The sequence below is a fragment of the Sorex fumeus genome, unplaced genomic scaffold, assembly GCF_029834395.1.
Source record: "Sorex fumeus unplaced genomic scaffold, SorFum_2.1 ptg000043l, whole genome shotgun sequence".
Lineage (NCBI taxonomy): Eukaryota > Metazoa > Chordata > Mammalia > Eulipotyphla > Soricidae > Sorex > Sorex fumeus.
Genome location: NW_026606100.1, coordinates 18,457,677 through 18,600,563, shown reverse-complemented (window position 1 = coordinate 18,600,563; position 142,887 = coordinate 18,457,677). Strand labels below are relative to the sequence as shown.

General features: G+C 53.0%; 2 protein-coding genes across 2 annotated transcripts; both read right to left on the bottom strand.

Annotated features, from left to right (window-relative positions):
- Positions 1–44,779: 44,779 nt before the first annotated feature.
- On the bottom strand, positions 44,780–130,091 carry LOC130029813 (WASH complex subunit 1-like). The gene is given in 13 exon segments (XM_056120841.1): positions 44,780–44,886; positions 44,986–45,135; positions 45,268–45,336; positions 46,195–46,356; positions 46,853–46,921; positions 46,924–47,004; positions 47,092–47,293; positions 47,373–47,508; positions 49,450–49,586; positions 49,729–49,875; positions 50,084–50,195; positions 56,875–57,028; positions 130,047–130,091. Coding segments are annotated over 12 exon segments (1,521 nt in total). The 5' UTR covers positions 57,024–57,028; positions 130,047–130,091.
- On the bottom strand, positions 115,874–125,214 carry LOC130029547 (WASH complex subunit 1-like). Its single transcript, XM_056120524.1, is given in 11 exon segments — positions 115,874–116,239; positions 116,372–116,440; positions 117,314–117,472; positions 117,969–118,038; positions 118,040–118,128; positions 118,228–118,429; positions 118,504–118,639; positions 118,833–118,969; positions 119,112–119,258; positions 119,465–119,576; positions 125,061–125,214. Coding segments are annotated over 11 exon segments (1,416 nt in total). The 5' UTR covers positions 125,210–125,214; the 3' UTR covers positions 115,874–116,093.
- Positions 130,092–142,887: the final 12,796 nt, after the last annotated feature.

Sequence of the window (142,887 nt, the reverse complement as noted above, 5' to 3'; positions counted from 1 at the left end):
CTTTCAAAGCAGGTTTGAAGAACGGCTGCTATTTCTTCATACCTTTCGGAGAAGTCCTCGAGAGTCCTAAGGTCCAGGGAGAAGCAGAAAGGTCAGCAGAGAGTAGTGGCCAGGAGTACCAGCTAGGGAGGGCAGTGAAATGGTAGACAGAAGTAGAAAAGCAAGAACGAAGGTGTGAGGGAACAGGCAATGAAAGGAGGCACAAGAGGGAGGAAATGGGACAAGAGTCAGGGAGACAGAAAGGGACTAAGGGAAAGGGAGGAGGCAGGTCGAGGGCTCAATGTCCAGTGGTATTTGGGGGTGACATAGCACTTTGGGGGGAACGCAGGGTCACCAGTGGCAAGGTAAGTGTCCCATCCAGAGCAGCTAGAGAGCAGAAGCAAGCCCAGGGCAAAAGCCACAGCAAGTGTCAGTGGAGATGGGAGGGGCAGTCTCGCCCAAGCTTCGAATCAGCCTCTTCCCAGACTCATAGCACAGGAGGTGGCAGCTCTACTGCCTGGGGCCCGTGAGCTGTTAGCAGTAGCAGAAAGAAGAGGTGGCCATGGACAAGAGGCAACAGAGCAGAAATACGGGCAGAGCTCAAGAGAGAGGGGAAGGCATACTACCTTAAGTGAACAATCACGTTGATGGCCCTCAGCCTAATGGAACTGGAGAGGGCTTCCGTTGGCTGCTCCTCCAGAATTGTCTGTAACACATACTCACACACACACACACACGACACACACAAGGCCATAAGGCTCATGAGCATCCTTTTCTCTCCTTCAACCCCTTCTCCCACTCCAGGCCTCAATCTTGAGGGCTTACTAAGGACCCCAAAGGACAAAACCTCCCTGACTCACAACCACAGCCTCCCCACAGTCTTCACCCACACCTCGACGAGGGAAAATGGATTCTGGAGAATCCTACCACCTCCTCTGCAGAGTTAGCCTCGGGGTGCTGCCTCTGCAGCTCAAAAGGACTCATTGACCCCCTCTCTGCATGTCCACCACCCCCTTCCTCAGCAAGGCATTTACCATCAGAAGGCGCTCCAGTTCCAGTGTGGAGGGGAACATATTATCCTGGGCGAACAGCTCGTTGCATAAGGCGGTTGTCATTTTGGTCAGGGCGTCCAGGTAGTCCAGCTTCATGTTGGTGTCCTGAACCAATCAGATTGCTCAGATCTCCTAGCTAGGAACAATCCTGCGGCCAGAGAAAACTGCCTGCACACAGTCTGGGGCAGGAGGAGCGGAATCATCCGGGCAACTTTCCCACAGCTAAGGGCCTGCACAACTCAGGAAAGGGGGCTGTGGCCCCCCGACAGGGCGCAGGGACCCCACTTCCCAGCCCACACCCCACACCAGCTAGTTCTTAAAGGAGAAGAGGTCTGGTTTCCTGGTGTTTCAAGAGATGATCTTGCCACTCAGTCCATTCTCCCAAAGAGGCCGAGCCTGGCTGCAGGCCCTTCTACTATCAAAGGTATGTGCTTCAGACAAAGAAAAGAAGAAAGGCAGGGAAACCGGTGGAGCTTCCTCCTCTTCCTTCCAATGCTTCTTCCTAGAAATGGGTCCTACGGAACTGAGGTCTTTCTCATTCTTTTGGGTGGGGCGGCCAAAAGAAGGAAAAGAAACTTTCCAAATAACCTGAAATGACTGGGGACTCCTCCACGTTAGTTTCAGGGTGAAGGTACCCAGCCTGAAGACGAGGGATGGAGAAGGGATGAGTGCCCGAGTTTCAGGCCCTGAGTCTTCACCTGAACCCAACTGCTTTTCCTTGGAGGGGCAGAGAGAAAGAGAGGCAGGGCTGGGGCACTGGACAAAGGATACCACTACCTTTCCTATGACGGAGGACTTGTAGGTTGTGATGCAGAAGCCAGAATATCATTGGCATATTTGGCGATGTCTCTCCTGCTACATCGGATAACCCAGCTGAAGCTGGAATAGATGGTGTCGCAGGCCAGCACCCATTCCCTCTGCTGATGCTTCTGGAAGCGGAGAAGAGAGAAACTTGCCTTCTCCTTACCTCCTGCTCCTTCCCGTGTGGGATAGGATGGTTGCCGGAGGACAAGACTCCCAGAGGGCTCAGTAGGGAAGCTGCAGAATCGTTGGAATGCTAGTACTCTGGCGGACACTGGGCACACAGCTGCCTGCCGAGGGCCAGCAGAACCTGGACATCAAGGAGCAAGGGCCAAGGAGGGGAGCAGGGGCTATCCCCAGAGTGGAACAGAGGGAAAGAGGAGCATTTCTTGGTGTGTCACAGGGCCTCTAAGACTGCTGGAGGAGGCTGGACCCTGGGGACACCCTGGAGAGCTTTGGAAACAGATCATGGAGACCTTAACCTCCCCTCCAAGGCCATCACCTTCGTCACATTGAGAATGGCTGAGGAGTTCTGGTCTGTGAGCACAGCACCATATGCTAGCAGCTACTCCACGACTGTCTCCAGGTGGCTCCTGGACGCGGCCCTGAGCGCCACCGCAATGCCCTGAAACATGGAGAGACTGAGCCCCTGCCGCAATTCAGGCCAGCCACAAGCCTACCGCACAGCCCAGAACCAGGACTGGAGAAGAAAGGAAGGGACAGGAAAGGGAAAGTCATGAAATGGAACGGAAATCTGGTGTTCTGGTGTCATGGACTCCAACTGCTCCGACTGCAGAGATGGAGAGAAATGAACTTGCGAGCAGTCGTGGCAGTGCTCCATCATCCCAGACTAGGCCAAACGAGAGCCCCGGATTGACAAAAGGGGGAGAGAATTACAGCCCACACTGCAGAGTGGAGATTCGCTTCCTCAATTGGAATCCAGAGAAGGCTCTCCCTGAGGAAACCATGCAGTAGAGCAAGTCCGAGGCACAGGATCGGCAGGACCGAGAGGCTAATCAGGGAGAAGAGGGAAGAAAGGGCACACGGATGGGCCAGGCCAGACAGGAGATCAGGAAACAGTAATTCTCGACCGGCATGGGCAGAGGTCACAGGGGTCCTACATAGGACTGTGGGAGGTGGAGATCCTGGGTCATGAGGATCTCAGAGGAAACAAGGTCAATGGTGGCAATTTGCAGAGTCGGAGCTAAAGGGTGGACATGGGCTCTCCTGGGTGAACCTCAGGAACTGGAGCTCCTGGAGGAAGAATTTTTCACTTGAATCCCTGCCCTCGCAGCACACCCTTCGGACTGATGGTAGCCAGGCCCCTTCCCTGAGCAAACTCATCAGGGTGAGAGGGACCTGAGCTCAAGGAAGAGCCAAGAAAGATGCATGGGTCAGCGTCGGCCCACCTGCTCATTTGCGGGGGAGGGTCCTCCATGGTGGCTGTGTGCTGGGAATTTGGCAGCGGAGGGGCAGACTGAGAGCAGGGACACCAACTGCCCCTGAAGTTCACACTTGTCTGAAAACACGGGGCTCAGTCACTTCCAGTTTGTCAGCCTCAGAACACAGGGCGTTCCTGCGACCTTTTGTCTCCACATATCCATCCAGTGTCATCACAAGGAAACTACCAACTCACCCAAAGGGAGGGGCACCTCACACAATGTCAAATGGAGGATTTTGAAGCGTCAAGTTCATGAGCGGTAAGACTGAGGGAAACGTCCGATCAAGAAGAGTAAAGGGGAATTTCATGGAAAGGCAGGATTTGGTTCTGAATTCAATGCTGGAAGCAAAAAAACATCATTTGGATGTTTCTTCTCAACAACCTTGGTAGGACAACTGACAAGTTCACACCCGCCACTAAGGTCACAGCCACCATATCTGGGTGGTTTCCTGGTCAGACCCTGCATCATGGTTATGGGACAGAATATGTCTTCATTTTCAGGGAAATCATGCCTGAGTGTCTAATGGAAAAGGAACACCATGATGGCAACTCTCTGAGTCAAAGATCTGCAAGTATTTCAATAGAGAGAGGTGGGGCAGGGGAAGAGAGAGAAGGAGAGAGAGGAGAGAGGGAGGGAGAAAGAGAGGTAGGGGGAGAGAAAGCAGGAAAGAGTGAGTGCAAATGTGGGGAAATAATTGGATGTGGGGAAATTGGGAGAAATCTTTGGCTATTTGGTTCTTGTTGGCTGCTTGTCTGGTGCAGTCATTTCTTAAGTGCTTTAAAATCGAGCAGTTGTTTGAAACTTGAGGAAACACGCTCAGGGGAAGGTCCTTTAGGCTCATCAAGCTTTTTTGTTTTGGGTGATGCTCAGAACTTTCTCCTGGCTCTTTGCTCAGAGGAGACTCAGGGTGGAGCTGGGCGGACCACAGAGGGTCCCAGCTATCAAACATAGTTGGCCTCGTGCAGGGCAATCCTCCTACCTGATGTCTTATCGCTCTGAGCCCCCGTTTTGAATGAGCATTCAAAAAGGACCAAGATGAAGCCCAGGCGGGTTCAGCAATGCACCCAAGGACACACGGGCAGTGTGTGACAGAGCTGGGAACCAGCTTTTCTAACCTTACCATCCTCCTTCGTCAAGTCCAAAGAGGCCAAAGAGACAGTCCAAGTGTGAATCATTTGCCTTGTGGGCAGATCGTCCAGGTTTGATCCCTGGCACAACACGGTCCTACAAGCATCCCCAGACACAGCCCCAGAGCCCAGAGCACTAGAAGCTGTGGCCGTAGAGACCCCTGAATACCACCTGGGTTGCCCGTGTCATCCCCAGCACTGCAGGGCTCATGCAGCACCACAGCCTTTGGCCACATAGTGAATCACACGCCCCCTGACCCTCCTAGGAGCATTTGCGAGAAAAGCAACAATCTCCATGCCCACCAAAGAAACAGAACAGGTTCCAACTTGGCCCACACCCACTATTCAACCTCACCTTCCTCTCTTCTGGTTCCCGGTGGGATGTTTGGAGGAGGGAGAAGACCATCGTCTTGACTAGCCTCTTTCCTCTTGAGGCCCGCAGCGTGGAGCCAAAGAATTTATAGAGGAAAGCCTAGGAGGGGTGGAAGGCCAGATGTAGACTCCCTCGGGAGGAGCGTGGGGCCATCTACGGGACAGCCATTGCTGAATAGTCTCACTTCAGAACCATCAGCCGTGCCTGGGTGAGACCCGGGGATCGATTCCCGAGGCCAATAAGAAAAAGAAATCTGTCCCTGCCCCTGTCCCCTCCACCTATGGGGGCACCTGGCAGAGACGGTCACCACAGTGAGGTGGGACTCAGGCTGGAGGGAAAACAGGAATTCCGTGCACTCTGACTCCTGGACAGCTCAGGAGAGAGCAAAGGCCTTTGTCCTTGCTCTCTGGGTCTGGACTGCTCACCCCTGAGCCACCTCACCCTCTCCCCATCTTCCTGCCCCGGGGCCGTGGCATTTGCTGTTGGTTCTCTCCAGCACACTCTTTGCAGACTGCGCGCAATGTTCCAGCTCACCACCCTGGGTATTCCCAGAGGAGCCTCGGCATGGTCGTTGCTTCCTTCTAGGCTGGCTGGGTTAGTTCCGAACTGGCCCTCACCCTGCATCTCGCAAGAGAAAAAGCTCCACGTGTTCAAAGGGTTCCCCAGGGCTTCCACGGTCCATGGCAGGAGGAAGAGCTGCGGAGGGAGTCCTAACCTGTTTCACTTCCAGCCCCTCAGGGTCCCCTGAGGGCCCCTTCACCCCGCCCTGTGGGCAAGGGGTCTGGGGTAGGTGCCTTGCACTGGCCTCAGGCTCTGTGAACTCGGCTCCCTTGCTGCTTCGAGGAAGCAAAGTCCAGGGACTGTCCGGCCTTCTCTCTCCCCCGCCCTGGCTCCCACCAATCACGGTGGGCTCAGACAGAGAGGATGGGGAGCGGGGACACAGCCCCGACCCGGTGTCTCCAGGCAGCACAGCACAGGCTCTGCCATGTCACTTCCTCTCAGAGCTCCCCCTTCCCTGGCCGGCTTCTGTGCTCCATCACAGCTTCCCCAGAATGCGGCCCCTTGACGAGAGGTCTCGCCCCAGGCCAGCTCCTGGGAACCACGTCTGAAAGCAGCTGCTTCACTGCGCAGCTGGTCATTGGCGCTTCCTCTTTCCACACACACTCACTCCCCCGAGAATGACTCGGTCTCCCCATTTGCCCAGGCCCCAGGCATTTCCAGGACACTGCACTTTCAGAGCTCGAACCGAGAGTCGTGGGCAGGGGATGGCTGATGTGGTAGAGCACACTCCATCCCAGCTCCCACAGGTGCCCAGTCGAACCCTGAAGTGAAGTGACACACAGCCTTGAACAAAGCTAGAGTGATCACCTCTGACCAAGCCTCTCGCTCCTGCTCTCAGAGCACAGTTCCCGGGAACACTTCTCTGTACTCTCCTCACGCAGGACTAAACTCCATCCGGCATTGGCCACACGCAGTACTGCCCACATTCCCTTCCTGTCTCTCAGCAGTGGCTTCTGGTGGCCTGCTGTGCTGTGGCACTCGGTCACCATTGTCAGGAGCGGAGTGAAAATGATCAGGATTCCTGCTCTTCCACTGGATAGCCGAAACCCTCCCACCACAGAACTCTGCATGGATGTGGCTGGTGCTCAGAGGATTTGTCACAACGAGAGAGCAAAGGCTTGGAAAAGAGCTCTCCCCCAGACCCCACCTGCACCTAAAGCCAAAAGAAGTTCTGTACAGAGGCAGGAAAACAAGTTTGAATTCTCAAAACTCTCAAACCATAGTCAAGCATCTGTCTCACAAACATGTGTTGGGGTCTCTACCTATGTCTGGATCAACATCTCTGTGGTTACCTCACCTTCGGAGCTGAGGAAACAACCTCCCCCTATTTCTGATTTCATCCTCAGCTGCTCTCCTGGGACCGAGAAGCGATTTTGGCCTCTTGCCAAGTGAGGTGACTGAAGAGTCCCCGAGCTGAGTCTGGACCCAGGTTAGGCCAGGAACACATGGAGAAGCCCGGGAAGGACTGCAGGCTGAGGAAAAGGAACCCCATCTTTCTCAGCCCATAGCCCCAGCACCAGCAGACACTTTCCCACAGGGAGCCCTCAAGTAGTTCTTTTTTCAGATGGACACTCGGACTTTTCCTCTGAACACAAGAGTTAACTGTGTTGCCCGAAAACAGTGGCATGTACAATGAAGATAACAGACTTGTGGCCAGAGAGATGGTTCACGGCTTCAGGCTTGCATGCGGCTGACCCCACTTCCAGTCCTAGCAGCACATGTGCTATCCCCCAAGCATCCCCAGAAGTGATCCCTGAGCACAGAGCGGGAGGACCACTGGAGCGTGGCTCCCAAATGAACAACAAAGACAACAGCCTGAAGCCTTTTAGGAAGCTGCCAACATAGGCCAATGGAAGACACTCAGTACTTGTGCCCACCCTGAGAGACTACCTTTCCTTCCCCTCCCTCAATTCCCCACTTAGTGCCCACGAAATTCCTTTCTTTCTGACCCAAGGTCTGTACTTCATGAACATTCCCCCAGTGTGCTCTACCACCATGAGATTCCCACTTTCCAGCCGGCAAAGAACTCCCCCACTCACACCTTTTCCTTTAACAGGACCTCCTCTGAGCCACTGAGCTCCAGGATGGCTTGCAGGAGGGGGCTCCAGCCACTGGTCGTTCCCAGAGATCAATCCCTGGGAAAACTGAGAAGGAGGGAGAAGAGGCTCACAGAGAATGGGGGCAGGGATCATCTCACCCCTGAACTGGGCCAGAAAGATCAAAGGGCAACGGGCGGCAGGATGTGCACACACAGATCCAGGGCTCGGGCAGTGAGGGAAGTTAAAACCCAAGATGGGCTTCCTCAGGACTTGAGAGCAACAACGCGGGACATGGGTTGCAATGCCCCTGATAGGGCTAGGGCCCTTTCCTGGTCACCAGGGGCCCAGGTCACTGTGGGAGAGAGGAGAATTCCCAGAGCACAGAAGAGGACGCACGGGTAGCCAAGAACAGTAACTCGAAGACACAGAGCTCACTCCTCATAGTCCCCTGAAAGAGGCTTCTGGAAGGGACTAGAAGGTATCGAAGACACCGATGCAGGGGAGGGGACCCAGGACCAGGAAAGGATCCCTGGGAGCAGAGTGGGGTGGGCTGACAGGCAGCATGATGGGGGCCTCCTCCTTGTCTGGGGTTCCTAGGGCTTCTCCTCCTTCCCAGAGACTTGCAGGCAGCTGAGCCCAGTCCTTCACCCCGGGGAAGGGCAGGGTCAGCTGTGGAGGACACATGCTCAGAGAGTGCTCACCTCCAGTAGCCTGTCCTCTCACGCCTCCTCCTGCAAGCTCTGCTCATCATTTTCTAGAAAATGAGAGTGTAAGGGAACACCCCGTGCCACCTGTCAGAAGGGCCAGGCCAGGCCAGAACCTCTCACAAGTAGCAGCCCAGGCCTGCATGTCCATCACCTCAGCCCATCTTCAGAACCCCAGCACAAAACTGTGTATCCAGTTGACCAAGGTTGCAGGAGTCGGGCCCTTTCCAAAGGTCAAATGGGCACAGTGGTGAGGCCTTTCAAATGGTCAGTGTCAGAGCAAGGATGCAAACCCGGGCCTGTTGGGTTGCTAAGTCCTGCTACCTACCCATCAGTGTTCCAGCAGTCCTTCAGAGAACTCGCCCCACAACTCTGCCCAGTGCAAAAACAGAACAAGGCTGAGAGAGTGAGACCCATGCACTCAGCCTCTCAGGGACACAGGGCTGGTCCCCATTCCTCTCTCGCCACAAGTCCCCTCCTCCACCTCAGCTCGCATATCCTGCAGATTCAGCCCTCTACGCAGCTCCGCCTCCCACCCCCAACTTAGGCCTCACCCACCGCTCAGAATTTCCAGGAGCTCAGGGATCTCCTTTCTGCAGAATTGCATGGCACTGGAGTGGCCACTTGGCGTCACACAGGTAAACGGCTGCAGGCAGGCTATTATCTGGAGACACTTGACCCCCAGGTCCTTCGCCCTAAAGGGCCTTGCCGCCAAGAGCTGAGGGCAAAGAGAAGCAACTCATTCTCCACCCTGGAGAATCTCAAGATGAGATCTCAAGATGAGAGAGAGGGAGAAAGAAATGAAGGAAGGAAGGAGGGAGGAAGGGAAGGAGAGAAGGAGGGAAGGAAGGAGGGAGGGAGGGAAGGAGGGAGGGAGGGAGGGAACGAGGGAAGGAGGGAGGGAGGGAACGAGGGAGGGAAGGAAGAAAGGAAGGAAGGAAGGAAGGAAGGAAGGAAGGAAGGAAGGAAGGAAGGTATCCACAGAATCACAGAGCTCAGCTTAGAGCCTCACCATTGTTTCAACCTCCTGGACTCCCCCCTGTTCTCCAGGATGCCCTGCAAATGCCTTCCTGCCATCATGGCCTCTTGGTGACCAAGTCAGCCCGTTGCTCATTGAATATCTCCCTCACAATCTCTGTCTTCCTCTGTGGCTACATTTATCTTTAAGTGAATTATGGGTGGTCAGTCCTATACTTGTCCTTGGCACTGAGACTCTGAACACCTCAACAGCACGTCTATTCACGTGTTACTCCAAGTGTTTCTAAGGTCTACTGTGTAAAGTCTGAGGAAAGACAGAAACTCAGAACTTACCTGCTGAGAAAATGACATCCAGAAAGGAATGTGGACATGCCCCAGAGCAAAAGAAAGATGCTTTCAATAAAAGCCATAGAGGAGATAGACCAGGTCTTCCTCATCCCCATCCTTCCCCACATCGAGATCCCCATCATGCTTCTCCTGTCCTCCTCGGAGCCTTCGAACCCATGTTTCCTCTCTTCAGAGCCCCAATGATCCTTAGACTGACCTCCTGATTCCATGACCAGCAAGATTCCTTCCATCCAGTAGACTTGACTATTTGTGGGATGAATGGAAGGATCCAGGGTTAGGGTATGGATAGAATTAAGGATGGAAGGAGGAATCCATGTCAAAGGATGGGTGCATGGAAGGATGTGCAGGGCTGAGTGGGTGGGTGAAGATCCAGATCTAGAATCCTTCCCAATATCCTTTTTGGACAACAATATGGGAATGCCTCAAAAGAGCAAGACACTGAGCTTCTACAGGACCCAACAATACCACTTCTTGGAATATACCCTGGGGGCCCAAAAATGGACAGCAGAAATGCCACCTGCTGCACTTCTATGTTTATTGCAGCACTATTCACAATAACCAGCCTCTAGAAACAACCAGAAACAGCTCTCAAACAAATGATTGTTTACAGAAACAATGGGACATCCATACAATGGAATACTATGCAGCTAGAAGGAAAAATGAAGCTAGGAAATGTGCCTACAAATGGGTGGACATGGAGAGTACCATGCTGAGTTTGAAATGAGGCAGAAGAAGGACAGACATAGAATGATTGCATTCGCTTGTGGGCTATGAGAAAACACAATCGGAGACTAATCCCCAAGGAGACTAGAAACAAGGGCCAGGAGAATCAGTCCATGGTTGGAAGTCAGCCTCAAGTGCTGTGGGGAGAAGGAAGTTGGGACAGAGAAGGAAATGCGATGACAAATATGACCACTCTGGATAAGAGCGATCTGAAAATAGTCATTCTGGTTAAGAACTGCACTGAGGGTGGGAAATGTACGTGGGTAGAGGGATGCATGTTGGGTGTTGGAACTTTGTAGGACTGAAACCCACCCAGGAACAGCTCTGTAACTGTATCTCACGGTGATTCAATAGAAACCAAATTTAAAATTCAAAGAAAAATGGATCCTTCCTGTAGGATAACATTGCTTTGCCTTCTTCCACAAGAAGCTTAGGTTTATCTGGTTACACCCATCAATCTGGTTACATCCATCACAGTGCTCCTGAAGCACTTCCACTTCCATTGTGTTTATCTGTAAACAGTCTTCCCTATGCTCTCCTTCCCACCCAGTTCCCAATCAGCTTTCCCCTTAATCAGATTCTGTTAATTTGTAAGATCAGTTTCCCAGAAATCTATGATTTTATATGTATGAGTGAAATATTGCCTTTCTCCTCTCCTTATGCCTTATGAACAGTTTACTTTATAGCAATATCTTTTTGTATAGATACAGGAAGACCGTTAACATTATGCTTTGAAACTTAGGATTTAATTGGCCTTGAATATTATTCACTCCCGGGCATCTGCTTTCTCGACTTAAGCCTCAGTTGCCCTTAGTTCCTAACACCCCAAAAGCAGGGTCCAGACGAGGGACTGAATGGACCCAGGGCAAGCGGTGAGCTACCCTGGCATCGAAATGGACCAGGCCAAAGTGCCATGATTCTTAACTATAAGTTAAGAGTTTGATCATAGACAAATGCTGTCATGATCCAAAAGTAACGACGAGACTAGGATCCTGCTAGGGGTGGGAAAGACTATCTGGCCTGATCACTGTAGTCTGAGATCGAGATGGCCCTAGGAGAGCAATTCTATAAGTTTAAGATATTTCTTACTGTATCCATACAAAAGGGTTTATATTATATATGCTTATATGCTTGTCGGACAAGGAGAGGAGAGGCACACCCATGGGATTCTGCTCTAGGGTGGGTCATCCTGCTGAGAGAGGATCTGTCCTAGGAGCGGCTTTCCCTGAGGCTAAGAATTCTACCCCTATTGATTGTGACCACACCTATGTGTAATTATTACCCCAACCCCTCATGCCTTGGGATTTAACTGGACGGTAGGAGTGGGCTGGATGTTCAGAGGGGTGCAGAGGGGATCATAAGGGGATCAGCAGAGGATCAGAAGGAGGAGAAAGAGGATGAAGGGGAATGGAGAAGGAGAATGAAGTAGCATGGGGGAGGAAGAAGCGGGAGCAGACGGAGAGAAGGAAGACTGGTGTAGATGGAGAGAGAATCAGAATAAACTATGACTAATACCAACCAGCGTGGCCCTCCATTCCTTCCTCCACCTGAGCATCGCCATCGACCTCCCCGGGGTGGGAGAAGGGTGAGACTACCGAATGCGGGCGGCGGGAGAGATAGAGTCACCACCACTGTGTGCTGTGCCCCCCATTTGTGTGAGTTTACACACCTTCCCAGTTCACTTACCACAAGATGGAGCTTCTGGGGAGAGATGAACTGAGCAGCTAAGTTTAGTAAAGAATAAATGAAGATATAGTGAGTGCAAGCTCTAGACAAACAACCACCAGCCCCCACTAGCAGCCCACTCTCTGTTTCAGAGCAAGAGGAAAAGACAAGTGGCAATGGAGCATTAAGACAAATACCAGGGAGGCACGTGCCAGTCAAAAACAGAATATTTTCACTTTACATGAATGTGCACACATGCCCTCCCCCGACACACACACACACACACACACACACACACACACACACACACACACTCACCACTTCACGTCTGTACCGTCCCTCCTGCTCCCCAGACTGGATGCTCCTCGGAGCCTGAGTTCTCACATGCACCCCTTCAGAGACAGCCGTGGAGACTTACGATTTTGCTGAAAGCTGCTGAGGTAGGGGATGTTGCCCAGGGACTGGGCCAGCAGAGCCTTCTCCAACAGGATTGTGCTCATGGGCACAATGATCGCATAGTTCTTTGGATGGCACAACACAGTTACGAGCTGTGGCAGTGAAATCTGGCAAGGAATGTGGCAAGGGCTTCAGTGGAACGCCCAAGTCCGTTTGCCCATCTCCTTTCCAATCCCAGCCAATTCCTTCCTTCCCTGGGAGCCTGGACACACAGCTTGGCCCCTCCCACTGCACACTGGTCCAACAGCCTCCAGTCCTGACTCCACCAAGACTGGAGAGACTAGAGGAGGCAGAACTGCTTCCTAAAGTGGGGAGACCCAGGGAACACGCCAGGGACACGTGTGCTAAAGGGCAGGAGGTAGACAGCGGGGGGAGGGGGCACGGAGCGGTGACAGCGCCAGCAGGAAGAACACAGACAGCCATGGCAGGCCCCTCCTCGGGCTTCTCTAGCAAAATCTCATTGATGTCCCATGGTTGGCCTGCCCCATCCGCTACGGTGCTGACCCAGGTCTCGAGAAGGCATCTGAGAACTGGGGGTAGCAGGCCCGACAGGAGAAGGCAGGCTGCTTCTCCTCGCAGGTGGACAGAAGGGACAACCAAAGCCTAGCCGCACTGAGCTCAAGATTCAGTTGAAGCTAGGAGGGTGAGGGGAAGGAGAGACCACGCAAGGGTCAGCAGATGTGGCTTGGGGTGCATGCACTTGCAGCGTCAGGACAGTGTGTGGGGCTCAGCAAAGCGGTCATGGCCAGGTCTCTGTGTCCCGGGATGTGTGTTTGTATAATTCCATGATTATTCTTTTTTTCTCATGATTATTCTTCCTAGGTTTTTCAAAACGATAATGCTACTGTGTTGTAGTCGTTTTTATACAACGTCTAGAAAACAGTTAACGTCTCCCCGTCAAAATTCAAGGGATCGCTTTACCATATTGAGGAAAGCTAAAATTTTCCGTCGAAAGTCCCATGCGACCTGGAAATTGAATAAGAAACGAGAAGGCTGCAAAGGTCCCCACTGCAAGGCTCTGCCCTCCTTGCCTCCAGTCCTGCTCCCAAGCCCACACCCCCGCCCCTTGCTCCATCTTCCGGGCGGTCCTCCGGGCCCTGCCTCACTGAGCGCCCGGTAAAAGTGAGCCTGATGAGCTCGAGAATGAAGTGGTGCCCTGGGGCCCCACCAAGCATCCTTGTCGGTTCAGGAGCTCAATAAGTTGCAGGACAGGGTCACGCACCTGTGGAGTCACAGACAGGATGAGCCAGGGAGGCGAGCTAGAGATCACCCCCTCAGGGGTGCAAAAGGACCCGGAAGAAGACACAGGTCAGATCAGCTGAGCAGTGTCCTCAAGGGACACAATTCCAGTGTGTCCCCCTTCCGGGAGCCGTAGGCAGTGCGCCCGAGTCTTCTGGAGTAGGCCCTAGGGTCTCAGTTTGTTTCATCTCCCCTCCCTCCTGGGGAACTTGAAGCCCATGGCATGCCCATCTGATAGCCCGAGAGAGAAAACTGGCAGGAAAGTGGAGTCACGAGGGAATGTAAGTCCAGGCCACATGATGCCACGTGCTAGCCTTCCCCAGAAAAGCCAGGCATGGACCCCAAGATCCTGGACTCATTCGTCCTTCATGTCCTGAAGTCAGGGCTTGGCTTTTAGCAACGGATTCCCCCAATCTCCTGCCGTTTCCCACACCCAGCTCTCCAGGCAGCCCAACCCGAACCATTCTGAGTCGGGACTCTCTGTGCTGTCTGCACACCCAGCAGGAGAGCTTGGTCCAAAGTCCAAGCCTCAGTGAGGCAGCTCAGTGGGGAACTACAGACTAGACGGTGGCAAGATCAGGCCAGGCCCAGCACCACAGATCACAGGAGTTACTCCAAACACAGTTAGCACAGGGCCAGGGAGAACCCTGAGCATTTTCAGATATTCTCCCTGCCCCTACCAGAAATGAACAATGGTTTCTTGACCCCAACACCACACAAGCTCTCTACCCACACATCTGCAAAATCTCAGGGGGCAGAAACTATGTCGTTTAGACTCCCCTGGGCACACCACATGGCTGCCCTGGCAAAGGCTTAGAAGTAGGCTGGAACCAGTCCCTGTCTTCTCAAAGCTGCTGAAATTTGCAGAAGCCCAAATGTGGCCCCAGGTAATCCTGAGACAGAGAGCTGGGTGAGGAAGCCTCATGATCCTCACCCCCCCCCACCTCCTCTTCCCATCTCCCACCATCTCCATCTCAGAAAGCACCCAGCACCCACGGTTAGGGGAATATGTCTGCTCTCTGCTGTGATGTTCTGCCGAATCAATGCAATCACTGAGTGTAAAAAATCACTCCTCACCCTTTCTGTTTTCAGCACTAGAGGAAACATAAGCACACAGCTCAAGTCAGCTTCAAGGGGCACTGCTGCTTCACGGCACAAGAAGATTGGGGGCGCATGGGGGGTGGACACACATAGCAATACTATAACAAGTAAGCTGTTTCCCCTACATACGGCCAATCTGGTACTATCCCACACCCTTGGGGTCCCTGAGAACCACCAGAAGTATTCCTGAGTGCAGAGCCCGGAGGAAGCCCCAAGCACCATGAAGTACAGCCCCCAAACAAACAGAAAAAGGCAGGAAGGAGGACGGGGAAGAACAGAGTTGGTCTTCAAAGCCACTTGGCAGCCCTGGAGGCAGGCTCCACAGTGCCCCAGCTTCTGTCCAGACTGCAAGAGACCTTCAACAGTGCTCCCTGGAGCTGACCCTGAACCCCAACCCCCAGCAGGGCTGAGGGACTGCCCACACGAGTCCTTCGCTCCCACCTCGCCTTTCTCCCACACTCTCATGCGCCTCCACCTGCAGGACTGGGGTCTCGTCCGAGGGAGTTCCCCGCCTTCCCCAACAGCAAAAGCCTCTTCCCGCTTCTTGGCACCTTTTCTTCTTCCACCCAACTTTTCCCTCCTATTTGATCCCTCTCTGCATTCCTGTGTCTCTTGGCCACGCTCAAACGAAAACTAGGCAGTGGCCAACAAGGGGTCGCTCCAGAGCAAGGTCAGCTCAATGACAAGCAGCGGCACCCGATTCCCACTCACAGTTCGACAGCACGTTTGTGAAGACAGTGAGGACCAAGTCAATTGTGCCCGGGTCCCCAGATTGTAGGTCTCTGCGAAGTGACTGAAACACCCAGTCACTGTGCAGGGCGACTAGAGTGGGAAAAGAAGGGAATTAGAATAGGCTGACATGGACGGGCACAGTGGCGGGGTGGGGGAAGGATCCTGGGGTGGGGGGGTCGCGCCCCCAGCTAACCCCCGACACCACGGCCTGAATTCAATTTGCATGGTCAGTGGGAGGAGGCTGCGAGCCAGCACTTGTCTGCCATGAACCACGTGCCGAGCACAGGCCAGATACTTTCCCACGCTAGGACTTGTCCCACCATCCCAGCATGTGCCCCCTAGGTCAGCAGTCTCCTCCTGAGCACTGCAGGAAAGACCTTCTCCCCACCAGGGCCGAGAAGCAGCGCAGGTGGATGGACGGGGAACAAGGCACGCGGGGTGGAGCAAGGCCTTTCGTTGCAGGCAAAGCTCACCATGTGCATCTCATCTCGAAGGGTGGAAGCCCTTCATGGGAACCAACCCGCACCACAGCATGGTCCAGAGTTCCCACACCACATGGCGGTCACTTACTCAGGGCCGAACAAAGAACTCCAGATGAGGCTCCGATCCGAGTCACTGCTACTCAGACTGAGCTGTGTGGAAATCACAACTGTCAGATCTGGGAGGCCCGTCACCAGGGACCCAGGGCATGGATGGGGGCGCCAGAGCTCAGAGCTCTGAAAAGTAGGGTCCTTGGCCAAAGGACCAGGGAAATAGAACCTAGGAGTCCACATTCCCAAAGTCCAAAGGGAAGACAATCATGAACAACACATTTCACAAACCAAAGGTAACATCCATTGGCCAGTTTTCACTGTCTCTTCCTAACCAGGCCGCAACACAGAAGGCCTGACAACTCTGGCAGGAATGATAGAGTGGCTGTAGCTTTGGACCCATTTCCCGGATTACAGGGCAAGGGACAGCAGCCTCCTAAGCCTACTAACTATAGGCCATGTGTCCAGTTTCCACCTGCAGAAAATCTCTGTCTATCCCCGGAATGCACGCCTTTGTGCCTTTGGAGAGCCTGTGGTGTGTCTGGCTAAGGTCACTGTGCAGATGATGGCTGTGCTGAGAGGAGGCCGGGCTGGCCGGGACGCCATCACCTCCAGAGGAGAAAGCAGCCCTGAATCCTAGTCCAGAGACATTCTGGCCTATTCTGGACTGACTTGGCCTATTTCCCCATGCAGAAAATCATCAGTCGGCTCTGCACACCACAAACCTATCTTCCCCAGTGAACACACAGAAAGCCCCCTGCATTGGCACCCCGGGCTCCTCTGGTTCCCTGGGTCTGGCCAGGCCCTCTGGAAGGCAGTGTCACCCACAGGGGATGAGGGGGTTCCGGCCGTGCAGATCTTACCAGCTTTAACAGGAGAAACAGGATCCTGTCCACCTGGGACTCCCTGTCGAAACCCCCCATCTCACTGACCAGCCGAGCATCCAGGAGTTGGAATACACACTGTGAGCATGAAAAGAGTGAGTCCAGGCAGCCGAGGCTTCCCACGGCCCCGAGGGAACCCCTCAGTTCCTCACCCATTCTCTACAACATGGCTGGGCCCCTCTCCTGCACCCCTCCCGACTGTCACCTGCCCTCATGGACCTTTCAGGGACTCCCACGGGGCAAACTACTCCCTGCCACATGCTGCCATGGCTGCTCTTGTGCCTCTCTGCGGAAGCCACATGTCTGCCCACAGCCCACTTCTCAAGGAGACATTTCCAACTCAATGTTGTCACTGCAATAGTGTGGGCTAAGGCACAGGAGAGATTAATCATGCCCGAAGGAAAATCCACGTCTAGGGCTCTCAAAACTGTCACAACCCTGACATCCAAGCCTGAGAGTCGCAATATTTACCCTCTTACCAGAGGCTGACATTTTGTGAATGCTCCTCGATTCAGTTTCAAGGGACAGAAAAAGGCCATATCACGTCATTGGGGTATGGTTTGGGGTCACACCCGATGGCTCTGAGCTCAAGGCTCTCTCCTGGTGGGATCAGGGGACCTTAGGGGACGCAGGGGATGAAATCCTGATCAGCCACGTGCAAGGCAAGCACCTAAACCCATTGTCCTACCCTCTGGCTAATATGCTCTTGGTGATTTGACCCCTTCTTCACTATGGAAAAATTCTTTAGAGCTAATGATAATGTTTGCTCTGAAATCAATTTAAGTCACTTAGAAATGGAGCCTTTTGAATTGATAGGTGTTAACACTTCATATTGTTTTCCAGTTTCTTCCATTGAATCACTCTGAGATACACAGTTACAAGACTGTTCATGATCAGTTTTCAGTCATATGATACTCCAACAGCCATCCCTCTGCCAGTGTACATTGCCCACGCCAATGTCTATGTCTATTGATCTATTTATATCGATCCTGGAGGATTACATACCAGGTGGCTTTCGGATAATCTCTACCTCTTTAATTGGGGCATTTGGCCAGGCAATCATTTCTGCCCAGAGGGGAAAGGGTGTTGCTCCCTTCCGCCCTCCTCCCTCTGGAAAGAAAGATGGCGGCCACATGGGAGCCTTGTGGACAGCAGGTATGAGCCGGGGGTGTGGGGGCGACTAAAACCTCATGGGAAGGAGGGCGTTCCAGTCCGTCCTTCACGCCCTACCGAGGTCACCAGTCACCCCCCACGAGCGGCTCTCCAGCACAGCCACGGCCCCAGAAGCACAAGGACTTAATGCAGAACCCAGCCGCTTGGAGCAGAAAAGTGAACGGACTATGCATTGATCCAGGCCATCAAGTCTGCCGGAGGGGAAAGGGTGTTGCCCCATTCGCCCTCTCCTCTCTGGAAAGAAAGATGGCGGCCACATGGGAGCCTTGTGGACAGCAGGTATGAGCCGGGAGTGTGGGGGCGACTAAAACCTCATGGGAAGGGGGGCGTTTCGGTCCGCCCTTCACGCCCTACCGAGGCCACCAGTTGCCCCCACGAGCGGCTCTCCAGCACGGCCACAGCCCCAGAAGCACAATGACCTAATGCAGAACCCAGCAGCTTGGAGCAGAAAAGTGAAAGGACTATGCGTTAATCCAGGCAATCATTTCTGCCCAGAGGGGAAAGGGTGTTGCTCCCTTCCGCCCTCCTCCCTCTGGAAAGAAAGATGGCGGCCACATGGGAGCCTTGTGGTCAGCAGGTATGAGCCGGTAGTGTGGGGGCGACTAAAACCTCATGGGAAGGGGGGCGTTTCGCTCCGCCCTTCACGCCCTACCGAGGCCACTGGTTGCCCCCCGCGAGCGGCTCTCCAGCACGGCCACGACTCCAGAACACAGAAACCAATTTCTTAACTATCTGACTTTCAGTAGAAATACTTCAAGGGTCAATAGGTAAAATAGCAAAAATCCAAAACCAACATTTAATTCTTGAACCCAGCTGTAGAAAGCAAATCACTTCACAATGCTTTTTCAGCATGTCTGATTGGGGGGGGGGGGTAAACTCTAAATAATAGTGGTGAATCTTTTATTGAAACAATGAATCTAATCAAAGCAGATAGAGTGTTAACTAGAATTCATCTGCCTCACAGGGACGGGGAGGGGTGGGGGGTGGGGTTTTATTGGGGTTCTTCATGGTAAAAAATAAGTATTGGTAAAGGGAAATGTGTTTGATATTTGCATGACTGAGACACAAACCTGAAAGCTTTGTAACCTTTCCCACAGTGATTCAATAAATAAATTTTAAAAAAAAATTGGGGCATTTGGAACATTTCTACCTTGTGATGGTTTGGGGGCTAGGATCAAATCTACCACCTTCCTATTAGATTTTTATTGGGTCTTTTGCTGTGTTCCCATTCCCACCCTCCCACCCCACCCGCAAACACCACTACCACCACCACCACCATTTCTTGTGCCTCCTTCCTCTGTTTTTGAGCCTTCAGGTCCCACCAACCAGTGATCAGGGCTCACTCCTGGCAGGACTTGAGTGACCACATATTGTGCCAGAGATCAAACCATGGGCAGCTGCAAATAAGGCAAGTGCCAAAGTCCTCTCTCTCTCTCTCTCTCTCTCTCTCTCTCTCTCTCTCTCTGACTCTTGAGTGTGTTTTCTCATTCCATGGGTATCCTTCCGAGGATTTGAACTCGGATCATGCTGTTGTGTTTTAATGACTTAGTGAAGGCTTCTAGAAAACATCTAATTTATCCCAGTCCCACTCCAGCACTTCGTGTATATAAGCATACCTTGAGCTACTTTGTATTACCACAGTCACGCGTTTACTTGAATGTGTTATAAACCTCATCGTTCATTCTTATAAAGTTGATTTAGTCAGTTATCTTATTTTGGACGGGAATTTCCACACCACGCTCAGGGGCCCTCTGAGTACTCAGTGGCACTAAGTCTAAGTCACCCGGGACAGATGGCCCTATGCTGGGTGGAACCCAGTATCTACCGATGTGGTTGCTCCTCCAACTTGTCAGAAAACCCAGCACACGTGCAATTGGTCAGCACCTCACACCCCACAGAAGCCATGTGTCACCTAGAGCAGGTTGACTGCTCTTTCAAAAATACCATCTCTTTCAAAAATACCATCGAGGGGTAGGAAATAGCTCAAAGGGTTGAAGCAGGAAGCTGGAGTTTGACCCACAGCACCTCACGCCTGCCCAAGGACCCGAAGTGTGACCCCGAGCAATGCCAGGTATGGCCCTTTAACCAAATTCAACCCCAAAAGTCTCCTTTGGGAAGGCATGTTCGTGTCGAAAAAAGATGACTCTCATCTGCCTCTGTCATGGGGCGCTAACGAACCACTTCTCAGGCTAATATGCAGTTCCAAATCCCCAGCCTCTCCCCAGCCTCTGACTGAGCACAGCAGGTCACTAAGCAGGCTGGTCCCGGCACCACTGGGCTCTTTCTCACAGAGGACTCAGGCTCAATGATGCCCGGGTGACCTTGCCCACAGTTTCTTAGGACCATGCTGGAACCTCTGCTTCAGCCCTTCCCTGCTTCCTTCCCTCTTCCCCTTCCTTTTGGCTCAGGAAGGGTCCGCTCTCCATCACAGTCTGCTGGTTCTCTCTCAGTCGGGGATAAACAGCAGAATGCTTCCTGCCGTCCCTCATGCCTTTTCCCTCATAAACTGACTTCAAAGTCCCTGCTGACATCTGTTTCCTGGAAGACCAGACCAACCCCAGAGGAAGAGCACTGAGAAATCCACTGCGAGAACAAGTCAGTTTGAACTCAGTGTTTCCCACTCATTTCCTGAACACGAAGTCTTCCTCCTTGATGACCCCTTCAAACTGGAGGCCACCTGCTTTGGGAAATGCCGCCAAGTGGGAGGAGGACTGCCACCATCAGTGGACTGGGCTCTGGATCTGGGTCCGCTGCAGATAAAGTATCGAATACTGGCACCACATTTATGTGGGATAGAGGGGTAGAATTCTGACACCATCTCCAAACTCCCAGGCTGCGGGAGACACCTTCTGTCGATGATTCCCCCGTGCCATAAGGTACGGGTGTCAATTCCTTGGAAGTGACCATGAAGGTTCCCAATTGACTGGCTTGCAGTCGTCTCCTGAGGCCTAGAAATTTTGCTCTAGGGGCGAGATACAAAAGGTTCAGAGAGATTCAAAGCATGGGAGTTGTCAGGGAGTGGCTGTGTAAAATGTTCTAGATGAAAGAACCTTCAGCCTGCATTTGGCCTGGCCAACTCCAGGATCCGCTCTTCAACAGGTAAGGAACAAGGTGAGTGTGAGGGCTCCTTGCCTTGCAAGCTGCTGGCCTGGGTTGGACCCTGGCCCTCTGTAGAGTCCCCCCGCAGTGCAGGACGCTGGGAGTAAGCCGTGAGCACAGCAGGGAGAGTCCCCGAATGAAAGTCCATCAGCAAAGAAGCATGGAATGCACAACCGAAACAGATTTTCATCGCAGCTCCACCCTAATTATCTCTTGAATGTACAGGGTCATGTCGATTGGCAAGTGTGTTAACTGCTCTATCAACCAGTCCGTTTGGTCCTTGATGTTGGAAACTGGCATAAGGGCCACAAGGTTTCCAAACAGCTGGGAGCATTTCCTGGACGACCTTGTGCCCAAGGAGACAGAAGCTGGCTTTCCTGTCGCTATCTTCTGAGGGCCTCCCCTAATGCTTAGCAAATCAGAGATGAGAGGAAACTCATTGTAGAACCACTTACTTGACCAGGAGCTAGAGGAACCCCATGTGTTGGCTGATGACTTCCTTTCGAAGAAGAAGGTTGGGTGGGGGTTGGCAAGAAAGAAGCACGAGGCCTGCTCTCCCGAAGACCCAGTGGATGCCTCTGTCCGGCAGGAGGACACGCCCTGCTCCTCCCACTCCCCTTTGGGTATCAAGCCTCACACCTGCCCTCCTCAACACCACCATCTACTCCTCTCACCTCGGGTTGCTGACCCAGGGACCAATGGTCACGTAAGAGCTGGAATGTGACACAGGATTTTATGGCCGCCTGCTTAAGGGACACCAGTTCTTCCTTAGTCCCGGTCTTCACATTCAGATGCCTCCGATCACAGAACACCATGGCACTGAGCGCTGGGAGGGAATAGGGAGTTCACCATTCTCTTCCCACAAAAGGAAACAGAAACAGCATCCTCTGGGTCCCAACCCTGAAGGTTTCTGGAATTCTCTTCTGGATACAGCAACCTTCTAGCACAACTCCAGGTCTCTTTCACCCGACTGCACCGGGGTGGCCAGAAGGTCACCAGGATGGACAGGTGGCCAGAAGAGCCACGGCGTACCTCTCCACTGTGGAACTAGCCCTAAACCACGACCAGGAACGGGAAACCATCTGCTCACAAGGGACCTGCTTCGGGCTATCATCTGCCCCTTCTCCAGCCTTCTGGGGTCCGTTTGAGGGGCACCTTGGCTCCTCTTGCCCTTCCTTCCTCCTCCCTGGACCCAAGAAAAACTTACTTCAGCCCTTCCACCCCTCACCTGCATCGATGGCCAACATATCCTCCTCCACCGGGTTCATCTGCAGGACACGCAAGATGTAGTCCCAAAGCTGGGCGGTGCACTTGTTGGACCCTGGGAGGCAGTGAAACGGTCAGTCCACCTCTTTGGGTGGGGGTTGGAGGCGGACAGTGTGGCAGCGAGGGACGAGGAGAACTGGGATTGAACCTTCTCCCTGCATCCAAGAACCCCAAGCAGCCAAGAGCCAATGACTTTCAGCATCCTTCGCTGCAAATGACAACTAGTGCTTCCCATGGGGTGCCTGGGAAGATTGGGCTCCGTGAAGGATGGCAGCACATCCCACAGAGGCCGGCTGTGCCCAAGCCCCTGACCCCCAGCCCCATTGCCTCCCGAGGGCCTGCAGGAAACAGCGGGCAGCGCCCTCAGAGTCTGTGCGAGAAGACTAGCCCCACAGGTCCAGGAGCTGCGTTTCCAGATCTACCCCTGAGTCTGCGAGCCTGCCCTGCTGCCCACCCCACACCTCCTCATTGCCACTCTGTCCCTCAGAAAGCCACTGCCCCTCGCCGCTCTTGCAGCCCGCAGCTCAAGAAAGCGCTGGCGATGCCATCCTCCTGTGACTTGACTGTCCCCACACTCTGGGACTGACAGAAGCACAGGGTGGGCAGGAGAACCTCCTCGGTCACAGGCTGCCCAAGATGGAGCCTTTGTGCTCACCCCTGCCCAGCCCCTCACTCGAAGGCAGGCTCCCCTCAGCACTGCCCTCCCAGCTCCCCCTGCCTGCAGAGTCCAGCGGGGCCTTCTCTCTGCCTTCTGCCTCCATCTGGGTTCACACTCTTTCTCCAGCTCAGTCTCCCCTCCTAGTTTTCTTTCTCTGTCATTTCCGTTTTTGTGGATCTTTCTCCGAAGTCCCCTTGCACAACTCCTGCTGGGTCTCTCCATCCCCCCTGCCCACATACAGAGCTCAGAGTGGGTCCATTAGGAGGGGCCAAGGAAGGCGAAGCTAGTCCTGGGTGCAAACACCACCCCAGTCCTGTGCCCCTCACCCCATCTCACACACCACCCCCTCAGCCACCACAGGGACCCGTACCATCGTAGTTACAGATCTCCTTGACCGCAAGAAAGAGGCTTCTGGGGGGCTGATGCTCTAGGCCCAACAACTTGTCCACAATGATGTCCGGGGATCGGATGCCGACGGCAATTAAAATGCCAGTGCATCATCGATCTAGTATGACGTGAGGCTTCTGTAAAGAGGAAAACTAACTGTGAGAGGCCTACCCCCCACGGCCATTCTCCAGGCTTCTGAGAATCAGCTTGGTCCAACATGTGCTTCTCTTCGATTTTAGGGACAGCAAACTCATCTTCCTCCACCTACTATACCTCACCCAAAGGAACCTTCCCTGGGAAGGAGACCAGACTTCCCCATTCAGACCACAAAACAGACTGACAGGACATCTGCAAAATGTCTGGCTTCTGAGCTCAAGTGGGAGTGAGGTTTGGGGAGTCTGGAGCCAGGGATTCTCCTGTATCGGCAAGTGAAACGGGAGCAAGAATTACAAGTTGATTTTGTAGGCGTCGAACTATACAAAGTCCCTGGCAGGGTCGAGGTCTTGATCAAAACACAGTGTGCCAAGGAAGGCAGGAAAGACAGGAAGAAAGACACCTCTGAGCGAGATGGGTAACAGAAAAAGAGACTCCAGGGGAAGCCAGTATTAGGAAAATCAGTACCAAAGATGTGGAGTGAGGGAGACAGCTTGAGTTAGCAGACGGGCGGGTGGACCAAAATAGGTTCCTCAGTACCCTGAGAAGATCCACTGTGTTACCATAATGCGATGGGGAAGCCTAGTGAGTCCAGGACTTTACAACGCAGTCTGAAGTCCTGGTCACACATGGAGGGGAAGAGGTAGAAGACCCAATGCTTCCTGCTTTCCATCTCTCTGCTCCTACCAGAACCTTCCTGCCATGGCCGTCCATTCTGTCTGGGCCATCATCACGGAGGTGTACTCAGGGGACCACAGACAGGCCTCACACAACATGCTAGCTGCTGGAGAACGTCTCACCCAAAGTCCCACTTGGTTCCCAGAGTCATCATGCAGCAGAAAGAGGCTCTGGACACAGAGCTGTGAACTTGGATTCCCATAGCCCTCAACCCAGACGCCCCGTCTCCTCACCATCTGACTCAGGAAGCTGAGGATAAGATCGGTCACTTTCTGACACTCGGATGCGGATTTTGATCGCTATCCTCCTGAGGATTTTTTCGATATCCAAGGACACCTGTAGGAGAGAGGGAATCCAGAAGAAAGGCAGGGTGATGTAGATCTCTGAACATTACAGTGATCTCTGGCAGAGAATGGAAGAGCATCTGGCATTGAGGGTGAGGATTCAAGATGGACCTGGGCTTGGGTGGGGAAGAAGCTCGTGCAGTCATTGGGAGAGACCCACGTGTGTTCTGTTCGCAGAAAGTCCTTCCCGCTCTCCTGGCAGAGTGGGGGCATGCCCAACCCACTCTGCTGAGTGAGGGATGTCTTCCCCTGGTGGGAGCCAAGGAGGCACTGCCACGACCTCGTCTACTTCACAGCCTCACCTTAGTCAAGTCTCGAAGTGCAGTCTCCAAGTCGGTGATGAGACTGCTTGAGATGTCATCCATGTCACTTTCCGACCCCTCTGAGGAACGTGACATCCTCAGAAAGGACTCTGCAAGGAATAAAGAGGGAGAGACTGGACATTAACAAATATAAAAACGAAAGTTCTTGAGACACTTGAAGAAAATACTCATGCCCTTCAGTGGAAGGCCACTGCCATCAGGCAGCTCACAAGCACGGGATGGCTGAAATCAGGACAGAAATGGCAGGAGAGGCCAGGGAGAGTGCTCCAGTGTGCAAGTGCATGTCTAGCATGGGCAAGGCCTGAGTGGAATTCCCCAGCCAGGGAAAGAGGGAAAGAACTCTCGTGGCTCTCTGTTGTATTTGATCTAGGGCTCTTTTCGAGTAGCACAGTAACTGCTCTACAAGTGTAAAAGACGGTTCCGAGAGCCAGCTCAATGGGGCAGAGCACATGCCTGACATGTGGGAGGCCTCGGGTTTGAGTGCTGGTGCTGCCCCATTCCTACCGGTATCACCAGGATGGCCCTGAGCACTGCCGAGGACCACCACCATCAAAAAGAACACTATGCTCAGTTCTTCTCCAGAGTGCTCATTTCCAACGAATGTTGTCATTGTGGACCCTCCTCTCTCTGAACTATCCTCCAACGCCCACAGCCTTGTTGGAATTTCCAACCATTGACCAGTAACTCCTTCCCATTTTCCCTAGCCTTGGATATTATTTCATCCTATTTTTTTAATATCCCTCAAATGAATTCAATCCTTCTATGTATGTCCCTCTCCTTCTCACTCCTTTCACTCAGCACGATACTCTCCAGGTCCATCCATATCTAGAGAAATGTCATGGCCTCATTTTTCCTAACAGCTGCCTAGTATTCCACTGTGTAGATGTACCATAGTTTCTTTATCCAGTCGTCTGTTCTCGGGGACTCAGGTTGTTTTCAGGTTCTGGCTATTGTGACTAGGGCTGCCATGACCATACAAGTGCAGGTGGGGTTTCTGCTTTGTGTTTTTGAATCCCCAGGGTAGATGCCAACAAGTGGTATTTATTGCTGGGTCACATGGGAGCTCATTTTCTAGTTTCTTGAGGGATGTCCACATAACCTTTCAGCATCTGTATTGCAAACCATAATGCCTCAAATGAGAGAGAACAAGAGAAAGGGAGAGAGAGAACAGAGGTGTCTGCCATAGAGGCAGATTGGGGTGGGGTTGTTGGGTGGGTTGGGAAGGAAACTGGGTACTTTGGTGCTGGGATATGATACTGGTAGAGGGATGAGTTTGGGAACACTGTATAGCTGAAACCCAATCAGGAACAGCTTTGTAATGCTATATCTCATGGTGATCCACTAAAATAAAAAAAAATCATATCTAAAAAATGGACCATCAATAATATGGAAATGTTCATCCAAATTCATTGTGCATAAAACACAATCAACCTAAACATCACAAGAAACTGATTCTAGATAAGGTACCATGTTTACACACATGCAAAAGTTTGTTCAGGAAGATTACCACTGCAGTAGAACTCTTCCCAAGGGGACATTCATATGCAAACAGAACTAGGATGTATCCATTTTTCAGTGATACAGAGGCATGGGTCTTAAAGTTCAAAGCTTTCTATTCTCCTTTCTAAAGAAAGGCAGTCTTTTGGAATTCCATGTGTGCCTCCTTGCTGGGTCACCATCTCCCTCCAACTGATTCTTCCCAATCAGTCTCTATCGTTCCTCTGGCACAGAGCCTCACCACACCCTCACAGTACCACAAGAGGATCAGGTGACCCAGGCCAGGGCCTCCTGCCCAATTGTGGAGAGACAATGCCAGTTTGGTCACCACCCTGGAGCCCAGCCCCGCCCCCACGCCCCACCCTGTCTCCATGGGAAAGGACAAAAGGTGAAGGGAGCTCAGCCTCCTCTTCTGACCCCTGAAGAGAAGTGGCTTTCTTACAGCTTTTTTCACACTCCAGCCTCAGTCCCATACTTTTCTCTTTCGCCAGTTGACTCCCCCCTCCAGGGTTTTGACCTTTGGGAAGTGGCCCTTTGGGAATAACCTGTGTGCTCAGAGCTGGGTGGGTGGGGTAGATGGCCAAACTGGAGCAATTCTGATCTATAGCACTCAACACTTTGTGTATACTAGAGACTGATATGTTCATGGTTTACTTTCTCTCTCTTTTCCAGGAAACAGGAATTCGGATTTTTTGCTTGTTCAGCAATATATGATCTGTGCTCATAACAGGGCCTGCCACATAGAAATGGTCCTAGACGATCACTTTGTGATGTTAGGGGAAAGGAAGAATATGAACAGTGAACAAGTCTTGTGACGCTGGATACTTTAGTGTCTTTGGAGTGGTGGGTACCTACATCAATGGGTGACAAAATGGCAAGTAACTGTGTGAACATACACACAGAATGAGCAGTATAAATGGGTGAAATGTGAAAACTCTGTGGATTCAACTTTTCTGATTGTAATACTCTGAAAATGTAAGATGCTACCATTCTGAATAACAAGATTATGGGTATAGGAGAATTCCAGCACATACTTGGCAAATTCATGGGAATTTGTAATTATTGTTTTAAAATTTTAAAAAAATGTTTCCACAGTACTGTCCCTAGAGGTGGATCCACCTGATATTCCCAGCAACAGAGCCTGAGGGTCCCTTTCTCCCTGTATCCCTACCAACACCGACTCCCACTACTGGGACATGATATCTCATTGTTTTGACTTGCATTTTCCCAACAGAAAGTGGTAATGGGGCACTTTCACATAGGAGAGTCCTCAACCAAGTGGAGTAGAACTCCCACAGGGACCCAGCAATGTAGCTTCTGGGCATCTACCACCCAAACACAAAAATATCACTTCAAAGACACATTCACACCTCTGTTCATTGGAGGGTTTTGTATGACCAAGATATGGAAACAACCTGCCACAGAGGCAGGGTGGGGTGGGGTGGATGGGGTGTGAAGGTGGGAGGGCTATTAGGATCATTGATGGTGGAGAATGGGCACTGGTGGAGGGATGGGTACTCGATCATTGTATAACTGAAACCCAAGCATGAAAGTTTGTAAGTCCACAACTGTACCTCAAGGTGTTTCACTAATTTCAAAAAAAATATGGAAACAACTAGCTCTCCAGCTACAGGTGAATGGATCAGGTAGTTCTAGTCCCCATAGTACACAAGGGGATACAGTGCCGCAGTAAGAATGGTAGAAGCCATGTCATTTGCTGCTCTGTGGGTACAAGAACCACACTGAGTACAAGACCCGGAGAAGGCCGAACAAACAGAGGTGACAGACTTCAGCAGAGACAGGAACTGCAATCAGAGACTGGAAGGAGATACACCAGAACCTTCAAAGGGGCCCCTTTGTGAAGATATCTGATCAAACCCCCACCTCCAGCCGAAAAACTCCAGACCAAGGCAACCCCGAGACTATGCATAGAAAACCAGCCTTGGCGGCCATCGAAGGCTGCTTCATCTTTGGGGAAGCCCATCCTCTCTCTTCAGTGCTTCACTCTCCATTCTCTCCCACTTTCTCATTCTCTTCCCTTCGAAAACCTCCAACTAAAATCTGTTTGATGGCACTGCTCATCTACTCCTGAAATTCTTTTCTGCAAGGCGAGACAAGAACCCTGATGCTCTGGGTCACTCCTGGGACTGGCTTCTCCTTTTCCGCAAAGAGCAAATTCTCCCTCCAACTGGAGTCCTTGGCTCCCCGAGAGATCGGGTCATGGGAATCAACTCCCACGCCTAGAAGACCAAGCGGATGTCAGGTGTGGCTTGACGGCCACCCAGTGGAGCAGGTGGGGCTCAGGCTGAGCAGGGGCCTTAGCATGGCAGACCTGATCAGTCCAAGTCTTCCCAGAGGGACCTAGAGTGCCAGAGGCGGAGGGGGAAAGTGATTCTCTCTCTTTCTCTCTGTGTCTCTGTGTCTGTCTCTGTCTCTGTCTCAATGACCTCCTATCTCACCTAAGTCACCAGTGGGGCCCACCGACATCAATCACTACTAAAGTGAGGTGGGGAGAACCAGCACAGATGGAAGCGTCAGACAATTCTGAAGGCCCGTGAGAAGTGATGCTGAAGAGAGATGGGCGGGGGAGTGTTCCGCTCATGGTCTTCTGCAAGACTGGAGAGAACTGGGGAACTCTCAACTGTGGGGAGTGGAATAAAACCGTAAAATTCTCAGACAAAATATATGTCTACCTCTGACACTAGTTTGAGTCAAAAACCCTTCCCAGAATTTGAAGTGAAAAATTCTTCTTCCTATTTCCTTTCCTCCAGCACTCCAAGCTCAGTACACACCACTTCGAACATCCCTTCTCTGCATGCAAACTTCGTCTCTCTCAGCCAGCAGGAATGGCCTCTTTCCCCCCAGCACCAACCCAGCCCTGCCACACAGTGGTTCTCAGAACTGTCCCTGGACTCCCTCCCATCACTGTCTGTGACTAACTTCCATCCAAAACTCACCTCCTCCTTCCACCTGATCCTGTTCCAGTCGAAGTTTCTCTATCGACTCCACACACCACCGTAAATACACACTCTCACCAAACTACCACAACGCTACAAAGAAGAGGATCAGATGAATCCAGGCCAGGGCCTCCAGCCCAATTATTGAGACACAATCCCACTTAACAACCACCCTGATGCTGAGCCCTGCCCCCAGCCACACCCTGTCCCCAGCTGAAGGGACTCTGCCTCTGCCTCCCCCTTGAAGAAATCCCTTTCCTCAAGCTTCTGCTTTTTTCTTTCTTTTGTTGGTTGTGGGGCCAACCCAGCAGGGCTCAGGGCTGACTCCTGGCCCTGCACTCAGAGATCACTCCCAGTAGGCTTTGGGGACAGATGGGGTGCCAGGGATCAAACCTGGTTCATCACATGCAAGACCAGCACCCTAACAGCCCTGACAGCTTTTTAAAATTAGCTTCGTCTTCGTAGTGTCTCAGTGAATACTTACAAGACTCAGTGAGGGAATGAAATGGTCTTTGAAATACTAATGTTCAAAGTAGACATTAGGTCTGGGGCAATGGCTTAGCAGCAGAGTTTATTCGTTACATGCATGTGACTTGGGTTCGATCCCCAGGACCTCAACACACACACAGAAACACACTCACAATACACACACACTCACACAGGCACACACACTCACACACACACACACACGCACACCTGTAAACAAATGTCACAAAGTGTTTTGCCTAGGATGTCTTCAGTCGAATGAATGGATTGAGGTCTTTCATCTACTTGGAACTCACTTTGGGGTAGGTAACAGGAGGTACGGGTCTGGGTTCATTTCTTCCCAAGTGGCTGGCTAGTTTTCCCAGTGCCACTTTTGGAAGACAATTACCCAGTTTCAGTTCACACTCCTAGCTCCTCTGTCGAAGATTAACTCACCAGATCCCTGAGCACCTCTGTCTTAGACTCTCAATTCTCTTCCATTGGTGTGAGAGTCAGGCTTTTTCATACAAACCAGCCTTGCTGATGTTTACGAGAGTTTTGACTTGCATTTCACTGATAATCAGTGAAGATGTGCACTTTTGTATATGCCTGAAGCCATCTTTATGTCTCATCTGGAGAGGTGTCTGCCTACCTCCTCTCCTCATGTCTTCTGGGTGACTGTCTGGTTGATGCTGAGCTTGGAGAGTGCTGTGTAAGTCTCAGCTATTAGTCTTTTGATGTGTTTGCATACGTCTTCTCCCAATCATGCTTTTTCTTTTAGGTCTCATTTCCTCAGAGTGAAAACCTTTTTGTGGTTTGATGTCACATCATTTCTTTAGTTCGCTTTTGATGTTTGGCTTACGGGGTTGTAAGACACCTCTGAATTGAAGATCTTGGAGAGTCTTGCCCATGTTTTCCTCAATATAGTTTACAGAAGCGGGTTTGAAGGGTTCAGTAATAGTATAGCAGGTAAGATGCTTGCCGTGCACAAAGCCATCTCAGCACCCATATGGTGGCCCCCACCCCTCCTTCCTGCCCTGTCAGGAGTGATCTCTAAGCTCAGCTTCACAAGTGAGCCATGAGCACAATTGGCTGTGCCCCAGCCCATCAAATAAACAAAAAGAAAAAAGTTTCAAGTCAAGGTCTTCGATCCATTTTCAATTCCTCTCTGTACAGCCTGAGATGCAGTTTCTGTTGCATTTCAGTGCACGTGACTCTCTGGGTGTCCCAGCACCATTTATTGAAGAGGTTTTCCTTGTTCCACTTCATGCACGTAGGCCCTTGATCAATTCAATTCCCAGACATCGGCATTTGTTTTCTATATTAAGGAATGTTTCTATTTTAGCTTCACCACTACGCCAATGTGCAATTCAGGCCCTGCTGAAAACCCATGCAGTTCTCCTTAACTAGTTCCTCTAAAGAGAAGACCTCAGTGTCCAAGTGGGAGAGTTTTGGGATCACTTTAGTGCTGAAAGTTGCAGTTAAAAATAACGGAAATTCGAAAAAGTTCTATATACTTGTAGAAACAGTATGTATATAAAATTCAGAAAACAATCCTAGGATTATTTTCTAGCAGCTATCAGACAGTGGTAGAGCACTTGCCTCGCACACAGCTGGCGCAGGTTCCATCCCTGGCACCACTCGGTTTCCCTGAGCCTCACCAGGAATGATCCCTGAGTGTAGAGCTGGGGGGAGCTCTAAGCATCGCTAAGAGTGGTCCAACAGCCACTGGAAAAGTTCTTTGTGAGTTTTTGGTTTTTGATTTGGGGCCCCAAGTGGACATGTTTAGGGTTTCCTCCTGGTTCTGCACCAGGAATTACTCCTGGTGGTGACTGGCAGGCCATAGGCCATGCCAGGGAGTGAACCCCGATCAGGTGCGTGCAAGGCAAGCACCCTAACAACTGTACTACATCTCCAACCCCACCCTCTAAAAAACAGTTTTCAGTGATCCCAGGAGCTGGCAACATAGTACGTGGAGTGAAGTGCTAGTTTTGCACGTGACTGACCCTGCTCCATCCCTGGTACCACACATGCTTCTGAGAGCACTACCAGGAGTGACCCGGGAACACTGAGTCTGAAATCAATCCTGTGCACAGCCAGCTGTGTTCCCCAAATACTTACATGTACAGAAGACAATCTAATTCTTTGAATGTCCAAAATTCGAGAAAGAGAACAAAGCCTCTGCTCCTGATACCCATAATTCCCATCATTCTGTTTTGGTTTTGCTGTTGTTTTTCTCTGTGGCACCAAACACCTGGCTCTACTCAAACTTCCTCCTGGCTCTTCGCTCGGAGCTCACTCCTGCCAGGCTGCAGAGAACACGTGAACCCGGGTTGGTTGTGTGCAGGGCAAGCACCCTAACATCTGCACTGTCTCTCTAGCCCTGGCCCGTGGTTCTGAATCATGAAGTCCCTCTTCAGAGCAGCTGTGCTGAGCACGTCACCTTGAATGCATGGTTGGGGGTGTTGGTCAAGTGGAAGAGCACAGGCCTAGCCTGAGTGAGACCCCAAGCTGGACCCCAGCCACGGCCCAGCCGCCCTCCAGGAGCGGCCCTGCCCTCCAGGCCCACACACCAAACCCTCGGGCCTGCACCAGTGAGCAGGGCAGACACAGGGGCCTCCCTGGTCCCGAGCGCCACTCGAGGTGGCCGAAACACGTGCTCACACACGGGGCATGTTTCTCAGGGACAGGCCGTGCTTCCGTAACCACACACACATGTTCTGTATTTCTGGGAGAGGGGGAGGGGCAAAGCTCCTCGTGCTCAGGGGCTGTTCCTGGCTCTGTGTTCGGGAATCCCTCCTGGCAGTGCTCAGAGGGACATGGGCGGTGCCGGGGATCTCCCCCAGGCTGATGCCCGGTTCAATGTGCAGCTACCCACAAAGCAAGTGCATCCCTATGCTGCGGAGGGCAGCAGAACGGGAGAGGGACTCCCTTGCACTAGGATCCCAGCTCCCGTCCACACTCCTCTAAGGGGCAGTTCAATGGGGCAGAAACACGCTCCCGGCCTCGCGCCTCCAGGCCGGAGCCCCAACCCCTATGCTCCCCCCATACGCCTGTGTGTTCTCCGTGTGCTGCTGCCGGCAGCCGAAGCCCCTCTGCCCACAGCTGAGCACGGCCCGGCCTCTCACTCGCAGGCAGCGGGACTTGCCAGGCCCAAAGGTGGGCAGACTCAGGACCTCCTGCAGAGACAGAGGGCAGAGAGCGGAGAGGGTGGAGTTGGTGCTGGGTCTGAGCTCAGTCCCCGGGACCCTCCTCCGCCAGAACGAGCGGCCAGGGAGTGGCGCCTGTGGAGACCCTCGCCCGGGAAGGATCCAGGGAAGCCAACAGGTCAGATGGCAGAGGCCCAGCGCTCTCCCGTCTGATGGCAACAAAGGCGCAGCCTGTGATGGACATGGCAGGGTGGGGAGGGACTGGTCCATGCCAGGACGGGAAATCATGCTCCTGAAATGTCCCTGAGCATCCCGGGGGGCGTGCGGTCTGGTGCAGGAGGGCATCAAGGGTCGGGATAACAGAGACGCTCCATAATCTGCAATAGGCAGGGCCCGTGGGCAAGCAACGCAGGAGACGCTTCTCAGGGACAGGACTAGTCCCAGCTCAAGACTCTGCCCCGGACCCGGCAGGCAGGCAGGTGCCGTCCACCTCCTGCCCCCAACTCTGCTCCCAGAGCTCTAGGGACTCCTACACCCGATAGGCCTCGTCTGCCCACGGAGCAGAAGGAAGAATCTAACTCTAGGGAGCACAGCCCAGTGCCTGGTTCCCTAAGGTCTCTTCACAGAAAGTGGCCCCCACAGAAATTCTTCCCCAGCCGACATCCCCTTGGGCCCCAGAGACTGTTCTGACAACACTCACACTCGGCGTGCTTTCATCAGAGGACCACCCGCAGCTACTGAGGGGATCCCAGGCCTAGGAGTGACCAGGAGGCTGGGCAGGACTAGGGGGCCAACTCCGGGCTTGGGCAGGAGCGACTGCAGGGGTGAAGACTCCTGTTGCATGCAGCCAAGCCCGAGTAAGAGGCATGTCCTCCCGAATCTCCCCACCCAGAGCCCAGACAGTGGACCCCACTCCCCAGGCCCCCTCTTCAGCCGCACTGCAGAGTGCCACCGTCCCCAGCTCTACTGGAGGACAGGCCACCACCGCGGCCATGGCTTATGTCTCCTGAGCGTCTCTGCTGCACAAAGTTCCTGCGAGGGGCATCCGCGTCTGGCTCCAGAACAGCCTCAGCCTCCCTCTAGGGCAGGGGACCAGGCACAGGAAAACGGTCTTTCAGAGAATCCATCGTCGTCATCACACCCCCACAGTCACCTCCAGGAACTGCGAGACAGAAGCCACCCCCATGCTGAAGGCGTCCCTGGGCCAGTTCGCGCCTCCAGGGGAGGGAAGGGGTCCTCTGAGTAGGCCTCCAGGGGCCTGGCCTGCTGCGGGGCCCTTGAGATCCTCCTGTCCTCACTCCCAGTCACCTTCCGGCCCTCAAGTCTGGTCTGGCTTCCCTCTGCCCTCATCCAGGGCCAGGGGAGTCGGGCAGGGGTGGAGGACACACGCTCCTAGAAGAGACATGGAGGCATCATGCTCTTCACGAGACCACTGCAGTTACCCCAAGTGGGTCAGATAATAACGGAAGTGAAAGACTGCTACAATGCCCCCTGAGAGAACACTCTGAGGAGCCGGAGTGATAGCACGATGAGTACGGCATGTGTCTGGCCCGGGTTCAATCCTGGGAAACACCATTTGTCCCTGAGCCCTACCAGGAGTCATCCCTGAGTGAAGAGTCAGGAGGAAGCCCTGAGCACCTCTGGGGATGGACCAAAAGTTTTTCAAACAGAAAAATAGGCCTAGAGGGTCCAAGGGTGTAGCTCAGCAATAGTGCACAGGCCTTGCCTCTGTGAGCACAAGTTCAACTAACCCTGATTTTCAACGGACCTGGGATTTCTCAGGGATGTGTTGCAGCATTTGCAAACTGGATCTGGGAAAGAATAACGTGTTCTACCAGCAGCTTTGCTGCTGCTTTTTAGGTTAGGCCCAGTAGAACAAAAGTCACATTTAGTGCCACACTGGCAGCCTCTAGAGGACTTCCTGCCTGCCCACGTGACTCGGGTCTCCTGACACAGGGCCACTGGTTATCTCGAACGCCTGCCCGCCACCAGAACACCCCGTGGCAGCTGCAGCTAGCGCTGGCCTGCTGGGCAGGCACCTGGTCACACCAGCGGGACATGGCCACCACCCAGCACACCAGACCGTAGCCCCACCCCACCTCTGCATCCCACTTTGCCCAGTTCTTTGCCAAAGCCAAGCCAAAGCCTCGCACAAGCCAGAGGTAGGGCCAGGGCTCAGGGTGCATGGGGCAGGGAGCGCTTACGCTGCTCAGCTGGACGCAGGAGCGGGGACGGCGGGCCTCTGTCCTGCCACAGTCCCCAGGTTCTTCAATATTTCCGCCAGGGAGCACACTGAGTAATAAAGAAGCTCAGGCTCAAAGGCAGAAACTAGAACAGTCTTTTGGCAAGTAGAAGAGAAAAGAAACTCCCCAGCGGGGAGGAACTTAGCACTGTAGCACTGTCCTCCCTCCCGTTGTACATCGATTTGCTCGAGCAGGCCTAGTAACGCCTCCATCCTGAGACTTGTTGTTACTGTGTTTCACATAGCGAATATGTCACGGGGAGCTTGCCAGGCTTTTGCCACGTGAGCAAGGTACTCTCAGTAGCTTGGCGGGTTCTCCAAGAGAGGGGCAGAGGAATTGAACCCGGGTCTGTCGGGTCGGCCTTGGGCAAGGAAAACGCCCTGCCTTCTGTGCTACCGCTCCAGCCACACACACCAGTGGAAAATGGAAAGACAGGGAAGTTCCAGGCTGACTCTCACTGTGGCCCAGTCCCGGTCCTCTATTTCAGGGGACACACAGCAAGATCCTCGCCTTGGGCCCTTTCCCCAGGACAGACACTGAGGATCAAGACTGGGCAGGGATTTGGTCCTTTTTACCGCTCTGATACTTCAAACAGAAAAAACCTGGAAACTGCCAAAATATCCAAGAAAAGAAGAGAGGTTTTAGAATACACTGTGTGCAGATATTGGAATCCATCAAAGCAACACATAACTGATAACAAGGAAACATGTTTTTGGCTTTTGGTGGCTGAGTGGAGAAAAAAAATGTAACTTATAACAGCATGGAGAGATATTTTCTGTGTTGGTCTTCAAGTACGTCTGTGTATTTATAAAAATCATTGCTGAAAACTAGTGCAATATATGACAAAGTCTTTTGCTGCTGAAAGTAAACCAATATTTTTCCTGCTTTTTGTTTGTTTCTGCTGTTTACAATCGAAATGTATTACTACTTTTCCAAAACTGTATACAAGCATAGAAATTGCGAGAAGAGGGCTGGAAAGACAGGAGAGGGGATAAGGCACTTATTTTACATGCAGCTGACCCAGTTCAATCCCCAGCAGCACATGGTCCCCCAGGATCACTGGATTCAGCCCTGGCAGCTCCCAAGCACCGCAGGGGGTTCCGGGGAACCCCTGGCACCACAGGGCCTGGCAGCATGGCATCCTTGGCACTTGGCTCTGAGTCTGGGCTCTGGGCATCCGAGAACCACTGGGAGTGACCCCAAGGGCTCCCAGCACTGCCTGGGATGTCCCCGCTAAAAGGGGAAAATGGGCGAAGGAGAGAGTTCTCCGATGGGAGGACAGGAGAAAATGGCCCCAGGGGCCCCAGTGGAGAGGCTGAACCCCTGGAAGGGCTTCTCAGAAGTGTGCCCAGAGGCCACAGGACAGTGAGCTGAGAGGAGCACAGGCCCACAGCCGCAATGACACAGGACCGTGGCGCCACCTAGTGGCCGCGTGCAGTCTGCGCATCCACGCCCTTCTATGGTCAGGGACTCAGAGGTGCCCAAGTGCATCCATCCTGGGCATCCAGCATCCAGCATCCACCCGTCCTGTCACTGCCAGAAGCAAAGGGCTGCACCTGGGGCTTGACCAGCCTCACGGTGCCCACTGCCGTCACCCGGGCCCGCCCCGTTCACCGCCTGGCTGAAGAGCACGGCTGCGTTCTGGCACGAGAATCTGAGAGCGCCATGACCCGGCTGCCCAGGACAGACAGGGGCGCTAGCTGGACGCACCAGACTCCCCCACCCCCCGCTGTGAGGCCGGGCCCCTGGTGGCATTCGAGCAGGGACAGTCTCTTCCAGGAGATCCCCCTTCTTCCCGGGAGGACCCTCTGTCAGCCCTCAACCCACAGAGGAGCGGGGTTCAGGGACAGGGCTTGCGCCAGGGCTCAGGCCAGAGCCACCTCAGCCACCCTCCACCAGAGGCGCCTCTCGTTCCGTCCCTGAAACCACCCAGCACCCAGCACCCTGCAGCACGCCCACCCCCCGCCCTCCTCTCCAGCAACATGGCAGCAAGGCACAGAGCCCATCACACTTGCCTTCCCCAATCTGGTCAGCTCCTCCCCGGCTTCTCAGGACGGCCCTGTGTCCAGGCGGGTGCTGCTGAGAGCTCCCAGGAAGCCTTCTGTCCCCAATAGGGGGGCGAGGGCTGGGCTGGTGTGGCCTCTACCCACAGGAAGGAGGCAGGAGCTGCAGACAGAAGGCAGGCAGAGCACTGCAGCCAGGGCCAGGTGGGAGCCTGGGTGGGGCCAGGCCATCACTCACACATCTGTAAGGTGCCAGGCTCTGCGGCTGCCCTCACAGGCACTCAAGATCCAGACTCTAGGGCAGCTGGCACCCTCTGCTCATGCCTTTAGAAGAACCTGATTATCCCATAAGGGGCCTGGGGAGTCTGAGCCAGTGGCGCTCATGGACCCCGAGGCATGCTGGAGATGAACCCAGGGTCAGCCACGGGCAAGGCAAAAGTCTTACCCCCCTGCACCTCGAATTCATTTCTCCTCATCTGACGGTGAGGATGATTATAACTACTATTACTGATGGAGCAGGAGTCGAGAAAATGACCAAGGATGCAGAACAGGGGCAAAGACGCTAGGGCTCTAAAGCAACCTTGACCGTCAAGTACGTTAGAAGAAAGAACTTTTCGTCATCAACAGCCAAACAAATTTGTCCAGACAGATCTCCAGGGAATCCAGCCTAAATGGGGTGCAGGCGGGCTCTAGGCTCCTCACCACCCAAGGCAGCCACAGACTTGTCCAACACTGAAGACCTGCTTGGTGTCCATGAAGCTCTCGGCCTTCACTCGCTTCCTGAGGGGAAATCGCCAACAGACAGCCACGGTGATGCTCCACTAGCAACTTGCCTGTTCTAGCCACACTCTGAGATCTTTCTCCTCCGGGCTCAAGCCGCCCGTGAGCCAGAGTTCCAGGGTCTCCCCTGGGCAGTGGGAATGGTGAATCCGCTCCTATATCAGTAGCACTTTAGCACTGTCCTCCTGCTGTTCATCGATTTGCTCAGGTGGGCCCAATAACATCTCCATGGTGAGACTTGTTGATACTGTTTTTGGCATATTGAATACTCCACGGTACCTTGCCAGGCTCAGCCGTGCGGGCGGGATACTCTCGGTAGCTTGCCAGGCTCTCTGAGAGAGATGGAGGAATTGGACCCGGTCGGCCACGTGCAAGGCAAACGCCCTACCCGCTGTGCTACCGCCCTGGCTCCCTATATCAGTAATGAAAACAAAGAAAACGGGAAAGAAAAAACTCACAAAAACCTAAATGGGGTGGACAAATACCAGTCCCCAGGTCAGGAAAGACTTTCCAGCAGCCCCTCCTGCAACTCTAGGTCCCGCCCACATCCGCGTCCTCGCTCCGTACAGGGGCTCATCACCTGCCAATCACACACTGGGCCCCAGTCTTCAGCCCCCAGGCGGCCCCCCCCCCGCGGCGCCCCCGCAGGACCCCCGCCAGCCTCACCCCTGCCAGCTGCAGGCCAGTCTGTTGGCTTCACTTCCTACACGGTCTGCCCTTTCGCATCCCGCTTCCCCACCTCCTCCTTGCACTGTCTCCTGCTCACCCGGCTGCCAGTGGAGGCCAGAGGAGAGACAGACGCGCGCCCCCAGGTGGAGCGGAACTGGAACCCTCCCTCTCCCACAGGCCAGAGGGGTCCTGAGCAGCTCCGAGGAAGTCCAGCTGTGCTCACGCCCCAGGGCCTGGGCGCGGCTGGTTCCTGATCCCCACTGCCCTCGGCTCAGTTCAGCGCGGTGGCCCACACCCAGTGCAGGCTCTACTCTCCGTGCCTGGGCCTTTGCCCTCCTGTGCGGACCAGTGGGCTGATTGCCCACCAGAGACCCCCAGATAAGCCCAAGGTCTTCTCCGTGGCTTGGTCAGTCAGGCCGCATCCCCAAACCCCTCTTCATGGACGGGATGCTGTGGCATCCAGATGCCTATGAGTGTGAAATGAAAGGTCTCAAGTTAGACAGCGCGGCAGGATTTAGACAGGATTCAAACTCACAGTCAGACAGGCAGGTTTTCCTCTGAGAGTGCGGCTCCTCTAAAGAAGAGTTTAATTTTTTCTAAATTTTATTCTCTTAATGAATCACCGCGAGATACAGTTACAGACTTACAAACTTTTGTGATTACATTTCAGTCATACAATGGTCGAGTACCCATCCCTCCACCAGTGCCCATCCTCCACCACCAATGTTCCCAGTATCTCTTCAGCAACCTCCCTTACCCATGCCCCCACACACACAATTCCCCCTCCTCCCCCCCCCCCCCCCCCGCAGGCACATTTCCTTTCACTTTCTCTCCTTTTGGGTGTTATGGTTTGTAATACGGGTACTAAGTGGCCATCATGTTCAGTCCACACTCTACTTTCAGCACACATCTTCCATCCTGAGCTAGCCCTTCACAGAGAAGAGTTTAAAATGGGGGAATCACATATCACTCTGGTCAAACAGTTAAGTTAGTTCTCACAGGGTGTGGTGCACATGGACTGGGCAGAAATGAATTCCCCCAGCTCACACTGTCAATGCTTTGACTTTCGTTCAAGTGGAATGCTCTCCTCTACTGAAATCCAAAGTGCGCAGTGCCCAAATCTGCTGACTGTGACAAGAAACTGCAGAATTCTCTTTTCCTGACTTCTTCCTTGAGAACCTGAGGCTCAGAGAGTCCGATTTGTTTCAGTTAACAGGGGCTTCTGGTTTTTGTGTGTGTGTAGGGAACTTGCCTTACATGTAAGAGACTTTGGTCTGAGAAAACAATAATTGTGTCACAGAGGAGCCAAAGAGGTAGCTCTTTATTTTTTTATTAGTTTCATGCTTTAATATATATAATAGTTTAATGCATGCCATAAATTATTGATAGAGCAAAATATCATTTCTTGCTTTTATAATTTTAGTAAATGAATCACTTTTATTTTTTACATTTTATATATGTCCATAATTTTTAATTTACTTTTCATAAATATTTTAATTTATTCTCGGTCACGATCATCCTGTTGTTCGTTGATTTCCTTGAGCAGGCACTAGTAACGTCTCCTTCATCCTAGCCCTGAGATTTTAAATCTCAGGATTAGGAGAATGAGACCCATCATTGTTACTGATATTTGGCATATTGAGTATGACATGGGAAGTTTGCCAGACTCTGCCGTGTGGGCAGGATACTTTTGGTAGCCTGCCAGGTTCTCCAAAGGAAAAATAAGATAATAAGATGTCATTATTATTCACCACCGCGCGTTTCTGGGAGCTGGGTTTTATAGTCTCTGTGTCTTGGCCGTTGATGGGACCAACCTGGCGCTGGCGGCAGCTGGTGGGTGTGATGCCTACCTACTGGAAGATGGGGGGTCTGGGTGGAGAAGGCCCAGTCCCGATCTGAGTAGGCTTGGAGACCTCAGCCCCGGGACCCGCATGCCTGGGTTCCTCTGCCAGTTCTTTCATGCATGAGGCCCATCGGGACGTGTGGAGAGTGGTCCCAGCATGGCCTTGGCTGGCTCCAGAGATCCTCAGCTGCTGGGGCTCTGCTGGGGGGGGGGGGGGGAGAGAAACTCAACCCTCCCCCCTCCAAGGGGCCCTGGTGAGGACAGCCAGGCGCGGGGGGTGGGGGGCAGGAGACTCTGCGCTGTGCTCCTCCAGGAGCTGGGTTTTATAGTCGTGGCCGTTGATGGGACCAACCTGCTGTGCTCCCCCAGCACCACCTGCAACAATCTTTGAGCACTGGCTCAAGTGGCGAAAATCATACTATGGCCCAAACAGAATTGTTAAACAGTGCCAGGGATGTGTTTCAAAGGTCCTAGAGCCCGTGCCTTAATAAACAAGGCTATGAGACAAAAAATATCTTCTTGAAGTGGTTCATCTTCTCCAAGGCCTGCATTTCAGGGACATTCCCCCAGTCTCCTCCACTCCACCTTTCCCAGTGGGTCTCTTGCAAATAAACCCAAACCCACACACAGCTTTTATCCCCCAAACAACCTCATTTTGTTGAAAAAGTTATCTTTCTTTAAGAAAACTAGAAGAATGTCCTTTAGCCAAGTCATCATTGATGGTCACCAAGAACTGCCCGGAAAATTGAAGAAGGGAAAGGGGGGTCCTAGGGGAGGGGGACAGCTCCTCTCGCCCATGAAGTGGGTCAAAAAAAAAAAAAGCTGTAACAGGCGGCAGGATGTGCACACGCAGATAAAGGGTCCAGGCAGTGAGGAAAGTCAAAACCCAAGATGGGCTTCATCAGGACTTGAGAACGACAACACGTGAACATGGGTAAGGAATGCCCCTGACTGGCTAGAGCCCTTTCCCTGTCACCAGACTGCCAGGTTACTCTGGGTGAGAGGAGATTTCCCATAGCACAGATGACGCATGGGTGGCCAAGACCAACAACCTACATGAGGACACAGCAAAGCCTTGACCCCTATCACCTCCTGAAAGTGGGTTCAGAGGTGAATAGAAGGTGTAAGAGACGCTGATGCAGGGGAGGGGACACGGGACCAGGGAAGGATCCCCATGAGCAGAGGGAGGTGGGCAGGCAGGCAGCATGATAGGGGCCTCCTCCTTGCATGGGGCTCCCAGGGCTTCTCCTCCTTCCCAGAGACTTGTAGGCAGCTGAGCCCAGTTCTTCACCCCGGGGAAGGGAAGGGAAGGGGGCAGCTGTGGAGGATGAATGCTTGGGGAGTGCTCACCTCCAGTAGCCTGCGCTCCCATCCCCTTTTCTTTAATGATGTTTTATTATTATCTAGGAAAGAAGAGCACAGGGAACCCCCCACCCCAAGGTCAGAAGGGCCAGGCCAGGGCAGGAGCCCACACAAGGAGTAGCCCAGGCCTGCCTTTCCATCACCTCATCCCATCCTCTTCATAAACCCCACACACAACTATGTGCCCACTTGGCTGCATCGATGGGCCCTTCCCAAAGGTCAGATGGACACAATGGTGCGGCCTTTCAAATGGTCAGTGTCAGATAAAGGGCTCAAGGATGCAAACCCAGGCCTCTTGGGTTGCTAAATCCTGCTTGCCCACCCAGAAGAGTTCCAGCAGTCCTCCTGAGAACTTGCCCCACAACTCTGTTCAGTGTAAAGTAAGGAAATGGCTCATTGAAGGAGACCCATGCATTCGGCCTCTTGGGGACACAGGGCTGGCCCCCATTTTCTTCTCACCACAAGTCCCTCCTACTCCTCAGGTCTCATCTCCCGGAATCTGCCCTTGGCCCCCTGCTCCTCCTCCCAACCCAAGCCTCACCACTCAGGATCTTCAGCAGATCAGGGAGCTCCTTCCTGCAGGACTGGCAAAACCCACATTGGATAGCAGGACCCAGCAAGCGGACAGGCTGCAGCTCCTGTAGAGACTTGTCATGAGCCACGAGGGGCCACCTGCTCCATTGCCTTGTGCCCCCTCAGACCCCAGGGCCCAGTGGGGGGCTGGAAACCCCTCTAGGTGGGAGGATCCTGAGGTGGGGTCTGAGCGTTTGCAGGCTGAGCCCTCTGCCCTCATTCGCTGTGTCCCCCGACAACCCCCCCACCTACAGTGGGTGGGGTACACCATCCAATGCCATGGTGGAAATGGTGGGGATGGGGTGTTACACTCTGGGTTGTTTCATTTTGAGATGGGGCTGGGGGTGCCCTTTCTGAGCCCTGCCTTTCAGAAGAGCCTGCACCTCCAGTTTCCAGCCCCCCACTGGGGCTCAAACCAGCTCACATGATCCCCCAGACAATATCCTGCCCCTCGACTCTGCACTGGACCCTCCTCCCGGCAGCTGGAGGCCACACAGCAGAGCATGGAGCTGCCTCAGTTAGGAGCTGCCAGCTTGTCTTTCCCTGGGCAGGAGAGACACTTGAGGGACGAGGGGTGAAGGTGGGGGGAGGAACGGTCTGCTTCTCAGGGTCAAGCTGTACGTCCACATCCACATTTATTTGGAGGGTGGGGTAGAGAGGCACATGCGGAAGTATTTAGGAGGTAGCCCTGGCTCTGCACTCAGAGATCACCCCTGGCAGTGCCCAGGGAACCATTTGGGGTGCCAGAGTGGGGCCTGTTGGAGTGTGCATCTAATCAACTCAAATCAGGTACCTTAATCCCCAGCCCCTTAGTTTCTGCGCAGGTGTTGGTCATACCCAGAGTTTTAAGTCTTAAATCAAGTACCTTAATCCCCAGCCCCTTAGTTTCTGCGCAGGTGTTGGTCATACCCAGAGTTTTAAGTCTCAAATCAAGTACCTTAATCCCCAGCCCCTTAGTTTCTGCGCAGGTGTTGGTCATACCCAGAGTTTTAAGTCTCAAATCAAGTACCTTAATCCCCAGCCCCTTAGTTTCTGCGCAGGTGTTGGTCATACCCAGAGTTTTAAGTCTCAAATCAAGCACCTTAATCCCCAGCCCCTTAGTTTCTGCGCAGGTGTTGGTCATACCCAGAGTTTTAAGTGCCCAGTAGGCTACAATAGCCTTTCAGTCCCCTACTGCCCACCTGGACACTGACCATGAGAAAAGGAAGGACTCGGTGGCCTTCCCTGAGTGCTGTTAGCTCTGTGGTCTGCCCCAGGCACTTCCACTTACCAGAAGCATCACCGGGTGTGATTGGCAAGCTCCACCCTGGAGGAGCCACCTGGCCGTCGTCTGCTTCCCGGAGTCCACTGCCCATGGGAAGGTATAGTGCTCCTGGATGACTCCTGGTTCTGTGCTCAGGTATCACTCCTGATGGAACTCGGGGGACCATACGGGGTTCCAGGAATTGAATGGGGGTTGGCAGCATGTCGGGCAAGCAGGCGCACTGCCCTACCCACTGTTCTCGCTCTCCAGCCGCCTTGTCTCCCTCAGCTGCCTGGGATGGGCCACATTCTCTATAGCCTGTGTGCTGTGGTGTCCGGGGGGCTAGTGTCATCCCCTCCTGTGGGAATCAGCACCAGGTCCACGTCTGCTGGCAGAAGAGTGGCCGGTTGGGCCGAGGAGCTGCCAGGAAAAGGTGAGCAGCCACAGTCCCCGCCACACACGTGTGAACACAGCACCCCGCGGCTCCAGAGTTGTCGTGGGCCTACCACACCAGACTGTCGGACCTCAGGTACAGGGGCTCCTGCCGCCCCCAGGCTGCACCTGGTCCTCACCCACTTCCTCGGAACCAGCTTCCTTTTACCAGCCTGCCTCTCCCCTTCTTTCTAGCTAAAACCAGCAGACCCAGACCTTTCCCTCTCTCCTGGGAACGATAAACGCTCCCCATGCCCAGCCCGAGCCCACAGGGCTCTTCCTGGATGGGGACTTTGTTCCCTCAAGCAGCACCCTGGCCCTGGGAGGGAACCTCTTGCGAGGTCCGGCCACAGGCCCCCCTCCCTGCAGCCATGCCGCACCCCTCGGCAGCTCTCCCTGGCCTCCTCTCCCGGTCCTGCCTCCCATCCCTCTCAGCCACTTAAGCAGCCTCCAGACACCTGCTCTGACATGGGCAGTTGCACCCAGGGCCATTAGGCACGCGTGACCTTTTTTAGAAACTCTATATCTGTCACCCATTTTTGTTTCCTGTGTGAAAATTCCCCCCTCCAATCAGCAGCGGCTGCCCCTGCTGACCCTGACTGCCCTCCTCTGCTCACCCTGACCCCAGGGGAAGAGGCGTGGGATGCCTGGAGGACAAGGTGACATGTTTGCACTCTGCACTTCATTCAAAGCACACTGCTAAGGGTCGAGGCTGTGTTCTTGCCATTTATTAATCCGCAATGAGTCTTCAAGTCTCCTCGGGGAAGTGCGGCGACAGAGTCATGGCCTCCTCCCCACCCCATGCTGTCAGCCCGAGCTCCTTGAAGGTCAGGCCCAGGCAGTTCTCTGCAGTCCCTCCCGGGACACAGGGGCCGAGGGGTCCGGCAGGCACAGTCGCCGTGTTGGCTGTCGGCCCCTCGAGAGGGCACTAGCCTGAGCCTGGGTGTGGGGCACCAGAGTGGGTTTCCCAGTCATTCTCATCCTCCTCTCCCTCTCCTGGGGGCAGCCGTGCGGGTGGCAGAGGCAGGACGGAGTCTGACATTCGGGCGAAGGTTCCACCTGGCCCCTCGCTGGCCCCTGCCCCAGGTCCTTTCCCGGAAATACCTGGGAGGGAAAAGGGGGAGGGGGAGGGGTGAGGGGGCTGGTTGGGGGCCCCGCTTCCCCCAGCCGCTAGAGACAGAAAAACATGAAGTGCAGGGCAGGGTGGGCCCCACACCGCCTCACACTGCCTCTGACCTTTGCGCCTCATGGCCAGCTTGTTGAAAAGATATGACATCAGGTCCCCACCGTGGCTGGTGGCCCTCGCTGCAACAGGAACACTGGAACACCATGACAAGTCAGGGGTTGGCACCAAGTACCAGGCGCCCTACACGTGTCGCTCAGCTTTCCTCAGGGCCCGACCCGCTTTCTCTGCTCACAGGGCTCGCTCCCCTGGGCTCCTGGGTTCAGCTCTAGGGAACTCACCTGAAATGTGACTCTCCTGGCACTATCATAGCCCTCCATGTGCCAAAAGGGCAAGTCGAGCTGTCCCCTGCCTGGGCACAAAACTAGCCCCAGGAGGGGTTCCCGTGCAGAGCTCATGGGGTTCTGGGGTTTGGGTCTGTGGCTGCAGCTCTGTGCCCAAGGCTGACCCGATAGGTCTGGGAGTTGCAGTGCACAGGAGCTGTGGCCGCAAGCATCTGCGAGAAGCCGCTGGAGCTAACCTCTGTGTCCTCTGTCTCAAACAGAACATTTGGGGCTGGAGCAATAGTACAGTGGGGAGGGCATTTACCTTGCATGCAGCCAACCCAGGTTCGATTCCCCACATCCCATAGTACAGCCCCCAGCACCGCCTGGAGCAATTCCTGAGTGCAAAGCCAGGAGTAACCCCTGAGCATCACCAGGTGTGACCCAAAAAGAAAAAAAAAAAAGAACATTTTCTATTCTCTCCTCTTTTGATGAGGCTGTCTCCTACCAGCTCAGAGAGGCAAGTTCAGCTAAGCAAGTTCCAAAAATGGGATCAGGTAGGAGGACATGGGGGGTGAAGAGGGGAGCCCCAGGGCTTAGACTCACCGCAGAGGGGGCACTGACCACTGACCCGCGGGGACAGCAGGAGGCTGGGACAGGAGGCACCCTTCCCTCCTCCCCCCAGCACCCCCACGAGCTGCCTCAGCGTCTCCTCACCTTGTTCCTGCTCTTTCTGATTCTTCTTCTTCTCCAGCTTGCACTCCTTGACGCTGTGCAGCTTGGCCCTGCCGATACCCCCAGCCTGGCAGATGGACTCGAGCAGAGCGGCCCGGCCACTAGACGGGTCCATGACTTCCTTGGGGGCTCCCTGGACCGGCGCTGGGGTAGGCAAGGGTGTGAGGAAGAGAAGTGGCCTGGGCAGGGGCTCGGCTGGGGGGCAACGCTGCCCAGCCTCGCTGGGGTGCTGGGGTGAGGGAGCTGGTACTTGGGGACCTGGGTGCTAGCTGTGTCCTCCGTGTCCCTAACTGGGGGGTGTGTCACCCTGCAGAGGCGGCCAGGTACTGCCAGTGCCAGAGGTGCCCCCGAGACAGGTGTGCCCTCTGGGTGCAGGAGCTCTGCTTCCGCTGTTCAGGAAGCCCCTATCCCTGCTGGGTATACCAGAAGGGGGGACCCCCCTGGAGTCCTGCAGGAGTCAGGGTTGTACCCGTGGGGCTCCACCATCCCCTCTGAGGATTCCAGTGGAACAAGATGTTTGGACTCAGCACTGCTCCCAAGACCGGGAGCGAAAGGCCACTTAGCAGGCCAGGAGAGGCCTTCCCAGAGCCAGAAAGCAGACAGAGGGGCGGGCGGGAGAGCCGAGGGTCGCTGCTCCTACCTGCCTGGGGCCCCGCGCTGCCCGCTTCCTCCGCGGCGGCCTCCTGGGGGGGCAGCGGAGGTGGGGGTGAGGGGGGGGGGCGCTGACCAGCACAGCCGGGGTCAGCGGTGGTGGCGGCGGCGGCAGCTCTGCAAGAACACCACCGTCTAGGTCTGAAACAGAAAGGCAGAAAGGCCAGGGTGCCGGGGAAGGGGGCGGGGGGCGCCAAGGAGCCCATCCCCACCCGGCCCCCGGCTCACTGGGCTTGGCGGGCACCTCCAGCTCCATGGGGAAGGCGGGCAGCTCAGGGAAGGTGCCCGGCACCGATGGCGCGATGCCCGGGCCCAGGTCGGCGCTGTAGGTGAAGTCATCGGCCATGCCCGGCAGGTCAGGCAGGCAGAGCCGCACGTAGATCTCGGGCACCTGGCCCAGGTCAGGCACGTAGAAGTAGCTCTCGCGGGCCTCCGGGGGGAGGTCCAGCTGTGAGCGGTGCCCTGAGCCCGCCCCCCCCCCCCGCCCCCGCCCACAGCTTGCTACCCACCTGCCGCTCCAGCTGCTCCCTCTTGCTGATGGAGAGCGGCGCGTCGACCGGCTTCTCCTCCGGCTCAGTGCCCAGCGACACGTGGGTCCTGGTGACCGCGCCAGCCAGGGGGTCCAGGAAGACGTACTTTTTGTACCTGTGGAGGTGGGTGCCAGGCTCAACCTGCGGAGGCCCGTGGTCCTGACCCCCCTGTGCTGTTCCAGGAGCGCCCTTGAGTTGGTGTATGGCTCACTGGGCTTGGCGGGCGCCGCCAGCTCCATGGCGAAGGTGGGCAGCTCGGGGATGGTGCCCGACGCCGGGAGGGACGGTTGGCTTGGAGAGCAGAGAAGTGAGCAGAGGCCGGTCGTCTTGCTGCTTGGTATTGTCCAGACCACAGCGCTGCCACAGGATTTTCAGCCTTTCCAGGTAGACGGAGGGCCCCACTTCCTCTCCATTCGAGTTCACGATGGCCTGTGGTGGTAGACATGCATGAGAGCCTCCATCTGCGGGGAGATGCCTATTGAAGTGGGAATCCGGTCTTTGCCCTCCCTCTCCATCTCGATCACCCAGAGGCCTCTCTCAACATAGCTCTGGAAGAACTGTGAGGAGTTTTTCAAAAATGGCTCAATGTCAGCATCTGAGTATTTCTTCTTGTATTCATACAACTCTGCTAGGCCCTCTTTTGTGTTCTCTTTAGAACCAATCTTAAATATCTCAGCTAAGAAGTCATTCACATTGGCCTTTGATGATTTTTCATCTATTCGAGATGCTCCCTTTTCGGTTTCCTTGTCAGACTTGCTCCCTGACTGGTCCATACTGTGCTTCATCATGTGGCAGAGGTGGGCCTCAAGCTCCGACTCATTCTTGTTGTCGATCATTGTGAGGTGGTCGAGGATCTTGGGTCCTTTTAATTTGCATAGAGTGTACAGCAATGTTTTTAGTGTCCTTATGGGAAATTCACTTTTGCATTGTTTCAATTTCTCTTTGGTAAAGACCTTCATGAAAATGTGTATATCTAAAAGAATTCTGTCTAGATTAATGTTGTTGATGGTATCAGGTAACAATCGGACCATTCTCCAGAGACACTTCATAACAAGCTATGAAAATTTGGGAGAACTGGCTGTTGCTAATAGGCTGTCTTGAAGCAAAACAAGTAGGGCACTCAAAATGTTGGTTTGATCTGACTTCTCCAGAATCTTCACCACCAAGAGGTTCACAGATCGGATCACCTGTTGTCCTTCCTCCAGATCTTCAATTCGAGAGTCCAGCATTAGGGTGATGAGGCCATGCATCAGATCTTTTAGCACTCCAGTGGAGGACTCCCGGGCTAGACTCTCTGTCTGAAACAGCGAAATCATATTGCCAATGATACAGCTGTACAATTTGATTATTTCATCCTTCTCCAATTTCTCATCTGCCATGTGTGTGTGGTTAATGAGTCTCAGTTGCATGAACGTGGCTATGAGAAACTGATCAATATGGCCGGACATAGCTTCAGCTTTGTCTTCTTGTCTCAGGACTTCATCAATCTGAGTCAGAGCTTGGATTCTTGTGTTGATATCACCACTGGCCACTTGGGAGATAATAAAATTGATTGTGGATGCTGTATTACTGTGCGTATCATCAAAGTCGTCGGGCAGGCAGGACGGCACATCGATCTCAGGCACCAGGCCCAGGTCGGGCACATAGAAGTAGCTCTCGCGGGCCTGCGGGGGGAGGGCCAGCTGTGAGCGGCGCCCTGGGCCCACCCCCCGCCTGCCACCCACAGCTCGCTGCCCACCTGCCGCTCCAGCTGCTTCCTCTTGCTGATGGAGAGCAGCACGTCGACCGGCTTCTCCTCCGGCTCGGTGCCCAGCGACACGTGGGTCCTGGTGACCACGCCGGCCAGGGGGCCCAGGAAGACGTACTTTTTGTACCTGTGGAGGTGGGTGCCAGGCTCAACCTGCGGAGGCCCGTGACCCTGACCCCCCTGTGCTGTTCCAGGAGTGCCCTCAAGTTGGTGTATGGATTCCCAAAGCACAGACTTCCGAAGCCACCCACAGGGCTAAGCACCGATGGGGACTCTGCAGGGGAGCCCCAGCCCCCCCACCAGATGTACAGGTTTTTGGTGGTGTTGAACAGCAGCACGGAGCTGACTGAGCTGATGTTGTTGGGAAGACCCCCCAGGTCCTCCTCGGTCTCATCCTCGGGTTCCAGCCTGGTGGTCACACACACGGGGAAGTATTTCAGCTTCTCCTGGAGGGGGGACAGAGGGATGCTGCATTCTGCGTTAGGCCCAGCAACCTCCATCCCGTCCCAGTCCATGCTCTGGGGGACTGGAATCCTAACGTGGGGGCCACTGGGCACAGTAGCCCACGGGAGCTGAGTGCCCACAGACCTGCAGGGCCCACTCATCCAGGGGCTGGTGCTTGCTCAGGATCCTGTGGCGGGGGCATCTCTGCAGGCCGGGGTCCTGGGCCCCCGTGAAGATGGAGCCATACTCCCGCAGGTGCTCCGGAGCTGGGTAATTGGCACTGGAGAACACCTGCAGGCACGGGGGAACCTGAGTCCCGTGGTCCAGGAGCCTGAGACAGCCCAGTGGGCCAAGGACTGGCTGCAGAGAAGTCTGGGCGGGAGGGAGCCCTGGGGAGGGGTCGGTAAGCAAGGGCAGGGGGCAGGCGAGTTCCATAGCACAGGAATGTGGGCAGGGCAGACTCTGAGCCAGAGTGGAGGCCACTGGGCCAAACGCCTACCTTAATGGCCTTCTTACTGCCTTTGATCTTCTCTATCTTGGCCTGGGCCAAGGAGACCCTTTCCCGAATGGTCTGAAGCTGGCTCCGGCTCTGCTCCACACGCTGGGAGATCCTGCATAGAGAGAAATGCCACAGGCTGGGGACCCCCCCCCCCCGTGCTGCTAACAGGGGGCTGCCCAGCGGACTTCAGAACCGCTTAGTAGCCTTGACCGGGTTGATCCATGGCACGGTGCAGGAATGATATTTAGTCAACTCCTGTGAGCTGGAAACATGGTCAGCCACTCTAGTCCCAAGTGTCACTGGACATGCCCATCCACAGGGACAGGGTTCCTATGACCCCGAGCTCACCCTCAAGCAGAGAGGGAATTGCCAGTACTTCCCCAGACAGATTCGCCTGTTTGCCAGTGGGAAAACCGGAGCTGGGCCGGGCCAGGTGACCTGCAATGCCGGGCCCAAAGCCAAATCCTGTGAGCACTGCCCCAGTGCACGGCAAAGGCTCGTGTGGGGAAAGCTGAAGTCCTCCCTGGGGCCCTCCATGGCTAGATGCCTCACCAGCTTCCTTGCCCACCCCCCTGGTCGCTGGGATCCAGGGACCCCCCCCCCACCATCCCCAGAAGGCGACATCTGCGTTCTCGGCTTGTGGCCTGAGCGTCAAAGACATGCAAGCCCCTAGACATCTGCAGGACCCTTCTTAGCTGAGCCCCTCCTCTCTGTGGGAAGAACATGCACCTGCACTTCCCGCCCTGTCCCCTTTCATCCTGTGGGTCACATGATCACATGGCCACGCGTCTCTCGGGTCCAGCAGCTCCAGTGTAGTTTTTGTGGGATTTGTTTCTTATTTCGGGAATTGGAGGCCACACCCAGTGATGCACTGCACTCAGGAATTACGCCTGGTGGCACTCGGGGGACCACATGGAATGCTGGGGACGGACCCCGGGCCCAGCGTCCTGCCCGCTGGGCTCTTTCTCTAGCTTGGTTCTGCTCCCACCTGTACTGCCAGGGCGTGCTGCAGAGCCTGGTGCTTCTGGGGGGGGGGGGGGGGCTGCGCTTACGGGACAACAGTGACTGGTCCCCGCATCCGTGCATCTGAGCGCGTTCTCCCAGCCACTCCAACCCCAGCACCAACGGCCCCATGCCCAGGGCCCTTCAGCTCTGCGTTCCTGTGGCGTACGCCTGTGCACGAGGGAAGCCAAATGGAATGCCAAGTTCAAGGGGAAAGGGACAGGATAGGGGAATTTCGGTCAAAGGGCCCATGATATTTAGGGGGCCGGAGAATACAGGGTCTGGGACTAGGGTTTCCTTAAAGGGCAAAACGAGGAGGAGAGAGCTTAAAGTGCTAATGTGCATGCTTTGTATACTGGAGGCTCGGGTTTGGTCCCTAGCACTGCATGTTGCCACCCCCACGCCCAAAGTATGGCTAGGAGAGACCTCTGAGTGCAGCATGAGGAGAAGCCCCTGGGTGCTGCCTGTGTGACAACCCACAAGAACAACCAAGGTCGGAATGATCAGTCAACACCTTGGCACAACCTCCCCAAACTACCCGCACCCCCCAGACATTCCCAACCAGTCAATCTCCCAGCCCTGGGGTTTCACTCCCAATCACTTCCTGCTTCCACACAAGGCAGGGGGCTCCATGAGGTGGGGTTGGCCTGCAAAGCAGCTGGAATCTCCTGGACACATGGGCCTGAGTGGGGCCACTGCACAGAAGGGACTGTTTCCCACCTCTGCGAGAATACAGCCCCCACATGAGAAGCACCACCTTTTCAGCAAGAAGAGGGGGTCGTAAACCACCGTGTGTGTATGGGGGGGTGGGGGGCGTGAGTGCAACCAGATTCTTCCAGTCCTGATCAGCCACATTGCAACCCCCAGCAACCTCCGGGCAGTACCCATGCCCCGGAAACAGGTGCAGACTGGGAGGGGATGAGAACGGGACTGGACACAGGCCAGTTCTGGTTCTTCCATCAGGAAGTGGAAAGCTGATCTCTCCAAACTACATACATTCATACTGACGCATTCCAAACGGGATCATTAAATAGAGGGTCCGTGGGCTCTTGGAAAACAACAGAGGCAAGGGGCTTGAGCAATAGCACAGCAGATAGGGCATTTGCCTTGCACGTGGCCAAGCCGGGTTCGATTCCCCGCATCCTATAGGGTCCACCGAGCACTGCTAGGAGTAATTCCTGAGTGCAGAGCCAGAAGTAACCCCTGTGCATTGCCGGGTGTGACCCAAAAGGCAAACAAACAAAAAACACAGAGGCAGCTCCCTGGGGCCAGCACTGTTCTAAATTCACAGAGTTTCTTGTTTACTTTCTTTGTTTCTTTGTTTCTTTCTTTTTTTTTTTGCCTTGGACAGAGTTATTAGAAGGGTCTAGCAGGGGAAAATCTTAAATATTGTGCTGACTTAAGTCAGCAAGGCTTCTGACGGCTTATCACAAAACCCTCTGCACAAGCTGGAGCAAGGGAGCTTGGAAGGAAGAGTCTGTTTAGGAAAAATCCAAGTCAGGTGAACAGCAGCACGCACACCGAGCTGCAGAAGACTGGATCGAGTCCAGTTCTGCGGGAAGATTCCTGGCATGGTCCCATGCAGCAACTTTAACACTTGATTAGAAAACTTGAGAGACTAGGGGAGAGAGCATGGTGGCCAAAGATAAGTCTCTGAGGGATCAGGATCCAATGTTGAGAGGTCAGAAAAATGAACTGCCCTCCACAAGCTGGAGTTGGCAAGGAATGAATGTGACACCCAGCATTTAGGGTTAAAAAAGTCAAACGTGGGTTTGGAGAGAGAGCACAGCAGGAGAAGCACTTGCCTCCCACATGGCCAACCCAGGTTTAATCCCTGGCAAGTCCCCCAAGCCCTGCCAGTGGTGATCCTTGAGCACAGAGCAAGGAGTAAGCCCTGAACACTGCTACATGTGGCCCCCAAACAAAACAAAAAAAACTAGAAATCAATATATGAAAAGTTGGGCTGGAGCGACAACACAGCGGTTAGTGCATTTGTCTTGCATGCAGCTGACCCAGATTCAATTTCTCCGTCCCTCTTGGAGAGGAAGCTACTGAGAGTACCCCGCCCTCACGGCTGAGCCTGGCAAGTGGCCGTGGCGTATTCAATATGCCAAACACAGTAACAAGTCTCACAATGGAGACAGTACCGGTGCCTGCTTGAGCAAATCGATGAACAATGGGAGGACAGTGCTCCAGTGCTACATATGAAAAGTCAAACATGGGATGGGAGAGGCAGCTGCTGGTTCATCCCCTTGCCCCAGATCCTCTGGCAAACAGCCCTGGCCCTTTCCACCCACCCTGGGTGGGCATCTCAGCGAGGGTTTGGCTGGAAAGCAAAGGGCTAGGGGTGGGGGGGTGGCGCAGAGCAGAAGCAAAATCAGGTGGCACACCTGTACTCTGGGAGTTCCAGGGAGAGAGAGGTGTGACCTCCCTACCCTTAAGAACTGGGCTGACATCTGTCCCTCGTGTGTGATGTGGAGTGTTTAGTGTGCCTTTGCCTCCACTTCAACCAAAACACTGTTTCTAACTATAAGACCTCAGGGGAGAGAGGGGAAGGTTGGAACAGAGGGTGCTTAGTGGGGTCACGATCGAAACCAGGTCGGCGATATACAAGGCAAGTGTCTCACCCACTACACCATCTCTCTGGCCCCTGGAGGCACCGATTTGATCCCCACCTACATATGTTTGTGGGAAAACCCTGAGCAGAGTCAGGAGTAGCCCCTGAGCACCACTGGGTGTGGTCCCAAACAAAATCACTGAGGGGACTGGCGTTCCCAGCACTGCAAGAGAGACAAGGCAAAGGGGAGCACTTCAAGGAAGGGGTGGGCAGCAGAGGCAGAGGAGAAAGTTTGGGCACAGGAAGTAAGCCCAGGGCAGGAGTAAGTGGAAGGAGCGCACAGAGCCACAGTGAATGGGGTGCCCGGCCTCCTAGGCCTACACTCACCAACTGGAAAGTTCCCCGAAGAATCCACGGGCCTACGACCCTCCCAAGCAGCAAGCCAGTCCCTCGGGGTCGCTGGGAGAGGAGCCCTGTGCCTAGCCCTCACCCCACCCCACCTGGCCCAGCCCTGGGCCTGGCCGCTCTGCACCCTCAGGGTGGGTGGGAGTGATGTGCCAACTGTGCAGGCAGGCGCTGAGGGGGCCTCCAGCCTTAGTCCTGGGGCGGGGGGACGGGGGAGAGGGGGCAGGGAAGAAGGGAAAGGAGAGGAAGGGGAGAAGGAGAGAGGCGGGAGGGGGAGAGGGTAGCCAGGGCTGGCAGGTGGCTGGAAGGACACCCGCCCCGCCTGAATCCTCACCACCGCCCGCTTGGCCCCATCATCGAAGTCATGTGAAGCAGGTGACGGCCTCGGGCAGATATTTTGGGGCCTGGCTTCTCCCAGGTGAAGTGGGGGCAGGGGGACGTACAAAGCGGGGAGGGCTAGGCCGAGGCTGGAAGGGAGGAGCTGGGGGGGGGGGGCGGCCAGAGAGCCACAAGCACTGGTCCTGGGCTCCGCTGCAGGGAGGCACGGGCAAGGGCATGCGAACGCCCCCCCCCCCCAGCTTGCCCCCTGCAGGAGTGGCACCGGCTGCTGTGGAACAGAGGAGCAGGCCGAGTCTCAGCGAGGAGGGCATGTGGGGGAGGGGAGGGGGACGCCAGGGACTCTCCTCCCCTCCCATCTGTCTGAAGCAGACCCTGGGGTGGCCTGCCAGCAGCAGAGCCTAGCCCTGCAGGCCGAGGAGGCCACTGGCCCCGGGGCTGCGGGGTCCCTTCTCCATCGGCCTGGCTGCTCCCAATCTGTCACCAAGCCCTGTCACTGGTGCTCTGGCGATGTTCCCCAGCCCTCCCTACCGGCAGCCCCCTGGGACTGCGGCGGCCTCTCCCAGCCCTGCGGACAGTCCACTCTGAGACTGCCCCACGGGCCTGCCACACACGCTCCCGGCACCCCCCGGGGCTCCCAAGACACCCCAAGCACCATCCGGGGAGAAGTCCCCTGGGCTGCACGTGCTTGGTGCCAACGTCTCCCTCCCTGCCATGACTTGGGAGACAAGCAGCCCGAGAGAGGCATGTCTGATCCCAGGGGAAGGCCCACGCTTCCCAGGAACCCCTTGAACGTTGGCTTTTCACACACTGCTGCTCTGCAGTGAAACGTGAAGGCGCAGGGTCTGACCACTCAGGGACCCGGGACACCATTTCCAGACCCCTGAGATGACCCAGCACCCACATTCCTTCCCGGCCAGGTCAGCACCTGGCTTCTGGTGGCCGAGTTTCTGCCCGCCCACTCCCCCCCCCCCCACCACCTTGTGGGACCGCATGTGGTTTTCAGCATAACACCTACTTCCTCCTGTCAAGGAAGGTCACCCTAGCCCCCTCCCCGGCCCACGCCCCCTTCGGGGGATGCAGCACCCACACACTCAGCCCTCGTGCTGAGGCGACTATGGGTGAAGCAGGTAACCCTGGTCAGAACAGGCGGCTGTGGAACCAGGCAGGCTGGCAGATGGACCCTGGAGGAAGTGCTGCAGGGGAGGGGCGCTCACCCCAGGGGTCTCTCCTCACATACACCCTTGCACCTAGAAGGAAGCAGGCTGGAGCGATAGCACAGCAGGGAGGGCATTTGCCGACCTGGGTTTGATTTCCAGCATCCCATATGATCCCCCAGCACCACCAGGAGTGATTCCTGAGTGTAGAGCATCGCTGGGTGTGACCCAAAAAGAAAAAACAAACCAGGAGAAGAAGCAAGCAACACCCAGCAAGGCCCAGCCAGCTCTCCCTGAGGTCTCTGCCACCCTGAACCAGGCTGTGGGAGGATCTGACCGCCCCACCTGTGCCCCTCCAGCCTGACTCCTCCCCAGGACCGTGCCCCCTGTGCTGTACCCCAAGCTCTGCTGGCCTCGACTCCCAGGACATGCCCCCGGCAGCTGTTCTCCTCACATCCTTCCCCCAAGGTTGGCTGGCTCATGACCTTCCTTCCTTCCCACCATGGTGCCCCCTCCCCTTCAGACTGTGCCTCTCAGTGGGCTGAGCTAGCACCCCCACGCCCCTGCTCGTCCCTTCACAGAGCCAGGACTCACGCCAGCGTCTGAAGCCAGCACCCCAGGGCAAGACCCTTTTTTGGCTGGCTGAGCAAGTCTCTTCAACTTTGGTGTGTCATCTCCTCAACACGGGCTCTGAGGAGAGTCCCTGTACCGTGGCCACAGCGGCGCCTGCTGCCCACCCTCAGGTCCTCACCTGAGTGTCCTCGGTGGGCACCCACCACCCTCTACAGGAAAGAATGCATTTTCCAGTTGATCAGGGTCTTGAGCCGGGGTTGGTAAATGCAAGGCCAGCCCCCTGCCCACTATACTACTGCTCCAGGCCCACCCCCGTTGTTTCCTGTGGGGTGGGTGGGGCGGACTCAGCAGTGCTCAGGGGCTACTCCTGGCTCTGTGCTCAGGGATCACTCCTGGCAGGGCTCAGGGAGCCAGATGAGCCGCTGTTTGACCTCTCCAGCTCCCAGGGTTCCTGTTCTGGGGGCCAGTCACTGCTGTAACTCAGGCCAGCCCAACACCCGGCAGAGGAAGTGTGGGCTGCCTCTCCACCCACTGAGGCGGGAACGTGAGCCAGAGCCAGGCCAGTGGCCACTGTGCTGCGGGAAGGGGCTGGGGTGAGGGGAGCTTGAGCCTTGGTCACAGGGAAGCCAGCTGGTCCTCCAGAACCAGCTTTAGCAGAAAGACCTGCTCCCAGCCGCTGCATTCCAAAGAATGGAGAGTTCAGCGGACAGGGCAGGGGGCAGCCTCTGCCTGGGGTCGCGGGGGGAGGCAGCGGCACTTACCTGCTAAAGATGTCCCCGGAGACCTTCTGGAGGTCCTGCAGGTCATTGGCTATCTGCTGGACGGCCTCCTCCCGCCGCAGGTCGGGCTGAATGAGGGGCACTGCATAGGTCTGACCTGCCAAGGAGCTCTGCATCCTCACGGAAGTCATGGTGCCTGCGGGCAGGAAGTGGGCCATCAGGTCCCCGCCATGCACCCACCCCCTCCCCACTTGGCAGGCACAATCCTGGGGCCGGGCCAGACCCCCCACCCGGGAACAGCCCCTGTGGGTGCGCGGGAGGGACCCGAGCACTTGGTAGGAGGCCAGGAGCTGGCAACCCTGTGGGTGCTTGATGAGTGGAGCAGTGGGGAGAGACTGAGGAGAGGGTTCCTAGGTAGAGACGCAGCAGCGCCCCCGGGGAGGCGCACAGTTCCCCGCCAGGCACCTGCATGGGCCTAGAGGAACAAAGCAAGCCTGGCTGCGGGGTGAAAAGGGGGATCCAGAACACAGGAACAGACTTGGGGAGGGTATGGCCAGGGTGGGATGGGTGGAAACCACAGGGAAGGGGATTCCTGGGGTATCTCGCCTGGACCCCCAGGAACTCCCAGCTGTTCCTGGAGCAGGGAGGCCGGGGACTCCAGGCCCCATGATGCCCAGGATCTGCTCTTCCAGGTGACAGTGGAGGGGTGCCCTGGCGGGAAGGGAGGAGCATGTGGGAGGCAGGGGTTAGCAGGAAGGAAAAGTACTCCTTTGCATTACAAGGCGAGGACAGAGTCAATTTATACTGGGTTTAATTAACTCCGCTCCCTGGTGCCACTAAAGCAGCAATCACACTGCAGACGGCACTGATTTGATTGGCAAGAGATGCACCAGACAGAATATTAAGGTATCAGCCCCTATAAATACGCCTAGTCACAGCCCCTCCATAGAAGACGGCAAGGAAGGCAGTAATCAGGCCTGGCACTGTGCCCCAGACTTGTTCTTTGAGGCACCATGTTGGGGTCTCTGGCTGCAATGGGGGGGGGGGTAGGTGAAGGTGGGTAAGACTGGCAGCAAGGACAGGGGTTTCACTTGGACTTCTAGTGCTGTGTGACCTTGAGTGAGTTAGCTGTCTTCTCTGAGTCTCTTTGGTTCTTTCCATTCCCCACGCTGCAGGCAGAGAATGGCCAAGCTCGCAAAGAAGGGGTCATTTCCGGTGTCTCACACCCAGAGCTCACTGCTCCCCCTGCTGGTTCCCTCGCCCCACTTCTGCCCTGCCTAGTCTCTCCTAGCCGGCACTTCTCATGACCAGCAGTGCCCACTCTGATCTTCAACTTTTTCCTCTCACAGAGACGTCTCAGTTCCCAATCGGAAGCTGCTCGGATCCTCCTCAGGCCCAGGATGTTGCTCAACATCCCGCTTTTCCCTTCCTACTCACATGACCACCATGGGGCCAGAGGATCCCCGGGAAACTAACCCTCAGAGATGGGCACTCCCTCAAGAGCCCCCGCCCTGCCTCGCTCTTCCAGTCCATGTTCTCCCCTGAACATGCATCTCGCTAGCTTGCCTCTAAGTTTCTGGCTTGCCTAGTTCTATTCTGGATGCTTGCCTGGTTTTACTCGGGAGAAGCCCATGTCTTTTCTCTCTCTTTCTCTCTCTCTCTGTCTCTCTCTCTCTCTGTGTCTCTCTCTCTCTCTCTCTCTCTATCCCCCACCCTCACAGTTAAATAAAAACTATCTCACTTCACACAAAAAACGAATCCTCAGCCTTGGGGCCAAAGAGAAAGTATACTTGGTAGGACACTTGCCTTGCACGTGGCTGTCACAAGTTTGACCCCTGGCACCCCATATGGTCTCCAAGAGTGACCCCTGAGCATTGTCAGGTCTGTCCCCAAAACAAACAAACAAACAAACAAAAAGGGCTGGATAGTACAGCAGGTAAGTCGTTTGCCTTGCAAATGGCTGACTTAGGTTTAATCTCCAGCATCCCATAAGGTCTCCTGAGCACCACCAGGAGTGATTCCTGAGTGCAGAGCCAGGAGTAATCCACAAGCAGCACCAGGTGTGGCCCCCCAAACAAAAAACAAAACAACAAAAGAATCCTCAGCTTTGGGGAAGGTGTGTGTGTGTGTGGGGGGGGGGGGGTGTTGCTGTTTACAGAAGCCAGTGCTTAACTTAGAGGTCAGTGCTAATGGTGCTTGAGGAACCATGTGTCTTCGAACCAAGGTCAGCCACATACAAGATATGCGCCTTAACCTGGCACTCACTCTCTGGACTCCTAGAATAATCTGCCATTTTTTTTTTTTTGCGCTTATACTGATGACAGCCTGTTGAACATGCTGACCTAGCTCTCTGTCTCATTCCTCCCACCTGTAAGATCAAGAGAGGGTAATAGGCAGGAGAGTGTTTCCCAGCACACCCTGAGTTAGTGTTCTCATGGTTAATGACCACACCTCTATATGTGGGTGGGCACAAAGAGGTAGTTTAGGCTCCTGACAAAGGAAGCCACCGGTCCATTCAAGAATTCATTGCAGCACTCTTTACAATAGACAGAATCTGGAAAAAAAACCTGAGTGCCCGGAACAGATGTCCGGTTAAAGAAACTTTGGTACATTTACACAATGGAGTACTATGTAGCTGTTAGAAAAGATTAAGTCACGAAATTTACATACAAGTGGTACTACATGGAAAGTATCATGCTAAATGAAATGAGTCAGAAAGAGAGGGATAGACATAGAAAGATTGCATTCATGTGGGGAACATAAAGTAACAAAATAGGAGACTAACACCCAAGAATGACTGAGATTAGTACCAGGAATTTTGCTCCATGGCTTGGAGGCCAGCCACACATGCTAGGGGGAAAGGGAGTTCATATAGAGAAGGGAGCACCAAATAAAAGGTGTTGGGAGGATCCTCCCAGGATGGGAGAAGCATGCTAAAAGTAGACTATAGACCAAACATGATTGCCACTCAATGCCTCTCTTGCAAACCACAACACCCAAAAGGAGAGAGCAAGAACAAAAGGGAATGCCCTGCCACAGAGGCAGGGTGGGATGGGGGGGAGGGGGGTGGGAGGGATATTGGGATCCGTGGTGGTGGGAAATGGGCACTGATGGAGGGATGGGTATTTGATCATTATATAATTGAAACCCAAGCACAAAATTTGTAAGTCTACAACTGTACCTCATAGTGTCTCACTGATAAAAATTAAAAAGAATTCATAGTGAGTGGGTGGGGGGGAGGGTTTGAGAGCAGTAAGACAGCAGGTGGGGCATTTGCCTTGCCAGAGGCCAACCTAGGTTGCATCCCAGGCACCCCATATGCTCCCCTGAGCCCGCTGATGTAGGCAGGCAGGCAGGCAGACAGGGAAGGCCCCACCCAAGGCAATGGCAGTAAATTTCCTGGGAAGTAATAGCCCTGAAGTTGGGAGAACCAATCTTGCAGAAAACAGGAACTAAGGCCTGATAAGACCCTGACCTGGCGCTAGCAACAGACCCAGAGAAGGCTGGACCCCCCTCTTCCAGAGAAGCTCCAGCAGGAACAAAAGGCCGGGAAAGGAATTGCAAAGAAGACCATCACCACTCCCAACCCTCGTCCTTAGCAACAGACTTTGTCTAGGTAGAAGCCCCACGTGGGGGCCGGTTGGAAATCCCTTATAAAAGCCTGGAACAAAGGGAGCGCAGAAGTTGCCCAAGCCCATGCTGCTCAGGCCCATGTGGCTGAGCACATATGTCACCCGCATCTCCCGTCTTGAGATGTGGACTTCCATGCTTTCCTGTCTAATGCTGGGATGTGTGTAGGGGCTCTCGCCACCCTTGGGGAAGCCGAGTTCTCCCTTGACCTCTCTCTCTCTCTCTCTCTCCCCTTCTCTCCCTCCCTCTCCTCTCTCTCTCTCTCTCTCCCCTTCTCTCCCTCCCTCTCCTCTCTCTCCTCTCTCTCTCCCTCCCTCTCCACATCACAGCTTCAAAACTTCCAGACAAAATCTGTGTGATCATCTTTCTCCTTCCCGCTTCATATAAGTCACCAGTGGGGCCCAACTGATATCTCTGCCAGGAGAGATGCCTGAGCACAGAGCCAGGAGTCAGCCCTGAGCACAGGCAGCCAATGTGGCCCCCAAACAGAACAGAACAACAAGCACTCAGAGCCCCGTCTCTGTGATAATGCAGGGATGAACTGGGCACTCTGCTAGCCCTGGAGCCAGCGCTGCAAAGAAACATCAGGTGACCAGCGCAGGAACCCAGCTGGGGAGAGTGCTGAGCAAGGCGGGGCCGGCGGGGACCGCACTGGGCGCCCTGCAGGCCCCGGGCAGCACCGCAGCTGCAGCGGAGGGAACCGGAAGTAGCCCTCGCTGCGAGGGCAGCCGCTTCTCCGGGCAAATTGCAGGAAGGGAGCCAAGAAAGGCCAGACTCTAAAAGGCCCTGGCGCCCCGCGCCCGCGGAGCTCGGGACTGGTCCAGCCGGCGGGACCCCCGTTCCCCCGCTCGTCTGCCCACGGAGCAGAAGGAAGAATCTAACTCCAGGGAGCACAGCCCAGGGCCTGGTTCCCTAAGCTCTCTTCACAGAAAGTGGCCCCCACAGAAATTCTTCCCCAGCCAACAACCCCTCGGGCCCAGAGACTGTTCTGACGACACTCGGAGCGCTTTCATCAGAGGACCACCCGCAGCTACTGAGGGGAGCCCAGGCCTAGGAGTGACCAGGAGGCCGGGCAAGACTAGAGGGCCAACTCCGGGCGCAGGAGCGACTGCAGGGGTGAAGCCTCCTGTTGCATGCAGCCAAGCCCAAGTAAGAGGCGTGTCCTCCCGAATCTCCCCACCCAGAGCCCAGACAGTGGATCCCACTCCCAGGCCCCCTCTCCAGCTGCACTGCAGAGTGCCACCGTCCCCACCTCCACTGGGGGACAGGCCACCACCACGGCCATGGCTCATGTCGCCTGAGAGTCTCTGCTGCTCAAAGTTCCTGCAAGGGGCACCCGCGTCTGGCTCCACAACAGCCTCAGCCTTCATCTAGGGCAGGGGACAAGGCACAGGAAAACAGTCTTTCAGAGAATCCATCATCATCCTCACACCCCCATGGTCGCCTGCAGGAACTGCGAGACAGAAGCTGCTGAAGGCGTCCCTGGGCCAGCTTGCGCCTCCAGGGGAGGGAAGGGGCCCTCCGGCCCTCAAGTTTGGGCTGGCTTCCCTCTGCCCTCATCCAGGGCCAGGGGAGTCGGGCAGGGGAGGAGGACACACGCTCCTAGAGGAGACACGGAGGCATCATGCTCTTCACGCGACCGCTGCAGTCACACTGAGTGGGTCAGACAATAGTGGAAGTGAAAGACTGCTACAATGCCCCTGAGAGAACACTCCGAGGAGCCGGAGTGATAGCACGGTGGGTAAAGCATGTGTCTGGCCCCGGTTCAATCCTTGGAAACACCATTGGTTCCTGAGCCCTACCAGGAGTCATCCCTGAGTAGAGAGCCAGGAGGAAGCCCTGAGCACCTCTGGGGATGGACCAAAAGTTTTTCAAACAGAGAAATAGGCCTAGAGGGTCCAAGGGTGTAGCTCAGCAATAGTGCAAAGGCCTTGCCTCTGTGAGCCCAAGTTCAACTAGCCCCGATTTTCAACGGCCCCGGGATTTCTCAGGGATGTGTTGCAGCATTTGCAAACTGGATCTGGGGGAGAATAACGTGTTCTACCAGCAGCTTTCCTGCTGTTTTTTAGGTTAGGCCCAGTCGAACAAAAAGTCACATTTGGTGCCATACTGGCAGCTTCTAGAGGGGCTTCCTGCCTTCCCACGTGACTCGGGTCTCCTGACACAGGGCAACTGGTTATCTCACACGCTTGCCCGCCACCAGAACACCCAGTGGCAGCTGCAGCTGGTGCTGGCCTGCTGGGCAGGCACCTGGTCACACCAGCGGGACATGGCCAGTACCCGGCACACCAGACCGTAGCCCCACCACACCTCTGCATCCCACTTTGCCCAGCTCTTTGCCAAAGCCAAGCCAAAGCCTCGCACCAGCCAGAGGTAGGGCCAGGTCTCAGGGTGCACGGGACAGGGAGCTCTGATGCTGCTCGGCTAGACGCAGGAGCGGTGACAGCGGGTCTCTGTCCTGCCACAGTTCCCAGGTTCTTCAATATTTCTGCCAGGGAGCACACAGAGTAATAAAGAAGCTCAGGCTCAAAGGCAGAAACTAGAACAGTCTTTTGGCAAGTAGAAGAGAAAAGAAACTCCCCAGCGGGGAGGAACTTAGCACTGTAGCACTGTCCTCCCTCCTGTTGTTCATTGATTTGCTCGAGCGGGCCTAGTAACGGGCCTCCATTCTGAGACTTGTTGTTACTGTGTTTGACATATCGAATATGTCACGGGGAGCTTGTCAGGCTTTTGCCACTTGAGCAAGGTACTCTCAGTAGCTTGCCGGGTTCTCCAAGAGAGGGGCAGAGGAATTGAACCCGGGTCTGTCGGGTCGGCCTCGGGCAAGGCAAACGCCCTACCCACTGTGCCATCGCTCCAGCCACACACACCAGTGGAAAATGGAAAGACAGGGAAGCTCCAGGCTGACTCTCACTGTGGCCCAGTCCCGGGCCTCTATTTCAGGGGACACACAGCAAGCTCCTCGCCTTGGATCCCTTCCCCCAGGACAGACACTGAGGATCAAGACTGGGCAGAGATTTGGTTCTATTTACCTCTCTGATACTTCAAACAGAAAAAACCTGGAAACTGCCAAAATATCCAAGAAAAGAAGAGAGGTTTTAGAATACACTGTGTGCAGATATTGGAATCCATCAAAGCAACACATAACTGATAACAAGGAAACATGTTTTTGGCTTTTGGTGGCTGAGTGGAGAAAAAAAATGTATCTTATAACAGCATGGAGAGATATTTTCTGTGTTGGTCTTCAAGCTTGCAGGCTATCGAATGTAGCCTGCCCACAGGGCAGAGTCTGGCAAACTCCCTGTGGCGTACCAAATATGCCAAATACCAGTAACAATGACGGGTCTCTTTCTCCTAAAGAGCCTTTAATATAATCTCAGGGCTAGGATGAAAGAGACGTTACTGGGGCCTGCTCAAGGCAATCGACGGTCTTCAAGTACGTCTGTGTATTTATAAAAATCATTGCTGAAAACTAGTGCAATATATGACAAAGTCTTTTGCTGCTGAAAGTAAACCAATGTTTTTCCTGCTTTTTGTTTGTTTCTGCTGTTTACAATCGAAATGTATTACTACTTTTCCAAAACTGTACACATGCATAGAAATTGCGAGAAGAGGGCTGGAAAGACAGGAGAGAGGAGAAGGCACTTACGTTACATGCAGCTGGCCCGGTTCAATCCCCAGCACCACATGGTCCCCCAGAATCACTGGATTCAGCCTTGGCGGCTCCCAAGAACCGCAGGGGGTTCCGGGGAACCCCTGGCACCACAGGGCCTGGCCGCATGGCATCCTGGCTCTTGGCTCTGAGTCTGGGCTCTGGGCATCCGCAACCACTGGAAATGACCCCAAGGGCACTGCCTGGGAGGTCCCCGCAAAAAGGGGGAAATGGGCAAAGGAGAGAGTTCTCCCCATGGGAGGAGGACAGGAGAAAATGGCCCCAGGGGCCCCAGTGGAGAGGCTGAACCCCTGGAAGGGCTTCTCAGAAGTGTGCCCAGAGGCCCCAGGACAGTGTGCTGAGAGGAGCACAGGCCCACAGCCGCAATGACACAGGACCGCGGCGCCACCTAGTGGCCGCGTGCACCCTGCGCATCCACGCCCTTCACAGGGGCCCAAAGTGCATCCATCCTGGGCGTCCAGGCCGTCCTGTCCCTTCCAGGAGCAAAGGGCTGCACCTGGGGCCTGACCAGATGCATGGTGCCCCCCGCCGTCACCCGGGTCCGGCTCCCTTCACCGCCTGGCCGAAGAGCACGGCTGCGTTCCGGCGCAAGAATCTGACCGGGGACAGACAGGGGCGCTAGCTGGATGCACCACACCCCCCTTGCCGTGAGGCCGGGCCCCGGGGGCATCCGAGCAGGAACAGTCTCTTCCACGAGATCCCCCTTCTCCCCGGGAGAACCCTCAGAGGAGCAGGGTCCAGGGACACGGTTGCGTCATGGCTCAGGCCAGAGCCACCTCAGCCTACCCTCCGCCACAGGCGCCTCTCTTCCGTTCCTGACACCACCCAGCACCCAGCACCCCGCAGTATGCCCACCGCCCCTCCTCCTCGCCAGCAACATGGCAGCAAGGCCCAGAGCCCTCGCACTCACCGCCCCCCTTTGGCCAGCTCCTCCCTGGCCTCTCAGGATGGCCCTGTGTCCGGCAGGCACTGCTGAGAGCTCCCAGGAAGCCTTCGGTCCCCATCATGGGGAGGCGGACTGGGCTGGTGCGGCCTCTCCCCCCAGGGAGGAGGCGGGAGCTGCAGACAGAGCACTGCAGCCAGGGCCAGGTGGGAGTCTGGTGGGGGCCAGGCCATCACTAGCACATCCCTAGGGTGCCAGGCTCTGAGGCTGCCCTCACAGGCCCTCGACATGCAGACTCTAGGGCAGCTGGAGCCTCTGCTCATGCCTTTAGAAGAACCTGATTGTACCGTAGGGGCTCTGGGCAGTCTGGGCTGTCACCCAGTGGTGCTCACGGACCCTGAGGCATCCTGGAGATGAACTCAGGGTCGGCCGCCTGCAAGACAAAAGTCTTACCCCCGCACACCCCGAATTCATCTCTCCAGCCTGACAGTGAGAATGATCATCACTACTACTACTGATGGAGCAGGAGTCGAGAAAATGAGACTCCAAGGAACAGGGGCAAAGACACTACGGCTCTGAAGCAACCTTGACCATCAACTACATCAGAAGAAAGAACGTTTCGTCATCAACAGCTGTAAAAAATCTTCGAGGGCGGCCGGGGGGGGGGGGGGCCCATAGGCTCTCCCCCTAGCCGCCTGCGTCTGGGGTGGGCCCGGGCCACTCCCGCAGCCAGGGCAGCCCGGGCTGTGGGGCAGACAGCGGACGAAACGAGGACCAAGCTGGTTGGTTGATCAGATGCCGTTTATTCCATTCTCCCCACGCGCCTGCCCGAGTCTCTCTGAGCCCCCCATTCTAGTCTCACACTGCCCCTCTTACCCGACTCCTCCTGTCTCTCCCGCTCATCTCCCCGTGCTCCATCTCGTAGCCTGGACTCTCTCCCTCCACGTGCTTGCTCCTGTGTTCTTCTACATTCTCCTCTCTATGTCCCCCTTGCTAGCTTCTCCCTGGTCCATCATGCCACCCTGCTCTTTCTCTCCCTCTCTCCAACTCTCTGGCCTCTCCCACTGCCCAGCAATCTGAGCTGACACTGCACCCAGTCAGGTAGCAAAAGCAACATAAGAAAGCCCTTCCTGAGGGCCCACCAGGTTCAAAAGGAACACCACTTAAGAGGTATTGCAAAGCCCTTCCTGACTGCCCAAGGGCAAAATACCTCCTAAGGTGTTTTCCTCCTTTCCTTAGTCCAATAACTCTATCAACATCTCAATCCTGGTTATTTTTGTATGGACACAGTAAGAGATAACATTTAGGCTCTTAGGGAGCTCTCTTGGGAATATCTTGCCACCGGCTCAGACAGACTACAGTGCTCAGGCCAGTTCAATCATTCCTAACCCTAGCAGGGTCCGAATCTAATTATTACTTTTTGAATCATGACCGTATTTGTCCATGACCAAGCTCTTAACTTAGAGTTAAGCAATATGGCGCTTTGGCCAGGCCCACCTCAATGCCAGGGTAGCATATAGCTCCCCACTGGCCCTGGTTCCATCCAGTTCCTCATCAGGACCCTGCTTTTGGGGGCTCTAAGAAGAAAGGGCAGCTGAGGCTTAGGTGAGAGTCACATAACAAAAGCAAACTGTCTCCTTGTGTCCATACAAAGAGGACATTGCTCTGAAAAAACTATGCAAAGGACTTAGGGAGAAGAGAAAAACAAGTCAACAGAGCACAAAGAAAGAAGTTACACATAAACACAGAGGAATGGGAGCACTGTCATGGGAGCAACCCAGTAGACCTGGACTACCTGAGGCTATGAAGTAAGGACAAAACAGTGTTATCCTACAAACAGCCCAACAAATCTTTGTCCTGAGGAACCTCCAGGGCATGCAGCCTAATGGGTGCAGGCAGGCACTGGGCTCCTCACCACCCAGGACAGCCATAGACTTGTCCAACACTGCAGACCTGCTTGGGGTACGGGAGGCTCTCAGCCTTCACTCGCTTCCTGAGGGGAAATCACCAACGGACAGCCACGGTGATGATGCTTTATGAGCACCTTGCCTGTTCCAGCCACACACTGAGATCTTTCTCCGCCTGTGAGCCAGAGCTCTGGGGTCTCCCCTGGGCAGTGGGAATGGTGACTCCACTCCTACACCAGTAGCACTGTAGCACTGTCCTCCCATTGTTCATCGATTTGCTGGAGTGGGCCCAGTAACGTCTCCATGGTGAGACTTGTTGTTACTGTTTTTGGCATATCAAATATGCCACGGTAGCTTGCCAGTCTCTGCTGTGCGGGCAGGATACTCTCGGTAGCTTGCCGGGCTCTCCAAGTGGTGATGTCAGTGGGCCCCACGGGTGACTTATGTGAAGTGGGGAGGAGAAAGATAGTCACTTTCTCCCCACTCGCCTCTGCCACTCGGGACCCAGGGTTGCTGGGTTCTTATCTCGCCTCGCAGAAAGGAATTTCAGGAGTAGACAAGCAGTGAAATAAATAGATTTTATTTGGAGGATTTTTAGGTATGGAGGGAGGAAGAGGGAGTGAGAGAGTAAAGTTAGACACGAAAGCATGAAAGTACACATCTCAAGAGGGGAGATGCGGGCGACACACGTGCTCTGGAACCAATGTGCTCGGCCACATGGGCGCAAGCAGCACATGGGCTCAGGCAGCATATGCTCGCGCTTCCTTTGTTCAAGGTGGCCTTTATAGGGTTTCTCCAACCTGCCCCCACGTGGGGCTTCTTCCCAAGTAAATGTCCCATTGCTAAGGAGGTTACCAGGGAGGATGGGAGTGGTGATGGTCTTCTTTGAAATTCCTTTCCTGGCCTTTTGTTCCTAGAGGAGCTTCTTTGGGTCTGTTGCTGGAGCCAGGTGAGGGTCTTTATCAACCTTAGTTCCTGTTTTGCTATTTTCTGCAGGGCTGGCTTTTGTCGTTGTCTCGGGAGGGGGCCCACCCTGTCTACCTGCCTACATCAGTGGGATGGAGGAATCGAACCTGGGTCGGCCACATGCAAGGCTAACGCCTTACCCACTGTGCTATCGCCCTGGCCCCCTATATCAGTAATGAAAACAAAGAAAACGGGAAAGAAAAAACTCACAAAAACCTTAGCAGGGGTGGACAAATCCCAGTCCCCAGGTCAGGAAAGACTTTCCAACAGCCCCTCCTGCAACTCTAGATCCCGCCCACATAGGCCTCCTCGCTCCTTAAGGGGCTCATCACCTGCCAATCACACACTGGTCCCCAGTCTTCAGCCCCCAGGCGGCCCTCTCGGTGGCCCCGCAGGATCCCCGCCTGCCTCACCCCTGCCAGCTGCAGGCTGGTCCGTTGGCACCTCAATCCCGGCTTCGCTTCCGCGCGGTCCGCCCTTTCACATCCCGCTTCCCCACCTCCTCCTCCGCTGCCGGCGGAGGACGCCAGAGGGGAGACAGGTGCGCCCCCCCAGGTGGAATGGAACTAGAACCCGCTGCTCTCCCACAAGCCAGAGGGGTTCTGAGCAGCAGCAGACCCCGCCCTGGCCCTGTGCCGGAGGCTCCCAGGAAGTCCAGGCTGTGCTGGTGCCCCAGGGCCCAGGCGGGGCTGGTTCCTGACCCCCACTGCGCTCCACTCAGATCAGCACGCTGGCCCACACCGGGTGCAGGCTCTGCTCTCCGTGCCCGGGTCCTTTGACCTCCGGTGTGCGCCAGTGGGCTGATTGCCCACCAGAGACCTCCTAGAAGCCCAAGGTCTTCTCCGCGGCTTGGTCAGTCAGGCCGCAAGCCCCAACCCCTCCGGATGGACGGGATGCTGTGGCCTGCCAGTGTGAACTGAAAGGTCTCAAGTTAGACAGCGTGGCAGGATTTGGACAGGATTCGAACCCACACTCACACAGGCAGGTGCTCCTCTAGAGAAGAGTTCAAAATGTGAGAATCGCACTTCAGTCTAGTCAGACAGTCAAGTTCGATCTCCCAGGGTGTGGGCGCACATAGACTGGGCAGAAGTGAATTCCCCCAGCTCACACTGTCAATTCTTCCAGGTTCCTTCACGTGCAATGCTCTCCCCTACTGAAATCCAAAGTGCGCAGTGCCCAAATCTGCTGACTGTGACAAGAAACTGCAGAATTCTCTTTTCCTGCCTTTTTCCCAGAGAACCAGGCTCAGAGAGTCCTTTTACCCAAATACAGAGATGATTTCTTTCAGTTCGCAAGGGCTTCTGGGATTTTGTGTGTGTGTGTGTAAAGAACTTGGCTTACACGTGCGAGACTCTGATACTGGAAAATAATAACGGTGGCACTGGAGGCCCAAGAGTAGCTTGTTAGTGCGCGGATCGTGATCTCCCTTTAACGACAAAGAAACTCCAGAGACTGCAAACAGCAAGCAAGGTTTATTGTAAGACTGGCTAGCCAGGGTCAAGCCGCCTACACAGACACGCAGGTCAGTTAGGTGAGGCAAGACCCCGAACTTCTTCAAAGGGGATCTTATATAGGCCTTCACTGGCCGTTACAGCAAAGCCCGCGCATTTCATAGCCAATAGATTTGTAACAACATATGCTTTCTTAACCAATCCAATTAAGGGTATATCACTTCTTAGCCTATAGTTTAAAGATCAGCATTTTGCGTCGGTGCTTAGGAACTGACAGGTTTTTAAGGCAGTCCTGGGTCTTGCAACATGGGTCTTATGAGAGACATCCGGTTATCTGGTCTGACCCCCACCCTTCGAGTACCTGTATCTGAATTCCTTGCTCAGGGGCAGAAAAACCAGCTATTTTGCAGTGCAGGCTCCTATAAAGCGGATCTGAAAAAGCTTATCTAGACCTGTTCCTTGAAAAACAAGTTATTTTGCAATGCAGGTTCCTATTAAGCTAAGCTAAATTAATTCTGGTGGTGGTCCATTTTTGGGCCTGTCCCTTACAAGCTCATCTAGATGCACACATGCTTCGCACTCAGGAGGTCTAGATTCCATCCCCAGCTCTGTGTGGTCCCCAGCAACACCCGCTGAGCACTGTCTCAAGTGGCCAAACTCATACTCCCTGCCAGAAGTAACTGTTAAACAGTGCCAGGGATCTACTTCGAAGGTCTCCCGGCCTGTGCCTCGGAAAACAAGGCTCTGACCTAGAAGTATCTTGTGGAAGCCAGTGAAAGGCAATGTTACTGTAGCATTACTCAGGCACAAATGTAGTGATGGGGTGGGGGGGGTTCCTCTCTGACTTACTTAATTGGGGGGAGGGGCAGTAGCCTCAGGCAGGAAATCTGCCTCTTTCTCGGACCACCTCTGTCCTCCAGGCACAGCCGGGAGGTGAAGGACTGGAGTGGGCTATGGGGCTCCACTGCCAGGTGTAGCCAAGGAAGGAGAAAAGGAGGGCAGCGGAGGGAGGGAGGGAGGGAGGGAGGGAAGGAAGGAAGGAAGGAAGGAAGGAAGGGAGGGAGGGAGGGAGGGAAGGAAGGAAGGAAGGAAGGAAGGAAGGAAGGAAGGTAAATTTACAATAGCACCTGACGCAAAAATCTACCTAGGCCAAATGAACCCTAGAAGATGTCCAACCAGGGCCGGCAGATGCCCCAAAGGGCAGCGGTGCACACTGTGCACGTGGGAGCCCCAGTTCCATCCTCCACACCACAAGGTGCTCCACCAGAATTGCCACAAATGACCTCTGAGGATCAAAGGACGCCTGGGTGTGGCCCAAAGAGACCTGCCTGTGGTGTCAGCCAAGGTGGGGCAGGCTGCATGCCCCTGTGGGCTGGGGAGGAGTTGGTTGGGACCTCCACTTAGCCTGTCCCCTGGGGATGCCCGAGCCCTCTGCTTCCTCGGGCACAAGCACTGTGCTGCCAGGGTTGGCCACAGGCATCAGCTCACCACACTCCGTGTAGGGTGGCAGAAAACAGCAAGTTAAAGGGTCCTGGGGCCGGGCTGCTGGCCGGGGTCGGGCCTGTCCCACCAGCTGCAGCACACTCTGGCCTGGGCCCACGCTGGCAGTGGTGACCACTGCAAATTTCTCTGTTTTTGTTTTTTTTGTTTTTGGGGGGGTGCAGAGGGCCCGCAAAACCACTCTCCGGCCCGCGGAGGTGGCCCTAGGATCCGTAGGTGCAGGGAAGGACCAACCGAATGAACACAAGACACAAGAGACAGAGTATAGTTTAGAAATAGAGAGAAAAAGGGACAGCACTTTATTGAGGGATACAGGCTGTTTATATAGGGTCCAGGCAGCTCAGTCAGGAGCAGAAGCAGTATAACCATATATGGTAAGGTCAGCAACAAGAGCTTTACCTAACATTCAAGGTAGACATTTGTACATAAAAGGATCTTGTGGCAGAAGGTGCATCCTGAGCTTTACATTTGTATATCAAAGGACTTTAGGGAGTAGATGTATCCTGGAGGTTACTATAGATAAGGCCAGATAAGCTAACTGTCAGCCTGATGTTGCTTGCTATAGATCAGGCATCCACTGAGATCAGGAAGTCCTGGGAGACTGTCACCAATGTCTGTCCCAAGCAGTTCCTAGCATGGGAACCACGGCCAGGGTCTATGAGAGGGCTCTTGGCTTCCCACATCTCCCCCTTCGATATTATATAAAAGCCTCATTCAGGGAGGTATTGGCTGGGTCCCCCCGAGATTGAAAAATACCTCTGTTTTGTGGAGGGGAGGATGAGATGCCCATCCCTCAATTCTCCTTGCTAGAAGGGAATTGTGGAAAAAGGCAGGAACAGAGGAACCTCCATGCAGACCCAGCATGCCTCTCAGGGAGTCGGAAACTGGCCACAGGGCCATCCCTTGCAGTGCTTTGCCTTGCAACTGACGGGCTCCACAAAGAAAAAAAAGGGGGAGCACAGGGAGCGGGTCTGACGCCACTACTCCCGTGTTGGGAAGGTCTATTCGATAGACCGACGGGGGAGCTCAACTGACCCAGTGGAGGCCTGCGACAGTCTAGCTTCTTCCATAGCCAGGCGAATATAGTGCACCTGTATGGGGTTGGCAGATAGAGAAGCTATCTGTTGTCTAACAAGAGCGATAATCCGGTTAAAAATGCAGGGGCCCACTGTAGCAATCAATAAAAGGGCAGTCAGGAGACCCAAGAGTGGCAGCAAGTAAGGAAGTAGAGTGTGCAGGGCCCACCCAGAGCTAGAAGACTCACTTTGCCAGTGTTTCCGCTCCAAACCTTCCCTTAGTTCTCGCATGGAGTTTTTAATCACTCCACTGTGGTTAACATAAAAGCAACACTCCTCCCCCAAGGCAGCACACAATCCCCCTTCTTTCGTAAAGAGCAAGTCCAGTCCTGGTTTTGAAGAGCAATCTCAGAAAGACGTTAGCGAATCCTCCAGGTGAGAGATGGATTATTCAAGGAGCTCTAAGTCGGTATCCACGGCGACACGACGTGTAGCTAAACCGGAGTGCTGTGAGTTCAGGGTGGTAATGCCCGAACCAGCGCCCACAAGGCCAAGGGTGAACAGGGCAGCGATGGTGAGGGCGGTGACAGGCTCCTGGTGGAGTCGGTGGGGTGTGGCAACATCGCGCTGGGACCAGTAATCATAAAGGGTGGAAGTTGCGTGGTAAAAATACGGGGACCACGAGAACAGTCATACAGAACTATGAAGAGGAGTCGAAAACAGAGGCAGGGAGATGAGGAGCCAGGCCTGTCACTGAGCAGAGCCACCAGGCATCCTTTGTTAGGGTCAAAGGAGGGGTCGGAGTCAAAGGAGGTGACCACTAGGGCCCAGAGGGCGTCTGCAGAGCCAGACTGGAGAGGAGGCAGAAATGGTGCTGACCTTATCATAATCTCACTTAACAAAAACTATACTCTGCAATGCTTCCATAAATATTCAAAAAGCCTTAAAAATTGCTCAATTAAAGTTCTTACAAGGTATATTCACTGGGCAAAAGATCACTTTACACTAGAAATCAACCAGTAGACATCTTAAAATTCTGATTTCCAGGAAAACAAATACAAAAGATTAAAGCACTCATACATTATTATGAAACATTAAGTATTTCACACTTGTGTACAAAGCTTTCTGAAAAACAGGGCCAGGTGAGATACCTGGTGACAAGGCTTTGCATGAAATAAAGTTACCAAAATAATAGCATGTACTTTCAAGCACTGGACAGGTTGACAACAATGTAGTTAGTAAAATTTCCCACATTTTCCATGAAATTCTCCATTCTCAGAAACCATTACAGAAGGCTGACATCTGAGATTCTTCCACTTTATAACTCTTGGAAGTTCTAGAAATTTTAGTTCCGAAGAGTCTCAGAGATCAGATAGAGCACTGGTAAGACAAATTTTGCAACCAATTTTATAACTCTAGAAACTCATGTTTAAACTAAACCATTACCTTTTTGAACCTGTTTTCATGTGTCATAGTTATTTTAACACCTTCTAGATCAAATATTCTAATCCAAGGCAGATACAAACATGTACATAAACATAACATAAGACCTATGATCAATCAATTTTTATAAAACAATAAAAACTTCTTTGGCTTAATTTCAATAGTTCTTGTACCTAAATTATTTAAAATCATGAGCTTTCTATACCAGATATTTTTTACAATTCCACAAAAATACAAACATGCTTTCAGACACAGAAAAGGCCCTTTGGATTTTTTACCAAACTTTAATATTAGCATAAGAAAATATTTGAATTCCTGTGTGAACACAAAAAGGATGGCAGCAATCTATCTTTCCCACCGCCCACATTCTGTAGTTTTCCCCACTCCAGAGAGGTGGATGGAGATGGGCAGGAAAAGGAAGAAAACCTTATGGCCAGGCAGCTTGATCTTAGTTGTAGTTTAATCCAATCCTCTCTCCATTCACTCTAGTATCTCTACTGCCTCTCCCAGCCCATTCTTACAGTCTCATTATATCCCATAAAAGAAACTCAGGTTCTCTCAAGCATGTTTTCCCCTGTTCTCTCAGACCTCCTAGTAGAGAGCCCTGAAATCTCAAATAGATCATGGTACCTCTAAAGGGGCAATACAGTGATGTCATCAAAAGGAGAAAGAACATTGAGGCTGCAAAACATACATTGCTTCTTTACATCTGCAGACCAGTAATTTTGTCCTCACTTTTACAAGCTACAAGCACTTGGATTAGCACATCAAAAGACCAATCTACATCTCAAAGATCAGCCTTCCTGGAGCTTGGCATCTACATCCCAAAGATCAGGCCTGGTTAGCACCTGAGATCTGCTCTGTGAGATAAGAGAAGCTGCCTCTAACAGCAAGGTTTCTGTGAGATAAGGGAAGCTGCCTCTTGCAGTATACTGAAATTATTTACTGAAGGCAGTTTGAAAGGGAAAAATGTTTGGCCTCATCCAAACTAGTCAGGACATTCTTCTAGGACAGATTCTCACTTAGCAGATCGACTCACAATTTACAACACAAGTTCAGTGTCCTAGAAGGATCTGATCTTACAAATTAACAAATTCTGTCTGGGGGAAAAGCTGATTAACTGGTTGGGGAGGAGAGCATATAGAAGTGGTTATGGAAAAGCAAAGGAATGGAAGTGACTCAGGAGCACTGTGATGGGGTGTAACCTGATAAACCTTAGCTCCTTGTGTCAAGGGAGAATGGACAAATCCAACTGTTATCCAATAAATTGCCACTGATTAGGAAAATAAGAAAACTTCATTTTAATGGCTTCTGTACCTCTGTAGTTTGTAATGAAAGAATCCATATTAGGGCATCAAATTTTTGTGTACTTTAGCTAACTTGCAACATTGCTTTCTGTAAAACTGCTTGGCTGCTTTGCACCTGGGGGAGAGGGGACTTGGAAAGTGAACAGGGCATAACTTCTTTTCTAAACGAAATGTGACAGGATTCAGGTGTATTTACTGTTCCTGAAATGTATTGTCTCAGTAAAGCACCCTGCAGACTTGGGTAAAGGATAACTCAGGATGCGGTGTTTGGGGGAAATTGCCCTTTCTTGAAGTGTATTGTCTCACTAAAGCACCCTGCAGACTTGGGTAACTCAAAAAGAGGATGGTCAAGGGAGATTACCTAAGGCTTAATGATTCCAGCTATAACCTTGCTTGTGCTGACAATCGATGTACGTAAATGCTGATCTTTGAATCTATAGGCTAAGGAGTGAGGTACTTTTAAATGGATTGGTTAAGAAAGTATATGTTGTTACAAATCTATTGGCTATGAAATGCGTGGGATTTGCTGTAACAGCCAGTGAAGGCCTATATAAGATCCCCTTTGAAGAAGTTCGGGGCTCTCAGCCACTGCCCATTTTTGGGGTATGCTGCGGAGCCCCAGCATGCTGGTCTAAATAAACCCCGTTTTTACTCCTGCAGGAATTGTGTCTATCTGGTCTCTCCGCGCCTCCCAGGGCTAGGGAACTCCCGATCCCAACAGTATAAGCGGCCTACTTTTTCATTAAAGTTAGCTGAGGCTTGTAAGATAAAGTCTTGCTTTCTCTGAACTCTTATTTCACTTTAGTTTCAGGCTCTAGTTCCATAGCTCTTCTAGATAGTACAAGATTCTTATGTTCAAAAGGATTTCAACTGCTAATCACATAATCATTAATGTTATTCTATCAAGAAATTTAGATTGAGAATTCTGCTTTCTCTATAGGCTCAACCTTCTGATAAGGATTCACCCTTGTCTGACAGGTTCCAAAAACAACTGCATTTCTTAAATCACTGGGTAGCATATCACTAACTTCTCTAAAATTTCTACTACTGATTCAGCCTGGTTCCAACACTCGAGTGTTCCACATAGACAGACAGACAGACAGACAGACAGACAGACAGACAGACAGACAATGAACTGACTAAAACACCAAACATACATATGCACACATCTGCAGTTGATCGATCAATCTGACCCTTCAAAAGATGACAGGGAGAAACTGATAGTCTGAGAAAGGAAGGGACAGTCCCCAGGGCAAAGAAACCTTATCAGATTGGGACCACTGCTCCCCATTTCCCAGCCTAAACAGCCAGTCTCCTGCTGTTAAAAATGGGTCAGGAAAGCACTTGTTGGTATAAGCTGGCAAAATAAATTATCACAAAGATGTTACCATTTTTTAGCCAAGGCTAATTCTGAGTCAGGGAGATTCTTATCAGACATGGGGATAGGCTTCTTAGTTACACACTTCTTTGTTTCTGATGACAGTTAATCATAAGATCTTGCATTTTCCTGCCTCCTCTGCTTTGATATTCCTATTTCTTTTGTTTACCTGCAAAGATATGACTCCAAAATAATCTGGTAATGCAAACTGCCTTTAATGGCTATCTTTCCCCACTATACTCAGGCTACAAGGTGTTACAGAGGTCAACAAGATACTCTATCTAAACTGAAAGAATCCATATTAGGGCATCAAATTTTTGTGTACTTTAGCTAACTTGCAACATTGCTTTCTGTAAAACTGCTTGGCTGCTTTGCACCTGGGGGAGAGGGGACTTGGAAAGTGATTTACTGTCCCTGAAATGTATTGTCTCAGTAAAGCACCCTGCAGATTTGAGTAAAGGATAACTCAGGATGCGGGTGGTTGGGGGAAATTGCCCTTTCCTGGAATGTATTGTCTCACTAAAGCACCCTGCAGACTTGGGTAACTCAAAAAGAGGATGGTCAAGGGAGATTACCTAAGGCTTAATGATTCCAGCTATAACCTTGCTTGTGCTGACAATCGATGTACGTAAATGCTGATCTTTGAATCTATAGGCTAAGGAGTGAGGTACTTTTAAATGGATTGGTTAAGAAAGTATATGTTGTTACAAATCTATTGGCTATGAAATGCGCGGGCTTTGCTGTAACGGCCAGTGAAGGCCTATATAAGATCCCCTTTGAAGAAGTTCGGGGCTCTCAGCCACTGCCCATTTTTGGGGTATGCTGCGGAGCCCCAGCATGCTGGTCTAAATAAACCCCGTTTTTACTCCTGCAGGAATTGTGTCTATCTGGTCTCTCCGCGCCTCCCAGGGCCAGGGAACTCCCGATCCCAACAAAACTACCTAGTTGGAAGCTCCGAGGATGTTTTTCTAATTGCAAGCAATAATCTATATATATAAAAAAAAGGATGGTTCCTTGGCAAAACTTTTTTCCAGGTCTGTCACTTTGGTCTCTCCAAGGGGATTCTAACCCCCTGTAAATTGGCCTTTACTTTGGCCTTTTACACCCCGCCCCTTTTTTTTTGTCTGAACTGCCTTCATTAGCATTTCAATTGACCTCTATCTTCTAGTTAGACCTGGGTGGGGATAAGGATCTTATGCCTGGAAATTGGCCTGCCTTAGTTTCCCAGAGTCTTTCTCACTAGTGGGCTTCCTCCTAGTGGAGGGTGACACAAAACAGACAAAGGAGGGGTGCCTCTTTGCAGAGACCATTCACACAGAGGTTATCACATTCCTTCCCCATGCCCCCTAGAGATTTCCAGGGGAGTATACCTTCACAGCAGATTTTCTACAGATTACCTCTTTTACTGGAGCCACATGGTTTGTTGAGAAGGAATCTTGTGCGGGCCAATCCACACCAAAAGAAGGTCATTCTGATGAACAATAAATGCCAAACTTACCTTTCTTGACGCTCAAGCTCAGATCCTGAGTTTTCCTGTGGATCTCAGAGAAGTGATCAAGAATTAAAGCTTTGGGGATCGATCGATTCTGACCCATGTTAAACAATCTTAATAAACAGAGAAAGATATTAAGACAATACACACACTAGGAACACACACACAGATCACACTCCTACACTCACTCGAACCAGTCCTCCACTTACACGGGTGCGCACCACACTTACCAGTCACACAGAGATTTCCAAATTTGTCCAAAGGGCTTGTACGAGATTTTCACCTTCGAGGTTTCAGTTCTTCCAAGTCTTCTCCTGGCGCCAGGTTTTCCAGATCAAGTTACTAATTAGCAGTGCATAACTTGAATTCTGCAGCCAAAGAGAGGTCAATTTTCTCTTGCAAATACATTTTAGGGTTGTAAGGGGGAGGTCAGGAAGAAAAGGTAGGGAGGTGTGGGGGTCATTTGGGCTCTTGATATCGGGCAGCCTCCTGCTGGAGGTCTGCCTCATCTCTGGGGATAGGACAGAAGGGGAGTCATGGTGGGGAGCAAAGGGTGGATCTGTAGGATTGTCCTTAAGAACCGGGTATGAATGAGGAACATTAGCCTCAGAAACAGGCATGAAGATAGTAACCGAGGGGCACTGGAACATGGGCTTCTTCACGGGAGAGGAGGCCCAAGAGGCTTCTCTCATAAGAAGGTCTCTGAATCTTTCACAGCATCCTCTACATCCGATTCAAAATGCCCTACAATCCACAAGGCTCCGGGGAGCTCTCCTGGGCCGAGGGTCAGATAGAAATCATTCGGGCACTCCCAAGTGGTTTTGTTTTTTTGGTTTTTTTGTTTGTTTGTTTGTTTTACAATCTCATTTAACATGACAAAGCTACTCTGTAGTGCTAGTAACTGGAACCCAGAGAGAGTCCTTAAGACCCACAGCAAAGAGTTCCCTTTTGCTAGGCGAATTTCCCAAGGTCCTAAGAAAGGAAGGTGGAGGGAGAGGGAAAGAGAAAGGCAGCGTTTTCAAATCTGGGGACATGGATGTGCTTAACTGATGAGTACCTAACGTTTCACAGTTTTTTCTTCTGCGGGGGACGCGATTTTATTCTGGGAATCGCGACTGTGACCCCCCTCATCCTGTCACGGGAGTCTTCTAGCGGCGAGCGCCCTAGCGGCCTTTAAGTGCTCGACCCATGCCCGCAGGGAGGAAACGCCGGGAAATGAGAGTGAGAGGGAGAGAGATCGGCCCACTAACCGGGCCACCCGAAACAAGATTGGGCTGATAGAGGGGGAGGGGATAGAAGGAGGCCGAGAGCCAGGGACTGTAAAGCAGAAGGGCCGTAGCCCTTTAAGAAGGTCTCTAAGTTTTGCCAGTAGGAAAAGACCGGGATGGGGATTTAAGACAGTCACAGCCCCTACGTTTCTTATATACACATTTTCAAGAAGAAGAAAGAAAATGACAAGATCCTTTTTCTTTGCTTAGATTCCTTGGTGCTTAAGGGAGGTCTTTAAACCATGAACAAACAATTCCTTCTTGCTTAGTTCAGAGATACAAATACATATGAATATAGAAAATGAGAAATATAGGAAGGAGAGAAGGAGTAAGACAGATGAAAGAAATAGAAGGCAGACAAGACATAAAGAGAGACGAGACAGGAGATGGGTCACTGGAAGGCTGTCCCCTGCGTGAATACCTGGGAGAAACAGACGCAAGACATGGGGGAGGCCCGACAAAGGGGCCCACTCAGGTGCTTGTCTGGCCAGTGGGAAACTTAGCCGTAGTGAATCAGCCAAAGGTGACTTACGGCCAACGTCTAAGTCAGCACCACCATAGACCATATGTTTCCCGTGGAACCACAGACAGCCCAACTGGGTTCCAAAGCCTTTTCGGGGACCTTAAGGGTGCCCAGCCGTGGAACCACAGACTCGAATCAGAGGCGAGGACGCCTCTGACCGCTCATTCACTCGCACACACATTCCACAAAGGACACGACAAAGTCTCACCTCATATGAGACTGAACACTCAATTGTAACACAGACAGAAGGACTAGAAGGCAGAAAAGAAAAAACATTAATAGAGATGAGACAGGAGATGGGTCACTGGAAGGCTGAAGCCCCGCTTGAATACCTGGGAAAAACAAACGCAAGACACGGGGGGAGGCCCGACAAAGGGGCCCACTCAGGTGCTTGTCTGGCCAGTGGGAAACTTAGCCATAAGAGAAAGGCAGATGTTTCCCGTGGAACCAGACAGCCCAACCGGATTCCGTAGCCTTTTCAAGGAACCTTAAGGGTGCCCAGCCTTGGAACCACAGACTCGAATCAGAGGCGAGGACGCCCCTCACCGCTCATTCACTCACACACATATTCCACAAAGGACACGACAAAGGAGCGCGGGGGGCCTTATCCAACCCAGTGACCGCCTCATATACCTCATATGAGACTGAACACTCAATTCTCCCCTTATCCCACCCCGTCGACCTCTATAACGAGGCAGGGGCTAATACCCACTCGACCTCGAACGAGACGGGGATTTTTGATTAGGCGCACACTTACTTTTCCGTGCGTCCCGGTGGCCACCGCTTCCTGAAGGGGAGTTCGGAGGTCGTCTCCCAGACACCGCCCCGCGTGGGCGCCAGTTGCGGGAGGGCCCGGTAACCACTCTCCGGCCCGCGGAGGTGGCCCTAGGATCCGTAGGTGCAGGGAAGGACCAACCGAATGAACACAAGACACAAGAGACAGAGTATAGTTTAGAAATAGAGAGAAAAAGGGACAGCACTTTATTGAGGGATACAGGCTGTTTATATAGGGTCCAGGCAGCTCAGTCAGGAGCAGAAGCAGTATAACCATATATGGTAAGGTCAGCAACAAGAGCTTTACCTAACATTCAAGGTAGACATTTGTACATAAAAGGATCTTGTGGCAGAAGGTGCATCCTGAGCTTTACATTTGTATATCAAAGGACCTTATGGCAGTAGGTGTATCCTGGAGGTTACTATAGATAAGGCCAGATAAGCTAACTGTCAGTCTGATGTTGCTTGCTATAGATCAGGCATCCACTGAGATCAGGAAGTCCTGGGAGACTGTCACCAATGTCTGTCCCAAGCAGTTCCTAGCATGGGAACCACGGCCAGGGTCTATGAGAGGGCTCTTGGCTTCCCACAGGGCGGCGTGGGGGGCTTTTCAGTAGTGCTCAGGGGTTCCTCCTGGCTCTGCAATCAGGAATCACCCCGGCAGGGCTCGGGGAACACTATGGGATGGAGCCGGTCCTGTCCTCCCCACCCCAATGAGACCCCAAGTCATCGCCCATGAATGGTGTCTCTGGCTCCTGATCAAGCTGCTTAACGGCCATGATCCCAGAGACTCAGGAGCAAATCTCAGAACCCAACAGGTTTTGGCAGAAATCCCTCCAGATTTAAAGTGCTAAAATTTTGAAGTTTCAAAATCGCGCGGCCATTACTGCAGCCATGCGACATCATATGTTATTCAAACCAGCAATAGAAAACAAATTGTCTACTCTTGCCTTTTCAGAAGATCTGAGTGTTGGGGTAAAATCTCAAATAATAATGGTGGGTCTGGTGTCAAAATATTGAATGTGATCAAAGTAGAGAAAGAGTAATGTGGAAATCATCTGCCCCACGGGTAGGGGGAGGGTGTGGGATGGGGGTATACTGGGGTTATTGGGGGTGGAGAATGGGCACTGGTGAAGGTACGGGTATTTCATTGTATGACCAAGACAGACCCAAAAGTTTTGTAACTGCTCTCACAGTGATTCAATAAATAAAATTATAAAAAATGAAAAAAAAAGTAAGGTGGAGTTCATGCACAATTCAATCAGCTAATCAGTGGCTGAATAAATAGCAATACTCCTACATCAAAAAATAAAAAAAAAATTTAGAATTCTATTTTTGTGTGTAGTTTCAATGGACAGTTTCACTCTCTTATGGTCAATGTGTGTATATATATATTTATAAATGATACACATAAATGGAGCAAATGCATAGCATTCACAGCACCTGTGTTCAGTCCTCAGTATCACTGGAGGTAGCCAGCAGAGTTGGTTCCCAATGCCAGGCCTGGCCACTGAGCTCTCATACCCACAGAGGGCGTAAGGGGACCCAGGTACCTTAATAAAGGTACCCCTCCTAAGTGTCTCAAGAATGACCCCTATGAAAAAAATCATTTAAAAAAAAGTCAATGTGAAACAGAAAAACCAAATAAGCCAATCACACACATAAATGATCCTGTAAAGGACAGACCTAGCAGGTATAAAGCGCTGAAGAGAAGGCCGGGCTGGAAGGGCACTGAGGAAGGACTGTTTAGTCTGAGCTGTGGCCGCCGTGCTGGGGGCATGCAGCTGTGGCCTGGGGGCTCAGAGCCGCCGTGCAGGGGACAGGTGGGCTTGCTGGGATGTGCCCAAGCAGTTAGCTCTTCTCTGGGCACTGCCCTTTTCAGGAAAGAGGGACTCAGCCCATGGGAGTCTGCCAGGAACGTGGGCATCGTCCCATCTTTGTGGTCTGATGTGAATGCGCTGTGGTCGCGCCTTGGGGAACTGTTGGTGATCCGCAGGTCACAGAGCAAGGCTTGGGGCGGGGAGGTGGAACACACTTGGCCCGGTCTCCATCCCCAGAAACGCTTAGCTCCGAAGTACCTCAGTGGGTAGCCCTGGGACCCCTGAGCCCTGCCAGGCCGGGCCAACTGCTTCCTAGTTCTGCAGAACCCAGCAGGACGCAACCTCTCTGCATTCACCAAGTATCGCCAGGAGACACCGTCAAGTCTTCTGAGCACAACCCTACTCCCCTCTAGGGTTCCTGGAAAAGCCACAGACACAAGATGTGTCAGGGGAGCAATCCCCTCTACCAGACAGAGATCTCAGTCCTGCACCAGCTCCCCACAGCGGGGAGGAGCCTCCTTCTTCTCGCACGGCTTCTCCACTGCCCTCTAGTGACCACAACTGACATTACACAACAGGTCAGGAGAACTATTTCAAGAACCCAGATGCATTTTGACCAGGCAAGGAAGAGTGTGTGGGGCGGGGGCTGGAGCAATAGCACAGCAGGTAGCCAGCTGCCTTGGATGGCCAGCCTCAGTTCCCGCCAGCACCATCGGTCTCCCAAGGGGTGACCCTAAAGAATATCTTGGGAATTGAGAGGCAAACCAAGACTTGACTTGTGAGGCAATTCCTGGTGAAAAGATTGCAGGTGTGTGTGTGTGTGTGTGTGTGTGTGTGTGTGCGCGCGCGCGCGCGCGCACATAACTGTGCACCAGTTTGAGAGGGGTGAGTCAGTCTTTGTGAGGATGTGAGGCTGGCAAGCTATGGGGGTTCATTGCAGTGCCCCCAAAGGGCACAGTTCAGGAGCTGGTCTCGGGAAAACTAAGCACAGGTCTGAGCATCCCCTCATGAACAGCATGGACCTGGGAGCCACACACAAGGCAGCTCTGAGCTTGGCCCCGCTCCTCTCCCTCTTGATGTAGGCAGGTAGATAGGGAAAGGCTCTCTGCAATGAAACAAAGTCTCATAGAAGAATTCTAGGACCAACCCACCCTGTGGAGACAGAGAATAAGGACTTGATAAGACCATCCACAGACCCTGAAGATATGGGCCTCCTCCCCATGAAATTCCTCCTTTCTGAGAACCCCCCCCTTCAATCCGGTTGACTCCAGCGACCCAGCCCCAAGGTGATTCCAGGACATTCTAAGTCAGATGATTCTCGAACCCCTTTTCAATCCGGTTAACTCCAGCGACCCAGCCCCAAGGAGATTCCAGGACATTCCAAGTCAGATGATTCTCGAACCCCCTTTCAATCCGGTTGACTCCAGCGACTCAGCCCCAAGGAGATTCCAGAACATTCTGAGTCAGAAGGATCTATAAGAACCAGCTCGAGAGCCCACTTGGCGCTCTCTCCACCCTCGGAGAAGCCCGCGTTCCCTCTGGACGCGTTACTCTCTCTCTCTTACTCTCCATGCCCCCGCTTATCTGCTTATCCCTTCCTCTCCCTCTCCAAAAGCCTCCAAATAAAACCTGTTTCTTCACTGCTCGTCTACTCCTGAAATTCTTTTCTGCGAGCGAGGCAAGAACCCCAGAAACCTCGGGTAAGGCTTGGGACTGGTCTCTCCTTTCCTGCAAAGAGCAAATTCTCGCCCCAGCTTGAGTCCGTGGCTCCCCGAGCAATCGGGTGGCGGGGATTAACTCCCGTGCCGAGAAGATCAAGCGGACTTCAGGTGTGGCTTGACGGCCACCTCGTGGGGCTGGCGGGGCTTAGGCCCGTGCCGAGCAGGTGCTCACTGCAGACTTTACCTTAGCCTACCCAGGGTTCCGGGTGGCAGAGGCGGGTGGGGAGAAAGTGACTGTCTTTCTCCTCCCCACTTCACATAAGTCACCTGTGGGGCCCACCGACATCACTCTGACCCTATGGGGCTCAGTGCTGGCCTTGGGCAGCCTGCTCTGTCCCTGGAGGGAAGAGCCCTCTCAACAGAAGCATGGGAGAGGCAAGGCTCCTGCTTCCTGAACAGAAGCCCCAGACCTAGCTGGGTCCCAGAAGCTCCCTTTCTGCCTCCAGCTGCTGGGACAGGAGCTGGGCAATTTGATGAAGACAGGTTGAGTGGCAGGTGGCGTGTGTGTGTGTGTGTGTGTGTATGTGTGTGTGTGTGTGTGTGTCCCCTCTACCAGACAGAGAGATCTGTCATTTGTGTGTGAAATGCACAAAGGTGAGATGAAGCCCGCATCACCCTTCTCTGACCTCATATTTGTCTGCACAGTTGTGTCCCAGCCAGGAGCACAGGATGCTACCCCCACCTCGGACGGTGGCTGCTCTATTTCCTCTCCCGCCACACTTCTGACTCTAGAAGCCTGGTCTTCCTGGGCTCTGTCCTTCTCAAACAGGTCCTCTTTAAAAAAAATAATAAATTCTTTAACCTTACTGCCTGAGGCTATCAGTAGCAAGGCAGCACTTCTAAGGAAGGCACAGCCAACCCCAACTTTTTCTGCCTCCCTTGGCTACTGAAGCAAGGTAGGTGGCCACCCTGTACCAGCTTCCAACTTAGATTTTTTGCTGCCAAAAGTTCTGCGACCCCTGCTGTGCCTGGGTTCTGGCGTGGCAGCTGCCAGACCCACATAGGCAAGACTGTCCCTACTTCCACAGCAGAGGGCCCTCCAGGCACCAGATGTTCCCACCCAAAGCATCTCCCTTGATTCCCTTTGGGGAACCCCGTGCACACAAAAAAGTTTGAACAAACACAGGCAGAGGCTCTGCAGAGGAGAAAGAAGTTCAAAGTGCCCACTTTTGTCCCACATCTCACCACCCAAGATATTGGACAGCCGGCACAGCCGCAGCTGGGAGGGTACACTGCAGACTCCCCTGGACATAAGTGTCTTCAGGCTTGTCCTTGCGAGGAGACCTAGCAGGATGTGACAAGTCCAGGCCCACACGCATTATCAGTGCAGGCGAGGCGCTTCGGGGCGTCACCACTGCAAGGCTGGTGGTCCCCATCGTGGCAGCTGCATGAGCTCCCTCCGCCTCCAACTTCCCAGTCCCCTGCCCGGTGCTGCCAGGCAGCCGCCTTCCCGACGCCGCAGGGGTCTGCAGAGTTCTGAAAGTCCAGATCCGCGCTCCCTGCACCCCCGCTCTGGAAGAGCCCCCGCAGAGCTGCTACCCCCAAGCTGAGCCAGAATGGCTCTTAGTCCCCTCCTGCCCCATGCCTCTCCCAGGGGCCCCAGCCAGGCACCTGCCTCCCGCCTGCCCTTCCAAGTCCCAGAAACTTCCCCCAGTCGCAGGCCCCGGTGTCCCTCCAGACTCGTGGCGAGGGGGTGTCCCTCGGGCTCTCCCAGGAGCAGGGGCCATCACTGGGTTGAAAGGCCGGGGATGGGCCCCTGGCATGGGCCGGGTGGATGCCCAGGCTGCCCGCCACCGCCTCCTTTCCTCTCTCCCTCCCCCCATGCTCGCCATTGTCCAGCAGTGCCTGATGGCAGGCGGGTCCCGGGCAGGGAGCGGTTTGTGCGGCCTCGGGCACGCTCAGGGGCCAGCGCGTCAGGGCAGAGCGGTCAGGCTTGGGTGAAAGGCGAGAGGTTGGCGGCAGGGCGGCTTCTGGAGAGCTCCTGTCCTGCCCTTGGGCCTGGAGGGTGGGGCCAGTGCCCTCTGGATACCAACCGCCTACCGGCCAGCCTATAGCTGCCCCACTTCCTCCCCAGCCCCGAGGGTCGGAGGCGGCCCCCATGGGGCAGCCAGAATGCCTCGTGCCCCAGGCCCCACCCGCCAGCCGCCACTGCCTCCACTTGACCCCTTTAAAAGGCCCCTGCTCTGGCTCCAGCAGGCGGACTGCAGGGCTGATGGAGAAGGGCAGAGCCCACTGCCCAGTCCCACGGGCAGAGGAGATGAGTGCAGGGGAACAGGCTGCTGTGAGCCAGCCGGGTGGGATGTGCGTGCAGGGACTGCTCTTAGGGGAGTCTGGATTTATTTGGGTGTGAGTCCTGATCGCACGTGGGGGAGGAGCCAATCTGAGACTGGGTGGGCTCCTCCGGGAGAGGCAGGGACCACCCACCGCTATCCCTCTGCAGGCCTGTGTGCATGGGGATGAGAGGCTATGGCCGCGCGGTGTGCGGTTTGGGCCCAGGTGCCCAGCGAGTGTGCGGACTCCGTCTGCCCTGCTGCCTTGTGCTGTCAGCACACCTGCACCATCTTGTCTATCATTTGGAGGAGGGGCCGCCCCACAGAGAGGCCCTGCTGCTGATGGCACACACTGCGCATCTGGCTATTCCGTGCTCTGTGCTCAGGGACATTCATGGCATAAGGGCTCATAGGTGGAGCCAGGGTTCAATTCTTGCAAGGCAAGCATCCTAATTGCTATCCTATCTATCCAGCCGCTCACATTAGGTTTTACACCATACTGGTATAATGACGAATGTAGGCCAATCTCATTTTAGGATTCAATAATAGTTACCATCCTTTTGGCCTTCTGATCTCATTCATTTTGTTTTTTAGGGCACACCTGGCTGTGTTCAGGGCTTACTGCAGGCTTTTCACTACAGGATCACTCCTGATTCAGGGGATCATCTGGGGTAATAGGGATTGAATGGGTTGGCTGTGAGCAAGGCAATCGCCTTGACCTTCGAGTTACGACTCTGACCACTCCTTCTAATTAAAAAAAAAGAAAATTGTGGTCCAAGTCTTCCTGGAGGACATGGATCTTGTGACCACCTACTTGTCTTCAGGACTCACAGCATTATCCTCTTCCAAACAGGCTTCTCAATCTCTTCCTCCCCTGAAAGTCTGTCTGTACCCCGTACTCAGGGTGTGTTTTGGCCTCACAGGGGCCGGCAGAGCTGCCACAAACATGGGTGCCGAGACACGGGGCTGAACAGAGCAGAGGAACTAAGGAAAGGACTCAGAGGCTCAGCGAGGGGCTGTGGGAGCTGCAAATATAAATTATTCATTTCTTATCGCTCAGCCCACATCACTTGTGTTGCCTAGATAGCACTGGTCCTTCTGCACACCTGGCCGGGCTTCCAGCAGTGGCTGTAGGTGGAGATGCTGGGGGTATAGCCAGAGCCATTATTCCCACCTCAGCCCCCAGTGGCTGCATCCTGAGCATGGACTGGGCTGGTGCAGAGGCTGATGGAGGAGCCTTGAGATCTCCGCCTGTGTCCTGAGCCTCAGGTCCCTCTTCTGCACGTGAAGCTGAATCCTTGGAGGATGAAAAGCAACCTCTCAGCCCTGCCTATTTTGAGGGGCCCGTGTTTGGGCCACCGCTGACCTAGCTCAGGGTTTACGGTTGGCTCTGCGTTCAAGATCACTCTAGTTGGCTCAGGGGACTATATGGCAAGTGGGGTGTGGGGGCTGGGGACAGAACTGTGTCAGCAGGGACCTAAATCTCTGGCCCCAGGCTATGGTTTCTGTTCTCTCCCCACAAAGGACTCCTGAGCAATGTCTACCAGTCCCTAAATACCATCCACTCCCCACCTAAGCAGCTCACAGGTGCACACTCTCAACCTAAGACAACCCCTCGCTCATCACTCTCACTTCCTGGTCAGTATCAACTGACTGACTTTTCTGGTCAGGATAGCTTCCTTTCTCTTCTTTCCTCTGTGCCCAGTGAGGGAATTGGTATTTTTTTTTGTAAGGTGATGTTGGTTCACTAATGTCCCTCCTAGAGGTGCTGGTGTGTGTGTGTGTGTGTGTGTGTGTGTGTGTGTGTGTGTGTGTGTGTGTGTAGGCATTTGGTGCTGGGGATCAAACTCAAGGCCTTGAGTGTGTGAGGTATGTGTCTCACCCTTTGACCTGTCTCCCTGGTCTATCTGCCTGGGGATATTTAGGACCCTCTGAACCTCAGACGTCTCAGAGTGATGTTGGTGGGTCCCATGGGTGACCTATGTGAAGCAGGGAGGAGAAAAATGGTCACTTTTTCCCCAACTGCCTCTGCCATCTGGGACCCAGCATTACTGGGTTCTTGTCTCGACTCACAGAAAGGAATTTCAGGAGTAGACAAGCAGTGAAATAAACAGATTTTATTTGGAGGATCTTTAAGGAGAGAGAGTGAGAGAGAGTAACGTACTCAAGAGAGAACACAGGCTTCTCCAAGGGCAGATACAACCCCTACACACATTAGACATGAAAGCATGAAAATACACATCTCAAGAAGGGAGATGTAGGCCACGTGGGTGCAAGCACCATGTGGGCTCAGCCAGCATATGTGAGCCCCTCCTTTGTTCAAGGTGGCCTTTATAGGGTTTCTCCAACCTGCCCCCACGTGGGGCTTCCTCCTTGGTCAAAGTCCATTGCTAAGGAGGTTACCAGGGAGGTTGGGAATGGTGATGGTCTTCTTTGAAATTCCTTTCCTGGCCTTTTGTTCCTGCAGGAACTTCATTGGGTCTGTTGCTGGAGCCAGGTGAGGGTCTTATTAGGCCTTAGTTCCTGTTTTCTGCAGGGCTGGCTTTTGCCATTGCCTTGGGAGGGAAACTTTTCTCTCTACCTGCCTATATCAAGAGGAGATGCCAGGGTCAGGGCCTGGGAGTCCCCATTCCTGAAGCAAGGTGGCCTACCCCTGGCTAGTCCCATCTCCAGGCCTCAAGGAGGGAGAGACTATGGTCCCTGGAATGGCTAGTGTCATGCCTGTGGCACACAGGGATTTCCCTCCCTGATTCCTCCTACAAGTAGTGAGTCAGCACTGGTGCCAGGCACAGTGGGGCACACCTGGATGAACAGGGGAGCTCATGGTGCTTCACTGCTGTGTGGGCGTCAGAGGAAGAAGCTAGGTTCAAGTCCAGAACAAAGCTGGGATCACCTCCAGGCAGTGTGGGGACCCCCGCCCAGCTCCCTCATCTATCACCCTGAACTGCGTTTCCTGATACAATTGCTATCCTCAGCAAATGATAGATGAAATAGGCCTGGAGGAGGCCACTAGTATGGGGGTGGTTTCTGGGCCTGGGTGAGGGAGCCTAGGTGAATCATGCCTGAGCACTCGACCTGACAGCAGGTCTGTGTTCTCCTGTGTGCTCTCATTGGAACACTGCCAAGGCATGTGAATCCGTATGCCTGTACACCCAGCCTGCCTGTCTGGCCTGCAGGGTGAGCTGGTTTTTGGGCTGCGGGCTGAGACTGAAGGGGTCCAGCTGCCTGCAGTCCCTCACAGTGTGGCAGCCGGGCGGGTGCTCGGCACGCTGACAGCCCCACTGGTCCTAGGTGGACAGTGGTGAGACAGCCCCTCCTGGGCCCACCTTAAGCAGAAGGTGGGGTGCGGGTGCAGGGGCGGAGCTGGCCCCAGGCAGCTGGGCAGCACATCCCCCAGATAGTGCCTGCAGCCCCCAGTCCTGTGCAGCCATCAGTTGACTGGGACCCTGCTAGGGGAGCTCACCCAACCCCTGGCCCTCTGCTCAGGGCGACCTCAGCCGGGATGCCTGCACCTGGTGGGGGAATCCCCCTCTTCTTGCCCCAGTCCTGTCCCGGATTACACCTGCAGGGTACAGGAATGAGAGGATTGGTCAGGGCCTTCTGCAGGGCAAAGAGTACTATCTGCTAAATAAAAATCTGTCCTAGAAGCAGCTTTCCCGTGTGTCCTGACTAGTTTGGATGCAGCTGAACATCCTTCCCTTTCAAATTGCCTTCAGTAAGTGATTTCAGCATATTGTAAGAGGCAGTTTTCCTTTTCTCACAGAAACCTGGCTAGTCTTAGACATGTAGATCTCAGGTGCTAGCCAGGCCTGATCTTGGGATGCAAATCCAAGTGCTTGTAGCCCAAGAAAGGTTTCAGTTTTGGTTTTGTATCTTCTTTCCGGAGGCCAAAATTATTGGCCTGCAGATGTAAAGAAACAATGTATGTTTTGCTGCCTCAAAGTTCTTTCTGTGACTCCTTTTGATGAAGTCACTGCACTGTGCCCTTTAGAGGTACCATGATCAATAAAAAGATATTTGGCTCTCTAGGAAGAACACAGGCCTGAAAGAACATGGGGAACACAGGCGTGAGAGAACAAGGGGGAATACAGGCTGAAGATCCCAGGGGTCACAGGTCTGAGAGAACCTGGGTGCTCCACGACATAAATTTCTTAATGAGACTGTAAATGTGGGCTGGGGGGGGGGGGCAGAGGAGAGATGGGAGTAAATGTAGAGAGGATTGGAATAAACTGTAACTAAGACCAACCTGCCGGGCCCTCGTTTGCTTCCTTCACCTGCCCATCACCATCGACCTCCCTGGAGTGGGGAAACGGCCTGAGACTACTGAACACCGGCAATGGGAAAGAGAGACCACTGTTGTCCTTTTGTGTTTACACAACTTACTACGTGCCACCTCCTGTCACAAGATTCCATTCCCTCCCTCTCTCTCTCCTCCATCCATTCCCTCCATTCCTTCCATCCCCCTTCATTCTCCTTCATCCCACCTGCCCCCTGTCTCTCCCCTTCTCTTCCTTTCCTCCTCCTTCCCTTCCACTCCTCCTTCCTCTGGATTTGGACTCTTCCTTTCACTTTGATTCTCCACAGCCTCATACACATCCTGCCACTACATCACAACATAGGGACCTCCATCCTTTAAGTAAAACCTCTGTTCTTCTGGTTTCAGAATTTAGGAGAATATCGAAAGAATTGTTTCTATACTCCTATCTTTACTCTGTGACTTGGTACTCCAGGTAAAAGGTAAAGGCCCTCCCGTTGATCGTCGATTTGCTCAAGCGGGCCCAGTAACGTCTCCATTGGAGACGCTCCGGGGCTGGAGTGATAGCACAGCAGGTAGGGCGTTCGCCTTACAAGTAGCCAACATGGCTGACCCGAGTTCGATTCCTCCGCCCCTCTCGGAGAGCCCGGCAAGCTAACGAGAGTATTCGATATGCCAGACACAGTAACAACAAAGTCTCCAATGGAGACATTACTGGGCCCGCTCGAGCACATCGACGATCAACGGGAGGGCCTTTACCTTTACCTTTACCTTGGTACTCCAAGTCTGCCCTGTCAGCCAGGAAACTGCTTCGTCAGATATTCCAGAACCCTGAGCAACCTTCCCTGCTTGCAAAACATTGTGAACCATCCACTCCCTCCACCTGTCTCTTGGAGCTTACTTTGTGGTTGGTTTTTGTTAGGGTCCATGACCCAAGGAACGAAAGAGAGTTAAAATTGTGAGCAAAATTTTTGTTTATTTGAGCCAAGCATATGTGACTGGTCGACCGGGGTCCCCTGCATCAAAGGGCAACCCTGTCTCACTGTAAGTGTCCCCTTTTATGCCCTCTCTCAGGTTCGCACCTGCCTGCCTTGAACTGGCTCCCTCCAAGGACCCCAGGGTCGAGTTTTTTTCTGATTGGCTTATACCTTTCTTGCAACCCTGACCTGTCAACTCAGGTTACCTGACTTCCTTTCTCAGCTGCTGGGCGCTTTGCCTTTTATGGTTTTGGATTGTTGCTTATTCTTCTGCTTTTCCATGCCTTCCCAGGACTTATGCCAGTGATTGTCTCAGCTCGGTTAAAGATAAACCCGGACATCCTGTTCACTAAGCCTGTTCAATGTGGAGTCATTACTAACATGGAGTCCCTAATGTCAGTTGTTGCAGCCTTTCAGTTTTGTTTTGCTTTGTTCTATTTATTTATTTATTTTGGTTTGGGGACCTCATACAGCAGTGCTCAGGGACTACTCACCTGGCTCTGTGTGGGTGGGGTGATGTGGGGTGTGGGGGTTGGGGAGGCGAGGGAGTGGGTAAGTGTTCACCCCAGCCATTGCTCTGGGAACTTGCAGTGTCCAGCTTGCAGAGAGATCTCCCTGTTCTGTGGTCATGTAGCTCTGATGGTGTTGTCTTGTGTCTAAGAAAAATTCAGATCCCGGAAGTGCTGTAAGGAAGTCTTGCTCTTCAGACTTGAATGGGTTGGGCAGATTTATTTTCATTCATTTGGGGTGGGGCACAGCCTTAGGCGCTCAGGGTTTACTCTATTTCATTCAGGGGTTGGCCTTGGTCGGCTCAAGAGACACTATGGGGTGCTGGGGATTGAACTTGGCTTGGCTGCATGCAAGGAAAGTGCCCACCCACTGTACTATCTCTTCGGTCCATTTTCTTCGTTGTCTTCTTTTTTTACCCATTTTTTTAATTTTAAAGAATCACCATGAGATAAAGTTACAAACTTACAAGTGTTCGTGATTATGTTTCAATCAAACAATGTTCGTTAAGTACCCACGCCTCCAAAGTGCCCATTCTCTGGGGGTATGGTGCCGCCAGCAGGTCAGACTTTCAGATACCCCAAAATTGCTGCTGTGCCTTTGGCCAGACCACAAAAACTTGGGGAAAAGTTTACCAAGAAAGTAAACAGCCAAAAGTTAGGTATGTGGAAGACACACACACAAACCACCTCTGGCTCAGCTATATAATTGGAAGCATCGCCTCTCTGGTTCCTAATTGAACTGCTTAACAACCATGATCCCAGAGACTCAGAAACAAATCTCGGAACCCAAAGGCTTTTGGCAGAAATGCGTCCTGTTCCTGCAGTAGGTTACTGGGGCCGGGCCACTCCATGTGGGAATAGGTTTCGTGCCTTGGCCTGTTTCCCTTGGCAGCCCGGTGATCGTCATCCTCCAGAGGCCACTGGACAGTCAGGTTTGTGCCTGCAGTGACGAGACACTCGGGGCCTCACCAGATGGGGGTGGAACCTCCATCCTAGCCAGACCTCGAGTCGCTGCCTACAAATGGCCTCTCTGGCTCCTGACCAAGCTGATTAAAGGCCATGATCCCAGAGACCCAGAAACAACTCTCGAAACTCAGCAACTTTTGGCAGAAATGAATCTGGACTGCATACACAGCCATGGCTCCAGAGGCAAAAGGACTTAATCCAGAGCCCGGTAGCTTGTGGCAGAAAAGTGAATGAACCATGTGTTAAACTATGGCACCATGCCTCCCCGGGAGGGAAAGGGTGTTGCTCCCTTCTGCCTTTCCCCCTCTCCCCGGCAGCAAGGTGGCCGCCACCTCAGAGCTTAAAGGAAAGCCAGGTATGAGCTGGCAGTGACGGGGCAACTGCAGTCTCATGGGAAGGGGGGCGGTACCAGCTCGTCCTTCATACCCTACCGAGGTCCTGAGTTGCCCCCCACGAGCGGCTCTCTGGCACAGCCATAACACCAGATGCACAGAAACCAATCTCATAATTATCTGGCTCTTTGCAGAAATCCAAAATCATTGTACGATTCTCATAACCAGCTATAGAAAACAAAGTATTTCACAATGCCTTTTCAGCAATTCCAATTCTTGGGGGGGGGGAATTCTAAACAATAATGGTGCATCTTTTGTCGAAATAATGAATGTAATCAATGTAGAGAAGAGTTAAGTGGAAATTATCTGCCTCACAGGCATTGGGAGGGGTGGGAGGGGTTATATTGGGGTTCTTGGTGGGGAAAAATTAGTACTGGTGAAGGGAGTGGTGTTTGATCATTGTATGACCGAGACTTAAACCTGAAAGCTTAGTAACTTCTCCCACAGTGATTCAATAAATAAATATAAGACGAAAAATAAATAAATAAATAAATCTATGAAAATAAAGTAAGGAGGAGTGCATGCCCAATTCAATCAGCTAATCAGTGGCTGAATAAATAGCAGTACTCCTACATTTTAAAAAAAAGTGCCCATTCTCCACCACTCATGTTCCTAGTGTCCCTCTGCTACCCCCACCTCTTCCCACCCCCTGCCTCTGTGGCAGACACATTCCTTCTTACTCTCTCTCGCTCCCTTTGGGTGTTATGGTTTGCAAAATAGGTACTTAGCAGTTATTATGTTTGGTCCATAGTCTACTTTCAGCACACGTCTCACATCCTGAGCTATCCCTTCAACCATTACTTACTTAGTGGTCTTTTATCCATCCCACCTGCCTTTTCCCCAGCACATGAGATCAGCTTCCAAGTCATGGAACAATCCACCTGACCCTTACCTCTACTATCCTTGGGTGTTAGTCTCCCATTATGTTAGTTTATAGTCCACAAATGAGTGCAGTCCTACTATGTCTGTCTCTCTCTTTCTGACTCATTTCACTTAGCCTGATACTCTCCAGGTTGATTCACTTACATACAAATTTCGTGCTTTCATCTTTTCAAACAGCTGCATAGTATTCCATTGTGTAGATGTTCCAAAGTTTCTTTAACCAATCATCTATTCTTGGGCACTTGGGTTGTCTCCAGATGCTGGCTCTTGTGAAGAGTGCTTCAATGAACATAAAGGACAGCACCATTTGTTAAAGAGGCTTTCCTTGCTCCAATTAACATTTCTTGCTCCCTTATCAAATATTTAGATGATCATCTATTTGAGAGAGTGTGTAAGGAGATTCAACCCTATTGCACTGGTCTGTGGATCTGCATTTGTTCCAATACCTTGCTGGAATAATAGCTGAAATAGTAGCTGGTTTGTTTATCTCATATATTGTTTTCTCAACAACAGATGAGTGGTTTCCAAAGGTGGCAATGTGTCCGTAGTGGGGAAGTGACAGGGGGCAGTTTTCTCAAGAACTACACATAGACCCCTGACCACTGAATACTGGTCCTGAAAGCACTATTTTCTCCAACAAAAGGCATTTAGAGAGGGATCTGGGACTTCCTGTAGCATTTGCCTATTCAGGCCCTGCTGTGTTTCAAGGGGAGCAGCGCCCCCTGGAGACAGCGCTGCCAGTCGGCCCATCAGGTAGAACCTGTGGCACAACTGGTGTCCTGGGCGCTGAGGGTGGAGGGCCCACTCAGGATCATCTTCACAGGTGACTAGGGCCCATGCCAAGTCTCTGGGTACACTGTTTCCTCTCTTCCTCTCTCCGAGTCTCACATTATGTTTGATTCTGACCTGACCGCATTTTCCACATTGTTTTTTTGGGGGGAGGCTCTCTGGGTAACACCCAGCAACGCACAGTGGTTACTCCTGGCTTTGCCACAGGAATTACTCCTGGAAGTGCTCAGGAGACCATATGGGATTCAGGGAATTGAACCCGAGTCGGCCATGAGCAAGGCAAACACCCTACCCGCTCTACTATTGCTTCAGCGCCCCCGTATTGTTTTTGAGACAGCAGTTGCTTCAGAGCAGAATAAACACTGCACCCTTTGATTCTTCACCATGTCTAGCAGTTTTCTGTGGAACTGATTAGATAGAAGTATTCTTTTCAATTAATGGTACTTAAAAGTACAGTTCTCAGTAATGGTCATTCAATGAGTTCTGGTGAAATTAATGTGATGATAGAATTGCTGTTCTGAAATTAGGTTTATGAATTGCAATTCTTTCGTAGCAGTCATTACAAGTTCTGGTTAATTTTATGTGATTGTTAAAACATGACTCTGCCTGCTGTCATGAACTATCATTAACCATTTCCTAACTATGGAAAAGTAGGGTTATTCTGAAGTCTGTTTATCTACTTCTTAGTAGCTGAGATTTCACTAGGGAGCTCTGCAGTTAGTCACCTCCATCAGCTAGGTTATTGCTATGTCAAACACTCAAGCAGGGTTTTCTTCCATCTCTCTGTTCACACATGAACCAGCGGCCCCTCATTCTTGAATATGGTGTTTTCCACCCCAGCAGTAGGGCCATTTCATTTTAGTTCTGGTGTCCTGAATCCTTTTGTAGTTTCCCGACCTTCCCCATTTGATTAACATCTTCATAGGTGACCTCTGACTTGCCTCTGCCTTTAGCCTCTAGTGAGTACAGCTGCTGGCAATATTCCCATATACCTTCAGCCTGAATGGTTCCGTTTGACCCCACCTCCAGGAATCATTGTCCAAAGTTTCCCTCTACACTTCTCCCATTCGTGTTCTGGGCAATGCTTGGGAAACTGTGGCTACTCCCAATGATGTTGATCCATCTGGTTGGAAAGTTAGTACTTGTTTGGGAACGTGAACTGAGTGCTGCTCAAGCCAAATGATGTCTGGGGACAGGTGGGCCACGCCTCCTTGTTCTGGTGTGGGCACAGAAAGTTTCATAGATTCACTAGTGGAAAAATCAGTCATCATTTTACATAGGGAACTTCCGTTATTTCATGATCCACTCACTACAGTCTATATCCATATACAGTGGCAGTGAGTACTCTAAGAACTTTGGGACAGTTAACTTACAAAATATACATGTTGAGAAAATGATGTCAACATTTATAGAATTTCATCTTCTCTTGCAAATGTGCATAATCTGGGGTGTCATGAATTGCCTCTTTCATATTCATGTAGAAAGTATCAAAGTATCTTTCCAGCCAAGATTGCTTTTTTTTTTTTATGTAGTACTGCTATTTAACAGCCATTGATTATACTGAATGGCTGAAGAACTCGACATTACTTTTTTTTTTTTAAATCACTGTGAGATACGCTTACAAAGCTTTCACGTTTGAGATTCAGCTGTAGCTTGCGGGGCTCTCTAAGAGGGCGAGAAATCGAACCCTGCACGGCCAGGATGGCGGCGCACGAGACAAACGCCCTACCACTGTGCTATCGCGCCAGCTGAGCAGTGTGGATAGGAAAATGAAAAGAAGACCATGGAGGATTGTAGAGTGCAAATTCAGATGACTTCAACTCTCTTGGTAGAGTCAGCAGTGGAGAAACGAAAGCCTGCATAGAGTGGAGATTCAGATGAGTTCCAGACTCGCAGTAAATGAACGGAAGATTATGTAGTGGAGATTCCCATGATTTCAGAAGTCTGGGTTGTGTGGACAGGGAAATGAACAGCTAACCAGGGTACAGTGAATATCCAGTGAACACCACACCTGCAGAAAGTGAACAGGCCACTGAACACCAGGATTGTGTAGGTTGGACATGCAGATGAATACTAGCCCTGAAGAGTTTTAGAGGCATCAGATCATCACCACGACAGGGTGCAGTGGACAGGGAGAGGAACATATTGTCTCGATTGAGTCAGAGGTCGATGCACACCAGTCCCGGGTAGAGTTGACAGGACGATGAAAACTTCGGGTTAATTGAGTGCACAGGCAGATGAACACCAGATATGTAGATGTTGATATTTAGATGAATTCAAGATGCTCGTTAGAGTGGCTAGGTTCATGAACACAATACTATGTTAGAGTGGATAGGCAGCTGAACAGCAGGCCTGGGAAGAGTTTATAGCAAATGGACACTTGGCAGATTTATAATTCGACTCGATTTTGTGGAGAACGAGATGAAAAGCAGGGCTGCTACATTGGAGATTGAGATGAATTCAAGACTCGGCAGTGTGGATCACTCTCACTCTCACTGTCCTCCGTTGTTCATTGATTTGCTGGTGCGGTTCTAGTAACGTCTTCGTTTGGAGACTTGTGCTGACAGTGTTTTTGGCATGTTGAATAAGTCACAAGTGGCTTGCCAGGCTTTGCCGTGTGGGGCAGATACTCTCGGTAGCTTGCCAGGCTCTCTGAGAGGGCGAGGAATTGACCCCAGCTCAGCCAGGATGGCGGCATACAAAGCAAATACCCTACTGCTGTGCTATCGCTCCAGCCCAGCAGTGTGGATAGGAAAATGAAAAGAAGACCATGGAGGATTGTAGAGTGTAGATTCAGATGACTTCAAGTCTCTCGGTAGAGTCACCAGTGGAGAAACGAAGGCCTGCATAGAGTGGAGATTCAGATGAATTCCAGACTCGCAGTAAATGAACAAAAGATTATGTAGCGGAGATTCCAATGATTTCCAAAGTCTGGGTTGTGTGGACAGGGAAATGAACAGCTGACCAGGGTAGAGTGGATAGCCAGTGAAGACCGCACCTGCGGAAAGTGACCAGGCTGCTGAACACCAGGATTGTGTAGGTTGGACATGCAGATGAATACCAGCCCTGAAGAGTTTTAGAGGCATCAGATCATCACCACGACGGGGTGCAGTGGACAGGGAGAGGAACATATCGTCTCGATTGAGTCAGAGGTCAATGCACACTAGGCCTGGGTAGAGTGGACAGGGATGATGAAAACTTCAGCTTGATTGAATGAACAGGCAGGTGAACACCAGATATGTAGATGTTGATATTTAGATGAACTCAAGACGCTCAGTAGTGTGGCAAGGTTAATAAACACAATACTATGTTAGAGTGGATAGGCAGATGAATGGCAGGACTGGGGAAAGGTTACAGCAAATGCACACTTGGCAGATTTATAATTCGACTCGATTTTGTGGAGAACGAGATGAAAAGCAGGCCTGCTACATTGGAGATTGAGATGAATTCAAGACTAGGCAGTGTGGATCACTCTCACTGCCACTGTCCTCCCGTTGTTCATTGATTTGCTGGTGTGTTTCCAGTAACGTCTCCGTTTGGAGACTTGCGGTGACTGTGTTTTTGGTAAATTGAATACGCCACGGGTGGCTTGCCAAGCTTTGCCGTGCCATCCAGATACTTTCAGTTGCTTGACGGGCTCTCTGACAGGGCGAGGAATCGAACCCAACTCAGCCAGGCTGGCGGTGCGCAAGGCAAATGCCCTACCACTGTGCTAATTTCCTCCCAGAGCCGGAATAGAGGAGGCAGAGGCAAGACAGAGCAGAGACACAGCTGGTATTGCTCGGGTCACACTGAGGGTGCTCAGGCAATCATGAGGTGCTGTGGGTAAAAATCCTTTGCCTGCTTCAACCCTTTGAGCCATCTCCTGCCCCTAGAGCACAATTTTGAAAGCAGCAGTAAATATGAGCTGTGTTCCATGTGCTTTCTGTGGGGCGTGAGTTGACCTGTCCCACATGTGCTGGCTTTTCTTGACAAGCTGGAGGAGCACCACATCATTACATACTGGGTTCAACCAGCTTAGGACCATCAGGCCTGGTTGACTAAGTACCATTGAGTACTCCTTGGGCTCCTGAGCACTGTGTGGGAATTCCTCATTAATAACAAAGATAACCGACTAAATAAACTGTATAAGAATTACTATGGAGTTTATAACACATTAAAGTAAGTGCATGACAGCAGTAATACCAAGAAGATAAAAGTAAGCTCATATATATGAAGTGATATAGTGATCACTTGAATTTTGACCAGGATAAGTTAGAGGTTTTTTAGACATCTTCTTGAAATCACAAAATCACAACAGCTTTGAAGTTAAAAACCTCAGAAGGATAAACATGGAATTATAAAAATCACTCAAGGGTTAAAGTGTTAAAGTTCTTGCCTTACTTGCAACTGACCCTGGTTTGAACCCTGGCACAACATCTGGTCCCTTGAGCCCTGCTAGGAGTGAGCCCTGAGCACTGATTGGTGGGACCTCAAAGCTAAAAAGCATTCAAAGGAGGCATAAAAGTTGGTGGTTGTGGTGGTGATGGTATGTGGGGAATGGGAATACAGCAAATGACGTAGGATAAATGTAATAGACAAGTGGTTGATTTGGTCCTATCCTTAAAAGAATCACAATGTTCTAACTGCCTCATTTTAAAAGACGAAGATTATCAGAAAGGAACCAGGTACATAATACCTGAAGGAGAGATACAAATAGATCAATAGACATGCATGGCTGGGGGTGTTGATCAAGTGGCAGAGCACAGGCCTAGCCTCCAGGAGCGACCCTGTATGCCCGGACCAAACACCAAATCCTCGGGCCTCCACCAGTGAGCAGGGCAGACACAGGGGCCTCCCTGGTTCCGAGCGCCACTCGAGGTGCACTAAACATATGCTAAAACATGGGGCATATTTCTCAGGGACAGGCCATGCTTCCCCAACCACACACACATTTTCTGTATTTCGTTGGGGGAGGGGAAAGAGGGCACACCTAGTAGTGCTCAGAGGCTATTCCTGGCTCTGTGTTTGGGAATCACTCCTGGCAGTGCTCAGAGGCCGTAGCCGGTGCTGGGGATCTCACCAAGGTTGATCTTGGGTTAAATGTGCAGCTACCCACATACAAAGCAAGCACCTTAATGTCTGGCCCCACTGCCACCCGTTCATGCTGAAAGGGGAGAGCTCGCAACCCCCCAGTCCACATCCACTTGGGAGTGCCCATGTGCCATGAGGGCTCGTTTCACGGGAGAGGGACTCCCAGCTCCCGTCCACACTGAGCTCACATCCAAGGGACCAGTTCAATAAGTTAGAAACAAGCTCCAGGCAGGAGCCCCAACCCCTAAGCTCTCCCTGCACGGCGGTGTGCTCTCCAGGTGCTGGCTGCTGGGAGCCAGAGCCCCTTGGCCCACAGCTGCTCATGGCCCGGCCTCTCACAGACAGCAGGACTTTGCCAATCCCCCAAACGCGGGGCAGGCTCATGAGAATCAGTGCTGGAGGACTTCCGGCGGAGACAGCGAGCAGAAAGCTAGGAGAGCGGAGCTGGTGCTGGGTATGAGCTCAGTCCCCGGGACCCACCTCGACCAGAACGAGCAGCCCGGGAGCGGCGCCTGTGGAGACCCTCGCCCTGGAAGGATCCAGGGAGGCCAACAGGCCAGATGACAGAGGCCCAGCGCTCTCCAGTCTGATGGCAACAAAGGCTCAGCCTGTGATGGACACAGCAGGGTAGGGAGGGACTGGTCCATGCCAGGACGGGAAATAATGCTCCTGAAATGTCCCTGAGCATTCCGGGTGCATGGCCTCTGGTGCAGAGGGCATAAAGGATCGGGATTACAGAGACACTCCATAATCTGGTATAAGCAGGGCCCGTGGGCAAGCAATGCATGAGACGCTTCTCAGGGACAGGACTAATCCCAGCTCAAGACTCTGCCCCAGACCCAGAAGGCAGGCAGGTGCTGCCTACCTCCTGCCCCCAACTCTCTCCCAGAGCTCTGGGGATTCCTCCACCAGACAGGCCTCGTCTGCCCACGGAGCAGAAGGAAGAATCTAACTCTAGGGAGCACAGTCCAGGGTCTGGCTCCCTAAGCTCTCTTCACAGAAAGTGGCCCCCACAGAAATTCTTCCCCAGCCGACATCCCTCGGGCCCCAGAGACTTTGTTCTGACGACACTCAGCGTGCTTTCATCAGAGGGCCACCCACAGCTACTGAGGGGAGCCCAGGCCTAGGAGTGACCAGGAGGCCGGGCAGGACTAGGGGGCCAACTCTGGGCTTGGGCAGGAGTGACTGCAGGGGTGAAGCCTCCTGTCACATGCAGCCAAGCCCGAGTAAGTGGCACATCCTCCCAAATCTTCCCACCCCAGAGCCCAGACAGCGGACCCCACTCCCCAGCCGCACTGCAGAGTGCCACCGTCCCCACCTCCACTGGGGGACAGGCCACCACCACGGCCATGGCTCATGTCTCCTGAGCGTCTCTGCTATTCAAAGTTCCTGTGAGGGGCACCCGCGTCTGGCTCCTGGAAAAGCCTCAGCCTCCCTCTAGGACAGGGGACCAGGCACAGGAAAACTGTTTTTCAGAGAATTCATCGTCATCCTCACACCCCCATGGTCACCTCCAGGAACTGCGAGACAGAAGCCACCCCCATGCTGAAGGCATCCCTGGGCCAGCTTGCGCCTCCAGGGGAGGGAAGGGGCCCTCTGAGTAGGCCCCAGTCCAGCCTGGCTCAGGGGCCTGGCCTGCCACGGGGCCCTCGAGATCCTCCTGTCCTCATTCCCAGTCACCTACTGGCCCTCAAGTCTAGGCTGGCTTCTCTCTGCCCTCATCCAGGGCCAGGAGAGTCGGGCAGGGGAGGAGGACACACGCTCCTAGAGGAGACACAGAGGCATCATGTTCTTCACGCGACCACTGCAGTCACGCCAAGTGGGTCTGATAATAACGGAAGTGAAAGACTGCTAGAATGCCACTGAGAGAACACTCTGAGGAGCCGGAATGATAGCACAGTGATAGCACAGCACCTTGCATGTGGCTGGCCCAAGTTCAATCCTGGGAAACACCTATGGTTCCTGAACCCTACCAGGAGTCATCCCTGAGTAGAGAGCCAGGAGGAAGCCCTAAGCACCTCTGGGGATGGACCAAAAGTTTTTCAAAAAGAAAAATAGGCCAAGAGGGCGCAGAGATGTAGCTCAGCAATAGAGCACAGGCCTTGCCTTTGTGAGCCCAAGTTCAACTAGGCCCAATTTTCAATGGCCCCGGGATTTCTCAGGGATGTGTTGCAACATTCACAAACTGGATATTGGGGAGAATAACGTGTTCTACCAGCAGCTTTCCTGCTGCTTTTTAGGTTAGGCCCAGTCGAACAATAAGTCACATTTGGTGCCACACTGGCAGCCTCTAGAGGTGCTTTCTGCCTGCCCACATGACTCGGGTCTCCTGACACAGGGCCACTGGTTATCTCGAATGCCTGCCTGCCACCAGAACACCCGGTGGCAGCTGCAGCTGGCGCTGGCCTGCTGACCTGGTCACACCAGCGGGACACAGCCAGCACCCGGCACACCAGACTGTAGCCCCACCCCACCTCTGCATCCCACTTTGCCCAGCTCTTTGCCAAAGCCAAGCCAAAGACTCACACCAACCCGAGGTAGGGCCAGGTCTCAGGGTGCACGGGGCAGGGAGCGCTGACGCTGCTCGGCTGGACGCAGGAGCCGTGATGGCAGGTCTCTGTCCTGCCACAGTCCCCAGGTTCTTCAATATTTCTGCCAGGGAGCACACTGAGTAATAAAGAGGCTCAGGCCCAGAGGGAGAAATTAGAACAGTCTTTTGGAAAGTAGAAAAGAAACTCCCCAAATGGGGAGGAACTTAGTAGAGGAATAAGTTAACTAAGGCTCATTTTGTGGGATTTTATAGGATAACTTTGCTGCATTTGTGTGTGTGTGTGTGTGTGTGTGTGTGCGCGCGTGTATGTGTGTTCACTTGTCAGGGACAAGCAATATTATAGAGGATGCCAGGATCCCCCAGAGTGTTCTGGCTAGTTCGGGTCTGTTGGGTTCTCTAGTTGACTATTTGCCTTAGGTCTTGCCCATTATCTTAGTCACTGGTGAGCCTAAGCTCTGGCACAGCAATTAGGGTCTTTGGAAATGACTAAACTTTTCTTTCTCTGGAAGAGCCCAAGATTTTGCAGGAATGTTGGAATGGAGACAGTTCAAATGGAGGTGCTCAGCAGCATCTGGCAAGGGGAGACTAAGGCTTCCTCTTTCACTCTCATTATTCATCCTGGATTGTTTTGAGGTTTTGAGGCAGGTGTTTGAGGCAGGTGCCGTACCCATTGTACTATCTCTTCAGCCCCTCTATCAGAAGTTTCGCAGTCAGAAATGATGTTGGGTATTTTGGACGATCAAAATACCTAAAAATACCTATCACGATCACGATCACGACCACCCTGTTGTTCGTCGATTGCCTCCAGCAGGTGCCAGTAACGTCTTCTTCGTCCTAGCCCTGAGATATTTTTTTTTTAAAGTGCCATATTCAAGGCTTTTTCAGGGTTAGGAGAATGAGACCCATCATTGTTACTGGTATTTGGCATATTGGGTATACCACGGGGAGTTTGCCAGACTCTGCCGTGTGGGCATGTTACATTTGGTAGCCTGCCAGTTTGACCGAATTAGGAATGAGATGATAAGATGTCGCGCGGCCGCAAATGCGGCCGCGCGCTTCCGGGAGCTGAGTGTGATAATCTCTGGATCCTGGCCGTTGTTGGATCCTGTTGCCGTTGTTACACGGCAGTTGGTGGGTGTAACTGTCTAGTTACTGGCAGGTCCAGTCCCAAACTGTACAGGCTTGGAGATCTCAGCCCCGGGTCCCACACACCTGGGTTCCTCTGTCAGTTCTTTTATGCGTGAGGCTCATCCAAGTGTGTGGAGAGTGCTCCCAGCAAGGCCTTGGTTGGGCCTCGGTGGTCTTCAGCTGTTGGGCCCTGGTGGAGACAGTCAGGCATAGGGTAGGAGACTCTGTCTTGTTCTCTCCCAGGAGCTGAGTGTGATGATCTCTGGATCCTGGCCGTTGTTGGATCCTGTTGCCGTTGTTACACGGCAGTTGGTGGGTGTAACTGTCTAGTTACTGGCAGGTCCAGTCCCAAACTGTACAGGCTTGGAGATCTCAGCCCCGGGTCCCACACACCTGGGTTCCTCTGTCAGTTCTTTTATGCGTGAGGCTCATCCAAGTGTGTGGAGAGTGCTCCCAGCAAGGCCTTGGTTGGGCCTCGGTGGTCTTCAGCTGTTGGGCCCTGGTGGAGACAGTCAGGCATAGGGTAGGAGACTCTGTCTTGTTCTCTCCCAGGAGCTGAGTGTGATGATCTCTGGATCCTGGCCGTTGTTGGATCCTGTTGCCGTTGTTACACGGCAGTTGGTGGGTGTAACTGTCTAGTTACTGGCAGGTCCAGTCCCAAACTGTACAGGCTTGGAGATCTCAGCCCCGGGTCCCACACACCTGGGTTCCTCTGTCAGTTCTTTTATGCGTGAGGCTCATCCAAGTGTGTGGAGAGTGCTCCCAGCAAGGCCTTGGTTGGGCCTCGGTGGTCTTCAGCTGTTGGGCCCTGGTGGAGACAGTCAGGCATAGGGTAGGAGATTCTGTCTTGTTCAAAAATACCTAAATACCTAAAAAAGCTCAAATAAAACAAGAAACCCCAAAGTTCAGTTTAAGAGAAGAGTCATGGCATGAGTCATCAAAATGGACTGACACTTAGACACGGCGACATGCACTCCTGCATTCTGAAGACACTTGATCTAGGTCTGCTAGAAGTGGCCTATAAACAGAGACAGTGGGGAGGGTGAGCCTAGCACGCAGGAGTTGGTTTTTGAATATCAATCCCCAGAAACCAGGGTCAGGGGAGGATTGGACAAACAATTGACTCTGGATCTGGAGCAGGCAATGTCCTAGATAAGCTAGGGACATATTACTATGCACCCCAAAATCGTGGACCAGACAAGCATGAAGGGTCCCCCGGGTAAGCATGAGTTAATGTGAATCTCAGGCACAAGTCCACGGCCAGGGAGGTAGCTCAACAGTCAGGACGGCAATCCTGCCTTGGGCAAGGTCCCAAGGACAGTCCATGCCACTGACTAGCACCCACCCCAGCATCACTGGGGTGGCCCTGGGAACCCCCATAGCACAACACGTCAGGGCCTGAACATTGAACTGTTTGGTTAAGTTGAATGAATATTGTCCCAGAACTGGCCCCGGGTTCTGAGAACTCACAGGGAGACCCACGATATGCTATTTCAACAAACGAGTCAATAAAATGTACAAGTCCGCACACTGTCACTGTCACTGTCCTCCCATTGTTCATCAATTTGCTCGAGCGGGCCCAGTAATGTCTCCATTGTGAGACTTGTTGTTACTGTGTTTGGCATATCGAATACGTCACAGGTAGCTTGCCAGGCTTTTCCCACATGAGTGAGATACTCTCAGTAGCTTGCCAGGCTCTCTGAGAGGGACTGAGGAATTGAACCCGGGTTGGTCAGGTTGGCCACATACGAGGCAAACGCCCTACCTGCTGTGCTATCACTCCAGCCACAGACATCAGTGGAAAATGGAAAGACAGGAAAGCTCCAGGCTGACTCTCACTGTGGCCTGGGGCTGGGAACAGAGGCCTGGGAGCACACAGCAAGACCCTCACGTTAGGCCCTTTCCCAAGAAGGGACACGGAGGACAAAGACTGGGCAGAGATTTGGTCCTATTTACCACTCTGATACTTCAAACAGAAAAAAAAAACCTGGAGACTGCCAAAATATCCAAGAAAAGAAGAGAGGTTTTATAATACAAGTGTGCAGATATTGGACTTCATCAAAGAAACATATAATTGATAACAAGGAAACATGTTTTTGGCTTTTGGTGGCTGAGTGCAGAAAAAAAAAGTAAATTATAACAGCATGGAGAGATATTTTCTGTATTGGTCTTTAAATATGTATGTGTATTTATAAAAATCATTGCTGAAAACTAGTACAATATATGACAAAGTCTTTTTGCTGGTGAAAGTAAACCAATATTTTTTCTACTTTTTGTTTGTTTCTGCTTTTTACAATTATAATGTATTGCGACTTTTCCAAAACTGTATACATACATAAAAATTTCGAGAAGAGGGCTGGAAAGACAGGAGAAAGGATAAGGCACCTATCTTACATGCAGCTGACCCTGTTCAATCTCCAGCAGCACATGGTCCTCCAGGATCACTGGATTCAGCCCTGGCAGCTCCCAAGCACCGCAGGGGGTTCCAGGGAACCCCTGGCACCACAGGGCCTGGCAGCATGGCATCCTTGGCGCTTGGCTCTGAGTCTGGGCTCTGGGCATCCGAGAACCACTGGGAGTGACCCCAAGGGCTCCCAGCACTGCCTGGGATGTCCCCGCAAAAGGGGGAAAATGGGCAAAGGAGAGAGTTCCCGGATGGGAGGACAGGAGAAAATGGCCCCAGGGGCTCCAGTGGAGAGGCTGAACCCCTGGAAGGGCTTCTCAGAAGTGTGCCCAGAGGCCACAGACAGTGTGCTGAGAGGAGCACAGGCCCAGGCCGCAATGACACAGGACCGTGGCGCCACCTAGTCGACGAGTGCAGTCTGCGCATACACGCCCTTCTATGGTCGGGGACTCAGAGAGGCCCAAGTGCATCCATCCTGGGCATCCAGCATCCAGCATCCACCCGTCCTGTCCCTGCCAGAAGCAAAGGGCTGCACCTGGAGCCTGAACAGCTGCACGGTGCCCACTGCCGTCACCCGGGCCCGCCCCCTTCACTGCCTGGCTGAAGAGCACGGCTGCATTCCGGTGCAAGAATCTGAGAGCGCTCTGACCCGGCTGCCCAGAACAGACAGGGGCGCTAGCTGGACTCACCAGACAACCCCTCGCTGTGAGGCCGGGCCCCCGGTGGCATCCGAGCAGGAACAGTCTCTTTCAGGAGATCCCCCTTCTCTCCGGGAGGACCCTCGTCAGCCCTCAACCCTCAGAGGAGCGGGATCCAGGGACAGCGCTTACACCAGGGCTCAGGCCAGAGCCACCTCAGCCTACCCTCCACCCCAGGCACCTCTCGTTCCGTCCCTGAAACCACCCAGCACCCAGCACCCTGCAGCATGCCCACCCCCTGCCCTCCTCTCCAGCAACATGGCAGCAAGGCCTGAAGCCCATCGCACTTGCCTTGCCCAATCCGGCCGGCTCTTCCCCGGCTTCTCAGGACGGCCATGTGTCCCGGCGGGTGCTGCTGAGAGCTCCCAGGAAGCCTTCGGTTCCCAGTAGGGGGGCGCGGGCTGGGCTGGTGTGGCCTCTACCCACAGGGAGGAGGCGGGAGCTGCAGACAGAAGACAGGCAGAGCACTGCAGCCAGGGCCAGGTGGGAGCCTGGGTGGGGCCAGGCCATCACTCGCACATCTGTAGGGTGCCGGGCTCTGCGGCTGCCCTCACAGGTGCTCAAGATCCAGACTCTAGGGCAGCTGGCACCCTCTGCTCATGCCTTTAGAAGAACCTGATTATCCCATAAGGGGCCTGGGGAATCTGGGCCAGTGGCGCTCATGGACCCCGAGGCATGCTGGAGATGAACCCAGGGTCAGCCACGGGCAACGCAAAAGTCTTACCCCCCTGCACCTCGAATTCATCTCTCCAGCCTGACGGTGAGGATGATTATAGCTACTATTACTGATGGAGCAGGAGTCGAGAAAATGACCAAGGATGCAGAACTGGGGCAAAGACGCTAGGGCTCTAAAGTAACCTTGACCGTCAAGTACGTTAGAAGAAAGAACTTTTCGTCATCAACAGCCAAACAAATTTGTCCAGACAGATCTCCAGGGAATCCAGCCTAAACCGGGTGCAGATGGGCGCTATGCTCCTCACCACCCAAGACAGCCACAGACTTGTCCAACACTGCAGACCTGCTTGGGGTATGGGAGGCTCTCGGCCTTCACTCGCTTCCTGAGGGGAAATCGCCAACGGACAGCCACAGTGATGCTTCACTAGCAACTTACCTGTTTCAGTCACACTCTGAGATCTTTCTCCTCCGGGCTGAAGCTGCCCATGAGCCAGAGTTCTGGGGTCTCCCCTGGGCAGTGGGAATAGTGAATTCGCTCCTATATCAGTAGCACTGTAGCACTGTCCTCCCGCTGTTCCTCGATTTGCTCAGGTGGGCCCAGTAACGTCTCCATGGTGAGACTTGTTGTTACTGTTTTTGGCATATCAAATATGCCACGGTAGCTTGCCAGGCTCTGCCGTGCGGGCAGGATACTCTCGGTAGCTTGCTGGGCTCTCTGAGAGAGATGGAGGAATCAGACCCGGGTCGGCCACGTGCAAGGCAAACGCCCTACCCACTTGCTACCGTCCTGGCCCCTATATCAGTAAAAGGTAAAGGTAAAGGCCCTCCCATTGATCGTCGATTTGCTCGAGTGGGCCCAGTAACGTCTCCATTGGAGACTTTGTTGTTACTGTGTTTGGCATATCAAATACTCTCGGTAGCTTGCCGGGCTCTCCAAGAGGGGCAGAGGAATCGAACTCGGGTCGGCCATGTTGGCCGCTTGTAAGGCGAACGCCCTACCACTGTGCTATCGCTCCAGCCCTAATGAAAACAAAGAAAACGGGAAAGAAAAAACTCACAAAAACCTTAGTAGGAGTGGACAAATCCCAGTCCCCAGGTCAGGAAAGACTTTCCTCCTGCAACTCTAGATTCCGCCCACATCGGCATCCTCGCTCCTTACACCTGCCAATCACACACTGGGCCCCAGTCTTCAGCCCCCAGGCGGCCCCCCTGCGGTGCCCCCACCCCACCCCGCCTCACCACTGCCAGCTGCAGGTAGGTCTGTTGGCGCCGCAATCCCGGCTTCACTTCCCACGCGATCTGCCCTTTCGCATCCCGCTTCCCCACCTCCTCCTTGCACTGACTCCTGCTCACCCGGCTGCCAGCGGAGGCCAGAGGAGAGACAGATGCGCGCCCCCAGGTGGAGCGGAACTGGAACCCTCCACTCTCCCACAGGCCAGAGGGGTCCTGAGCAGCTCCAAGGAAATCCAGCTGTGCTCACGCCCCAGGGCCTGGGCGCGGCTGGTTCCTGACCCCCACTGCCCTCGGCTCAGTTCAGCGCGCTGGCCCACACCCAATGCAGGCTCTACTCTCCGTGCCCGGGTCCTTTGCCCTCCTGTGCGGACCAGTGGGCTGACTGCCCACCAGAGACCCCCAGATAAGCCCAAGGTCTTCTCCGTGGCTTGGTCAGTCAGGCCGCATCCCCAAACAACTCTTGATGGACTGGATGCTGTGGCATCCAGATGCCTATGAATGTGAAATGAAAGGTCTCAAGTTAGACAGCGTGGCAGGATTTTGACAGGATTCAAACTCACAGTCAGACAGGCAGGTTTTCCTCTGAGAGAGCGGCTCCTCTAGAGAAGAGTTTAATTTTTTTCAATTTTTTCCCTAAATTTTATTCTTTTAATGAATCACCGCAAAATACAGTTACAGACTTACAAACTTTTGTGATTACATTTCAGTCATACAATGGTCGAGTACCCATCCCCCCACCAGTGCCCATTCTCCACCACCAATGTTCCCAGTATCTCTTCAGCAACCTCCCTTACCCATGCCCCCCCCCCCCCACACACACAACTCCCCCCACCCAGGCACATTTCCTTTCACTTTCTCTCCTTTTGGGTGTTATGGTTTTGTAATACGGGTACTAAGTGGCCATCATGTTCAGTCCACACTCTACTTTCAGCACACATCTTCCATCCTGAGCTAGCCCTCCACAGAGAAGAGTTTAAAATGGGGGAATCACATATCACTCTGGTCAAACAGTTAAGTTAGTTCTCACAGGGTGTGGTGCACATGGACTGGGCAGAAATGAATTCCCCCAGCTCACACTGTCAATGCTTTGACTTTCGTTCAAGTGGAATGCTCTCCTCTACTGAAATTCAAAGTGCGCAGTGCCCAAATTTGCTTACTGTGACAAGAAACTGCAGAATTCTCTTTTCCTGACTTCTTCCTGGAGAACCTAAGGCTCAGAGAGTCCTATTACCAAAATGCAGAGATGATTTGTTTCAGTTAACAGGGGCTTCTGTTTTTTTGTGTGTGTGTAGAGAACTTGCCTTACATGTAAGAGACTTTGGTCTGAGAAAATAATAATTGTGTCACAGAGGAGCCAAAGAGGTAGATCTTTATTTTTTTATTAGTATCATGCTTTAATATAATAGTTTAATGCATGCCATAAATTATTGATAGAGCAAAATATCATTTCATGCCTTTTTTTAGTAAATGAATCACTTTTATTTTTTACATTTTATATATGTCCATAATTTTAAATTTACTTTTCATAAATATTTTAATTTATTCATGATCACGACCATCCTGTTGTTCATCGATTTCCTCGAGTAGGCACCAGTAATGTCTCCTTCCTAGCCTTGAGATTTTAAATCTCAGGATTAGGAGAATGAGACCCATCATTGTTACTGATATTTGGCATATTGAGTATGACATGGGAAGTTTGCCAGACTCTGCCGTGCAGGCAGGATACTTTTGGTAGCCTGCCAGGTTCTCCAAAGGAAAAATAAGATAATAAGATGTCATTATTATTCACGGCCACGTGCTTCTGGGAGCTGGGTTTTATAGTCTCTGAGTCTTGGCCGTTGATGGGACCAACCTGGTGCTGGCGGCAGCTGGTGGGTGTGACGCCTACCTACTGGAAGATGGGGAGTCTGGGTAGAGAAGGCCCAGTCCCAATCCGAGTAGGCTTGGAGACCTCAGCCCTGGGACACGCATGCCTGGGTTCCTCTGCCAGTTCTTTCATGCATGAGGCACGTCCAGACGTTTGGAGAATTGGTCACAGCATGGCCTTGGCTGGCTCCAGAGGTCCTCAGCTGCTGGGGCTCTGCTTGGGGGGGGGGGAGAGAAACTCAACCCTCCCCCCTCCAAGGGGCCCTGGTGAGGACAGTCAGGCGCAGGGGCAGAATTTATTAAAATAATAAATTTTAATTTATTATTTCCACAAAATAAGACATTTAGTGCTCAAAACTTTTTTTTTAGGTGTGGAAAAATTTATTTTAGCTATCTCTCTCAAAAGTTCTCTGTAACCAGGGTTTCTTAATTGTTATTTTAAATGCCATAATGTTTTCCCTAACCTCTCCTTGTCCACCATAACAAAATATTTCACTCCCATGAAGTGGAAACATGTTAGGGATAAACCTCAGGAAAGCCGTGCTATTTGTTCAGCATCTGGCTGCCTGCACAGGTTTTTGTCGTAATAGAATTGGCATTCCTGTATTAGAGTATTTTTATTTTTATCTTTTTTATTTTTTTTTAATTAGTGAAACACCATGAGGTACAGTTGTAGACTTACAAACTTCTGTGCTTGGGTTTTAGTTATACAATGATCAAGTACCCATCCCTCCACCAGTGCCCATTTTCCACCACCACGGGTCCCAGTATCCCTCCCACCCCCCATCCTCCCCATCCCGCCCTGCCTTTGTGGCAGGGCATTCCCTTTTGTTCTCTCTCCTTTTGGGTTCTGTGGTTTGCAAGAGAGACATTGAGTGGCAATCATGTTTGGTCTATAGTCTACTTTTAGCATGCTTCTCCCATCCTGGGAGGATCCTCCCAACACTCTTTATTTGGTGCTCCTTTCTGAGGAAGCTCAGATGTAGCTCATTAGAATTCCTGGAGCATGCGGCCACATGACATCCCATACTCTGCCCCACTGATGTACCAAGAGTAGCACACCACATTTAATGGTGTGTAATGTAGAAGGCAACCTATTTATATATAAATATATACATATATATATTAGCACAGAAGGGTCAACCTGTAACATGTTAGTAATCTCTTATACAAGGGCTTAATGACTCCAGGGCAAGATATAACACTCTTCATACACTTTCCTCTAAGGAAACTTTTTGGGGATCATTTTTAGCAGATTATTCATAACAAGCAATACAAAATGACTTATTTAGTATGTGCTTTAGGGGCAGTTTGAGGTGGTGATGGGGAAATTGAAAATAATGGTGGTGGGATGGTTGTAATGGTGTCAAGATTGGTGCGGAAAAAATTGAATGTAATAAATTATTGTGAACAACTTTAAAAAAATAAATTAAAAATGAAAAACAAAGAAGTAACTCGTTTACCTGGACACATGCTTTGCACACAGGAGGTCTAGATTCTATCCCCACACAATGTGCTCCCCCAGCACTACCTGCAACAATCTTTGAGCACTGGCTCAAGTGGCGAAAATCATACTATGCCCCAAACAATATTGTTAAACAGTGCCAGGGATGTGTTTCAAAGGTCCTAGAGCCCATGTCTTAATAAACAAGTCTATGAGACAAAAAATATCTTCTTGAAGTGGTTCATCTTCTCCAAGGCCTGCATTTCAGGGACATTCCCCCAGTCTCCTCCACCCCACCTTTCCCAGTGGGTCTCTTGCAAATAAACCCAAACCCACACACAGCTTTTATCCCCGAACAACCTCATTTTGTTGAAATAGTTATCTTTCTTTAAGAAAACTAGAAGAATGTCCTTTAGCCAAGTCATCATTGATGGTCACCAAGAACTGCCTGGAAAATTGAAGAAGGGAAAGGGGGGTCCTAGGGGAGGGGGACAGCTCCTCTCGCCCATGAAGTGGGTCAAAAGAAAAAAGTTGTAACAGGCGGCAGGATGTGCACACGCAGATAAAGGGTCCAGGCAGTGAGGAAACTCAAAACCCAAGATGGGCTTCATCAGGACTTGAGAACGACAACACGTGAACATGGGTAAGGAATGCCCCTGACTGGCTAGAGCCCTTTCCCGGTCACCAGACTGCCAGGTTACTCTGGGTGAGAGGAGATTTCCCATAGCACAGATGACGCATGGGTGGCCAAGACCAACAACCTACATGAGGACACAGCAAAGCCTTGACCCCTATCACCTCCTGAAAGTGGGTTCAGAGGTGAATAGAAGGTGTAAGAGACGCTGATGCAGGGGGAGGAGACACGGGACCAGGGAAGGATCCCCATGAGCAGAGGGAGGTGGGCTGGCAGGCAGCATGATGGGGGGCTCCTCCTTGCATGGGGTTCCCAGGGCTTCTCCTCCTTCCCAGAGACTTGTAGGCAGCTGAGCCCAGTTCTTCACCCCGGGGAAGGGAAGGGAAGGGAAGGGGGCAGCTGTGGAGGATGAATGCTTGGGGAGTGCTCACCTCCAGTAGCCTGCGCTCCCATCCCCTTTTCTTTTTTTTTTTTGGAAGATTGTTTTATATTACACAATAGAGTAAAAACGTAGTAAAGTTTCAGATACTTAAATGAGCACCAAACACTACAAAGTGTAACCAACATGGTTCTATTAAAAACTCTCTCCAACTATGGCATTCAAGGACAGTAATACAATACTTTTCTTTACAAAGCAACTAGTATAAAAGCCTGCAAATGCCATAAATTCATTTATAGGCTATAATTTTCATAAAGGCATATCATTAGATTCTTTCAATTCTTTCCTGAGGTATTTTTGGGGTGTGGTTTACTTTTATTGTACAGCTGGATGCATTATCTTTGATTATCCTTTTCTAAAATGATATCTTTAATGATGTTTTATCATTATCTAGGAAAGAAGAGCGCACCCACCCCAAGGTCAGAAGGGCCAGGCCAGGCCAGGATCCCAGGCTTGCCTTTCCATCACCTCATCCCATCCTCTTCAGAAACCCCACACACAACTATGTGCCCACTTGGCTGCATCGATGGGCCCTTCCCAAAGGTCAGATGGACACAATGGTGTGGCCTTTCAAATGGTCAGTGTCCGATAAACGGCTCAAGGATGCAAACCCAGGCCTCTTGGGTTGCTAAATCCTGCTTGCCCACCCAGAAGAGTTCCAGCAGTCCTCCTGAGAACTTGCCCCACAACTCTGTTCAGTGTAAAGTAAGGAAATGGCTCATTGAAGGAGACCCATGCACTCAGCCTCTTGGGGACACAGGGCTGGCCCCCATTCTCTTCTCACCACAAGTCCCTCCTACTCCTCAGGTCTCATCTCCCGGAATCTGCCCTTGGCCCCCTGCTCCTCCTCCCAACCCAAGCCTCACCACTCGGGATCTTCAGCAGATCAGGGAGCTTCTTCCTGCAGGATTGGCAAGACCTACATTGGATAGCAGGACCCAGCAAGCGGACAGGCTGCGCTCCTGTAGAGACTCGTCATGAGCCACGAGGGGCCACCTGCTCTATTGCCTTGTGCCCCCTCAGACCCCAGGGCCCAGTGGGGCTGAAACCCGTCTAGGTGGGAGGATCCTGAGGTGGGGTCTGAGCGTTTGCAGGCTAAGCCCTCCACCCTCATCCGCTGTGTCCCCCGACAACCCTCCCAACTACAGTGGGTGGGGTACACCATCCAATGCCATGGTGGAAATGGTGGTGATGGGGTGTTGCACTCTGGGTTGTTTCATTTTGAGATGGGGCTGGGGGTGCCCTTTCTGGACCCCGCCTTTCAGAAGAGCCTGCACCTCCAGTTTTCATTCCCCCACTGGGGCTCAAACCAGCTCACATGATCCCCCAGACAATATCCTGCCCCTCAACTCTGCACTGGACCCTCCTCCCGGCAGCTGGAGGTCACACAGCAGAGCATGGAGCTGCCTCAGTTAGGAGCCGCCAGCTTGTCTTTCCCTGGGCAGGAGAGACACTTGAGGGACGAGGGGTGGAGGGAGAGGGCGAGGAGGAACGGTCTGTGCAAGCTTCTCAGGGTCAAGCTGTGCGTCCACATCCACATTTATTTGGGGGGTGGGGTAGAGAGGCACACGCGGAAGTATTCGGGAGGTAGCCCTGGCTCTGTACTCAGAGATCACCCCTGGCAGTGCCCAGGGAACCATTTGGGGTGCCAGAGTGGGGCCTCTTGGAGTGTGCATCTAATCAACTCAAATCAAGTACCTTAATCCCCAGCCCCTTAGTTTCTGCGCAGGTGTTGGTCATACCCAGAGTTTTAAGTGCCCAGTAGGCTACAATAGCCTTTCAGTCTCCTACTGCCCACCTGGACACTGGCCATGAGAAAAGGAAGGACTCTGTGGCCTTCCCTGAGTGCTGTTAGCTCTGTGGTCTGCCCCAGGCGCTTCCACTCACCAGAAGCATCACTGGGTGTGCTTGGCAAGCTCCACCCCAGAGGAGCCACAAGGCCGTCGTCTGCTTCCCGGAGTCCACTGCCCATGGGAAGGTGTAGGAGCCTCATGGGGGCCCTTGCTTTTTTTTTTTGTGAGGGCCACACTGAGCAGTGCTCCTGGATGACTCCTGGTTCTGTGCTCAGGGATCACTCCTGATGGAACTCGGGGGACCACACAGGGTTCCAGGAATTGAATGGGGGTTGGCAGCATGTCGGGCAAGCAGGCGCACTGCCCTACCCACTGTTCTCGCTCTCCAGCCGCCTTGTCTCCCTCAGCTGCCTGGGACGGGCCACATTCTCTATAGCCTGTGTGCTGTGGTGTCTGGGGGGCTGGTGTCGTCCCCTCCTGTGGGAACCAGCACCAGGTCCACGCCTGCTGGCAGAAGAGTGGCCGGTTGGGCCGAGGTGCTGCCAGGAAAAGGTGAGCAGCCACAGTCCCCGCCACACACATGTGAACACAGCACCCCGCGGCTCCAGAGATGTCTTGGGCCTACCACACCAGACTGTCGGGCCTCAGGTACAGGGGCTCCTGCTGCCCCCAGGCTGCACCTGGTCCTCACCCACTTCCTCGGAACCAGCTTCCTTTGCCCAGCCTGCCTCTCCCCTTCTTTTTTCTAGCCAAAACCAGCAGACCGAGACCTTTCCCTCTCTCCTGGGAACGAGGAACGTTCCCCATGCCCACCCTGAGCCCACAGGGCTCTTCCTGGATGGGAACTTTGTCCCCTCAAGCAGCTCCCTGGCCCTGGGAGGGAGCCTCTGGCGAGGTCCGGCCACAGGCCCCCCTCCCTGCAGCCATGCCGCACCCCTCGGCAGCTCTCCCTGGCCTCCTCGCCTGGTCCTGCCTCCCATCCCTCTCAGCTACTAAGCAGCCTCCAGACACCTGCTCTGACACGGGCAGTTGCAACCAGGGCCATGAGGCACACCGCGTGACCTTTTTTAGAAACCCTGTATCTGTCACCCATTTTTGTGTCCTGTGTGAAAACTCCCCCCTCCAATCAGCAGCAGCCGCCCCTGCTGACCCTGACTGCCCTCCCCAGCTCACCCTGACCACAGGGGAAGAGGTGCAGGATGCCTGGAGGACAAGGTGGCATGTTTGCACTCTGCACTTCATTCAAAGCGCACTGCTAAGGGTCGAGGCTGTGTTCTTGCCATTTATTAATCCGCACTGAGTCTTCAAGTCTCCTCGGGGACGTGCGGCGACAGAGCCATGGCCGCCTCCCCACCCCACGCTGTCAGTACGTGCTCCTCAAAGGTCAGGCCCGGGACAGTTCTCTGCAGTCCCTCCCGGGACACAGGGGCCGAGGGGTCCGGTAGGCACAGTCCCCGTGTTGGCTGTCGGCCCCTCGAGGGGGCACTAGCCTGAGCCTGGGTGTGGGGCACCAGAGTGGGTGGCCGAGGCCCTAGGATTCCCAGTCACCGTCATCCTCCTCTCCCTCTCCTGGGGGAGGCTGTGCAGGTGGCAGAGGCGGGATGGAGTCTGACATTCGGGCGAAGGCTCCGCCTGGCCCCTCGCTGTCCCCTGCCCCAGGTCCTTTCCCGGAAATACCTGGGAGGGAAAGGGGGGAGGGGGAGGGGTGAGGGGGCTGGTTGGGGGCCCCGCTTCCCCCAGCCGCTAGAGACAGAAAAACATGAAGCGCAGGGCAGGGTGGGCCCCACACCGCCTCACGCTGCCTCTGACCTTTGCGTCTCATGGCCAGTTTGTTGAAGAGATCTGACATCAGGTCTCCGCCGTGGCTGGTGGCTCTCGCTGCAACAGGAACACCGGAACACCATGACAAGTCAGGGGTTAGCACCAAGTACCAGGCGCCCTACACGTGTCGCTCAACTTTCCTCAGGGTCCGACCCGCTTTCTCTGCTCACAGGGCTCGCTCCCCCAGGCTCCTGGAGCTTCGGTCTGTCCTGGGTTCAGCTCTAGGGCACTCACCTAAAATGTGACTCTCCTGGCACTATCATAGCCCTCCATGTGCCAAAAGGGTAAGTCGATCTGTCCCCTGCCTGGGCACAAAACTAGCCCCAGGAGGGGTTCCCGTGCAGAGCTCATGGGGTTCTGGGGTTTGGGCCTGTGGCTGCAGCTCTGTGCCCAGGGCTGACCAATAGGTCTGGGAGTTGCAGTGCACAGGAGCTGTGGCCGCAAGCATCTGCGAGAAGCCGCTGGAGCTAACCTCTGTGTCCTCCATCTCAAACAGAACATTTGGGGCTGGAGCGATAGTACGGTGGGGAGGGCATTTGCCTTGCATGCAGCCAACCCAGGTTTGATTCCCCGCATCCCATAGCACGGCCCCCAGCACCGCCAGGAGTAATTCCTGAGGGCAAAGCCAGTAGTAACCCCTGAGCATCACCAGGTGTGACCCAAAAAGAAAAAAAAAAGAACATTTTCCATTCTCTCATCTTTTGATGAGGCTGTCTCCTACCAGCTCAGAGAGGCAAGTTCAGCTAAGCAAGTTCCAAAAATGGGATCAGGTAGGAGGACGTGGGGGGTGAAGAGGGGGGCCCCAGGGCTTAGACTCACCGCAGAGGGGGCACTGACAGCTGACCCGTGGGGACAGCAGGAGGCTGGGACAGGAGGCACCCTTTCCTCCTCCCCACAACACCCCCATGAGCTGCCTCAGTGTCTCCTCACCTTGTTCCTGCTCTTTCTGCTTCTTCTTCTCCAGCTTGCGCTCCTTGACGCTGCGCAGCTTGGCCCTGCCGATGCCCCCAGCCTGGCGGATGGACTCGAGCAGAGTGGCCCGGCCACTGGACGGGTCCATGACTTCCTTGGGGGCTCCCTGGACTGGCGCTGGGGTGGGCAACAGTGTGAGGAAGAGAAGTGGCCTGGGCAGGGGCTCGGCTGGGGGGCAACGCTGCCCAGCCTCGCTGGGGTGCTGGGGTGAGGGAGCTGGTACTTGGGGACCTGGGTGCTAGCTGTGTCCTCCGTGTCCCTAACTGGGGGAGGTGTCACCCTGCAAAGGCGGCCAGGTATTGCCGGTGCCAGAAGTGCCCCCGAGACAGGTGTGCCCTCTGGGTGCGGGAGCTCTGCTTCCGCTGTTCGGGAAGCCCCTTTCCCTGCTGGGCATACCGGAAGGGGGGACCCCCCTGGAGTCCTGCAGGAGTCAGGGTTGTACCCGTGGGGCTCCACTACACCCTCTGAGGATTCCAGTGGAACAAGATGTTTGGACTCAGCACTGCTCCCAAGACCGGGAGCGAAAGGCCACTTAGCAGGCCAGGAGAGGCCTTCCCGGAGCCAGAAAGCAGACAGAGGGGCGGGTGGGAGAGCCGAGGGTCGCTGCTCCTACCTGCCCTGGGCCCCGCACTGCCCGCGTCCTCCGGGGTGGCTTCCTGGGGGGGTGGCGGCGGTGGCGGGGGGGGCGCTGACCAGCACGGCCGGGGCCAGGGGTGGTGGCGGCGGGGGTGGCGGCGGCGGCAGTGGCGCTGCAAGAACGCCACCGTCTAGGTCTGAAACAGAAAGGCAGAAAGGCCAGGGTGCCCGGGAAGGGGGCGGGGGGGGGGGGGGGGCACCCAGGAGCCCGTCCCCGCCCGGCCCCCGGGGCTCACCGGGCTTGGGGGGCGCCGCCAGCTCTGTGGCGAAGGCGGGCAGCTCGGGGATGGTGCCCGGCGCTGACGGCGCGATTCCCGGGCCCAGATCGGCGCTGTAGGTGAGGTCATCGGCCACGCCTGGCAGGTCGGGCAGGTAGGACGGCACGTCGATTTCGGGCACCTGGCCCAGGTCGGGCACGTAGAAGTAGCTCTCGGGGGCCTGTGGGGGGAGGGCCGGCCGTGAGAGGCACCCTGGGCTCGCCCGCCGCCCCCCCGCCACAGCTTGCTGCCCACCTGCCGCTCCAGCTGCTCCCTCTTGCTGATGGAGAGCGGCGCGTCAAACGGCTTCTCCTCCGGCTCGGTGCCCAGTGACACGTGGGTCCTGGTGACCGCGCCAGCCAGGGGGTCCAGGAAGACGTACTTTTTGTACCTGTGGAGGTGGGTGCCAGGCTCAACCTGCGGAGGCCCGTGGCCCTGACCCCCCTGTGCTGTTCCAGGAGCGCCCTCGAGTTGGTGTATGGATTCCCAAAGCACAGACTTCCGAAGCCCCCCACAGGGCTAAGCCACAGATGGGGACCCTGCAGGGGAGCCCGAGCCCCAGCCCCACCCCCCACCAGACGTACAGGTTCTCGGTGGTGTTGAACAGCAGCAGGGAGCTGACTGAGCTGATGTTGCTGGGAAGACCCCCCAGGCCCTCCTCGGTCTCATCCTCGGGTTCCAGCCTGGTGGTCACACACACGGGGAAGTATTTCAGCTTCTCCTGGAGGGGGGACAGAGGGATGCTGCATTCTGCATTAGGCCCAGCAACCTCCATCCCGTCCCAGTCTATGCTCTGGGGGACTGGAATCCTAACGTGGGGGCCACTGGGCACAGTAGCCGGCGGGAGCTGAGTGCCCACAGACCTGCAGGGTCCGCTCGTCCAGGGGCCGGTGCTTGCTCAGGATCCTGTGGCGGGGGCATCTCTGCAGGCCGGGGTCCTGGGCCCCCGTGAAGATGGAGCCATACTCCTGCAGGTGCTCCGGAGCTGGGTACTTGGCACTGGAGAACACCTGCAGGCACGGGGGAACCTGAGTCCCGTGGTCCAGGAGCCTGAGACAGCCCAATGGGCCAAGGACTGGCTGCAGAGAAGGCTGGGCGGGAGGGAGCCCTGGGGAGGGGCGGTCAGCAGAGGCAGGGGCAGGCGAGCTCCGTAGCACAGGAATGTGGGCAGAGCAGACTCTGAGGCAGAGTGGAGGCCACTGGGCCAAACGCCTACCTTAATGGCCTTCTTACTGCCTTTGATCTTCTCTATCTTGGCCTGGGCCAAGGAGACCCTTTCCCCAATGGCTTGAAGCTGGCTCCGGCTCTGCTCCACACGCTGGGAGATCCTGCATAGAGAGAAAGGCCACAGGCTGGGGACTGCCCCCCCACCCGTGCTGCTAACAGGGGGCTGCCCAGCAGACTCCAGAACCGCCTAATAGGCTTGACCGGGTTGATCCAGGGCACGGTGCAGGAATGATATTTAGTCAACTCCTGTGAGCTGGAAACATGATCAGCCACTCTAGTCCCAAGTGTCACTGGATGTGCCCATCCACGGGGACAGGGTTCCTATGACCCCGAGCTCACCCTCAAGCAGAGAGAGAATTGCCAGTACTTCCCCAGACAGATTCGCCTGTTTCCCAGTGGGAAAACTGGAGCTGGGCCAGGCCAGGTGACCTGCAATGCCGGGCCCAAAGCCAAATCCTGTGAGCACTGCCCCAGTGCACGGGAAAGGCTCATGTGGGGAAAGCTGAAGTCCTCCCTGGGGCCCTCCATGGCTAGATGCCTCACCAGCTTCCTTGCCCACTCACCTGGTCGCTGGGATCCAGGGACCCCCCACCGTCCCCAGAAGGCGACATCTGCGTTCTTGGTTTGTGGCCTGAGCGTCAAAGACATGCAAGCCCCCCAGACATCTGCAGGACCCTTCTTCGCTGAGCCCCTCCTCTCTGCGGGAAGAACATGCACCTGCACTTCCCGCCCTGCCCCCTTTCGTCCTGTGGGTCACATGATCACATGACCACGCGTCTCTTGGGCCCAGCAGCTCCAGTGTGGTTTTTGTGGGTTTTGTTTCTTATTTTAGGGATTGGAGGCCACACCCAGTGATGCTCTGCACTCAGGAATTACGCCTGGTGGCACTCGGGGGACCACATGGAATGCTGGGGACAGACCCCGAGCCCAGCGTCCTGCCCGCTGAGCTCTTTCTCTAGCTTGGTTCTGCTGCCACCTGTAATGCCGGGGCGTGCTGCAGAGCCTGGTGCTTCTGGGGGGGGGGGGGGGGGGCTGCGCTTACGACGGGACGATAGTGACTGGTCCCCGCATCCATGCATCTAAGCACATTCTCCCAGCCACTCCAACCCCAGCGCCAACGGCCCCACGCCCAGGGCCTTTCAGCTCTGCATTCCTGTGGCGTACGCCTGCGCAAAATGGAAGGCAAGTGGAACGTCAAGTTCAAGGGGAAAGGGACGGGATGGGGGAATGGTCAAAGGGGCCATGATATTTAGGGGGCTGGAGAATACAGGGTCTGGGACTGGGGTTTCCTTAAAGGGCAAAACGAGGGGGAGAGAGCTTAAAGTGCTAATGTGCATGCTTTGTATACAGGAGGCCTGGGTTTGGTCCCTAGCACTGCATGACGACACCCCCACGCCCAAAGTATGGCTGGGAGATACCTCTGAGTGCAGCATGAGGAGAAGCCCCTGGGTGCTGCCTGTGTGACAACCCACAAGAACAACCAAGGTCGGAATGGTCAGTCAACACCTTGGCGCAACCTCCCCAAACTACCCGCACCCCCCAGACATTCCCAACCAGTCAATCTCCCAGCCCTGGGGTTTCACTCCCAATCACTTCCTGCTTCCACACAAGGCAGGGGGCTCCATGAGGTGGGGTTGGCCTTCAAAGCAGCTGGAATCTCCTGGACACATGGGCCTGGGTGGGGCCACTGACAGAAGGAACTGTTTCCCACCCCTTCGAGAATACAGCCCCCACATGAGAAGCACCACCTTTTCAGCAAGAAGAGGGGGTCGTAAACCACCGTGTGTGTATGGGGGGGTGGGGGACATGAGTTCAACCAGATTCTTCCGTCCCGGCCAGCCACATTGCAACCCCCAGCAACCTCCGGGCAATACCCATGCCCCGGAAACAGGTGCAGACTGGGAGGGGATAAGGACGGGACTAGACACAGGCCAGTTCTGGTTCTTCCATCAGGAAGCGGAAAGCTGATCTCTCCAAACGACATACATTCATAATGATGCATTCCAAACAGGATCATTAAATAGAGGGTCCGTGGGCTCTTGGAAAACAACAGAGGCAGGGGACTTGAGCAATAGCACAGCAGATAGGGCATTTGCCTTGTACGTGGCCAAGCTGGGTTCTATTCCCAGCATCCTATGGGATCCCCCGAGCACCGCCAGGAGTAATTCCTGAGTGCAGAGCCAGAAGTAACCCCTGTGCATTGCCGGGTGTGACCCAAAAAGCAAACAAACAAACAAAAAACACAGAGGCAGCTCCCTGGGACCAGCATGTTCTAAATTCACAGAGTTTCTTGTTTTCTTTCCTTTTTTTTTTTTTTTTTTGCCTTGGACAGAGTTATTAGAAGGGTCTAGCAGGGGAAAATCTTAAATATTGTGCTGACTTAAGTCAGCAAGGATTCTGACGGCTTCTCACAAAACCCTCTGCACAAGCTGGAGCAAGGGAGCTTGGAAGGAAGAGTCTATTTAGGAAAAATCCAAGTCAGGTGAACAGCAACACGCACACCGAGCTGCAGAAGACTGGATCGAGTCCAGCTCTGCGGGAAGGTTCCTGGCATGGCCCCACGCAGCAACTTTAACACTTGATTAGAAAACTTGAGAGACTAGGGGAGAGAGCATGGTGGCCAAAGATAAGTCTCTGAGGGATCAGGATCCAATGTTGAGAGGTCAGAAAAATGAACTACCCTCCACAAGCTGGAGTTGGCAAGGAATGAATGTGATGCCCAGCATTTAGGGTTAAAAAAGTCAAACGTGGGTTTGGAGAGAGAGCACAGCAGGAGAAGCACTTGCCTCCCACGTGGCCAACCCAGGTTTAATCCCTGGCAAGTCCCCCAAGCCCTGCCAGTGGTGATCCTTGAGCACAGAGCAAGGAGTAAGCCCTGAACACTGCTACATGTGGCCCCCAAACAAAACAAAAAAAATTAGAAATCAATACATGAAAAGTTGGGCTGGAGCGACAACACAGCGGTTAGTGCATTTGTCTTGCATGCAGCTGACCCAGATTCAATTTCTCCGTCCCTCTTGGAGAGGAAGCTACTGAGAGTACCCCGCCCTCACGGCTGAGCCTGGCAAGTGGCCGTGGCGTATTCGATATGCCAAACACAGTAACAAGTCTCACAATGGAGACGGTACCGGTGCCTGCCTGAGCAAATCGATGAACAATGGGAGGACAGTGCTCCAGTGCTACCTATGAAAAGTCAAACATGGGATGGGAGACGCAGCTGCTGGTTCATCCCCTTGCCCCAGATCCTCTGGCAAAAAGCCCTGGCCCTTTCCACCTACCCTGGGTGGGCAGCTCAGCGAGGGTTTGGCTGGAAAGCAAAGGGCTAGGGGTGGGGGGGCGGCACAGAGCAGAGGCGAAATCAGGTCGCACACCTGCACTCTGGGAGTTCCAGGGAGAGAGAGGTGTGACCTCCCTGCCCTTCAGAACTTCACACTGTCCCTCGTGTGTGATGTGGAGTGTTTAGTGTGCCTTTGCCTCCACTTCAACCAAAACACTGTTTCTAACTATAAGACCTCAGGGGAGAGAGGGGAAGGTTGGAACAGAGGGTGCTTAGTGGGGTCACGACCGAAACCAGGTTGGCGATATACAAGGCAAGTGTCTCACCTACTACACCATCTCTCTGGCCCCTGGAGGCACCGATTTGATCCCCACCTACATATGTTTGTGGGAAAACCCTGAGCAGAGTCAGGAGTAGCCCCTGAGCACCACTGGGTGCGGTCCCAAACAAAATCACTGAGGGGACTGGCGTTCCCAGCACTCCAAGAGAGACAAGGCAAAGGGGAGCACTTCAAAGAAGGGGTGGGCAGCAGAGGCAGAGGAGAAAGTTCGGGCACAGGAAGTAAGCCCAGGGCAGGAGTAAGTGGAAGGGGTGCACAGAGCCACAGTGAACGGATGCCCGGCCTCCTAGGCCTACACTCACCAACTGGAAAGTTCCCCGAAAAAATCCACGGGCCTACGACCCTCCCAAGCAGCAAGCCAGTCCCTCTGGGTCGCTGGGAGAGGAGGCCCATGCCCAGCCCTCACCTCGCCCCACCTGGCCCGGCCCCTGGGCCTGGCCGCTCTGCACCCGCAGGGTGGGTGGGAGTGATGTGCCAACTGTGCAGGCAGGCGCTGAGGGGGCCTCCAGCCTTGGTCCTGGGGCAGGGGGATGGGGGGAGAGGAGGCAGGGAAGAAGGGAAAGGAGAGGAAGGGGAGGAGAGAGGCGGGAGGGGGAGAGGGGAGCCAGGGCTGGCAGGTGGCTGGAAGGACACCCGCCCCGCCTGAATCCGCACCACCGCCCGCTTGGCCCCATCATTGAAGTCATGTGAAGCAGGTGACGGTCTCGGGCAGATATTTTGGGGCCTGGCTTCTCCCAGGTGAAGTGGGGGCAGGGGGACGTACAAGGCGGGGAGGGCCAGGCCGAGGCTGGAAGGGAGGAGCTGGGGGGGGGCGGCCAGAGAGCCACAAGCACTGGTCCTGGGCTCTGCCGGAGGGGGGCACGGGCAAGGGCATGCGAACACCCCCCCAGCTTGCCCCCTGCAGGAGTGGCACTGGCTGCTGTGGAACAGAGGAGCAGGCCGAGCCTCAGCGAGGAGGGCACTGCTGCTCTGCAGTGAAACGTGAAGGCGCAGGGCCTGACCCCTCAGGGGCCTGGGACACCATTTCCAGACCCTCCAGGTGACCCAGCACCCACATTCCTTCCTGGCTGGGGCAGCACCTGGCTTCTGGTTGCCCAGTTTCTGCCCGCCACCTTGTGGGACCAGCATGTGGTTTTCATCGTAGCACCTACTTCCTTCTGTCAAGGAAGGTCACCCTCGTCCCCTCCCTGGCCCACGCCTCCTTCAGGGGATGCAGCACCCACACACTCAGCCCTCGTGCTGAGGCGAGTATGGGTGAGGCAGGTAACCCTGGTCAGAGCAGGCAGCTGTGGAACCAGGCGGGCTGGCAGATGGACCCTGGAGGAAGTGCTGTGGGGGGAGGGGCACTCACACCAGGGGGTCTCTCCTCACATACACGCTTACACCTAGAAGGAAGCAGGCCAGAGCGATAGCACAGGGGGGAGGGTGTGTGCCTTGCACACAGCCAACCTGGGTTCGATTCCCAGCATCCCATATGGTCCCCCAGCACCGCCAGGAGTGATTCCTGAGTGCAGAGCCAGGAGTAACCCCTGAGCATCGCTGGGTATGACCCAAAAAGAAAAAACAAATCAGGAGAGGAAGAAAGCAACGCCCAGCAAGACCCAGCCAGCTCTCCCTGAGGTCTCTGCCACCCTGAACTCTCAGCTCCCAGGGTTCCTGTTCTGGGGGCCAGTAACTGCTGTAACTCAGGCCAGCCCGATGCCTGGTAGAGGAAGTGTGGGCCGCCTCTCCGCCCACTGAGGCAGGAACGTGAGCCAGAGCCAGGCCAGTGGCCACTGCGCTGCGGGAAGGGGCTGGGGTGAGGGGAGCTTGAGCCTTGGTCACAGGGAAGCCAGCTGGTCCCTCCAGAACCAACTTTAGCAGAAAGGCCTGCTCCCAGCCACTGCATTCCAAAGAATGGAGAGTCCAGCGGGCAGGGCAGGGGGCAGCCTCTGCCTGGGGTTGCGGGGGGAAGGCAGTGGCACCTACCTGCTAAAGATGTCCCCGGAGACCTTCTGGAGGTACTGCAGGGCATCGGCTACCTGCTGGACGGCCTCCTCCCGCCGGAGGTCGGGCTGAATGAGGGGCACTGCATAGGTCTGACCTGCCAAGGAGCTCTGCATCCTCACGGAAGTCATGGTGCCTGCGGGCAGGAAGTGGGCCATCAGGTCCCCGCCATGCACCCACCCCCTCCCCACTCGGCAGGCACAACCCTAGGGCCGGGCCAGACCCCCACCCGGGAACAGCCCCTGTGGTGCGCAGGAGGAATCTGAGCACTTGGTAGGAGGCCAGGAGCTGGCAACCCTGTGGGTGCTTGCTGAGTGGAGCAGTGGGGAGAGACTGAGGAGAGGGTTCCTAGGTAGAGACGCAGAAGCGGCCCCGGGGAGGCACACAGTTCCCCGCCAGGCACCTGCATGGGCCTAGAGGAACAAAGCAAGCCTGGCTGTGGGGTGAAAAGGGGGATCCAGAACACAGGAACAGACTTGGGGAGGGTATGGCCGGGTTGGGGCAGGTGGAAACCACAAGGAAGGGGATTCCTGGGGTATCTCGCCTGGACCCCCAGGAACTCCCAGCTGTTCCTGGAGCAGGGAGGCCGGGGACTCCAGGCCCCAGGGTGCCCAAGATCTGATCTTCCAGGTGACAGTGGAGGGGTGCCCCGGCGGGAAGGGAGGAGCATGTGGGAGGCAGGGGGGGAGCAGGAAGGAAAAGTACTCCTTTGCATTGCAAGGCGAGGACAGAGTCTATTTATACTGGGTTTAATTAACTCCTGGTGCCACTAAAGCAGCAATCACACTGCAAACAGCACTGATTTGATTGGCAAGAGATGCACCAGACAGAATATTAAGGTATCAGCCCCTATAAATAGGCCTAGTCACAGCCCCTCCATAGAAGACGGCAAGGAAGGCAGTAATCAGGCCTGGCACTGTGCCCCAGACTTGTTCTTTGAGGCACCATGTTGGGGTCTCTGGTTGCAATGGGGGGGGTAGGTGATGGTGGGTAAGACTGGCAGCAAGGACAGGGGTTTCACTTGGGCTTCTAGTGCTGCGTGACCTTGAGTGAGTTAGCTGTCTTCTCTGAGTCTCTTTGGTTCTTTCCATTCCGCACGCTGCAGGCAGAGAATGGCCAAGCTCGCAAAGAAGGGGTCATTTCCGGTGTCTCACACCCAGAGCTCACTGCTCCCCCTGCTGGTTCCCTCGCCCCACTTCTGCCCTGCCTAGTCTCTCCTAGCCGGCACTTCTCATAACCAGCAGTGCCCACTCTGATCTTCAACTTTTTCCTCTCACAGAGACGTCTCAGTTCCCAATCGGAAGCTGCTCGGATCCTCCTCAGGCCCAGGATGTTACTCAACATCCCGCTTTTCCCTTCCTACTCACATGACCACCATGGGGCCAGAGGATCCCCGGGAAACTAACCCTCAGAGATGGGCACTCCCTCAAGAGCCCCCGCCCTGCCTCGCTCTTCCAGTCCATGTTCTCCCCTGAACATGCATCTCGCTAGCTTGCCTCTAAGTTTCTGGCTTGCCTAGTTCTATTCTGGATGCTTGCCTGGTTTTACTCGGGAGAAGCCCATGTCTTTTCTCTTTCTCTCTCTCTCTGTCTCTCTCTCTCTCTCTGTCTCTCTCTCTCTCTGTCTCTCTCTCTCTCTCTCTCTCTCTCTATCCCCCACCCTCACAGTTAAATAAAAACTATCTCACTTCACACAAAAAAAGAATCCTCAGCCTTGGGGCCAAAGAGATAGTATACTTGGTAGGACACTTGCCTTGCACGTGGCTGTCACAAGTTTGACCCCTGGCACCCTATATGGTCCCCAAGAGTGACCCCTGAGCATTGTCAGGTCTGTCCCCAAAACAAACAAACAAACAAAAAGGGCTGGATAGTACAGCAGGTAAGTGGTTTGCCTTGCAAATGGCTGACTCAGGTTTAATCTCCAGCATCCCATAAGGTCTCCTTAGCACCACCAGGAGTGATTCCTGAGTGCAGAGCCAGGAGTAATCCACAAGCAGCACCAGGTGTGGCCCCCCAAACAAAAAACAAAACAACAAAAGAATCCTCAGCTTTGGGGAAGGTGTGTGTGTGTGGGGGGGGGTGTTGCTGTTTACAGAAGCCGGTGCTTAACTTAGAGGTCAGTGCTAATGGTGCTTGAGGAACCATGTGTCTTCGAACCAAGGTCAGCCACATACAAGATATGCGCCTTAACCTGGCACTCACTCTCTGGACTCCTAGAATAATCTGCCATTTTTTTTTTTTTTTTTGCGCTTATACTGATGACAGCCTGTTGAACATGCTGACCTAGCTCTCTGTCTCATTCCTCCCACCTGTAAGATCAAGAGAGGGTAATAGGCAGGAGAGTGTTTCCCAGCACACCCTGAGTTAGTGTTCTCATGGTTAATGACCACACCTCTATATGTGGGTGGGCACAAGGAGGTAGTTTAGGCTCCTGACAAAGGAAGTTGCCGGTCCATTCAAGAATTCATTGCAGCATTCTTTACAATAGACAGAATCTGGAAAAAACCTGAGTGTCCGAGAACAGATGTCTGGTTAAAGAAACTTTGGTACATTTAACACAATGGAGTACTATGTAGCTGTTAGAAAAGATGAAGTCATGAAATTTACATGCAAGTGGTACTACATAGAAAGTATCATGCTAAATGAAATGAGTCAGAAAGAGAGGGATAGACATAGAAAGATTGCATTCATCTGGGGAACATAAAGTAACAAAATAGGAGACTAACACCCAAGAATGGCCGGGATTAGTACCAGGAATTTTGCTCCATGGCTTGGAGGCCAGCCACACGTGCTAGGGGAAAAGGGAGCTCAGATAGAGAAGGGAGCACCAAATAAAGGGTGTTGGGAGGATCCTCCCAGGATGGGAGAAGCATGCTGAAAGTAAACTATAGGCCAAACATGATTGCCACTCAATGCCTCTTTTTGCAAACCACAACACCCAAAAGGAGAGAAAGAACAAAGGGGAATGCCCTGTCACAGAGGCAAGGTGGGATGGGAGGAGGGGGGTGGGAGGGATATTGGGATCCGTGGTGGTGGGAAATGGGCACTGGTGGAGGGATGGGTATTTGATCATTATATAATTGAAACCCAAGCACAAAATTTGTAAGTCTACAACTGTACCTCATGGTGTCTCACTAATAAAAATTAAAAAGAACTCATAGTGAGTGGGTGGGGGGAGAGTGTGAGAGCAGTAAGACAGCAGGTGGGGCATTTGCCTTGCCAGAGGCCAACCTAGGTTCCATCCCAGGCACCCCATATGCTCCCCTGAGCCCGCTGATGTAGGCAGGCAGGCAGGCAGACAGGGAAGGCCCCACCCAAGGCAATGGCAGTAAATTTCCTGGGAAGTAATAGCCCTGAAGTTGGGAGAACCAATCTTGCAGAAAACAGGAACTAAGGCCTGATAAGACCCTGACCTGGCGCTAGCAACAGACCCAGAGAAGGCTGGACCCCCATCTTCCAGAGAAGCTCCAGCAGGAACAAAAGGCCGGGAAAGGAATTGCAAAGAAGACCATCACCACTCCCAACCCTCGTCCTTAGCAACAGACTTTGTCTAGGTAGAAGCCCCACGTGGGGGCCGGTTGGAAATCCCTTATAAAAGCCTGGAACAAAGGGAGCGCAGAAGTTGCCCAAGCCCATGCTGCTCAGGCCCATGTGGCTGAGCACATATGTCACCCGCATCTCCCGTCTTGAGATGTGGACTTCCATGCTTTCCTATCTAATGCTGGGATGTGTGTAGGGGCTCTCGCCACCCTTGGGGAAGCCGAGTTCTCCCTTGACCTCTCTCTCTCTCTCTCTCTCCCCTTCTCTCCCTCCCTCTCCTCTCTCTCTCTCCCCTTCTCTCCCTCCCTCTCCTCTCTCTCTCTCTCCCCCCTTCTCTCTCTCCCTCCCTCTCCACATCACAGCTTCAAAACTTCCAGACAAATTCTGGGTGACGGCCTTTCTCCTTCCCGCTTCACATAAGTCACCAGTGGGACCCAACTGATATCCCTGCCAGGAGAGATGCCTGAGCACAGAGCCCGGAGTCAGCCCTGAGCACAGGCAGCCGATGTGGCCCCCAAACAGAACAGAACAACAAGCACTCAATGCAGGGATGAACTGGGCACTCTGCTAGCCCTGGAGCCCGCGCTGGAAAGAAACATCAGGTGACCAGCGCAGGAACCCAGCTGGGGAGAGTGCTGAGCAAGGCGGGGCCGGCAGGGACTGCGCTGGGCGCCCTGCAGGCCCCGGGCAGCACCGCACTGCAGCAGAGGGAACCGGAAGTGGGTCTCGCGGCGAGGGCAGCCGCTTCTCCGGGCAAATTGCAGGAAGGGAGCCAAGAAAGGCCAGACTCTAAAAGGCCCCGGCGCTCCGCGCCCGCGGAGCTCGGGGCTGGTCCAGCAGACTGGACCCCCGTTCCCCTGCGGCCCGGGGCGCTGGGACGTGCCGGGGCCGGGAGAAGATGCGAGCGGGGATGCGGGGGCCTTGGACTGGGGGGCTAGTGAGACGCCGCCCGACACGGGGGACGCGACGGGGTGGCTGCGCCGGGGATGCAGAGGTCCGACCCCCTCCAGCCCGCGATCAGTCGCATTTTCTTTTCCACGTGAAAAGCCGCAAGGCGGTCCACGCATCCCCCTCGGCCCACGGCGCGCACGGAGGGGCCTGGGCGGCCGGTGGGGGCCGAGCGGGACGCGCGCACCAGGCGCAGAGGACGCTGCCCCTCCCCCGCCCTCCCCGGGACCCTCCTCGGCTCCGGCCGGCGGGCGGGCTGGGACGGGGCCGGGGCCTGCTGGGACGCGGTCAGGCACCGGCGGGGTCAGCACAGGCGGGGCCCAGCTGCCCGCGGCCGGCTCGGACCCGCCGCCCCGCAAGCCCGATCGCGGCGGGTCCCCGGGCCCCAGCCCTCCGCGGCGAGCCCCCTGCGGCCCCTCGGCCCCTCAGCCCCCAGCGGCGGCCCCCGCCGGCGCCCCCCGGCCGCCCGGGGCTCCCTCACCTGCGCGTCCGCGGACTCGCGCTTCCGGTCCGCGGGCGCCGCCGGGTCCTGGCGCCGCCGCCTCTCTGGCGTCGCGGGCGCGCGCGCGGGCCTGGGTCCCTCCCGCCGACCTCCCCGGGGCCCGGCGCCCCCCTGTCGCCCCCGGCTGGTGAGCCCTCCGCCCCGGCGCCGCCCTGCCGGGCTCCAGGCCCGCTCCGGCCCCGGCGGACGGACTCTCGAGGCTCTCGGCGCCGGCTCGTTTACGCCCTCACGTTACTTCTGTCTGCACGGCGGTGGGGGCAGTTTGGGGCGACCCGGGGCTCTGAGCTCTCCCGGCAGTGCTCTGGGACTTGCCGTACGGGGATCGGACTCCCGCAGGCGTGAGCTCGCCCCCCACCCCGCCCATCCTTTATCTTGGTTTTTCTTTTAACCCTTGGGGGGCTGAGGGGGGGGTGTGGTGCTTACAAGTTACTCCTAGCTCTGTGCGCAAGGATCACTCCTGGTGGGCTCAGGGAACCCTGTGGTGCCAGGGATTGAACCCAAGTCAGCGGCATGCGAGGTTAGCGGCCTGTCGCCGTACTGACCTTCTGGCCACTACCCTTATTTTCTTGCCGGCCAGGCTAGGCCTCCTCCCCACCAGTGCCCACTTAGTTCCTACCATGGCCTTCTCCCCAAGAAATGAAACAAGTAACATTTAAAAAAGCACACAATCCACTAAACTTAAAATGAAATATCCTGGGCCAGGACATGTAGTTCAGGCGTAGAGCACCTGCCTTGCATGCCCCAAGCGTCCAGTTTGAGGGAGTGCTCAGCGCCCAGGAGCGCCAGGGCCCACACTGCTGTAGCAAGCCCCACCCCGCCGACCCCCAGGACTGGGAAGGAAGCAGGGGCGCTGACCAAAGTGTCTCTTCTCTGACCAAACCAGGCTCTTCTGAATCTTCCCAACTAGTTCATGAGGGCCTCAATTTTAGCAAGAATCCCCGCAAGTCAGTTTAACCAAAATCCTACCCTCTGTATCAAATCATACTCCCAATCAGGCCAGATTCCTCAGTCCCCTCATTCCTGAGTATCTGAATGGCCTCAGCAAGAAGTTTATGAGATCACTTTACCAACAGTACCCTACCTGCCCTCTTAGTAACTATTATCCATACACCACACACACAGAGACACACACACACACCCCTTAATTTTAATTTATTTATGGATTTATTTGGGGGCTATACCCTGTCTTGCTCAGGACTTACTTAGTCCTGATTTGGTGCTCAGGGATCACTTCTGGCAGTTTCAGGAAACCTTATGGGGTGCCAGAGATCAAACCTAAGTCAGTTTTGTGCAAAACAATCACTCCAGCCCATCCTCAGCTTTAAATCACCCCTTTTATGCTGTTTTCAGTTGCCCTCAGTTCCACACTGAAGCCTCCTTTCCCCTGTTACAAAGGGAGAAATGGATATGTTTTCACTCTTAGCTGTTGCCCACCTCAGGCTTTCTTTGTCAGGTCAGTTTGGGAACAGAAAAGCTCTGGACATTGGTAATGGTGCTGGCAGTACAGCAATGTGATTCTATTTAATGCCACTGAACTGGAATTGTAATTATGTTCAAAATGGGGCTGGTGGGGCCGAAGAAACAGTAAGTGGGTAGGGCGTTTGTCTTGCATGCGGCCCGCCCACCCAGGTTTGATCCCCGGCATCCCATATACGCTGAGCAACGCCAGGTAATTCCTGAGTACAGAGAGGGAAAAAAAAAGCAAAAAAAAAAGGGGGGGGGCAAAGGGATAGTACTCTTGTTTTGCATGTAGTGACTCCAGTCTGATTTCTAGTACCTCTTGAGATTCACAAGCACGGGGCTGAAGTGATAGTACAGTGGGTAGGGTGTTTGTTTGCCTTGCACATGGCTGGCCTGTGCTCGATTCCCAGCATCCCATATGGTCCCCTGAGCACCACCAGGGGTAATTCCCAATTGCAGAACCAGGAGTAACCCCTGTGCATCGCCAAGTGTGACCCCAAAAGAAAAGAAAAGATTCATAAACAACACCAGGAGTTAAGCCCTGAGCACAGCTGAATATGATCAAACAAAACACAAAACAACAAAAATTCCCCACAAACTAAAAACTAGTTTCTTTTTGAATGTTAAATATGTGAAGGAAGCTGCAAGCCAGAGATAGTCCAGCAGTCCCTCTGAGAATTCATTGGTTAGCCCAAAAGTTCTAGCCATTGTCTTTCAGGATTGCCAGAGGAAATTATAGACCAGCAAGGAAATTTGAATTGCAGAGAAACATTGTATACATACACCTTTTTAATATAGCTACATAAAGTACCCATCTGTCATGTAGTATGTCTCTAAGCATGGGGATGTTTATGCTAATCAATGATTCGTTTTTGTGTTTGAAATTCAAAATTGACTAGGTGTTTGATTTCTTTTTTGGTTCTGTTTGCTTTTTGTTTGGGTTTTCTTTGTTTGTTTACTTGGGAGCCATGCCCAGCAGTGCTCAGGGCTTATTCCTGGCTCAGTGCTCAGGGTTCTTTCCTGGTGGTTCTCAGGAGACCCTATGGGTTGGGGATAGAACCTGATAGGCCGTAAGCAAGGAAACCACCCACCCATTGTCCTAATACTCTGGCCCTGATTTTTTTTCTTTTCTTTTTTACTTTTTTTTTTGCTAAATTTTACAACCCTTCTCTTCCTAAATACTCTTTTCTGGGTTTTTGTTGTTGCTGTTTTTTTCCCTCTTTCCCTGCATTACCTCTACACACTAGTTTGAATCGTCTATTCTGCTATGAGTATTCTGATGCCTCTCTAATCCCCACTAGTGTTGAGGTAGAGACAGTTTTCCACCTCTATAGTGACTGAATGTGTGCGCACCCAACTCATATGGAACCTCTAACTAATCCCTTCCCAGCTGTGTGTAATATTTTGAAATGAGGCCTTCTGGGAGAAAATTAAGGTTACTTGTGATCATGAGGGTAGATACCTTAAAATAGGTTGGCTCCCTTTTAGGAAAAGCCAAGGAGGCTCTTAACACTCTCCACCCCAACTGGTCACAGAATGTGACCCACATACAAGCCAGGAGAGTCTTCCAGAAAGTTCTCCCTGGGAATCAAATCGACTAACACCTTGATCTTAGCCTTCCTAGTCTCCAGAATGATGAGAAATATATTTTTAAGTCACGTGGACACTCGGACTATGATATTTTATTTTTGAGTAGAACTTGCAAATAAGTTTCCCCCTGACAACACCTGCGCAAAACCTGAACAGCCTAAGAAACTCAGGGCATGGCAGAGCTGGAGACTTTGCATAAGGGGCAGCTGAAGGCCTGGGTTCTCTCACTCTTTGTGCAACCAGGCCAAGTTCTGTAGTGGGCCTTGTTCACCCCATTGTGAATGGGAGTTAGAATGCTTGTCTGCCTTTCTTTCGAGAGTGGCAGGGAAGCGATGCCCAAGTGCTTAATGATCTATAAAGCTAACCTGGAAAGGAACAGGAAGTCTGTGTGTGCTGAAAGCTGTCTGTGCTGCGTGTGTTGGGGCTCAGACCTTCCCAGTCACCCTCACAATGTCACCCTCCACTTCATCAAAGATCTCCAGCCCATGTACTAATCACAGCCTCATTCCAGATCTAATTTGATTATTTGTTTATCTATTGTTTGTGATGGAAATCAAGCCGAGTACCTCATGTGAAATGTACATTCTCCTCTGAGCTGCATCCCTAGCCTCTGAACTGACCTAACTGGAAAGCTTTCTTAGATTGCCAAGACTTTAACTTCAACCACATGGGCTGTAAGCAGAAACCCTGACATGGTGATGGGGAGCCAACCTGGTTTAGCCAGGTCACTGGCGTCAGGTATATGGGGTTTGCAGAATAGGGAACTCCATGGAGATGGAATACAGATTCCTAGTAGGGGTTCCAGGAGCGGAAGGGAGAGGGCCATGGAAGATGGTTACTTAATCACAACCACTGTCATTGTCACTGACACTGACACTGTCACTGTCACTGTCCTCCTGTTGTTCATCGATTTGCTCGAGCGGACCCAGTAACTTTGTGAGACTTGTTACTGTTTTTGGCATATTGAATGTCCCACGGGTAGCTTGTCAGGCTTTGCCATACAGGCGAGATATTCTCAGAAGCTTGCCGGGCTCTCTGAGAGGGACAGAAGAATTGAACCCGGGTTGGCCCGGTCGGCCGTATGCAAGGCAAACGCCCTACCCGCTGTGGTATTGCTCCAGCTCACTTAATGACTGAAAGGTTTTATTTCAGAGTGAGGGAAAGGAAATGCAATTGCACAGAAGTAATGGTTATGCAACACTGAAAGTTCCAAGTGTTCCTCAATTATTCACTTTAAAACAGCCATTTGGGGAGCAGGTGTATGGCTCAAAAGACTCAAGCAAGCAACTTAGGCGTGGCAGCCCTGGGGTTGATTCTTTACACCATATGGTCACCTGAGGGTTCAGCTGGAAGTCTATCCCTACACTTCCAAGTGTGACCACCCCCTAAAGTAAACTGAAAAAAAGTAAAATGGTCAATTTTGAGCTTTGGAGATAGTTCAAGTGGTAAAGCACATGCTTAGCACACCTAAGGGACTGAGTTAGACCCCCCCCAAAGACCCTTCGCGTCATGATGCACAGCTCTGGGGACCCCCCGAGCACTATAGGGTGTGGCCCCATGGCCACTGAGCAGGATCACCACCAGACTCACCACCCTCAACATATCTGTGGGAAGCTGACCCTTTAACTGACCAAGGGCCTATGTGCCTGTGCTATGTATGGTTATCTTGACCTATGTGACCCGCAGCAGGCAAAGCCTGTGCTATGTATGGTTATCTTGAGAAAACATCTGTCATGGCTGTCAGTAATAAGAAGTAACTGACAGTGACTAACCTGATATGTGAAACGTATAGACTTTGTAACCTTCGTAATCATATATGGACATGACCCTTCGTTTAACTATCTCGTGCCTGGTATGTGAAACTATGTATAAACTTTGTAATGCCTGGTATGTGAAATGTATAGACTTTGTAACTTTCCTAATCATATATGGGCATGACCTTTTGTGTAGCTGCCTTATTAATGGATATATACCCTGATTACCCCCAATAAAGTCTGTCCCTTTTTCTCTCTGTTTCTAAACTGCACTTTGTCTTTTGTGTCTTGTGTTCATTTGGTCAGTCCCTCCTTGCACCTACAGACCCTGGGGCCACCTCCACGGGCCAGAGGATTGGTCTGGCACCCCCCCTCCCCCCCCCCGCATATATCCACTGAACCACCAGGCACATATCTTCAAGCTGCACCATTAGGCTGATCACTGCAGGAAGTGCCCCAAACTACAGCACAACTAGATGGGTCCCTAATAAAAAATATATGAAGACTTGGGCTGGAGAGTTAGTAGAGTGATTAGGGTGCTTGCCTGGCACATGGCCGACGCAGGTGATGCCCCACCACTACCAGGTCCCAAAGTCCCTCCAGGAATGATCCCTGAGCATAGAGCCAGGAGCAAGTCCTGAGGACTGCGTGGGTATAGCTCAAAATAATAATAATGATAGGAATAAGTCTGGAAATAGAGTACAGGGGTTGAGGTGCTTACCTGGCATGTGGCGAATCCAGGTTTAATCTTCAGGACAGCATGGTTCCCCCAGCACTTGCAAAAATGACCCCTGAGCATTGTTATATGTAGCCCCCAAACACTCCAAATGATACAAAGTGAGCATTTTTTTGTGACTTTCATCTCAACAGAAAGGAGACAGCATGATGTTAGAGGCAGTAAGTGTTCTAAAAGTACTAGTTAGCATACGTCACAAAGCTGGACTTCTGTGCCCTCCTTGGAGAGTGTGTGGAGAGCACAGGAGGAATGAGAGAATTTGAGAATATAGCAGACGCTTCATGCTCAGAGAACAAGGTTTTTTAGGGGGGGGTTGCTAGGTGGGTGAGCAGGATTTTGGGGGCGACAGTGGGTGTCTCTTCTCTATGCCCTCCAAGGATACTTTTTCCTTCCTGTTTTGTTTGCTGGCTTTGTCTCTTTTGGGGGGAGGGGCTGTGGGGGTCAGATCCAGCAATGCTCAGGAGTTACCTCTCCCTGGCTCTGCACTCAGAAATTATTCCTGGCAGTGCTCAGGTGACCATGTGGGATGCTGGGGATTGAACCTGGTTTGGCAGCATGCAAGGAAAACACCCGGCCCGTTGTAATGTTGCTACAGCCTGCTAGTTTTGTCGTTGTTGTTGTTGGGGGCCATAATGATGGGACCATACTGTGTCAGGTCCAGTGTGGGCTCCCGCAGGCAAAGCCCCCTGCATGATCCCTCCAACCTGCCACTTTCTTCCAAACAAGAATGTCCCTGGTCACCTTTATCTCCGCACATCTGTCTGGAGTGCCTGCTCTGTGCCTTCCAGCAAGAAGGGGGATAAACTTCAGGTTGCCAGTTCAGTGTGGCTGTGTGGGCAGAGTGGAGGGTGTTGGTTCAGCTCAGGTTGCTTTCGTTGTAGCAAATAGAAACCTCACCCAGGATGTGTTAATTCTGAGTCCCTGCTTCCCTTCGGCTGTGTGATGGCTCCACAATGCCTTGAAACTGGAACTTTCTCTCTGCTCTGCCCTTCAGTGACTGCCTTCCTTGGGGCTGTGGCACCTGGGAACAACTCCTTGGCGCGCCAGCTGTTGGCAGGTGCTCCGAATTATGTCCGTTTCAGTCTCGTGGAGCCAGTATGGAGATGTCTCAGTTCATTGAAAGGTGAGCTGCTTTGGGGTCTGGAACCCCCAAGAGAGAAAAATATTCCTTCCAAGGGCTGTCAGCACACCACTATTCATGGAAAGACTAAGGAAAAGAGCTCGGCTACATAATCAACCTAGAGATTCAACAGCAGTTCAGCGGATCCTGAAGATGTAGCAGAAAAACGGTGTCTCCGTGTACTTATCTATCCTACTCGGCTGTCGGAAATGATGAAGTCCTGCAACTTGCTGCAGCATGAAAGAGAACTGGACCATGTCGAGTTCACTGGAGGACGGGAGGAGAAGGAGAAACCAAGGAGGATATCACTTCGAAGTGGTATTTTGGGATACTGGAGGAGACGTGTAGACCCTTGGACCCAGACCATAGAGACGGAGGGAGGAAAGTGTGAGAAGGGAGAGAGATGGGGGCAGAGGTGAAGAGGACTCAGGTACATCCGTGGGAGTGACAAAGTGCTAGAGCTACACATTCAAAGCGATGTTCAGTTCCTAACACTGCATTTCCAAGACTCAAACCTTCCTCACAAGAATCTCCAAGTGCTTGTCAAGACTGGCACGTTCGCACTGGGTGAGGGGCAGAGAAAAGAGAGTCCAGAAACACTGGTGGAGGGAATGGGGATGGAACACTGAACGCCAAAAGCCACACTCTGAGGAATTTTGGGATTCCCCTTGTGTTAGCACTGCACTGTCCTCCCGCGGTTCCTCAATTTGCACAAGCGGACCCAGTAACCCTAACCCTAACCCTACCCCTAACCCTAACCCCTAACCCTAACCCCTAACACTAACCCCTAACACTAACCCTAACCCCAACCCCTAATACTAACCAATAACCCTAACCCCTAACCCTAAACCCTAATCCTAACCCTAACCCCTAACACTAACCCTAACCCTAACCCAACCCCTAACACTAACCCTAACCCTAACCCCTAACCCTAACCCTAACCCTAATTGCAACAAAAGAAAAGATAAAACCACATGATCATATCAATAGATGGTACTATACTTAGAGAAGCCTAAAAACTCTATCAAGAAAGTCCTAGAAACAATAGGCTTGTATAGTAAAGTTGCTATAAAATCAATACGCATAAGTCCATGGCTTTCCTATACACAAATAGTGAGCGAGAAGAAAGTGACATGAAAAAAACAATCCCGTTCACAATTGTGCCCCAGAAAATCAAGTACCTAGGAATCAGCTTAACTAAGGAAGTAAAAGACCTGTACAAAGAAAACTACAAAATGCTACTTCAGGAAATAACAGAGGACACGAGAAAATGGAAAGATATCCCCTGTTCATAGATTGGGAGAATTAACATTGTCAAAATGGCAATACTTCCCAAAGTATTGTACAAATTCAATGTGATTCCTATAACGATACCCATGACATTCTTCAAAGAAATGGCACAAATACTCCTGAAATTCATATGGAACAATAAGTCCTCACGAATAGATAAAGCAATTCTTGGGAAAAAGAAAATGGGAGGAATCAACCTCCCGAACTTCAAACTCTACTACAAAGCAGTAATAATTAAAACAGCATGGTACTGGAACAAAGGCAGAGCTGCAGATCATGGAACTGGGTTGAATATACTGACATCTCCCCCCCCCCAAACATATGATCATCTAATCTTTGATAAGGGATTAAGACATGTGAAGTGAAGCAAGGAAAACCTCTTTAACAAATGGTACTGGCAAAACTGGACAGCTACATGCAAAAAAAATGGGCTCAGCTCTCTGCCTAACACCATATACAAAAGTAAGATAAAAATGGATTAAAGACCTCAACATCAGACCGGAATCCATAAGGTACAATGAAGACAAAGTTGGCAAAACCCTTCACAACATTGAAGCGAACAGCATCTTCAAAGATGACATGCCATTCGCCAAGCAAGTGAAAACAGAGATAGACAAATTGGACTATCTTAAACTAAGAAGCTTCTGCACCTCAAAACAAACAGTGACCAAAATACAAAGACAGTCTACAGAAAGGGAAAGGATATTTACCCAATACCCATCCGGAAAGGGATTGATATCAAGGATATACAAAGTACAGGTTGAACTCCACAAGAAGAAAACATCCAACCCCATCAAAAAATGGGACGACAAATGAACTGAAACTTTTTCAAAGTAGAAATCCGAATGGCAAAAAGGCACACGAGAAAATGCTCTACATCATTAATCATCAGAGAGATGCAGATCAAAACAACAATGAGGTATCATCTCACACCACAGAGACTGGCCCACATCCAAAAGAACAAAAGCAACTGGTGTTGGCATGGATGTGGCGAGAAAGGGATCCTCTTTCACTGCTGGTGGCAATGCCGACTGGTTCAACCCTTTTGGAAAACAGTATGGACAATTCTCAAAAAAATTAGAAATTCAGCTCCCATTTGACCCAGCAATATCACTCCTGGGAATATATCCCAGAGAGGCAAAAAAGTATAGTCAAAATGACATCTGCACTTCTATGTTCATTGCTTCACTGTTCACAGTAGCCAAAATCTGGAAAAAACCTGAGTGCCTGAGAACAGATGACTGGTTAAAGAAACTTTGGTACATCTACACAATGGATTACTATGTTGCTGTTAGAAAAGATGAAGTCATGAAATTTACATACAAGTGGTACTACATGGAAAGTATCATGCTAAGTGAAATGAGTCAGAAAGAGAGGGACAGACATAGAAAGATTGTATTCATCTGCAGAATATAAAGTAACAAAATAAGAGACTAACACCCAAGAATAGCTGAGATAAGTACCAGGAGGTTGACTCCATGGCTTGGAGGCCAGTCGTACATGCTAGGGGAAAACGCAGCTCAGATAGAGACGGGAGCACCAAATAAAGGGTGTTGGGAGGATCCTCCCATGACTGGAGATGCATGCTGAAAGTAGGCTACAGACAGAACATGATTGCCTTTCAATGCTTCTTTTGAAAACCACAAGACCCAAAAGAAGAGAGAGAACAAAAGAGAATGCCCTGCCACAGAGGAGTGGTGGGATAGGGGCAGATGGGGAGATGGGAGCGATACTGGGATCATTGGTGGTGGAGAATGGGCACTGGTGGAGGGATGGGTACTCAATATTTGTATATCTGAAACCCAAGCACAAAAATTTGTAAGTCTACAATTGTACCTCATGGTATTTCACTATTAAAAATTAAAAATAAATACGTATAGAACTGCAAAATTGCTCACATAATTCAGACAATCCTGATGAGTGAAGGGGTGGAACAAAAAAAATAAAAGTATTATGTTCCCTGAGTCCAAACTGTACCATTATAGTGATCAAAGGAGTCAAAATATAAATCAATGGAAGTGAAGTAAGGAGACCAGAATCAAATCCTCACTTATAAGAAAATAATTTATGGTGACAGAGGCCCAGCTCTGGGCAACAAAGCTGAACGGCTCCAATTCCAATAGGTACAGCCCGCCCCCAAGGGCCTGGGTCCCTCTCTGGGAATGCGCAGCTAGAACCAGCCCCTAGAAAGCCGGTTTTCAACCCCTGATCTGCGTGGGACGGGCACAGAGGCCCAGCTCTGGGCAACAAAGCTGAACGAATCCAATTCCAACAGTTACAGCCCGCCCCCAAGGGCCTGGTCCCTCTCTGTGCATGCGCAGCTAGAACCAGCCCCTAGAAAGCCGGTTTTCAACCCCTGATCTGCGTGGGATGGGCACAGAGGCCCAGCTCTGGGCAACAAAGCTGAACGGCTCCAATTCCAAACAGGAGACTTTCCCAACTCCTCGCCCAGTGCCAGGGACTCTTTCCAGAGCTGGGGCCGCTAATGCGGCCACGAAATATTTTCCCACTACGTATGCCATAGGAACCATAAGCTACCTTCTTAGATGGAAACTTCTCTAGTTTAGCTCAGCCACTAGAAACACAGTAGCCAATAACTCATAAGCCTATCTTAACTCACACTGCATATCAAGCAGAATAGTAACAGTGAACGTGAAGGACTAAACCACACCTCTCACAATGGTAAAGCAACGCAAAAGCCCACCAAACTTTCATATTGAAGAGTCTAGCCCAGATGACACCAACAGTACTGTAGTGTTAGACAACCTCTCTGACAAGGAATTCAGAAGGGAGCTACTTAGGATGCTTAGGGAATTAAAAGAAACAATGGAAAGCAATGCCAATAGAAGACAAGAGGATCTGAAGGCAGAAATGAAGAAAATGCAATCAAAAATGTCAGACCTGAAAAATCTCGTAGGCGAATTGAAAAGCTCAGTGGAAGGCCTCAGCAGCAGAGTAACAGCGGCTGAGAACAGAATCAGTGAGCTCGAAGATGAAGTTCAGAGACTCTCCAGAAAAGAGCAGAAAATGGAAAAGAGACTCACAATTCGGGAACAGATGGCAAGAGAAGATCGTGATGAAGCCAAGAGGGGTAACATAAGAATTATTGGAGTCCCAGAGGGACAGGAAGAAAACCTCTATGAAGAAGAAACTGTCAAAGACATCATTGCTACAACATTTCCAGAGCTGAAGAAAACTTGTGACCACATTGAGGAGGCCCGAAGTGTACCAGCTAGAAGAAATCCGAATAAAAATACCTCAAGACACATTCTGATCAAAATGACCAAAACCTTAGACAGAGACAAAATTCTGAAAACAGCAAGATCGAAGAAAGAAATCTCTTACAAAGGAGCATCCTTAAAATTCACAGCTGATTTTTCTGATGAAACCCTCATGGCCCGAAACAGTGGTGGGACATAGTAAAAAAACTCAATGAAATAAATGCCTCCCCAAAAATACTTTTCCCAGCAAGATTCTCATTCATAATAGAAGGAACAACACACAGTTTCACAGACAAACAACAGCTCAGGAACTTCATAGACTCAAAACCGTGGTTACAAGAACAACTAAATGGGCTACTTTAAGGCAAGAAAGTCCCCTCAAATACACCAAATTTTAACAGAACAATGGGACAAAATCCCATAACAATAATCTCTCTCAATGTCAATGGGCTAAACGCACCAATTGAAAGACATAGAGTGGCAGGATGGATTAGAAAATTGAACCCAACATTCTGCTGCCTGCAAGAAACGCATCTCAATAGTCAAAGCAAACACAGACTCAGAGTCAAAGGCTGGAAAACAATCCTACAGGCAAACAGCTCCCATAAAAAAGCTGGGGTAGCCATCCTTATATCAGACCACATCGATTTCAGAGTGAGGAAGGTCATAAGAGACAGTGAAGGCCATTTCTTATTGATCAAAGGATCTGTACAACAGGAAGAACTTACAATAATAAATGTATATGCACCTAATGAGAGACCAGCAAAGTACTTAAAACAACTACTCATAGATTTGGAAAAAGACATCAATAGCAACACAGTACAGGTGGGAGACTTCAACACCGCTTTGTCACCTCTTGATAGATCAACCAGACTCAAGCTTAGCAAGGACATACTTCATCTGAGGGAAACAATGGAAGAAAGGGACTTAGTAGATATATACAGGACACTTCATCCTCAAAAAGCTGAACACACATTCTTCTCAAGCGTACATGGAACATTCTCCAAGATAGACCACATGCTGAGCCACAAAACATGCCTCCAAATAATTAAGAAGATAGAGATTGTATCGACAATCTTCTCAGACCATAATGCGCTGAAATTAGAAGTAAATCACATACAAAAACAGAAAACTAAATCAAACACCTGGAAATTAAACAGTGCACTATTGAACAACGAGTGGATTAGACAGGAAATCAAAGAGGAAATCAAAAGATTCCTAGAAACGAATGAAAATGAGAACACGAGTTACCAAAACTTATGTGACACAGCAAAGGCTGTGTTAAGAGGAAAGTTTATAGCTCTACAAGGATTCCTCAGGAAGGAGGAGCGAGCACACATAAGTAACCTAACCTCACAGCTTAAGAGCTTGGAGAAGGACCAACAAAAGGAGCACAACCCGAACAGGAGAAAGGAAATAATAGAACTCAGAGCAGAGATTAACGAGATGGAAACCCAAAAAACAATCCGAAAGATCAATGAAACCAAAAGCTGGTTCTTTGAGAAAATTAACAAGATCGATAAGCCTCTAGCAAAACTCACAAAGAAAGGGAGAGAGAAAACCCTAATAAACCGAATCAGAAATGAAAAGGGGGTCATTACAACAGAAACCACAGAAATTCAGAGGATCCTCAGGGAGTACTTTGAGA